At 40.9% G+C, this 144,179-nt stretch overlaps 3 protein-coding genes across 4 annotated transcripts; all 3 read left to right on the plus strand.

Annotated features, from left to right (window-relative positions):
* Positions 1-13,065: 13,065 nt before the first annotated feature.
* On the plus strand, positions 13,066-50,013 carry ube2e2 (ubiquitin-conjugating enzyme E2E 2). 2 transcript variants are annotated; one of them, XM_050046118.1, is made up of 6 exons: positions 13,066-13,224; positions 14,712-14,895; positions 15,941-15,991; positions 37,485-37,617; positions 45,205-45,352; positions 49,196-50,013. In XM_050046118.1, the coding sequence occupies exons 2-6, from the start codon at positions 14,720-14,722 to the stop codon at positions 49,291-49,293; spliced, it is 606 nt and encodes a 201-aa protein (XP_049902075.1). In that variant the 5' UTR covers positions 13,066-13,224; positions 14,712-14,719; the 3' UTR covers positions 49,294-50,013. The 2 variants fall into 2 exon arrangements, with proteins under 2 accessions (XP_049902075.1, XP_049902076.1); XM_050046119.1 differs by having other exon boundaries at positions 13,072-13,271.
* Positions 50,014-55,071: 5,058 nt separating this feature from the next.
* On the plus strand, positions 55,072-71,865 carry LOC126391393 (ubiquitin-conjugating enzyme E2 E1-like). The gene is made up of 6 exons (XM_050046120.1): positions 55,072-55,229; positions 58,208-58,391; positions 59,485-59,535; positions 65,007-65,139; positions 70,559-70,706; positions 71,583-71,865. Exons 2-6 carry the CDS (start codon positions 58,237-58,239, stop codon positions 71,678-71,680), a joined length of 585 nt encoding a protein of 194 aa, XP_049902077.1. The 5' UTR covers positions 55,072-55,229; positions 58,208-58,236; the 3' UTR covers positions 71,681-71,865.
* Positions 71,866-80,639: 8,774 nt separating this feature from the next.
* nr1d2a (nuclear receptor subfamily 1, group D, member 2a) lies at positions 80,640-86,628 on the plus strand. The gene is made up of 8 exons (XM_050046452.1): positions 80,640-80,946; positions 82,812-83,048; positions 83,155-83,243; positions 83,353-83,497; positions 83,612-84,351; positions 84,445-84,630; positions 84,946-85,156; positions 85,403-86,628. Exons 1-8 carry the CDS (start codon positions 80,916-80,918, stop codon positions 85,600-85,602), a joined length of 1,839 nt encoding a protein of 612 aa, XP_049902409.1. The 5' UTR covers positions 80,640-80,915; the 3' UTR covers positions 85,603-86,628.
* The last annotated feature ends 57,551 nt before the right edge of the window (positions 86,629-144,179 follow it).

Below are 144,179 nucleotides of genomic sequence, written 5' to 3' on the forward strand. Positions count from 1 at the left end.
TGTAGATTCCTACATTAATTTGTGTTTAAACAAATGATCACAAACAGGGGGCCCCACAGCAGATGTTCGCCCTGGGGCCCCAACATCAGCCATGTTTATGGGTCAAGCAAAATGAATCGAGCTCCTGATCAAGAGATGGTGAAAAAGCCACAGTGAAGCAAAACAAAATGCAAAATTTTAATTCTCCTAATTTTATAAAAGCATTTAAGATATGATGATGATGCTGTTCTCATGATCATCCTCCACCTCCTGCAGTCACCACTCCTGTGAACAAATGTACTTCTTGTGCTGGATCAAGAGATCTGTTGTGATGAGCAGCAAGATAACGACTTAGTGAGCATCCACTCCAAACTTCTTCAAAGCTGTAAAAGAGACTCAGTAATGGAAAACTCCTAAAATAAGATAAGATCATCCTTTAATCATCCTACAGTGGTGAGACTGGCAACTTCACAGCAGCAGAGGAAAGTAACAGGAAGCATTAGCAGACAAAAACACAGATAATTACATAAGTACTTATCGGTAAAAAGACACACAGAATTAAAAACAAATTTAACTTGACTAACTTTAAGTTAAAAAAATATTTCTGGAATCAGTTTTCTGGCTCATTTGTGCTGTTTGACGTCACTGATGTGCTCGTTGTGATAGTGTCATTTATTGTGTGAAAAGAAGTGAAAGGAGCTAAAAAAAATATTTGCTATGTAAAGATACAGTGGAGTAATGGTGTCCCGAGCAGAGAATGAAGTCATGCCACTCTTCTGTTTGTTGAGCACGGTCTCACTCCAAAGTTGCCGAAATCCGGCGCTTGGGCAGTGACTTGGGGCGTCAGAAACCAACGAAAAAAGGCATCCTTTAATGCCAGCATGGTACGCGGCGCCTGGCAGGATCATGGGGAAACGTGGCGGGACAAGGGCGAAAGTTAAGATGGCAAAATTAGGAGTGTGGCGGGTGGGAGAGGTGAATGGGTCCAACACCCACGACTTTCACCCAAGAGAGCGGTGTTCGCTTGCCGTGAAGGCGCTTTCACATGATTGCCGATTTGACCCAATGCTGATTATACGCACGCACTGGTGGCCGGCAGAAAGCGCTGCTGGCGGCAGAATCATTAGCTATGTTTCCATGCAAAAGTGATTTGAATCATTGGGAAATGCGCATTAAAAGAAATACGAATCCTGTGTGTTTCCATTAAATGTACGGAGTTTGGTGAAAACAACGAACTCACGAGTTTTCCGCAGAACTGGAAACAAAACAAGTCTCACATTCTTCTTCTTCTACGTTTTCTGGCGGTTGGCAACCAGTTAGCATTACCGCCTTCCCAACCCGGAGTGTGGATATCACCATGGAGAGAGGTGCGCTACGTCAGACTTAATTCGAACATAACTGTTTCCATCCCCTGTTTTGCGAATCAACATTTTTTTCAAATCAATCAAAACCTGGCTAAAGTGAGCGTATTTTAGTTTGTGCGAATCAGGGTATTTTAATTAGAATTTTGGCGTTTCCATCATAATTTTCCGATGCGATGCTTCGAGATGCGCATCTAAACAGGCTGATGGAAACATGGCTATTGGCTCTACACGGAAAGGTCAGCGTCAAACGGGGTCGAAGTTCAACAAAATTGAACTTTCAGCGTTGCGTCAAAACGCCGGTGAAGCCCACAACGTGACGCCGAAGTCAAAAAGTACTCTGACATCAGTGTTAACGCCAGCTTCCATAGGAAAACAATGCCATAGCAGGCATCAAGAGATTTTTAACGCTGATCTTGTGCAAGCGCCTTGAGATTGTAAAGACAAACCCTGTTCTTTTTTCCTAAACCCAACCACGTGCATTTATTATTGAAGGGAAAAAAAAATCAATTTGCAGTGTTGTACCGACGTAGTGCGTTTATTTTGAAAGAGACTGTATGTAAACGTTGTGCTAGCTGGTCCAGTCCTGCACGCATGTTAATCTATGTGTATATCCCACTGGTTAGCTAATCATCATCGCTTTACACTGCCCTCATATGGCGGTTACCACTGATAAGGCCATCCCAAATCACACTGGCAGGACAGCACTGTCATGGAAGCGTAGCGCTCAACATCTGGTTCCACCCTGGTTATCACCTTTAGCTCTGTTAGCCCTGTTTGCATTGTTAGCACTGGTAGTTGCTAGCTGCTGGCTCAGCCACCTATGTTGAGAGCCGTGTGTAAGCAATCCTGACTCAGACTCTGAATCATTAACCCCCTCTCATTCCCAGGTCGTCAAATACAGCAACACTTTGTCACACCCCTCTGTGTCTGATAAAGACACACAGGGCACCCTTTAGGGTATCATGTGACACACAGCTGACACACATTGTGACACGTGGTTTATGTTGTGAAAGGATCGTGGCTAGATTAAGGAAACATAACTGGTCAGAAAAAGATAATGTTTTGGATAAAAATAAGTACACCTGGGGCACCCACTAGCTCCTCTGGTAGAGCAGCAGCCGTGGGTTTGATTCCAACCCACAGCCCTTTGCTGCATGTCATTCCCCTTCTCTTACTCCCCCTTAATGCTAGAGCTGTCCTATCAAATGAATGCAAAAGAAATCTTAAAAAAATAAGGGCATCTGACATCTGTTATGTAAATTACATAACATTACATTAAAGCAACAGTTACTGATGGTTTCACACAGGATATAAACTGTGGTCTTGTAGGTAAAAATACGGTTTTGTGTGACCCTCCACCTCCCTCCCTTCATCTCTTTGCGGAATTTCCTGCTCTTTATAATACGTCTGTTGCTCTCAGCATCAAATATTGTCACGGTTGGGTTTACATTGCAGTTAGCTGAAAGCTCAGTGTGTCTTATAAAAATGCTAAAGGGTGCGTGTGTTGTCGATATCACACGCTGAGGAGTGGCAAAGCATCAATATTTGACGACCTGGGAATGAAAACAGACTGGAATCATAGACGCGCTCTGAATGTAGCACACCTCCTTTAAATGTGACGACTAACACACCAATCTCAGCACAGTCTGGACTTTTATTTAAAATGATGATAATTAAGTTGAATCTGACCAAACATGGAACACAGAACATTTTGTAAAAGTCATAAATCATACTTCATTTAGACATCACAAACACAAAGACACCTTTTACAGCCTCAGCTCCTGTAACAACCTGTCACTGACACACTGTCAGATTCCCAGACTATAAATTTCACAGTGAACATAAACATCCTCGGGCGATAAATCTCTATGTAAACAAAACAAGAATAACATGCTTCAGTCACACACTGAGCCTTTATGTGTTTTATTGATCCTCAGACAATCATCCCACAGGGAGGGGAGACTGTGAAGCATATTGGATGATCGTTATTTATTAATTTTTCTGTGTTTTAGGAAATTCCACCCAAAACATGCAGAGCTGTAATTAACTGACATGTCGCACAGGAGGAGTAAGTTTAACATCGAGCGCTGGTTTGGAGCCAGTTATCGAACAATTTATTCCTCATAGTTTACGACTCAGCTTCCCCTCAGGCGCTCCTACAGATCTCAGAGGATTGAGTCTTGAGAAGGCAGAAGAAAAGAACAGTGCTTCCAGTAAGCCATTACCTCTGACTATGGGGTTATTAATCCAGACAATAAAGGCTTTAGCTCTCAGCAACCCATGTTTTACATTTACAGTGTGGGCTTTTAGGGAGAGTTACAGTGACTGTGCGGGAAAATGCTTTGGTGTTTTACCCAAGGACACTCTGAGTGCTAATGGGGGGGGGGGGGGGGGGGGGGGGGGTAACAGTGCAGAATACAGAATATATCTCATTAACCAGTGGCAGAGGAAGTATCCAGATTCTTAAATACTGCAATATAAAAATACATTACAGATACAAGTACTGCACTGAAAATGTCACTTCAGTCAGAGTGCTAGTAGCAAAATCTATTGAAAGTATAAAAAGTAAAGTAGCTATAGTTCCGAATAATGGCTTTTGTGAGTGTAGTTTAACACAGTCTCAAAAAAATATGTGAAATGGACACAACCTCTTTATAATTCATGACATGGTGGCTGGCACGAAATGTGCTAAAATTACGAGCTGGCAACACAGAAACAATGCCAGTGCAAGGCCTAATGCGAACAGTTGCCCCTTTGTCTTTTTGATTAGGTTTAAAGAACGAAAAAATACTTGGATACGTTTAGGAAAAGATTGTGGTTCTAAAATAGCTTCATGCAGGATGTATGTTTTGTCATGATGGTCACATGAATTAAGTGTATAAGGCAGGAAAGTTAACATAGGATGGGTGGAACAGTAGCCCGTTTTACACTGCCTGTTCAGGCCGGGAATGTTGCGCCATTGTTCCACCACACTGTCCTTTATAAAAGGTATGATCGTGGAATCAGAGGAAAGAGCTGTCTCGCCTTTAAGCTGAGGGCGAAGGTAATAACAGCACCAAATCAACGTCTGTGCAAAAGGAAAAGCCGGCAAAACTGGGTGGAGGGGAGCGCACTGAGGATGTGTTATCTGTGCAACACACTGCTGGATGATTTTAAAAGCAGCTAGCAGCAGTTAGCAGCTAACTCAAAGAAGACAAACAGTAGCTAAAATTGTCCCCCATAGTAGAGGGCAATTAGGTCTGGCAGCTCCTTACTCTTTAACCAGAGGATGAGATCAGCCGTCATATAATCGGGATGGTAAATTATTGTTATCGCCATGTTGAGCAATTGGTATTGTTTATTAAGCGCTGCCTCTATGTCACACTAGATGCTGTTGTGTTACATGTTGCACCTGTCTGACCTCTTTTGCTTCTGGAATGCTGGCACACTGGGGTGGCGTTATGCCGTAGTTGTTTGATTCTGACTTTTAGACTTTTAACCAGTAGACCAATGTTTGTGTGCTGTGTAAAAACCAAAAGTCGATGTAGTTAAGTGCCTTTATGGACTTCACGTAGCTATGCATAATACTTTACCCTGCAGAGTATACATAACTATGCAAAGTATGTTTGTTCACACCAGTGGTGTAAGGAAGTTACGTCAGGCCCCAGTGCACATTTTACCCAGTAATCATCATTGCATATCTGACAAAAATATCAAACAAAGGAGGACATTAATAATTTAATTGAATAGTTTATTTTATAGTTTATTTATATATATAACAGCTTTTATAGAACAATAATATAATTTTGTAATTAATTAATAGCTACTGACTATTTAAAAAATTAAGAAGAAAAAGGAAAACCATGATGGGTTTGTCTTTGTGAGGACATATATATAGCAAATGGCACCATTTTAAAATTGACAATATTCTTTTTTTAATAATTTATCTTTAAACACAGGTATACTTCCACGGTGGCAAATTTGAATCATTTTCAAGGGCCTGCTCTCTCTATGGGCCCTCCACCCCTGGGGCCCCAGTGCAATCGCACTGCCTACACTGTCTATATCTGAGGCCCTGGGTCACGCCACTCATGCCTTGTACGTATTTTAACCAAACCTATGATCTTTAACTAAACTTAGCCAAGTATTTTTCTCAAAACAAAACTGCAACCATTCCTAATAGATTTTGTGTTAGCATTGTTTTTGTTGCCCAACACCATGTAAAGTGTTGTTAAGACTTTCTGTCCTTGTCACTTATTTCTTTGAAGCTGGGCTGTATCGTTGCATATAATTCTATTGGATTATCATTACTGGTGCATGAATGTTTAAGTAGCATTTTACGGTTGTAATTTGCTGAAGTGGAGATCTGTCAAGTAATTAAAGCTGTGATATAAATATAGTGGAGTAAGCAGTACAATATGCCTGATATCTACAATATGAATGTAGTGAAGTAGAAGTTTAAAGTGACATGAAATGGAAATACTTGCAAGTATTTCAACTTTCATCGTGTATCAAATATTCACAAAAATGCATAGAAATGGTATTTCATAAGTGATTGTCTTACTTATTGTTTTAGATTGTTTATATTTTACTTTCACTTAAAGTTTTGTCATAAAAGGTGTCAAAAAGGGCACAAAATATAAACTACATAATTTCTGGACAGTTTAAATGCTTTCAAATCCCCCTGCCTCATCACAGAGCTGGCCCCTATTTGGACAGTGTAATTGCAAGTGGCTGTCATGTGGTTGCAGTTATCTTGTTTTTGCTGTTTTGTGTTAAACATAATGAGGGCATCAAACGCCGGTAAAGGCACGGCTTGTAGACGCTCCGATGAGGACTTCTCACATGTGAAACAATAACAATTACATGTAGGGTAAACCAGGCCAGCAGGAATATAAAAAAAAGTTGAAACAAATGTACTGGATTAGATCAGATGAAACTTTAACGATCCCTGTGGGAAATTTGGGTCATTTCAGCAGCAGAACTGAGCATCAAAGATAAATACGAGACAACAAGTAAACACCATTAGAGTACAACTTCAGTATGCTGCATTAGATAAATAAGTGAAGACGGCAGATGCACAGAGCTGAAACTGAAGTGTGTGTTGTTATCATTTCACACTTTCAAGACTGAAGTCTATTTCAGTTTTCAGTTACTCATTAACACATTGGTTTATTAATATACCCTGTCCCTTTAAATAAACCAGGGATTGTGGTTTCCTTTAAATATCGTGCTTCAAGTATTTTTTCCAGCCAAAGTCTTCCAGTCTTCACTCAACCCCTAACCAAACCTGATCTAAAGAAGTGTGTAAACATAATTTCATTTCCAGGAAAAAATAGGAGGCAGGGTTGTAAAAATGTGAGCATGCATGTAAATCTGCACTTTAACATGTTACCATAGAGTGAGACAACAGAGCCATATGCATGAACTGCCGTCTATATTTTTAAATATTCATCAACTGTATTTCATATTACTTATGTTTGAAATGTTTGGTAGAAATCTACAAAACTGCAGTCTTCATCAAAAATACAGCAGCTCCTGTGTTGCATGAGACAAACTGGAAAAAGCAAGTTTATTTATTATTTAATTTATTATTCAGATTGAATCAAAACTGGCTGAGGTTCCCTTTTTTGTGCGTAAAATAAACACAGATATTAAACAGGAGAATATCAGGCTCTCACAGCCACAGGAGTTACACTATGAAGGTACTTTAGTGCCCCAAAGCTGTAATTTAGTTCAATAATAAGAGATACGTGTGGTAATTCACCAGTAAATGGATGTGTGGAGGTGTGTTTGAGCTGAGATTAGATGACAGACACAGTTTTCTGAAGAATGTAATTATATACACATCACTATACAGTTGGTTCGAGGCTATTAAAAGTCAGCTAATGGCAGGAGTAATGGCTGCAAACACGATCCACTCTCTGTTTCTTTTTTGTTTTTCCTTGGCAGACATTTGACCTGAAACCAGCGTGGAATGAAACACAGCCTGCCTTGTGACTGTGTGACAAAGTGTGGATGAGAAGTGGTGTCAGAGATAGAATAAGTGTTTCAGTGTTTTGTGGGTGCTTGGCTGAGAGTTTGCACAGCTCCACAGCAAGTGAGAGTACATTTACTTTAAATATTCCATGAAAGTGCTGCGGCAGCACGGCGTTGTTTGAACTAAGAGAATCGTTGAACAAAGTATTTAATTCATGCGTTGACTTTTCTGCAACAGTTAGAGCTGTTTCTTGGTTTGTGCACGTTCTAGCTCACCAGCCTGTAGTTGGTCGATAATATCGTTCTGCCTGGTGCAGAGCCTCGGGCCATGTTCGCATTTGTTCCACCAACACAGACAAAGTTATTTTTTATTTCAGTGCTGCAGGTATTTGTGGATAATGTGGATTATTGGAGTGCAGTGAAAATATCCCAAACCACTCTGTAAAAAACAAGGCAGATAAATGTCAGCCGCTGCCAGACTTCATTAGTGTATCATTAACATTTGTACAAAGTTCTCAAATTGGAAATTACTGCACCTTCACATTGCTTTTTTTAGTAGTTTTGTACTTCTCACAGTGATGAGGCTGGTTATTTCAGCATTTCACTGGTACTGTAGGGAAACTTTGCTCCCCACTTCCCTTCAGAGGAATAAAAAAAATCACCTTAGTAAATATGGAGTTTCACTTCCTATTTTTGAGGAATTACTAGCAGTGCCGTTTACAAGTTTGAGGAGGTGTACAGCCCTGCGTGTGACTGAGCTGAACAGTCATTTTTACCATGTTCACTGTGTTGTGCTGCGCAGGCCTCACGCAGATTGAACACAGAGCAAATTTTCATACCAACCATGACAGAAAAACAGCAGTAATTATAATAAACTATCATAAAATCAAGTAAGATGTTAAAGAGTGGCAGCAGCCTGGAGCGGAAAAAGAAAGAGTTTCAGACCTGCATCAGGACGTCAGAGCTAGTTAAAGGCTAAAGCCTAGTTCACATTACACGATTTTCACCCCGATTTTGACGTCACAGAGGATCTTGAGAGCCACCTTGGGTCAGAGGTGAGTCGGCATATAGTCTGCCACGACGAGTCCTCATGTGTGAACAAGCCTACGAGCAAGTTGCCCCCTCGTCTGTGACTGGGACTGGATATTTGGCATGCTAGAAAACTGGAGAAGTTTGACACAACTGACAAAGAGCATCAGCCAATGAGAGGCGGGATACGTTCCATGTCGGCACACAGGAGGACGGAGGAAATGTGAGGAGGACAAGCCACAAGGTTGCCAGGTCTGCTTATTAGCCGCGACTTTGAGCTTGTTTCTAAAGTGGAGTTGCTTATTTGGGCTTGCTCTCTAAACGTCACCTTTCTCTATATACATCCGTCCATTCTCGGAACCCATCGGCTGTATTCGGCATCTGACTTCCGATACAGCCTCTGGGGGCAGACCCCCGATTTTTTGGCATTCCAGTTTGATTTGGGCGGAGGAGGCGAATTTCCATTTCCCACTTCCGTTTATATATAAGTAAATATGCTGAACCATTGCGATGGATTCAGAGTTTGCAGTGACGCCAATTATGTTCCGCCTCATTAGTTCACTGCACGGATGGTTTAACCTGGCAACAACTGTAGCCGGCTCAAACGTCATTGGTCAATATCACGCGGACTACAAACAGCCTACAACCGGAAACCAGGGCTCTTCCGCTCTTCTTCCAGAGGCAAGATCTCCGGGGTTTGCCTACAGACTCTACATTCACTGAATGTAGAGTCTGTATATAGAGACTAATATCCATCTAATAAGTTATATAAACTCACTCACCCAAGTTAAAAAACGTAGTTTGGTGACGTCACCGCGTTATCTGGGGCTCTGTCGGCGAGGGCTCGGTGGAGAAATCTTGTGGTGTGCACACACAGGTCGTAACCTGGGGAGACTCCCTTCTGACAGAAAGAAATGTCGCCAGGTATGAACACTCAAAAGATTGCGATAGTCTCCGTGACGCAAAATCAGGGTGAAAATGAGTTGGCTTCCCTGATATCTATAGGTCATGTGTTCCATAGCTTTGGGGCGTAAAGCAGTAAAGCAGTAAAACATCACAACTCAAGGCTCACTTAGGCTGCAATCCATTGCATCTCAAAGTCAATAATTCTAAGCTGGTATTCCTGACTTCTGATCTGAATGCATCCCGGTGCATCTGCTCAGGAAAACATGGACACCCACCCCACAGAGGACCTACATCCATTACCACAGCGATGAGAAACTGCATGAAACTCTGTCAGCTGTCTTGCTTGTCCTTCCTCATGAAAAAAAATATGTTCAACAGCTCAAAATTGTGGAAACAGGCCCTGAGCGAAAATTTTGAACCACAGCCAAGTTGTAGAAGTTGTGTGTATTTGTCTTGCTGTTTGCAGAGACGGAGAAACACATGTTCACAAACAGGAATGGCAGCTACATCGTGGTTGCACAGCAAGTTTCACAACAAACACTACATGAAGTAAAATTGATGAAAAGGTAATTCTATGTTGCTGTAACGAAAGTTGTGGCTTCGTTGCCAAACTCTGGGCCAGATGGATCTTGCCCGAGTTTCCGCCTTGGAATTCTGACTTGAATGACCATTCTGTTACACTTTCCCATGTCTGAGGTTGTGTTTTTCCGAGATCCAAGTACAATGGATTGCAGCATTACTCACTTCTTTCCTGTCTGTAACCACTCTGTGTGTGACAGGTCCGACACCGACCCAAAACCCAAACTCCGGTTTTAACCCTAGAAGTTCTGTCTTGACCTCTGACAGCAGTACGTGTGCTCAAACATACTATTGCTTTTTATATCTTGCTGCATCATGGTCTTCTTCACCGAGTTATGTGATTGAAAGCTGGTAAGTGGTGTGTGGGTCTAGATAATTTTGTTAGCCTTAAACTGCTGTTGTCTTCCTCCAGAGCTCTTTGTGCTTTTGTTCCTTCTGTAAAATCACAAAGCGGAGCCGCTCTGACATTTTCAACTCCAGCGGATACGTCTTCACTTGAATTGGCACCAAGAAGGGCAAATGTGTTAGTGTTTGTTTGCATGCATCCTCAAAGCCCCTGATTTCCACTTCATGCTCAGCCTGAAAGCACATTTGAGGCTCTCTGCACATACATGGCCCTATTTCAAGGTTCCCCCTGTTAGCCGTGAGAAAAGGAACCCCACAGACTTTAACTGATTTCATGTGTATCATCTTTACTAATGTAATTGTGCGTATACTGTACAGCTAACCCTCACACGCCCGACTGCAATTTTACAGCCATCTTGAGTTATCCAGTGAAGGCTCACAAGTAATAAAGATGGGAATCTTTCCTGTCTCCTATTATCCATCCCATATGATGTGGAGGCAGCAGTGCCTGGGTGCAGGAGAGTGTGAGGGCTCTGCACTCTGTGAAATCATACCTGAACAGAGGTGTTTCTTTGGACAGTGTGAGGCTGATATTTCCTTTGCTTGCTCCAAATTCACAACAATATATATATTCTGAAGTCACCATCATGCTATCATAAGGTTGGTGACATGTTTATACATACCAGGAAATTTTGGTCTTGCCAACTCCTTCTTGACAATGCAGAATTACACTGGCACTGAGGCTCTAATGTCACAACAGTTTGCATTGTGAGTTATTCCCTTGAGCAGTGGGACAGCCTGCCTGGCTCCTCACAGACTTAGCATGCATCAAACTCTGTGAGTGCGTAACAGGGGATATTTGAACCTGGCCCCTGGGTGCACCCTGTCATGGTAATACCTCATCCTGATTGGCTGTCTCACATTTTAAGTACAAGTTGATTGGGGCTAATTAAAACATGTTTACACAAAGTTAATGATGTGATAGGTTAAAAGTGTTCTGTAAAACAAAAAGGGTGGTTTAAATGTTTTATCATCATGGACTAACTAAGGCCTTGGACGGGCAGAGGGTACTTGTTGTAGCTCTGGTTGAGGGTGAGAAGCTGTCAGAAAATAGTTTGTTGGGCACAGATGTGTGGGTACATGAGACCCTAAAAAAGAGGGTGGATCATGGGGAGTACCACCGGTTGGTCCAGGAGCTTCTCCTCCATGATGGCCATTTCGAGGCATATTTTAGGAGGACTCAGGGGCAGTTTGATAACCTGCTGTCTATCGTACGGCCGTATAGCTCTGGGTATCCAGCAACTGCTTCCACCAGTTTCTCCTCCACTGTTTACCAAATGTAAACTTGTTGTCGTGACCACCACAGAAGGCCCGCCTCTCAACTCATCTGATTAGACAACGGAAAAAAAGATGACGAAAGAAGAAATGACATGGGGCACTATTCCGCACTGAGTTGAAGTTTGAGTTGAACTCGCAATGCACGTCGCAATGTAAAACTGCAAGCAAAAAGCTTCATTCTCATTAAAAACTATTACAAAAGGTCCCTAAAAGGCTTTCTTTGTGATTGAGGCCTAAGACAGCATGTTGGCACTGCAGAATCAAGAGGCGTGACAAGCTTGACATGTAACACAACCATGTTTGCCTCTAATGTGGCATAAAACATATGCGTCAGCAGCATTTTCTAACAGCATAACATGGCAATAATAATAATGTACCATCCCTGTTATATGGCCACTGATCCCCTCCTTTGCTTTGAGCTGCCAGACCTTTTACGGCCACTTTTTTTGTTCTTTGAGTTAGCCGCTAACTGCCAGCAGCTGCTTTGCAAATTTCAGTGGGTGTAAAAGGGGTGACAGTACAGTAAGCTCATTACGTCACTTTAGGGGTCATACACTTGCATTGCACCCGCATTTTTGGGGCCCTCAAACTCATTGTTTTCAATGACACCATTGTGATGCGCACACGTTCCTGAGCGCCTAATTTTCAGGGCACTCTGAGATAAACTGAGTTCAACTTTTGGAACGCAGCAGCACGTGCTGCATGTCATGTGACGAGGACCAACCAATCACAGCCAACAGACACCTTTTCCTTCTTCTATAAATATCAGTCTGTGGGAAATATGGGATAGTTGATCATGTTAGTGCAGGGCTGCCAGACGATAGGCCTACACACTTATAAACAGCTACTGGAAGAAGATCAGCTCTGCACTCAGGATTTTAGGTAAATAAGCTGTGATACGGTGCTTGATAAGGTTGCTTAGCAACTTCAGATGCAACCTGCTGCCACGCTCTTGAAAGCTGACTCATAAAGGACACAAAAGTAGCACCTAGCACCCGACCTCGTGTTTTCCAGATGGTTAAAGACGCGGCATGTGTACGACCCCATAGATGGCTAATATGATACCTATGAAATGCACAGATGTAATGTGTCCGTGGTTTGTAGAAACATCCAATGCCAAGATTTACTTTTGGCAATTGGGCTGGACAAGGCTTTCCTCCTCTAAAGTTTGTCTGTTCCAGGGTCAGGGATTGTAAATCGTGCAGCGATTGCACCGTGCCTCAAATTATTTGTGTCCATATGGGTGAATACTTGGTATCCCTGTGCTGTGTGCATCAACAAGGTAGCAGAGAAGATATGTTGGGGTGATGAAGAGGGGGTGGAATCATTTCCTGTACATGGGGCCCATCATTTCTGGCAACGCCCCTGCATGAACACAGGAGAGCGTGATAAAGACATTTTATTGACAGTTTATGTGTAACAGGACCAACACTGTTGTCTTTTATTGTTAGTACTTTGATTAATTCATTACTCTGTTCACCATGGTCTCGCGCAGCCTACTTCTCTTTCCTATGCAGCGCACGTGCACGAGCAGTGCGCGCAGGCCGGGAGCGCGCGTGGAGGCGGTCCGGGGCTGCCTCAGTTTTCTGTAATCGCTTTTCTGCTGCTGCTACCTCCAGTTAAATAGCTAGGACACGGGAGCGAGCAGACGGCCGTGTGAGGATATACTTTTTTCGGTACCTTGGGATTACGACGCGAAATTGCAGCATCGACGGCAAGCCGCCAGGTAATATCGACACGCGCATTTAGCCGCCCCTCGTAGATACGCCAAAAGTAAGTAAATGTCCCGTGAAAAGTGTCGTTTTCCAGTGAAGAAGAAGGAGGAGGAGGAGGAGGAAAAGAGGGGGGTGGGGGGTGGATGTGTGGGACGAGCCTCCCTTTGTGCCGAGGCAGGGTCACTGCTCTTCACCGCACAATGTGGACACTCCAGAAAACGGCGAGGCTCCGCATATCTCCCCCCCGCTGCCCCGCCGGCCCTGCCGCTGACCGTCCTCCATCAGCCCCGCCGTCGGCTGCTTCGGACGAGTCCGGCAGAAACGCCTTGTTCTATGCGTATTTTCATTGACTTTAAAACATGGAGGCCTGTTCTGCTTTTCCTTTTTTAAAATACCCCTCAGCGGTAATGTAACGCACCCTACTTTCCGCCTCCTCCTCCCCCCCGGTGTGGTAACGTTAGCTAGCTCCCATTAATGTTTACGGTCGCTTTTGTAGGACGGTTCGGATTCACTCCCACCGGTCGACCCCTATTGTGTGTTCACCCCCACAAATGTTGACCTAGCCGGTTTGACCAAACAGTTAAGTGATGTCTGACGGCACACGAACATCTTAACTTGTCTCCGGTGTTATTTTGGGGGGGGCTACAATGTCTCCGCATCGACCCTGTCATCTCTAACGGCTATTGAACCGGGTACATTTTAGCCATTGATGTCCCTATCATTACCGTGAAACGCCCCCCGGGAAAGGCGAGCTGCCCGCCACTTCACTTCATCGTTTTGATTAACTTCTTCCACACCACCTATCTTAAATCTGTCTGCTTTTATTTTACATTTTAACTAACATTATTATATATATTTAACCGTGTCTTTGTCGTCTGTAAAGGGGGCATGAATTAACCGGGGCAGTGCTCGTCTTCACGGATGGTCTCTTCATTTTCAAGTGTCTTTTCCGATCTGTCACTGATGATATGTGTGTTATTTCTGACTAAATTAGCCTGTAAAGCTATAAAGAGCTATATTACTCATTACTAGGTCATACAATTGACCCTAAACCACAATATTATTTAGTATTTGCTCAAAGAAAAAGGCAAAAACACGACACAGGGCAGCAACAAGGTCTCGTTGTGAATCTAGGCCAGTAAAGCTACTCACATAAAGTCCTCCAAACTATTAGGCTGTAATATATAATCCCTAATAGATCATTAGGTGAAAGGCTTATTATATTCCTTTTAACAAGGGAGCCATACATGTGTAATTCACAGCACTGTAGACTTTGACAAATGTCTTTTCATCAGCTCTGCACATCCCTGCTCTGCTTTAACTCTCATCCACATCCAGCTGGACGTTGATTAAATTAAACCCATCTTACTGTGGCTTCCTCTCAAATCTACCCATTTTGCTGAGATAGCGCAGGCAACCAATCTGCCATTATATGATCCGGAGTGGAAACTTGCCTCGCCGTGCTCACAGGTTGTGGTGTGACATTGTGCTTTCTCAGGGCCCACGATGTCCAGCGAAGTGCAGAGACCGGACGACAGCCCCAGCACCAGCGGGGGAAGCTCAGATATTGAACAAAGGGAAACGGTACCGCCTGAGCAGGAGCGAGAGCAAGCACAGCCCAAAAAGAAGGAGACCAAGATCTCGAGTAAAACCGCTGCTAAACTTTCAACTAGTGCCAAGAGGTAAGAAGGAGAAAAAAGAAAGAGGCTCTGGAGAGCGGCATTTACACAGGGGTTGTTTGTTAAAGTAAAGGCCTCTCCCCTTGTGCCCTGAGGGTGTGAAGTTATATAAAAAGACTACAGTCCCACAGGCATTGTCATTTCAAACATCCACGCTATTCAGTGTGACACTAAACCCACAGACAGGATGTAACTCACACAGCTCTGCACTCGAGTGTCACTGCTGTCATTCGAAAGAGATATTCCCATTCCAGCCTGTTTGTTTGAATAGATTCGCCTCATGCTCCGCAGCACTCTTGTCTCACCCACACCACCACTAACACTTACCTCCACCAGTCTTCGCACTTATTCCCAAAAAAAGACAGGCGATGACAGAATTATTATGCAACCGGTTGAGCAAAGGGTTGACTGAGGTCGCCGAGTCTTTTTTTAACAAGAGGCCGATGTTGTGAGCATCTCCCTTTTGTGCGACTGCGCCTCACTTTAAAGCAAGTCTCTACGAGGGCCTTAACAAGGGGCTGTAACATGGAGAGGCTTCGCTGTTGTCTGAAGTGCTGTGTTTATATTAACGCGAGCTTAGCAGCAGCATTTGCACTTGGTTGCCCTTCACAGTCTGAATCATCATTTTGCACGGTTATCTCAAATTCACAAAGCAGTCATGTTCATCCTCATGCACAGTATTCCTTCTAATGTTGTTTATGCACCACAGACTAGCGACTACAATGAGAGAGATAAAACGTAAATCACTTATGTTAAAGCTGTAATGACAAACTGGCTTTACTTAATTCATACCTTTAACATGGACAGCAAGTTAAGTCATTTACAACATGCTTGATGATGAGATGTTCTCAGCAGCTTTGTCAGTGTTGGATGCTGTGTGCCAAACGGCTGTAGTCTGAAGGTGAACTTTAAAGCAACATATACCTCATCACAGACTTGAAACCCTGACCTTATGCTCTGTAGACTTGTCCATTCCTTCAGCTTTTATTATCTTCTGGAGATTTTCCCTCCCAAATCAGATTTTAACAATAAAATCCTTCTCTTCCAGGATTCAGAAAGAGCTCGCAGAAATAACACTAGATCCACCTCCAAACTGCAGGTAAGGAGATGTTATCTCTTCAAAGCATTTCTGTAATGACTCATAAGCCTGTACGTACAGATGCTCCAGCTGTAATGGAGGTAGACGGCAGAAACGTGCTTCTTTCAAGGCTTCTTGTCTCTTAAAAAGGAAAGGCCACGCCGCGCTGCACTCGCTTTTGTCTCTGTTCCCATAATGCTGTTGTTTGTGATTTGTTTGAGATGGTAATCTCAGGTGAATTAGAGAGACTGTAGCCTATTCTGGCCCTGTTGTTGTTGCTGCATAATGCACGCTGCAACCTCTGTTGAAAGCACAGCCTTTTAGATCACAGTATTATGGTTGCACTGAAATGGTGGAAAATGAGCAGCAGTGTGACTTTAAAGCCTGTTTCGATTCTCGTGTGGTTCCCCCCCTCGCGCTCTGCTGGGGATTTACCACAGACAATGGTTATTGTGTGCCACTGCCGCGGCTCTCAGCCCTTTGAGGAAGAGATATGGTCGCGAGCGAGTGGCACACCACATGTGCATCGGTCTCTGTGGACATGACAAAAGGAATGCCTTTGGGATGTAGCGCAGGAGCCTGTTTTTTATTAACTTAAATAACACAAAGTGACGCTGTCATTGATTATGGTGCTGTTCATTACAGCACAATAATAACTCCCTGAATTAGCACTCCACTGCAAATTAAGACAGAAAATGGAAGCCGGTCCTCCTAAGATTGAGGACACTTGTGGGAGATGCTGATGTTTTCTCAACATTTTGGATTGGCCGTATTTGTTCATGGACACCTGCTTAAAATGATTAAGGAAAATGGCTTTGTATGACTCATCTGGCGATTTGGAATTACTTCACCCTAGACGGCCTTGTTTATTGCATGAATTAATCACCCCTGCTGGGTCTCATCAGAACCCCACCATCATTAACGATAAACATTGAGCTAACCTTTTCATTCCAGCTCACAGCCCAGTTTTGTTATTGTACTGGAGGCTAAAAGAGATGTTGTTTTCCTCGAGGACTCTCTAATCTATTTCAACCCCCCACCCTCCTCCCACCCACCTCCCCCTCCCAAAAAAACTAGGTTGGCTCACATGAAGGATTTAGCTGGAGGACACGAGTAAGTCATTTGAAAGTAAAATAATCGCTAGCGGAAATTTCACAGTCATCGTCTTAGTGGGGAACTAGTTGCCTGGGAAACAATTAAGCTTCTTCAAGATAATCCTTTTCTGTGTGTGTGTTCCCTTTCCGTACACTCCAAAAACGATACCAAAATCTAATAATGTGTTTTCTGTGATGCACCCAAATAGATTAGCCCTCTGTTAACAATGACAAGGGGGAAAGGGAGGAGACGGGGGGTCAGATGCATCCAACATAAAATTTCTCATGCAAACGATCACAGCACCATTTACATTCTCGCATGAATGAGTGTGCGCGGTGGAGCTAGTGTCGTCATTTGTATGCCACACGCTCCTCGCTCCCAGCCAGGTTGGCCTGAAAGGTTATTCATTTCTTTCCCTGCGACAAATGAAGTCACAGACTGTTGGCCCGCTTCAGGAGGCAGACGGAGAGTTGTGTTAAAGACATTCACTTCTGCACATTCAACAAACGCTGCACAGGGGGGCCGGTTGATGCATGTCATCTCATCTTTATTTCATCTGAGGAGCCCCTCAGACTCCTTCTCCACTTTGTCCTGGTCAGACGGAATTCGCCGTCCTCATCGCGTTAGTTAAAATCTGCAGTCTCCTTCGGATCATGTTCAATCTCTTCAGCATTGCCTTCAGGGCTGTGTGTGCGTTTCTCTCACCAAAATGGAGAGCTCTGCTTTGTGTCTTCTCTTGTAGAAAGAATTTACCATTTAACGCCTCTGAAGTGTTGAGGATCTAATTTAGTGAAACATCTGTGGCAGGAGGCGCGCATTTGATAAGTCTAATAAAACGCCCACACCTTTTCTTCTAGCATCCATCGAAGGTTACTGTGTTCACCCTCAGCTGCGTTTAATATCACAAACCGCTGTTACAATAACCCGTCTGTGTTGATAAATCACACACTTACTGATATGTCCTTGTTTTCCGTGACTAAGAAGAGCCTGTAACATTAATGCTTTAGTTATTTAAAAAAATCAATTTCCATACAGTGTGACTGAAAACTGTCATAGTTTTAATGCTATGTCACTACTTGGAAAACGCAAGCAAGTATTTAAATTCATCTCCGAGCTTTATCTCACTCTCGGCATTGTGACAGCTCGCTTGTCACCTTGGCAGTTGTCATGCATCAAACGAACAGGAAACACGCTGAAGCCCAAGAGGATTTGACATGGCAATTATTCTCACTGTCATACACTTCAAGTACATTGTACAGGCAGCTTGTGCTTTTACACCTATTGATACAAATGAAGCATTTTCTGTGAGGAGTAGTGTTTCCCTTTCCCCGCAAGTTGCACAAAATTCTTAAAAACAATATTACTGGGAATAAAATTTGAATTAGATGTGCTGAAAGAGAAACCTGACAGGCTCATTGGTGTTACTGAATTTACACTGTCATAAAAATTCATGTTGTTATCATTTAAAAGCAAGCAAGAGGTATTTTTTTGAGTAGACAGTTCTGAACCAAAACTGTAAATACCCAGAAAATTCACCTGATAGCTTCATTTGTTCACCTTTCACTGTTTTCTTTTCCTAGTGTATCTTCGGTGACACTGTATACCCAACATTAGAGCTGCAACCAACATTTAATTTAATTGTCTAGATCATTTTCTGGATTAGTCAATTAACTGTTTGGTCTGTAAAGTGTCAGAAAATGGTAAAAAAAAAAAGTCACAATTTCCTAAAGCCCAAAGTGATCTCCTCAAAATGCTTTTTTTGTCCCATTAACAGTCTAAGGACTCATTTAAACTCCCATAACATACAAATAAAGACCCATTAATACCAGTTGAAATGATAGCTTTCATTTATTCCAGTGGCGTTGCTCGCCTGGCGCATATGCTAAAAAAGTTTCTTCCCTCTGGGTTTACTTCCGTGCGGCCCACTGAAAATGCGCAGTAGTGTTTCTCCTGCTTGCCACGCCTGAAAGTTCCTGTTCATCTAATAGACTTTACTTTGCGGTGAAATCACTGGTTTTTGAATCCCTTTCCTCGGCTTGAAGAAAGTTTTACAAATTTAAAACCTCCATGGAACAAAAATTCTAATAGAAAGACTCATAATTGACCTTGTTTGCAGTTTGAGGTGTTTCTTTTACAATGGTGGTCTATGTGGAAAATGCTCTTTGGGCTGCGAGGAATTTTATTCGATGCAGTACCGCAAGTGGCCACTGGGAAAAATTGGCTGCAAGGTTGAGCTGCTTTACTGGGGGCCTGGTCACTGCTCACATACTTCCATGCACCCTTTGCGTTAGCACAGATACATCCACTAGATGGCAGAGTCAAAAGTTTCTGACAATAACTAACCTGACGGTTGACGAGGTCGTAATAATGTACCTGTTAACGGAGGCAGTCTTGTAGACAGTGGTGGTTTGTGAGGCCATTTAATACATCACGACACGTGGGCGGAGAATTGTTTTCACTTTATTACCAATTTGTTCCATTCCACCATTTTTAAAATGTCTTCGTTGTGTCGAATCTAGCTTGAACTACGCTACACTGCCCCCTAAATCTCCTGTGGTACTGCTCCACGTTGTCCATATCCATAAGCCTTCAGAAAGTGTGTAAAAATGCTGAGTACAGACAAAAGGCTCTCTCTGTGCCCATATACGTATCTACAGTTGAGCATAAATGAGCCATAAAACCAAAAAATATTAAATTTACAATCAGAATTCTCACAATTTGAGGAGCTATAACCAATAAATGTCGATTAAGTGACTTAAAGGATCATGGAAATAGTTGAGTTTGAGCTGTAGTGAGCTGCAGTCTGTCCAAGTAACTAAGCAAGCAATGCATTTTTATTTGTATAGCACCTGTCACAGATACCAAATCACAAAGAGCTTAACATTAAAAACAAATGGCACAATAAAAGCAATAAAAAAGACAGACAGCAACAATACACAGCACAGAGCTGACGAGATAAAAACCCTGCAACAGCAAATAAATCAGGACAGAAACAAATAAGAAGGTTATTAGCTATTCGGATAAGCTAACCAAAAGCCTGTCTGAATAAAAATGCTCTATCCGGTTTCATAAAGACATCGCACAAGTCCAGGGATCGCAGTGATAAAGGGAGAATGTCCCAAAGACCACAGGAACAATGTGGTGACTCTTAAACTGAAAGAATCATTCTGCTTTATCTCATACACCCGCCCGAATCACATTCCATCTCTCCCACATCCGATATGCTCCTGTCATAAAAATACTCCTTTCTGCTTCTCAGTTCATACTTCCATACTTATCACCTCCATCTTGTGCATTTGCATTGCCACCGTATCACAGGAATTGTTTTAGCTGCATTTTTTATTGCGGTGCTGCGGCTGTTGTGACTCCTAACTATTCTCTCCTTGTAGTGTTGATGCACTGACACCAACATTTCAAGCAGAAATCCAAACAAAGACCCTTTTGACATTGTTAAAATAACAGCTACTGGTGTTGTACCTCGCAGTTCTGGACCACTGTGCTGTTTGATGTGTTTATCGTCTTCTCACAGATGGCCGAACAGATACTTTCATTACTGCTACAGTGGAGTGATGGCAGAACAATGTTCAGCAGCCTAAAACATAATAGTGCATGTCAGGGTTTTGGTGTCAACTCATCCACATTCAAAGATTCAGTATTTTAAAGCTGCTATTGTTCGCTGACGTTTAGCAATCACAGCTGAATAATCCATTGCAGAAGAGGCAGAGATACCAATTTCTCATCCCCAGGCAGCTCAAATAGATTAAATGCAACGCAGCCGCAACCCACGGTGCATTTTGAGTAACAAGTTCACCCCCCACCCCCCCACCCCCCTCTGTCAGGTTGTCACAAGTCATTCTGGGAAATGTAAGAAACCGCTAACTGAAGTGGAAGAAGATAAGGTTGAGGGAGAGTTGATACAGCAAGAAAGTAATTTACAAAACTTAATTACAGAATAGCTCCTGTGGTGTTTGAACATTACAAACTGAGAACACTTTACCAGTGTATAAATAAATACACAGAATCTGATCTTTATTTAAGCCAACTGGCTTTGGCCTCTCAGTTACTGTTGCTACGCCTGTTAAACATGACCTCATTGCACGGCACAAAGCAGTTTAGTCTGATGATGCTGGCAGATTTTACACTCAAAATTCTTAGTGTTTTTTTAAGTAATGGTGCTTTGATACAGGCAAAAATAGACAAAAGCAGCTTTTCATTTCTGGCTGGCAATCGCCAATTTTTAACAGCTGAAATCAGCGTGACTGGTGACTGGCATATATTGCCAGCTGTAGCTAGCTCGCTAATTAAGCCAACATTTGTTCCATGAGTTGGTGCTGTCTCCCGCTGACTCTTTAATGTTTCTAGCTGATGCTTTTAACTGTTAACACAGTTAACACTGCTTTTTTTTCAAAGTTCCTTTATGCCACTTCTAAGATAAGTTTTCCAAGTTGAAGTTAGTGTAATTTAACAAAATCCTCACTTACACTGAACAAAATTCTTATATGCTACTGCTAAATTATTGGGCAATATTGCTAACGAGGTTTGCTATGCCAACAAGTAAATTTGCCAATAGGCTAGAATTGTAATGAGTTAGCTTGCGAAGTAGGTTGGGCATGCTAACAAGTAAGCTTGCCAGTAGGCGAGATTATTGTTAACTAACAAAGATTAAGGGTATTATTATTTTCAGTTGTAAATACCTGCTGTTAACACATTTTCACAGCCTACCTATTTAGCGTACTAACTCGCTAACCCTGCAGCAGCTCATAAGGATTTTGTTCAAGGTTACTGAGGGTTTTGTTTAATTGTACTAACTTTAATTTGGAAAACAAGCTTAGCTCTAAAGAAGCACAGGGGAATTTTTAAAGATTTGTTTTTAATGTCAGAGAACTGTGATTGGTTGATTGCAGTGTTGGTCCAGGAACGCAGTGTTGGATGTTGATCCAGGAGCGTGTTCTACTTGGCAAAATCACATCGTGCGTAAACAGCGGCACAGTGCAGCTCACTGCAATAGTTGTGTTTCTGCTGCTGGGAGGCATGTTCATGTGTTTCAGGTGGGAAGAAATGATTTGTAACACAGGTCAACACGTCACAGGACTTTGTTCACTAATTGGCTGTGGGTATTCTGTGACCATTTATTCGCTGCCACAAGTTAAACTATCCCCAACTGTTAATTTGGCTGCACTTGCAGCAGAAATAAACCACTGCAGCTCAGAGTGCCCACCACAGCTTTCCTACATTGCATGGCAGCTCACCGCTACCTGGTGTGTTTTTGGTGCTAGGGTTTTGTGTTGTTGCATCAACATTGTTCTTGTCTTGCAATATAGAGCTATTAAGTTCTTGTATAATAACTACGATAGGGAAAAATGTAAGATATCTGACATTTTAAGTAGGGCCCGACCGAAATGGATTTTTTGGGGCAGATTCCAATATTATGGAATAAAAAATCCGATAACCGATAAATCGGGCGATTAAATTTTTACGTTTTTCAATTTAAAAAACCCCGAAATACCTGCTTTTGATGGCTTAAATATAGTTCAAACACTCGTTACAAAGATATAAATTGAAGGAAGAACATTTTACTATTTTCTACTACTTTTATTATCAGAAATTGTGTGGAACAAGCAGCATATGAACAATTTGAACACAAAATAAATCAAAAATATGATGTGCAAAAAGGCAGTAAACCTCTGGGAAATAAAATATTCATGCAAAGTCTATATGAATTAAGACATTCACATGTATGTTCACAGTACCAGAGTTCTTATTATTGCCAATTTAACAGAGGTAGGTTATAGTGCAAAAAGTAACACAAGGACATCATTTCTAAGTAAAACACCTTATTCCCTGCATTTTACTAGGGATGAAAATATAAGTGTTAACATCGGCGTCAATCGGCCAACTTTTGGCTGATTGCTGATTATTCTCTAATGGCTATAATCGGCCGATTAAATCGGCTGGCCAATAAATCGGTCGGGCCCTAATTTTAAGGCAAGCGAGTCATTCATTCAACCTTTATGTTATACTCAAGATAATTGAGGGGAAACCCTCCTCTACAAATACATTGAGTCAATTACAACAGCAAACAACAGATTCCAGAGAAATGCCATTATAAAAAATCTATTAAAACTTTATGGTTAGGGAAATTATTTAATAGATAAAGTAGGATAATTAAGATGCAAAATAAAATACATTTAAGTAAAAAGCCCCTTTGCAATTAGATAATTTGGTTTAATATAATCTAAAATAATGAAAATGTTAAATAAAACACAAGTAGAGGTTGGGATTTTAAGATCAGATTTCTAAAGATGTCCAAAAGGCACAACCGAATTGATTTTAAGGAGGTGCTCTATTTGATTCAAGGAGATGCACTAAAATAAAAGCAGTTTTTCTAAGTTCAGACATAACTAGTGGAACATGAAGAAAGAGCCAGTCAGGAGAGCGTGTCTGATAAAGCCCATCTGACTGACAAAGCCCATCTGACTGACAAAGCAATTTAGAAAGTTAATAGTAATTTTCCAGTAAGGATTTTATAGATAAAAAGGTACCAGTGAGAAGACCACCCAACCCTGTCATATAAAATACAATGATGTGTACCATAGACAACACTGGTAATAAACCTCAAGGCAGAGTGATAGACTGAGTCCGGAAGTTTAAGAGTGGAAGAGGATGCCATAAAAAATGTCCCAGAAACCCTTTCAGCAGACATGCTCATGTTGCTGTTGTTGGTTTTGAAAGACTAAAGAATAAACACCGCCCTCCAAACTCTTGAAATCCGGAGTATTGCTTTTACTACATCCCCTTGCCAGTGTTTCAGCATGTGGTGAGATCCAAAGCCTGACAGGCCTATTTACGGTTCCTAAGCTATAATTGGTCAATCACTGATCAGTGGAGGGGTTTAGCAAGCTGTCAATTCTAATTTCGTATTTTTAACGTATTGTTTGCCTCCTAATTGGAACATCAGCCGATCTCAAATGTCATTCCTCCTTCAGTGCAGCTGTAATGTGGCCGGTCTTTGGAACAAATAGCCGTCTTTGGTCCCTGAATTCTCCTGGTGTGATGTAATGCCCCCACGGTGCCCAAAACAGAGATGTCACTCCCTGATGACATCATGCAAGCTGCAGGGAACACACACACAGCTGGTCACTGCATCGCACGCTCGCAGGCTTAAAGCCTTGACATGAATATGTATCTCCATCATCATCAAGTCGCACCAAGAAATGAGGCTGTCTTTATTGTGGGTTCTGACCTCTAACTCTCTTCTCGCTGATGGGATCATCTTCATGTCTGTGATAGCTGCATATTAGTTCTGTGCCATGCCCCAGGGGGATTATGTGCCAGCGACACACCCAGCATCATTTTTCACAGCGTTACCATTAAGCACAGCAGGGAGGGTTATCAATATTCATGAGGGGGCGGAGGGATGCAGACCGGAGGCAAGGCGGGGGATGAGCTGCAGGAATACCTCCTGGGTGTTCGAGCTGATCACTCTATTGTGCGTGAATTATTGTGGGTAGGGTCTTTTGCAGCGTGATATCAATTTTGCAGCACATAAAACAAGTGAATGCTTTTAGATGACAGCCACATTTGACCTTGGATGAATCAGTTCTAATCGATGCCTTGTTCCATAATCACTGGGTTTATAAATATTGATGAATTATAGGCACCCATCTGTGTCTGACGCTGGCATGTTCCTGACCTTTCAGTGAAGGTCTTGTCCATCGACTGCAAAAGCGAAGAACCTTCATGAAGGCACCGCCTCAGAATCACTTTGTTCACCAAGCAGAATAAATTAAAAGGGGTCCTTTTAGAGACATTTGTGTTACGGCATATCAAACGTGTGTAGTCACAAGGTGCGGTCAGAGACTAATGAGGAGGTTTGGTTAAACTGACCTTCAGAGTTGATGAAATGGTTGTTAAATACAAACTGAGAGCGCAAATACTAAATGGAAACCACCTTTTATAGAGGTTACACAGTCACATCTTTTCTTTTGAGTTGTAAGACACATATATGGAAGCTAAGAAATGTTAAAAGCAGCTAATTACTGAAATAAACCACCACTGAGTACTTACAATTGAAATTTAAATGCCATTTAATTTAGCGCTTTAAAATGATTACCCTAAATTAGGGCTGCAACTAAGGCCACTCCACACAAATTAGTTTTTATTTTAACACACCATTTTAAAATGAAATTATCTCTATGATCTCATTGTGTCTACCTGTTGTGTGTAGGACTACAGATGGAAATTAGTGTTTCGCTAAGTCTGGTGCAACCATGTTTTCATTTCTTGTAAATGATTAATCTTAAATCAGATAAACTAAACCAAGCTAAACTCTGTACATGCGCATTTTAGCACATTTCAAAAATGATCTCCGTCTGTACTAACACCTCTGAAAAGACATATCACATGTACATTTATGTACATTGGCCATGTGCGAGCTGATGTAAAGAGGAAACAGATTGTCTGCTCTTTGGTTGGTTGCTTGGTTACAGAACATACTACGGAGATGGCAAATAGTAAGACCCTGGATTTCTTTGCTTGGATTGATGATGAGGTGAAACTCTTAATGAAAGTGACATATGAATATAAGGCGGATTGGTCACTGCAAACCAAATATGACGACATTTGTTCTGGGAGCATTATTCGTCATTGGTAATGGGACAGGAGTATCCACACCAGAAGGATAAAATCACAGAGGGTATATAGACCTAGCTATAATGTTGTAGCTTGACAAGCTGTGACTGATAATCACTCAACTAATCAGGAAGTGAACGTGGGCGTCTCCTTCACAGTTTTCAAAAGTTTCACTTTCCACACATCCAGACTGAAGTGCAGCTGCAGAGTTTTCAGACTGAAATTAGCTCAGCAAGATTTTCAAAGGTCTTTGTTTTATGGCCTCCAAAACGCTGGAGTAGTGTGGACGCTAGGTGTAAATGTAGCAATAATTATGAGTTTTAACGTTTTAGTGTGGATGTAGCCTAATGCTATGCATTCTAGATTAATGTGTCAGTTATTCTCTCGGGCGATCGAATACGTTTAGTCTATAAAATGTCGGGAAGCAATGAAAAACGGCCATTCTGAGGCCTGAGTGACATTTTCAGATGTCTTGTTTTGTTCGACCAACAGCCAAAAACTCAGATATTTAGTATGCAATTATATAAAACCGAGAAAAGCAGCAAAACCATCACAATGGAGAGTCTGGAGCGATTTTTTTGCTTAAAAAATTACTCTAACAACACATTCATAACCACAATTGTTGCCGATTTATTATTGTAGCTCTACTTGGAAAACCATCACTCTCAAAGTAGCAAGTTTTCAGTAGTGATTAAACTTGTCACAGTCAAGTAGGTTGCTCCTAAGATTCAATTTCTTCCATTAAACTGAACACTGAAGGAGTGAAAGATGGTTAGGTTGAAAATAGAGAGGGGGGAAAGTAACGGCCCTCAGTTGGGAGCAATGGCAAAGACGTTAAATCTTAGTATATCAAACTGTTTATCTGTCAACATTTACAGTAAATGTTTTGTGTCTTCGATAAAAAAGTATCCTCAACGTAACGGAGAAATATGCTATCTGGTAAAAACAGTCTTACCTCAATATAATAAAAATGTCACCCGGCTGGTACAACAGCAGCAGGATGTTGCATACAGATGGATGGTGCCAGCCTGGGCTCGAGCTGATTTGTTATGGCCACCATTCTCCTCGTGCACCTCTGAAACATCTGCTGTAAGTAATTTCCTTCTTGAGCAAACCAAATCTGCCCTTGTCGTTTTTCTCCTCACACAAAGTTTTGAGTGGAAAAGAAATAAATTTTCTCCTATGGAACAGCGGCAGCATGCGCTCCCCCTCTGTCACCGGTCTGAGTTTAATTTATCCTTAATGTTTTCCACTGCGGCACTTGTTTGACAGCGACCACGGCCTGCCTTGATTCATGTGTGTCATTGAATTCTCAATGTCCTCATTTGTGAGGTAGTTTTCTGGCAAACATTTGTCCAGAATGTTATTAATGGGCTTGTGGGGAAGCCGAGCGTGAAGCACGGCGTGTGGACATTTTGTGGAGGAGTGTTGCCATTACACTGCCTGTTTCACAGAAGCAGTTTGTGACTGAATGGTAATCTAACATGAAAGCAAGCAGAAGAATCTTTTGGCAAGCGCAGAAATACAGTAACTCACAAGTAAACAGTTTGCATTAGATCACATTACTCCTGCGACTGTGATCTCCAAAACCTTCCCCCTTAAGTCACAAATCACAGCTCCTGCCAAGACAGTTTAAAGTGTCTTAATGACATATTTGCAGTCCAGGGGACGAAATGTTAACACTCTTAACATCTTGTTGCAAATGTTGAAGTGAATAATACCCAGCTAATAACATCTCAAAGGAATGCCCTTTTCTCTGTGCTGATTTGTTTGACCTGCAGCTAAAAAATCGTGTTACATTTCTCTACCTGCAAACCTGAGAGCTAATATGTTGCCAAGGGAATAGACCATCGGAGGATCAGGCTCTGCAGCAGATCTGGCAGCTCAGCTTGTTCTGATCACTGACCTTTTGGTAATAAGTCCATTCCCGCGGCCACAGGGCCAAATGGCTGCCCAGAGTGCTTTTGTGGAGGGAGGCTGAAGAGACTGTCTCTAATTATGGCTGAATAGACTTTGGTGCAGGACTGTGAAATTAAAAATATTAACATCGTGCTCTTGACTAATTTAGTTTATAAATTGCAAGAGGCTGCAGTTTTGTCTCGGAGGCAAATCTGTTTTTTAGGCAGTTTCCTTTCCTGAAGCAGTGTTCTTGTGAATCCCTGGACTGCACACCAATTTGCATGTCAGCACAAATTCCAAGTTGTTTTATTCAAGCAAAGCAAATGTTTATAATTACTCCTCAACAAGACACACACACTTAATACTTGAGTGTTCTCACAGAAATAATTTAGAGAAAGTTACTGTCCACATCAGTTGTAATTAATATCAAAGACATGGTGCTCTTTATATGCTTTTATTTTCTGCCAAATTGCGCAACCTTGGTTTGAGGTTCATGAGGTCCTCATTTATGGAACCGAAGCTTTTTTTTTTTTTTACTATTAGCAGTTGTGTCATCCTTCACCCTGGGTACACAGCAGCAATGCTTTGTTGGTTAAGTGATATTTTTATGACTCATGATGTTGTGCTGTTTCCTTTATGCACAGCCTGTGTGTTATGGTAATGATATATGCTCTGCATTATTCATTTTTAGCCAGAGGCAAACATTTGCACTGCATCAGACGCTGGCTGCATGTAGCAGCTCAGATGCGGAGAAGAAAAACGCTTACCGCAACAAAAAATCTCTGTTGTACCTCAGAAGCCTCCCGCTGAATTAAAAAGGAAGTCTGGGGAAAATAAACAGATCCCCTGCTTTATTTACAGCTTTGTTAACGTGACTTTAAACTCCAGTGAGGACAAACTTCCTGAGTGAAAGGCCAGTTCTTCAAACCTCTCTTTAGAAGTATACTTCCTCAATTCAATACTGACTGCTGTTTAGATTGATTCAGCCCAGCATGCGAGGTTGCCCTCCTGTGAGAATAAAATTGTGCTATTCCCTTCGACTTGGAAAGCACGCAACCACCTACTCAACCATTTCCCCTGTTGCTGGATAGACCGTCCGGTCAGTAATTGCAGTATTCATTGTACACATGAACAATAAAAGGCTTGATTAAAAAACAAACCATGTCATTTGAGACAATAAAGACAAGAGAACAGAGGAAGGAGGTGTCACCCTGGCCGTTGAGCTGCACAGTAATTGGTCTTGGGGCTCTTTCACGGTCGGGGGGGTGGAAGAAGATTGCTTCATTAAAGTTCCTCTTCTGATAACCGCAGCAGCCACACTGATAGAAAAGAAGATTTTAACTGAATGACGGTGCCATTAGGAAAAAAAGAGCCCGTGGGGGAACGAGCTGGAATAGCGAATAATGCAGATAATGGCTTTATTTGTGCATGGCGGTATTCACAAGCTCCAAAACATACTGATTCACATTCAATTATTGGTTTACTTTCCTGTTTTATTTATCAGCCCCTTGGTGCAGTTCTTGGCTCACACACAGCTATTTACCTGCTCCCGTAAACAGCTCGCTGTGTGACAGGCTGCTCTGGGAACACACTGGGTTTGTGCGTGTTTGTGTTCTCACCAGTAACCTGTTTTTACTTGATTTGTTTTCTGACCTTTTATGTCGTTATTTTAAAGTGATTTTCCATCTGCCTGGTCTTTTACATGTAACCTAATACTGGAGTATCAAACACCTTCTTTAGACTTGAAAGGTGGCTGTAAAATGAGTGTAGTTTCACAGAGCAGCTGTGGCTACAATGGATTCCTACATGTGCGTCTTCACCACTCCTGCAGCACTTCATCCTTCCATTTGCTCAGTATTTTCCAAATAATCATATTTTCACCAAAGTATGACTAAATACACTGCGTTGAACTTGGTGCATCTGTTACAGCAATCATTGGGTTGAATTTAGTTCCTTTGACAAATATCTCCAAACATTTTCTTGTTTGTGAAATCAGCATCAGCTGCAAAAGGTGGCAGAAACATTTCTTTGAAAGGGTGTGAATGTTTCTTGACGGTTTTCTGAGAAAAGAGGTTTTGCTTTGTGGTGGCCTTATAAGGCCAGAAATTTCACAGATTACCCAACACCCCCAGAACTCCTCACATGCCTGTGAGTTACACGGTTAGTTTAATATAACTGGACAATGAGTAAAAAATGAACTTCCTCTGTATTTTCTTGTGGACGATGAAGCCTACGTTGAATTAACTGTTCCCAGTGCATACTGTGTGGCTCTAATGAGACTAGTCTTTGAAGTCTTCTGTGCTGTGTCTTTGACAGCGGACCAGCGACTGTATATTGTTTGTCTAAATGAAAGTTTCTGTTTAACTCTACCACACACTCTTATTTAAGGTACACAAGACTGTTTGTTCCTGCTGTTTCCCTACAGCTGTGGTTTTGACTCTCGCAGTCTCTCATAGTGTTGGCCTTCAGTCTTGTCTTAACTTTATTCTGGTCTGTCATTGCAGTCTGCTCTGGACTGCAATTCCCAAAATGAAATCAGTTTGGATATCAAAGATATACTTTACCAGTTTTCTCATAAAGAAATGAATATGATCCAAGGAGATGAATTTACCTTACGAATTCACCTGTGAGTGGCACAGGCCTATCTCATGACCATCTCTTTCATCAACTTAACCCGAGCCCTGACGTCTGTGGGAATTGGCTCTGGGTGACAAGATAGGTTAGCGATTTTGCGGAGATTAGCCCGGCTCTCATGCTGCAAGATAAAGGTTATCTTTTGCACTGGCACCAATCTGCAGATTGCCCTGTCTATGAAATAAGGCAATGTGGATGATTAAATGGGCACCCTGGTCTCACATACTGCACTGTATCACAGGGAGGAAAGGTCATTCAATATATATGGAAATTATTACTGCTGTCTGTGATTATGGGGCAGGGCCTAGATAGATTTCAGGAACTGAGAATGAAAGGTAAAAAAGACAAAGTAGGTCTGTGGTAAAGAGTTCCTTTATATATAAAGAAGAGGAAACTGTTTACTTAATCCTCCTCTGAAAACTGTCTGAGTGCAGACTGAGTTTCAAAGGGTCCAGCTTTTCTCAGCCTTGTGTGCACTGATGAGTCTTTAAGGAGGTGAAGCACTGAGCAAGGTCAGAGTCGCTCCCTCACAGGCTCCACAAACACTACTTTATGACTGAATCATGCTGATTGTAATAGCTGGTATTGGTGCTACATAAGTGGTGAACTGTGCTTCTATTAAAGGAGACTGATATTATGCTCACTTTCAGGTTCATACTTTTATTTTGGGTTTCTACTAGAACATGGCTCTGTTTTGGTGTCTGTCTCTTAAAGCCTCCCCTCCTGAAAAACGCCACAAGGTCTCTGCAGGCACTCAGGAAGTGCTCTGGTTAATTTTCGTAGTGGCCAAACAGTGGAATTATGTTCGTCATGTGGTGCCATGTGACCCAAGAAAACTTTCTCCCCATAGACTTGCATGGTGAAAGAGACATCTGGAAATAAGTAGATACATTTTTTAAGCATCACAACCCCCACAGAATGATGCATCAGAATTTGATCCATTTGGTCCAATAACAATTGGAAAGTCTAGAGGAGTCACATGATTGAATCATTTTTCCCACTGACTGTTATAGAGCAGTGGCATTTTTTCTCTGAAAATTCACCAATAAACGCCTCTTTAGACAATCAGATATGTTCCAGCAGGATTATGATACGAAATTGGGGAGACATTAAGAACATCAGCAACCAAGATTACATGTTTCCCTGATGTTAGCATGTAGCTACATGTAGCCCTATTCTTGCAGCCGAGGAATGACTGTGTGTAGCGGCACTTTCTCTTGTGAAAATTCACCAATAAACGCCTCTTTAGACAATCAGATATGTTCCAGCAGGAATATGATACGAAATCGGGGAGACATGAAGAACATCAGCAACCAAGATTACATGTTTCCCTGATGTTAGCATGTGGCTACATGTGGCCGTGTTCTTGCAGCCAAGGAATGACCGTGTGTAGCGGCACTTTCTCTTGTGAAAATTCACCAATAAACGCTTCTTTAGACAATCAGATATGTTCCAGCAGGAATATGATAGACAATTAGGGAGACATTAACAATAGCAGCAACTAAGATCTCATGTTTCCCTGATGTTAGCATGTAGCTACATGTAGCCGTGTTCTTGCAGCCGAGGAATGACCGTGTGTAGCAGCACTTTCTCTTGTGAAAATTCACCAATAAATGCTTCTTTAGACAATCAGATATGTTCCAGCAGGAATATGATAGACAATTAGGGAGACATTAACAATAGCAGCAACTAAGATCTCATGTTTCCCTGATATTAGCATGTAGCTACATGTAGCTGTGTACTTGCAGTCAAGGAATGACATAAATTAAAATACGTAAATTCACAAATAGACGCTTCTAAACACAACTTCCAGCAGGAATATGATCAGAAATCCCTGACATTAGCCCATAGCTTCAAGTAGCATTGGAGGCCACATAATGTACACTTAACCGTAGTGTGCCTGGAGCAGATGACCATACAAAATAATTGGTCACGATCTGACATCATCTTGTAGCTAAAGTAGGGAAAAAACATTGGAAGCAGAGTATTCAGAGCAGTCTGAAGCCTGAGGTTTTTGCTCGCAGGGATTACTTTTACATATGTTTACCTCATTATTTGAAACTTTGGCCACGCTTAATATAAACATCCGTTATTGTAATATTATATATATGACAGGGAAAAAGGAGAAGCATAATAGGTTCCGTTTAAAAACAGGAATAATCACAACAAGATGAACTGTGAGACAAAACCTCAAAGAAAGACAGCAGTGTGAATCCGTGGTTAAACACTATTTTGGTGCTCTGTTGCGCAGGAAGCAGCCCAGCTGTCAAAGTGGGTTCCTACATGAGTATAATCTCGGCGGACAGGGCAGTGGCAAGACTCTCACGGACACCCGCACCCTAATGTATCCCAGACCCTTGAAACAAATGACCCAAATATTCAGTGAATCAAGGCATTTGGCTGACAGTGCACTGCAGATGTAGTGTTACTTACACAGAGGTTATTATCATCGCAGCCTCCAACAAAGCCCATAAGCAGCACAGTTACACCGGTTAACGTCATGTATTTGTGCTGAGCAGATCTGTCTGCTTGAAGAGAAGATTGTTTTCCTGTTGAGAGGGAAAGAAAGACAGGAGTGACACAGAATATTTATCTGACTGTCGCTCTCAGTTTCAGGGCTTTGTGTAAGATTAGCGTTTGTTTGTTCTTCTTAACGCCTTCATTGACTTCACATTGATTCAGTGATGCTGATTTTTTAAAGCACCAATGAGGACTTTGCAGCTGTGCATGACAAGAAAGAACCCTGAAGGAATGTTGGTTTGAAGTTGCTCTTGCAGAATTAACATTCATATAATACATTGATTACCCAAGAATTACTGTGAATTGAATATGTCAGTTGCAGAGCGTACTATTCTGCATCGCTATTAACCAGGGTCAAGGAATCATCAGCTATTTAACTCCTGTCATTAGGCGTGCATTAATTAAAGCCTGGAAAGGAATCTCATGCAAACACTCACTGATGCTACGAATCTGCAGACTGACTCAACTCGAGCTTCTTGCGATGTCCACGGCGCTCACCTCTCCCAAACTAATGGCCAAGTGAGAGACTGTCAGATCCTGAATGAGCTGGCCCTGAACCAGCTGCAACAAAGCACCGCAGGGTCGCCCGAGCCGGTGGGGGGAGGAGGTCTCCAAGCAACAGCCAGCGGTGGCATGCAGATTCAGCTATTGACTTAGCCTTTATCCACAGCTCTTGTGTGGTTGTCAGATCCCCTACAGCAGTCTCACTGCTGAGCGAGGACCTCTGCCATGCCTGCTCATCTCTATCTTTCCATCATGTCTAAGTTATTATCACTGCTACAAATTCATCAGCCTCCAAAGGAAGTGAGCATCTACTTCTATTGGAGATGTTTGGAAATGGAATAGTCGGCCGTTTCTTTCACTGCCATGTCAGGGAAGCTTTTGAATAGTAGCGGTAATGGAAGTGTTACCTTGAGGTGTGTGTAGCACAGAAGTGTAAGCGCAGAGGGGAGATTGCCTAGAGCAAGAAAAATAAGCTGTCTGTGTGGTTCTGTCAACAGCAGGAAATGTAGAAAGTAATATTTGGAGAGTGGGAGAGGGATTGCAACAAGTTCAGTTGATATTTCTATCAGTCAGGATCACACTCCTTAATTACAAGCCAAACAAGACTGTCTTGAAATGAACTAGTCCGTACAAGATGTCGTCCGACCACATCTGAAATGTTTATGGCTGCTCGGCCACACTCGAAGACGGGGTGAAAAGTCGGCCATCAAAGACTAGAGAGAGTTAGAGACACGATACTCACTCAGATATGGGGACGAAGGTGCAAACTTTTAGATATTACTTCTTTGAATGCATTCATAGTTTTTCACTTGCTTGGATTCAAAAAGTGCCTGAAGTAATTTTGAGAGGCTTTAGAGAGAAGTTTAACCCCTGTCTACTTTCTCATGTCCACACACCTGGTCGATCAGTGCCTGCAGTGGACGTGCTTCTTGGATTGAAGCATGCTTACCCAGCCTTAAAGTCTCTGACATACTTTCTACATTGAACATCTGCGGTCACCTGCATTTACCTTGCACACAGTTCCAGTACAACTGAGGGTTTGTGTCGGGCCCCAGCAGTAAATGGGAGGGCTGGAGGTGAGCTTACCGTCCTCCTACTGCAAACATCAGGTGAATGTGAAAGTACAGCCCCTTTGCCACTGGACAAAAAAACACTAACACCCACTCACATCTGACTTTTGTGTTTAATGGAAAAGGTTACAATCGGCATTCACTCCCAAGACGAATGACCCTGCAGTAGTCAGGGGTATTTATCATCTCTGATTGGCAGTAATGGAAATACAGCACGCAGATGGGCGCACTAATTTTAGCCCCTTTGCCCGCACAATGTATTGACGGCCCGCTACAAAATACTATCTATCTCTGTCCAAGCAGCACTCAAGCATGGCCCAAATTTAGTCGGCGCCAAGAGAGAGAGAGAGACTTAATACGCAACAGATATATAAAAAAGACGCAACCACCATAACAATTTTACTGGCCTCCATGCTGCTTTCTACTGTTTACTAACCTGTTTTTACCTGGTTTACTGGAAATGGGGAAGCAGTGTATCCCCTATTTTTTCCTGCATTTAAAAACCTGCATAAAGGCACTAATTTCGATGGAAAGTGTATAAGAAGACTCTTCTGGGTTTGCAGTGAATTTGTGGAACAAGAGATTGTATTTTGTGATTGGAGCATGCACAGTTGGCAGGTGTCCTATGCGTACAGTCCGAGCTGTCATTAAAAAATGGGCTGTATTTGGATGTCTTAATGGTTTATGCAAGTCTTAGCCTACTTAGGGCAACAAAAAAGTTTATCTTGGGTGCGTCAGTACAATGGACAACTAAGAAAGGACAGCAGAGGAGATACCTGCACACTAATGTGACAGGGCTGGACAGCCACAAAAAAGGTTCACAGGCTGAGATCAATGCAAAAAAATTTGACCATCAGTGCTTGACTGTCGTTAGCTCTGAAGATAGTCAAGGACTGAAATGTTTGCTGCTGTTTCTATTCACTTTTTGTTATTTTTTGTACTTTGAGCACCTTCTTTTTGTGCACGGATGTTCTAAATAAATTGATCTCAGCCTGTGAACCTTTTTTGTGGCTATCCAGCCCAGTTGCTCTAGTGTGCAGGTATCTCCTCTGCCATCCCCTCTTGGTTATCCATAGTTTTCACAACCACGGGGTCACAAGGGTTCATAAATTGACCTTAAGGCTGCCTTCTCTGAGCAGACAATCAGACTGCAACTGTTTGGAGCTGTGTTAGAGTTAAATGTTCTTTTTATTCAGATATGGGTGTTAGTAATTCCACGAAAAGCAGTCCCATCTATGGCTCTTTGAAGGGCAGCAGATCTAAAGAGAGTCATTTGCATTCATCTGCAGAAGGACAGTAAACACTAATAATAATACAATTGGGCAGATTAATCCGTTAGTCAAAGAACTCCTGTGGCTATTTGAAATAGAATTTCTTCAGTCAAGGACAGCCCTTCAAGTAGGTCATTTATTGAACAGACTTTTATTTTGGCAACCTGACATCTTGTGTCAAAACCCATCCGATTCCAGCTGAGGCATGATGGAAATATTGAATCCCTCTGCTCTAATTTAACTCCTGTTAAATAACACAACAGAAGAATGTAGCAGCAGCTGTATATGACCACCAGATCGCACTGCGGTTCGCCCGCACTTTATGTTGTTATGACAGGCTTTCCAAGCACAAGTTACTGCTGGCTATCAGATGTCAACATCTGTCTCTGTGTGCCTATAAATCCTTGTATTTTTAGGTCATTTCCTGTAGTTGGTTCAGATAGCGCTCTCTGTCCAACAGAAATGCAACACAGTTTGTTTGGAGGAGAAACAAAACCTGGTCATATGATCAAATGGAGGTAGCATCATTTGTGTCTGCCAAAACAAAGGAAACTAATATTGTTAGTACTCCCTGACATGCTTAATGTGACATATTTTAACACCATATTTTACAGCTTTGCACAGCGAGCACCCTCCATGTGTTTGGAAGTTATCAATTACTGCAATAGGAATTGAAGTATTAGGTTTACAAAGACAAATATCCAGTGTGTGTCCCAGTCTTGTGCACTGACAATGCCCAGCATGGTCCTTTTACATTCTTTGCTTTTGTTATTTTATTTTCACTCTTACAATAAAAGATTGTCTTTGTGCCTTAAACAACACAAGTCCAGATTGGCGACGTCCTTATCGACAGTGTATTTTGAAGTAATTCCCCAGAGAAGAAGTAATCATAATTAGCTAATTAAAGAAGGCTTAAGAGAGGGGCAGTGTGAAAGAGTGGCAAAGTAGATTAGTGGAAATTTGCATGTGTTGATACTGAAGGAGGAAGGAAATGTCTAATGTCTTATTTCTATTTATGGGGAGTGATCTGTTTTTCAAGGGCACGCTTGGAGCCAGATGCTGTTTTTAACTGTTTGCTGTTGTTTGAGGTTATTACACAGGAAATCTCCGTCTGAGATTATTGGTTTATGTCTGAATAAAATGGAACAGTAATATTACAGCCTTGAGTGAAAGCAAACCCTGTGTGTGTCGGGCGTACACACATTTATAAGCACATCTGCCAGCAAGCTAAGGGTTTGCGTTAAACACCATCCCTGGTAATTACATGAAATCGGAGGGATTGTTCATTGTCCCGGGCTTTGTGATCTGGACATTGTCCCGGTCTCTTCCTGGCTCTGTGCCAGCTCAGGGTCTTACCACAAACAACAGTGGGGGAGGGAGCCCTTAATATGGAAATGGCATTAATTACTGAGCCTATACAACAGATGTGACCTTCAGCCTCCACTTCAGCATAAATACTCATCTCATGAATGAAAACCGGCTCAAATATGAAATCATTTTGCAATGTTTATCCTGTAAACATCTCTTTCTTACTGTTTCTTACACTCTTTGCTTTAACTGAACACTCTGTAAGATGTTTAAACTGGTTCACTGGTGTGTTTGCTTCAGTAACTTCACTCCCAGCAGCAGGTAATCTTGTCTTCTAATCAAAATTTTCAGAGATAATCTAAATCCTACTAAAATAGCCTTGAACTGAAAACCCTCAAACCTCCACGGCCTCGGCATTCCCCAAATCTCCATCATTAACTTGTCAGAAACCAGCATTTACCGTCTGAGCTGCTCTTTCCCCCAAATCTCTGTCAGCCCGCTGGTAGTTTGAACACCAGGCTGTCGAGTCCAGTGCACCGTGCTGATTAACATATTAACACGTCTTTTGTTTCAATTTTCTAGCGCTGGCCCCAAAGGAGACAACATCTACGAGTGGAGGTCGACCATCCTGGGCCCCCCGGGCTCCGTGTATGAGGGAGGCGTCTTCTTCCTGGACATCGCCTTCACGCCAGACTACCCATTCAAACCCCCCAAGGTCAGCAGCCTGCAGACATAACTGTTAAAGTGTTTGGGTGTTTGAGTAGCTGACCAAGTGTCAACTTCCTGCACAGGATCTGGGGAGATGTGGAGAATATATGTGGGTCATGTAAAGATCTGGGAAAGTCAAGAGATTGTGATAAACACACTGTATGACTACACATTTTCCTCTATCACAGACAGACACTAATATTTTATATTTTTTGCGCCAAAAAATCCCAGTGCCTTTAAAGTGGTAACGATACCAATAGAGTGGTTCATTTGATATCTTTTTTTTTCCTACTTCATTTGAAAGTAGGGATGGGTGTGAGTACTGGATTTGGACGTCAGAATTTATTCAACGTACAGAGTAATCGCTGCCCAACCTCCCACATGTGAACATGACTTTCACTGTAGAGCTGTATGCAGTGTATTGATTCGCTCAGACACTCCTCCTCTCTCTCTCTGTTTATCATGAAACTACTGCTGTGGAGGTGTGAGCTTCATGTTGAGATGGTCTGTGAGAGTTGGCCCTCCATCACATGAAAGCCCTTTTTAAATAGGCATTGTGCAAATTTGCAGGAAAGCCCAATCAGTCTTCTTTCAGCATTGGCAGTATAAAAACAAAATCGGGGAGTGCAGCAAAATGCCACCTACCTACTTTTGTTTATACAGAATGCGCCTTTTTTTCGGGGCAATGGGGGGCGTGAGCAAGTAACAAAACGTGTAGCTCAGCGTGTGACGTAAACAGTGACGTACTCCAAGGGAAGCCGCAGCTGGTCAGTCCTTCGGCGATTCTCTCATAAGTCGGCCCGTCCTTCACCGTTCCCGGTTCGTTTGCAAGGACAAGGAGGGCGTGCAATTCCTTGTCTCCCCAGTTGCTCATCTTTACAGTGTCAGGTTTGCGTTTCCCTCTTGCTACTAGCTGCTTATTCCTGCTATCAGCTGTTTCCTGTTAGTCCACCAACAGTGGGTCGCACGTGCAGCGTCATCAACAGCTCCTCCCACAAGTCATCAACAGCCCCTCCCATTGTGGAAGGTCCCACAAGTCATCAACAGCCCCTCCCATTGTGGAAGGCCGCCTTGCTCTTTTTAAACCAAAAATGTTCCGCCAATATGTCTACCCTACGAGGCGGAAAATTGGGCACCTCAGATCAACTCGCCAATCCAGTTCTGTGTGTCTAAATGCTCGCAGCTTGCCGGCAAAACGGCCCAACATTCGCTGAAAATCTGGCAGTGTAAAAGGAGCTAAAGTCGAGCTGTGCAGCTGTTGGTGTGACTTTGTTAAACAGCTCCGTGTCAGATGTTAGCCGCTGCCACTGGGTTCGCTCATGCTAACCAGACAGACATTAAACTGAACAGGAGGAGAGCAGCTCTGAAGACAATCCTTCAGTGCTACGTCTGACCTGTAAAAGGGCAGCAACAAAAAGTTTGAACTTTGAATTCATGGTTTAATAGGCTAATTGTAGCCTGGTTGTTCAATGAATTCATTTCAGATTGCACTTGTTTTCTGTTGTTGGTCAATTTACACTCCTTAAGTATTTGAGTACTCTGTTATAATTTAATGCGAATACTTGAATATAGAAGTTAATTAAAATGCCCATCCTCATTTGATACCCATCATATTAATGACAAATTGTGAAACCTAGCATACAAACCTGCCTCTTCGAACCTGCCTTATACAATTTCCATTTAAATAAAATCCAAGCTAAGTTTTAACACACAAAAGATGAGTAGCGTAGTAACCATTTATCATACCCGAGGTAATCAGCAGTTTACTTTGGAATCCATCTCGGCGTGCTGACCTGCCAACTCCGTCAAAAGCAACCCGACTTCACCACACCACAGACTGTGTGGGCTGTAGCTGTAGCAATAGTGGGTCAATCACATGTCACATTAAATCTAAGAGTGCTTTCGGTGACTGGCTGCAAGTAGAACTAAACAAATAGAAATTTTTTTCTAGATCTGGGTATGAAACGGATTAAATACAGGTATGGTATCACTGGAGAAATGTAGATATTACTTACTACTAGGCTATTTGAGACGATAACGTAAAGGTATAAAGTACATATAAGATACATGCAGCCATGCAGACACAGAGAAACATTAGTATTTACTTGGAGTCGCGTCTCTGGCCACCTGATTAAATATTCCAATGCTTTAACTTTGATTTTGGTTCTTTTATATTAAAAAAATATTAATAATTGTTTTGAGGAGGTGATGCTGAAAGTACAAAATGGCACATATTCCCCTGATGTGCACAGACTGTTTGCTTTCCCAAGAACATTAGTGTCATCAGAAAGGACTCATTATCTCACATTATACGAGGCATGGTTTGTCACGGTTTGTTGAGCGGCCCTGTGACAGACTGGCAACCTTTGTTGCTTGTAAAATCATACTTGGCCAGAAATACTGAGGGTACCCAGAGGCTCTCTGCACTCTCAGATTGTGTACTTTAGCAGAGAGACGCACTCAACTGTGTCTTGACTTCACTAGAAAGCTGCTTAAGTCAACCTTCAGTGACTGGCTACCCCCCTCAGGGAGGAGCTCACAGGTCATCAGACAAGAACTCAAACAAACTGACCATCCTGAGATGTGGAACAAAGAGTTACAGATCAACAATCGCCTTCATGTGCAGGCTCCTACATGACAGCAGATTTAAGATCACTAATGTGTGATAAGAGCTATTAGGTTTAGCTTAGATAATTGTAAAAAAAAAAAAAAAAAAAAAAAATGATTTACACACTTGTCCACAAACCATGAACATGATTAAGTTTTGTTCCAGGCATCTCTGGGTCTCAATGTACCATGTGCATATGCGATAGTGCAAGTCAATTCTCAGCTCTAAATGCACCAGTTCACGCATTTGCTCAGGGTTGCCAAATTTCATGTATTGACTGTAAGGCTCACACACTCAACACTTTTCACACACACACCACACGTTAATTTTCTCATGTGGTGAAAAACAAATTCATTACTGATCACGTTTTGGCGGGAAAAGGGGACACCGACAGTGCACAGATAGACGAGACAGAGCCATAAAACACTGCATTCAAGTGAGCCGTCATTTGTAAAAAACCTTGTCAAGCCAGCTGCTGCTTGGATTTTGATGCACGTTTATTTGTGCTGTTGTGGAAAGGGTGCCCGGAGTAGCCAAAAAAGGCAACAGTGACGTGGGAGGGAAGCCGCGGCTGGTCAGTCCTTCGATGATGGCCTCTTCATTTGCGAGGGCAAGGAAGGCGCGCAGTTCCTTGTCTCCCCAGTTGCTCATCTTTACAGTGTCTGTCAGGTTTGCGTTTCCCTCTTGCTACTAGCTGCTTGCTAATTCCTGCTATCAGCTGTTTCCTGTTTATCCACCGCCAGTGGCTCGCACGTGCGGCGTCATCAACAGCTCCTCCCACAAGTCTTCAACAGCCCCTCCCGTGGCGGAAGGCCGCCTCGGTCTGTTTAAACTAAAAGGGTTCCACCAATATGACTACCCTACGAGGCGGAAAATTGGGCACCTAGGATCAACTCGCCAATCCGGCTCTGTGTGTCTAAACGCTTGCAGCTTCCCGGCAAAACGGCCCAACATTGGTGGAAAATCTGGCAGTGTAAAAGGGGCTGTCTTCACAATGACCCAACATGACAAGTGAAATCTGAATTAAATGTATTAACTAAATTGAAAAGTTGGCAGTTCAGCCATGGTGGAGATGCCGAGAAAGGACAGATACACCAGATGTTGCGGTTAGTTTGAAGAAAGGTATTTGCACACCAGCTGTCTCAGATGCAGGTGCGTTATCACTCCATCCTTGTGGAGGAGTGTTACTAATAAATTGTGAAACCGAGCAGAAGCAGTGTGCGGGAATTTCTGTTCAAAGACCACATGGTGCAGTTAAAACATTTCTTGGTGCAGATAGAAGAAATTGGTGCATGTAATTTTGCACCAGTGTGTGTACACAGAAAAGTATTCCTAGCCCTGCATCTCTCTAATTATCCTCTCAACACAAACTGTGATGCGAGTTAGAAAATGGCTGAGAGAGCAAACAAGCATAAAAACAAAGCTTTATTTCTTTGTGTTTTTTAAATAAAAGCTGCAGATAAATAACGCAGCTACACTCAGGTAGTGTCCTCATCTACTGCTGGATCCTGAAGGGTGGTGATGACCTACTTCAGTTCAAAGTCAGTATATCTTTGTTGGGGTTGACAGGGAATGATGGGCAAAATGCAGCGTAGACAGATTGTGCCAAGCTCAAAGTAATCCTCACAAAATAGCCTGTAATAGCCAATAAAGTTATGTAATTATTATTCAGCTTTTTGTTGCCAGATCATATTGTTTCATCGCCGCCTCAGTAGTAAATGTTTCATGGCTCAGTAGTAGTCCACACCTGGGGACTGGGATCATCCGCTGTACGGGATAAGCAGGTGTAGAAAATGAATGGATAGACGGACTGATGCAGTGTGACTTTTACGCATGTTGACGACAGCTTAATGTGGGGAAGCAAGATAGTAGAGCACATTGAATCACACTGGTGTTATGTCATCAGCACTGCAGCTTTTTGGCACTTTACAGCTCAGATAACACTTCGGCTTTATGGAGAATCGGCGTGATTTGAGCTCAGAATCTGGGTGGTGCCAGATCCTGACCTGTTCAGTGCTCAGCGTCTTTGTGTTTTTGTGACGTCGTCTGATCACGCAGACTATCAGGGCCAGTGTCCCTTCAGTTTGCAGTGCACCCCATTACCCTTTCACTTGGCCTTCATTTTCTGTCCCCGCTCTCTGTTATGGACACCCCTCCCTCTGCTCGCTCACACTCTTCTCTCACTCTTTCTCGCTCTTTGTGCTGTGTAACCACCAGCTCCGTGTTTGACAGCAGACTCAAACAAATCCACAGGCTCCGGCCCAGCTCTCTGTTGCCAGAGGGACTTGAGTGTTTCCGCCCCTTTCCAATACCTCCTACCCCTCCGACACACTGTGATCTGCAGCCAAACCCCCCCTGCACACACACACACACACACACACACACCAAACCCTTCAGCCTGTAGCTGCCATACACTCCCTCGCTATAGAAACGCTCCAGTGGAGCTCAGTTGCTGAATGCACTCTCAGACCTCAGGCCTGGGAGTTTTGGACCCAGAATCCGACTCGCTTTTTTAAAATCTCAAGACTCTAAAAGAGAAACAAGAGCTGACAGGTTCACCAGGTGGATGCATTTCTGTTCCTGAACAGTGGCCAAAAGAGGAGCTCTGTGTCTGCAGAGGAGGCGGAGGTGGAGGTGGAGGGGTTGGTTATTTATAACGTCCTGCCCCTGTGTGATTTTTGGGAATGCCAAGGCTCATTAGAGGTTTCCTCTGGAGGGTCAGGGTCAGGAGGGCCAGATGTTGGTGATTGGAGCAGCAGGGGCAAACAGCGGTGTCGAGTGTCAGAACCAAACAGATGTCAAGCTCAAATGTGAGCCGAGACAGACCACAGTAACAGTGGTAGGTGGGTTGTTGTGGGTGTACGAGGTGATATCGGTTTCAGAGTTAATCAGGGCGACATGTTATGGGTCATTGTTTGAAGCTGTGAGGTCTGGGAGGCTGTTTACTGCCACAAGTAAAGGAATTAATTTACACGAGGGTGCTGGGATCCAATATTCAGAGTGACAACAAAACTGTTGTGTTGATCTGATTTTACACCATGCTGCCCTCTGTTGGTCAGTCTGATACAGTAACAGAAGAGGAGAACTGGAGGTGTTACTCGACATTAGAAAGAGTAAATGCTGTTTTCAGATCATAAAAAAACAACCTCCAGATAATGTATGTTTCACTGACTGCCATAGAATACAGTCACTTTATATGTACTGTATATTTGTGGCAACAAGCACGCACATCCAGCAACAGTGACAAATGGTGCTAAATGGCCCTCAGTGGAGCAATCGAGCGGGCCCATTACACCGGTACTGATGCCGATACATTAGCGTTAATGTGAATAAAAGAGAAAAAGGAGGTGAAAGGCCCACAGCAGCCTTTAACTGTCCTCCATAGCTCACCTTTCATTACTCCCAGTTATAACAAGCTTCTCAACTCACAGAGTACACAGCAGGTCCACTGTCTTTAAGGGTTTAAAACTCGTTTCCTGGAGTCACAAATTATGCCATCAATATTTTTACTTTATCTACGTATACTACTAAAAGTAATTCAATCCTATTTCATTATTCAGTTTTTATAAGTGGCTCTGAGAAAGAACATTAGCAAATTAATTAAAATGGCAGCATCATTTCATTTCACTTGTTTCATAATTATTTATTATGAAGTGTTTATCAGCATTCAGCACCACTGACTACGTTCACATGCACAAAATGTGTCGTTTCTTGCCCTTATTTCCAAAAAGGAAATATTCACTCATTGATAGAGTGTCCCCATACAAGTCCTTGGGTATATGGATAGATGACAAGCTTTCATTTAATGCACACATTGCTACTGTAGTTGGGAAGCTTAAAGTGAAGATTGGCTTTTATTTTAGAAAGAAGTCTTGTTTTACTTTCAGAGCTAAGAAAAACTTGTGGAAGCTACTTTTCTGTCTGTGAATGATTACGGTGACATACTGTATATGCATGCAACATCCTCCATTTTGATTCAGTGTACCATGCATCTCTTATTCATCACTATATTCTTTATGATTTGGTGGGCTGGATGTCACTGACCACTCTCAGACAACAGCACTGATATATTTTTATCTATAAAGCAATATTGGACAAACGTCTGCCTACCTCTGCTCCCTTCTGTGTGTCAGCTCTGGTAGTTACCAGCTACGCTCCTCCAGGTGGTTGCTTTTCAATGAACCCCGGATTTTAACGGATCTGGAGAAAACTGCATTTTCCTCCAACAACAATCTCCAACAAGATCTAAAATTAGTAGCAATTATATCCATTGATGAATTTAAGGACATCATAAAAAATGAGGCCACTATGTTTGAATAGTTGTTTTGTATTATATGTTTTATTTGTTTCATTTTAAACGCGTTCTGATTGGCTGCTACCTCAGCCAGGTAAAAGAGATTTTCAATCTCAATGGGACTTCCTGGTTAAATAAAGGTTATAATAAAATAAAAAAGATAAAATTTCCATTTACATCCAGCTGTGTGTACTCTGGTTAACTTGCCTCAACGTATCGTTTATCACGTCAAAATATGGGAAAATGGAGCGACTGTAGCCAGGATTTATTTCAAAGATCCACCAGTGACGGACCTGTTCAACTGTGCTAACACATCCTCCCTCTTTCATTCCTTCGCCCTAATTATTGAAAAGGTTGCCGTGACAATATTTGGCTTATTTGTTTGTGTACAACATCTCTATGATGATGCAAGAGCTGACCGTAAACAGGCGAGAGGCTGTGTGTCCTAGTTGCGGTAAAAACCCAAATTGAGATACATATTCTGAATGCACTGAATGCATGTCCAAAGAATGCTCCTAAAACCCGAATACCGGCATATCCGTCATGTCTTAATCAGAAAATGCTACGTTCAGAAAAAGGCCTACTTTGGAATATCCATATGGAATATGCTGTTTACATGTCCTGCATTAAATTTGGAATATTGTCACAGTAAGTTCTTGCATTTCTAAACTGCAGTATTGTTGTGTCTGCAGGTAACATTTCGTACGAGGATCTATCACTGCAACATCAACAGTCAGGGGGTGATCTGTCTGGACATCCTGAAGGACAACTGGAGCCCTGCCCTCACCATCTCCAAGGTGCTGCTGTCCATCTGCTCCCTGCTCACAGACTGTAACCCAGGTAAGATCAACATCTCACTGCGTTTGACATTCTTATAATGCTTTTTATTATGAGACTTTTGTGTAATGTAACTGAGAGTTCTTGCTCTGTGTAATGTTTATTTTTACTCGAGGCCAAATTTCAAGTTGACACACTGTCAGAAATAATGTTTCCAGGTTATTAACGATGTATTAAGTTGGCCATGACGAATTCAAACCCTCATTGTTTCCCAAGGCCGTCTGACACTGACAGGTCTTTGGCACAGTCCAGCCTCCAGTTGTAAATAATAAAATTCAATTCAATTCAATTCAATTTTATTTATAAAGCCCAATATCACAAATCACAATTTGCCTCNGCTGTCACAGAAACACCGGAAATGACACAACTCGCTTACCGCAATACGTCAGCACGTCAGTCCAAAAAACCACATTTTCATGGCAGAGGGGAGCCAGAGAGCTGCGTAAGAGGAGAGCCACAATGAAAAATGAATGAAAAACTAATATTATAATATAAAATAACATACTTATTATTTGTGGTTAACTTTTTTGGCTTGAGAACAAAATGTTGTGCATGAGTGCAGACTGAAAAAGGAGTATAAAAGGCAAAAATTGGGTCAGTGGTCCACCTGTTAAAGCTGTAACATGGCCATTTTGTGCTTTCTGACATGCAGACATTTTTTAGACCACTGTGACATATGTGAGCACAATGAAAGTTCAGTGAATTACCCTGCAAGATGATGGTTTTATAGTCATGTTACCAACTTCACACAACTCTCTCTACAGGCTTTGCTGCTCCTAAAGGGGCTGTCTTTGCCTTTAATATGATTAACTGGTTATTGATACAGCTGAATTTGATACAGTGTAATCAAGTCTACTTGAAGGTCACCACACCATAATGAAATTAATGCTGCATCGGCCCCTCAGGCAAAACTCTTTATAGTTTGGAACCAGCATGAATCTGGTAGATGGTTTAATGATCTGGAATGAAATCGAATTGCTTTTATATCAATCACAGTTACTGTGGGGAGGAAAATGTAATAAATCACTTGTCAGTTTTGACAAAAGTTGTTTTTATATTCTAGTAGCACATTTACTCTTTTAAAATGATTGAATTTGCAAATCATAACCTGTGAAAGAAATCGTTTTGTCAGAGAAAACGTTTCTTAGGTTCAGTGGAAGAAAATAATCTTTACTTAGCTTCAGAAGAAAACAAATTGTAAAAGGTGATAATTCCAAGTCTGCATGGAGAACAAAAACACTGCAGTCAGTCTAAAATGGAGGTGGTTTTATACACAAATGGTCCCAATGCCCAAACGGCCAAATGCAAACTGAGTGTGGGGGCTCCCAGGATGATACATCTACTTCTCAGTGGTATTGAGCCGCTATTGAAACTACAGCAGATCAAACAGGGAGAAATTCTGGATCAGGTTAAGTTCCTCTGTAAAGCTGTTTCCTCCTAAAAAAAAAAAAAACTTTCCCACATGTAGCACACCACAGGAGATTGTCTGTGTTAGATGTGTTCATGCCCACTGGAAATACTCTGTTTGGTTCAAAGCAAAGAGTTGGCGCCTGGGTAGAGCGGGCAAAGGAGTCAGGACATGATGCAAAAAAGTATGCCGCAGAAATTGCAGTGTTTTGTTCAACCAGTTCATAATTTGGTCAGAAAACAGAGTCTCTGGTCTGACAATTTTGGCTTCGGCTCTTACTGGTAGAAGGTCCCAATTCAAGCTGTCTCTCCAGTTAGACATTTTCGTCTGCGTCGTTGTGGGAATGACCCTTCTTCCTTACCCTCAGATGTTTGTTTGCTTCCGCTTTTGTGTGAACTGCATGACAGAAGAATCATTAACATGCCCAGTCACTCGCTGTGAATTCTCCAGACAGCTACCTGCCTTTGCACATTGGCTCAATCGGACATTTTACGAACTTTGTACTAGGGAGCTGGCAGGCTAAAGTCTGTTCAGTGTCCGAATCCACTTATTCAGACATTTGCGTTCTCACATACAACTCCTCTTGGAAGATGTCAAGACAATTTAACAGTTATAGTGCATGTGTGAAAGAGGCTATAGTTAAGGTGTGGCTTCCTCCTTCTCTGAACTCTCCTCACTTTAGCCCTTTTAACACAGAGATCGCATGAAAGGACCAGTACGAAGTCCCTTCTCTGCACCTCCTTCGCATTTTTACACAGAAGGAAACAAAGCTGCATCGTATCGCAAAAGAGATGTGACGTTTACCACACCAGCGTTGGCCTCTAGTGTGACATTTAACATGCACGTCGGCAGCACTTTTTAAACCATAACAATGGCATAACATGGTAATTACAATCATTTATCGTCTCTGTTTTATGGCAGCTGATGTTATCGTCTGCTCGGAGGGTATGAGCTCCCAGACCTCATTGTTTTCCCAATTTTCAGACATTTTCGGCAACTTTTCATCTTTGAGTTAGCTGCTAACTGCTTTTTAGATCTCCTGGGGATTGGGAGGCACGCATGACACGTCATCAAAATGTCACACCTGTCCCGTCCATGGTCCATTCCTGCTGGCTGTCCCTTTGACGCAGACACTGAGGTCCCGTTTATACGACAACGATTTCAACTGAAAGCGGTGAACTTTAGTTGCGTTTTGGCTGATCGTTTACACGACAGTGGCATTTTGGGTGCCTGAAAATGCAACGTTTTGAAAACGGGTTGCAGAGTGCAATTTTTTTGGAAACGGCACCGTCTCTGTTGTCATGTAAACTTGCAATATGCAGTTCCCCGTCTCTGTTGTCATGTAAACTTGCAATATGCAGTTCCTCTGAAAACGGAGACTTTTCGCACATGGGCATTACGCTTCCATTCACTAGGCATGCGCGAGAAAGTCGACCATCACAACAACAACGGCGGACTCCTGAGCTCTGCTTGTGCTGCTCACCCTGTTGAATTTATCAACGCTTACCCATCATAGTGTAGATTTACTGTAGCAACTCCACCTCGTCGTCCATCCAGACAAAAGTTCAAGCAGTTGTCATTTTGTTTGTTTATATATCACCGCTCTATAGAAGGAAGCATAAGCGTCACACCGCCAACTACTGGCCTGGCATGTATACTGCAGCGATTTTGGTAATTTTTGCAGCTCCGTATGCACGACGATTGTTATCAAAACGTTGTCGTCTAAACGCGGAACTTTTTTCAAAACGAAAATAAGAAACGATTCCGTTTTTAGTGGATTGTTTTCGTGCAAACATGGCCTGATTCAGCACTGTTACAAACTCTGTTGCCGGCTTAAGGCCAGACAACTCTGTCCCCCCACTCCACGATTGTACCTTTATACAGAACGACGAGATGGAATAACGACGTGATATTTCTGCCTTAAACGGGCAGTGTAAACGGGGCTAATGACACACTAGACAAGGGTCTGATAGTCACTGTAAATAATTCGTATCAACACAAAGGTTGCTGTTACACAGAAATAGGAATACACAAGAACAATATCATAATATTAAACTACACTGTACATCTAAAGAAACTCTTCAAGGACAACAGTTAGGGTGTCACAAAAAAATTGCAGATTGGGCCTTTAATTTTATTTTCCAAGGATCTGATATGCACAAGGATAATTTGAGGGTGATGAGGAGTGTTTGTCATTTACAAATTATGCTGACAAAATAATTACATTTGTATATGTAACTAAAACACTGCGTTTTGGCCTGTTCTGATAGATCCAATAGAAATTCAGCCTTGCACAAACGTTTACATAATCTGGGTCTGAAAGGATAAAAACATTTGGGAAACTTTCCTCTGTTTACAGTCGATAGATAGTTTGTGACTCAGCTCATCGCTCACACTTATTGATTTACATATTCTCTCTCTGCCTCTGTATGTTTCAGCCGACCCTCTGGTGGGAAGCATCGCCACACAGTACCTGACCAACAGAACAGAGCATGACAGAATAGCCAAGCAATGGACGAAGAGATACGCCACATAGACTCCCAGCCGCTCCCTCCTTTACCTCCCTCACCCCTCACTGTACCTCTCTACCTCTCTTTCTCTCACCCTTAGTCTGTCAAAGCACACTCACTAAGTGCAACGGTATACCTGCCCTCCTATCACCCTCCTCTTCTTCCTCCATCCCAACATTTTATCTACCTTTTCTGTGTTAAAAAAAAAAAAAAAAATCAAACAAGACAAAAAAATGTCCTTTGTTCCTTGTTGACTTGAAAGCTTCTTTTTTATACAAAGAGTAGATTGGGATTTTTATTTTCCAATATCTGAATGTTGGAAGTATTGTATTGGAGAAAAAAAAAACACAGAATATTATAAATATCATACGCATCATCCTCCAGCTATACAGTATGTATTCTCATTTTCTTAGTGGCACCTGGAACAAACATGCAGAATATGCTTTGACTTTGTTTTCCTTGTTTTTTTTTTTGTATTTGTCATCAATATGTTATCTGCATGGAACAGGAAGGTTTGCGTCAATGGATCCTTCATGCTTTTTAACTTCCTCTGATTTTGTTTGTACTGTATGTATTTTTTCAAAGGCTTTTGAGGCAGACCACAAAAGTATAGGTCTGCCTGTGAAAGAGGCAGGACTTGTATATTTACTGGCTACCCGCCACCTCTGCAATTGCAGAGTGGTTTGTTGTGCACTTGTATTACTGAAGCACCCAATAAAACACACTGTGGTTGGCTTGTGAGAAAACGCTCTGCTCTGTCTGGGATTTGTGTTTGACGGCTGCCTCAAATATTTACACTTCTTCACTGATCTCATTCACTCAGCCGCAGCTCGGGACGGCTTTTATGTCCCACACACATCTGACTGTAACATTTTACGGTCTGAAACATCAGCTTAAACACAATAAAGTTCTTATCAGATATCGGATTTTGTTAGGTGTGGCTCATTGTGGCTCCCGCTGCACCTTTCGGCTTTTATTACATCTATCAGGGAGGTGTAATGTTCATGTGTTAGTCCCCCGGTCTGCAGGATACCGCAGGAACTCATGAATGGAAATTCTTCCTTTGAGGTCGAGGAAGAAGTGACTGTTTGGCAATAATCCAGATCTGCAGTGTCTTTTGTAAACTGAGCTTGATCACAGCTCTGAGGGCATGTTTACAGGGAGCAGGAATGAATGGAGAGCTGTCTTGTAACTGTAATTTAATAGCTATTTGATGTAGTATTTTAGTACATTAACTAAATTGTTTTTTGTGTTTTTTTGTTTCAGCTCCTTCGGGATGGCAATGTTGATCTGTTGGGCCACTATTTAGTTCCAAAATATGAATTATTTCTATTGGATGGATTGATTCAAAGTTCAGCACAGTGTTCGTCTCACAATTGATTGTATTAATTTTGGTGACTGCTTTCATTGCTATTTTTTGTCCAACTCTTTGGTCTATGATTAAATCAGGGCGTCTGCAGGTCTTTCAAAAGTCCTAAATTCAATTTAATAAATATTACGTCTTAAAAGTCGTTAAATAGACTTAAATTTGAATTTTTGAGGTCTTAATTGCTATAAACATTTGATATAATTTCATAAACACAGTAGTCCCACACATCCAAAAATTATTTAACCACTTACGGCAGGTGCTGGGCCAATAAAAAATAGCAATAAACAATGCGAAAAAGAAAAGGTGGCATGTCGCCTCACAGCAAGAGGGTTGGGGGAGCCCTTCTGTTTGGAGTTTGCATGTTCTCCCTGTGTCAGCGTGGGTTTCCTCCGGGTGCTCCAGCTTCCTCCCACAGTCCAAAGACATGCTTGGTGACTCTAAATTGTCCGTAGGTGTGAATGTGAGTGTGAATGGTTGTCTGTCTCTATGTGTCAGCCCTGTGATAGTCTGGTGACCTGTCCAGGGTGAACCCTGCCTCTCGCCCTGTGTCAGCTGGGATAGGATCAGCTATATATATTTTTTGTGCAAAAAAAAACCCAAACAAATTTGTTAAGTAACTAAAACTGTTAAATAACTGTAGTCAGTGGTGTGGTGGTGGTTGATGGGTCGGTTACCAAGGAGGAAGTGGGTATACACACATATTCTAATGGCTTTTTGCCTGACAGTTGGTGTACTGTACACAGCCAGAAAAAGAGGAGGGTATACCCCATATACCTGTGCATGCCCTGCACTACACCACTGATTGAAGTGAAGAATAAAGTTAATAAAGTTAATGAAAGTTTAATATTTCCCTTTGAAATGTAAAACATGGCATAAAATGGAAATACTCCAGTACAAGTACCTCAAATTGAGCACTTGAGTGAATGTATCTGATCTTTGGTAAAATAAAAAGTAATCAAAACAGAGGGAATAGACCTGCTTTTTAAAAAAACAAAAAAAAAAAAAAACGTTTGTTGTACAACTTGTTCACACTCAGATCACTGCACACGACACATTTTGGCAGAATGGCATTCTGGCATTATTAATTAATCCTATGACAAAAGCTTTTAAGCAACACGCCAAGTTAGCTCTGTTATTACAGATTTGGTATTCACTGGTGGAAATAGCATGACAAAAAGAAAAACTACTTTAGCTATTAATGAATGTTCTGATTGGCCAGTTATGCATAAATAATAACGCGGCCATTAGTCTGCAGGGCGGTAACCAGCAGGCTGTTTGCCAAACTGGCTCAAGTCTGCATGCCTGGATTAAAGGGTGCTGAAATAACAACACCACATATATATTTGCCAAAGGATTATAGTTCATGTGTTGCGGTTATAAAAATTTGTCTGATTTGTGTGCAATTTAGGATTTAAAAGGGTTAAAGATTGCTGTCAAAATATTGACACAGCGGCGTTCACAAGTTGAGATTACCTTACTAACCTTTTAAACTCACACATCCAGCAGCAGGTAACAGGACATAATGTTCCTCACGGCTCATTTAACCGCAGTGAGGCAACGTTTCCACCTCATGCATCTCTGAATATGTCCTTTGTTAGTAATGAATAATACCAGATGCAGTCCAGTTTAGGGCTGCAGCTAAGGATGATCTTCACTGTCAGTTAATATGTCGATTATTTCCTCGATTTTAAAAGATTAGCTGTCAGAAAATGGTGAAAAATGTTTATCAGTGGACAAATGTTTTGTCCGCAACCAATAGATATTCTGTTTAAAGTCACAGGGAAGTAAAGACACCAGAAAGTATTCATATTCAAGAAGCTGTATTCAGACAATTTTGACTATTTTTTTGTTTTGTTAAAAATGTACTCAAACTGATTAATTGAATATCAAAGTTAGTGATTTATATAGTAGTTGACAGCAGCTCTTGCAGCTTTGGGTTGTGAAATGTTGGTTGCACATGATGGATGCATAAATTGCAGAGAATCAACGACCTTTAAAGGTTAAGTGTGTAAGATTTAGGGGGATTTAGTGGCTAGCCGTGAGGATTGCAGACTGCAACCAGCTTAAATGTCTACTGGTTATAGAACTCCTTCAGTGTTCATTGTTCAGGAGGTTTTTAGTTTCATGTTACAAATCAGTGTTTGTAAGTTGCCTGCTTCCACAACACCTGTAAATGTGTGCACACCTGTAAATGTGTGCTCACCTTTTTTCTGACCCGCACGTTCAGGTGGTTTTTACCAGGAGCTTAATTATCAGCAGAGGTCTCTTCCACTCCAAAACACAGGACAAAGCAGTTTCACATTACAAAACTGTGTCTCTCTGACGCTGTTTGGCCTATCAGAGACAGGTGGCTCGCCCACCACATGCTAATGTGTGCTCATCTTTTTTCCCCCTGATAACTTCAGATCTAGACATTTGAGAAGTTTTAAGAAGGAGCTGATTTTTTGCAGAGGTCTCTTCTTCTCCAAAATAAATGGACCAGGTGATTGAATGCAGTAAAAACCAAGCGGCAACCTCCAGGGCTGAAATATGACATCAACACACAAGTGCCACAAACTGCAGTTCCTTGAATGGCCACTTGAGGCTGGCTCCAAAAGCCAGTCAATCCCCACAGACCTCCATGTTTAAATGTCCAGCTTTACAGCAGAAATAAACATATTTACAGCCTGATACAGAAACAGTTTTGGTCTCTAAAGCTAATTTAAAGATTCATGACAACTGTACGGGGGGTGAATTTTGTTTGTTAAGGCTTAAAGGCCTGCATAATTAAGGGTGGTCTGCTTTAAGTGACAGGCTGTCTGCCAATAGAGTCCTCGGCTTCTCAGTCACATCCACCCCTCGCTCCTCACAGCGCCAGACTCTCCTGCCCAAATACTGTCATGTCCTTCTCAAAATAACCACAGTGGCGACGGCTTAATCCTGAACTTGAGGCTTCCAAACGGGAGTCCACAAACCAGTGGGTGACATCATGGTAGCCACGTCCATTATTTTTACAGTCTATGGCAAAAACACTGAATAAAGCAGTTTCCCGTTACAAATCAGTGTCTTCCAGACGCTGCTCGTTAGAGATGAGCGTCTGACTACGGTGGCCAACACGAAAACGCATATGGCCCTATTTAGAGCCAGTGTTTGGTGTGTCCGTTCTGAGCTACAGTAGAAACACGGCAGTGCACCATGACGTAGACGAGGACCCGCTCCCTATATCCCTAAACCCAATACTTAGATTTAAAGGTGTAATCCTCTGCAGCTGATGGTGTTAGTAGGGACGCCATATTGCATGCAAAAACCCAACTGTCACCGGTGATTTCTCAGCCACATTTGGAGGAGCCTGGGACAGCCTTGGTCACGGCACTGGTCTCGCAGCTTTCGAAGGCTGATTATGTCACCTGTGGACTCTAGTGTTGTCTGCGTTGTGTTGAGGAAGAGGCCCAGACTGTAGATATCTTTGGAGGCGACCTCCTTTTATTCCTGACATCAAGCAGCAAAAACAAAATCCTACATCAAACACAACCATACAAACTTGAGCCCCGACACAAATTAAGTGACACTGGATTATGTTAGTATAAAATTAACTCATACTTACTACAAGATTAATGTCTCCTACCTCTCCCATGGAGTACAACGGCAAAAGGGGAGAGGCAAGGCAGGTAGGTGGGGAACCCCCAAAAGTAGTATCAAACGCTGAGTATCAAACGCTGAGTATCAAACGCTCCACATATTGACTATGGGGGCCTAAGAGTGTCAGGTAATAACTGAAACAAATTTTGTGTGGTTATAATACTTAATATTATAAATGTGCATTTGACTTTGTGACACACATTACTGCTGCACACAATTATACACTGAAGAAAACATTATATTCTATCTGCCAATATATCCCCCTGATTCCTTCACACTGGACATGTAACACAGAAATACAAACAGTCCATATCATCCTCTATAAACTGTGAAACTGTTCTCGGGCTGCTGCATGCACTGAATATTGTCAACTCACTGACCATGTAATAACACCTTGTTAGACATGACTAATTCTCAGATGCAGACGTGGTCAGTGTAAGTGTGTTTTTCAGTTTCTGTGGCCAGTGATGCAGCAGTGCAGTCATTGCTGAACTTCTATTAAATGAACCCCCCTGAATTAGTACAAGACACTCTGCAGAAGTATGAAAGCATGGCTGTCACTGCAGGACCAGAATTTAATTAACACCTCATAAAAAAGGGAGAGTTGTATTGCTATGTGTCAAATTTAGAGTCACTATATGTACAATATATTCATTCATATGTTGTGGTTCATATTTAGAATTTAATAAATATTGATGTAACTCAAAGTTCACAACTTTGACCTCCTGTTGCAAGCACGTGCCAGATCATGATGCTGGATTCCACATATAAAATTAATCATATTAAATAAAGCTGGGTGAGTTAACCTGTGTGAAGCTCACATGATGTAGCCTACATCATGTAGGCTGTCTTGTTCCCAGAGTAGGACCGAGCCGTACAGCCCACTGCAGCCGCGGTAGGCTACTTCCGTTCCGCAGAGGGCGACAGGCACCAGCCAGCCTAGACTGTGGCGGAGGTCCAGACACAATAGACTGGGTAAGTTTTATTAGCGAGCTAAATACGTGATTTAAGGCGGATGTTTTACCGAGTGGGCAAAGTATACGTGTGTGTCCACCGCCTCCGTGTGTTTCCAGGTGAAGTCGAAGGTCAGTTTGTCGGTACACACGCCGAAAAGAAACAAACAACACGGTCGTGGTTAGTTGGTTGCACGGAAAAGGGGCTCCGGCTATGTGCTGGAACGGAGTTGTTCCTGGCTGCTGTCTGAAGCGTTTAACGGTTCGTGGTCACATTTAGCTGTGAAACACACGTTTGTACGCTCTGGTTTGATATCCATAGCTGTAACGTTATGTTTAATAACCAAGACAACCGATGTGTGGTTTTATATCGCCGTTACCCGGTTCACTTGTAAAGGATGCTTAGCAAGCAGCTTTCCCACACGCCGCTCCAAGAAGTAGTCTGATACCAGAAGTCGTAGGGCCTGAGTGTTGGTTGCCAGTTGGAGTTGAGGGGGAGGGGGGCGACCGTGTGCAGGTAGCTGTGTGTACGGGGGGGGGGTGCGGCCACCATGAGAAAGTAACTGTACATTTACATTAATTAGATTTTAATTAATATATAATTAGCAGTGTTAGGTTGAGTTCACGGGTGTGAAGTGGTTAACTTGAATGCGTGCGGTGTGAACTGTGCACTTAGCTAGCTCGTCGTCGGCTAACACTTCGCTCACCGTCACGGAAAACGTTAGCTAACGTTAAACATGCGGAAAATTAAAGCGCAGCTAACAGCTTTGTTCACCGCCCCCTCCCTCTACTCGCACACACTAACACACACTGTTTAACAGATAATTATGAGCACAGTTTCCTGGTAATATTTAAATAATCACTTTAAACACACATCAAATATTAACACTGTTTTTCTCCAGTTCCCAATATTCATCTTTTTTGAAACACACCAATGTCTGAGCCTGTTTATCACATGGATGTAGTAGTTTAAATGCCAGAGCACAAGGAAGTTTGTCAGTGTTTATCTTCTACCACCTGCTGTGGCAGGTAACCAGAAGTTGCTTAGGAAAAACATGCAAATAAATGTGTATGAATAGTGACTTTCAAAGGTCCACTGTGGTAGATAGTGGTGAGGATTGTTGATTACAACCAGCTGAAACTTCTCCCAGTTAGAATTCCTTCACTGTGCATTGCGCAAAATATTATAACCATGAACTGAATTTTTCGCAGAGGTCTCCTTCTGTCTGAAACAAACGAACCAGGTGATTAAAACAGGTAAAAAAAACTGAATAAAGCCGCTCCATGTTACAAAGCAGTGTTTCTTCTGTGCTGTCTGGCACCCCAGCCTGCATGCACAGCACCTGCAGATGTGTGCTGACCTTATTTCTGACTCTGATAACAGGAGGTTTTTACCAGGAGCTGAATTAACCGCAGAGGGTTTTTTTTCTTTTAAACAAACAGTCCAGTTGATTAAAACAAGAGAAAACACTGAATAAAGCAGTTTCACGTGGGAAACAGTGTTTCTCCCACACTTTTTGGCACATCAGAGATAGCCTTTTTTTCATCTTTTTTCTCCAGTAACTTAATATATAAAATTTCTTAAATTTCTGATCCAGACATTCAGGAGGTTTTTACTGGGTGCTGAATTGTTGGCAGAGGTCTCTTCCTCTCTGAAACAAACGGACCAGGTGATTAAAACAGGTAAAAAACTGATTAAAGCCGTGTTACAAATGAGTGTTTCTTCTATGCTGTTTGGCACGTCGCAGACAGCTCACTCGCACAGCACCTGCAAATGTGTGCTCATCTTTTTCAGGTGATGACCTAACATGTGCTCACCTTATTTCTGACGCTGATGTTCAGGAGCTGGATTAATCACAGAGGTCTCTTTCTGTCCTAAACAAACAGACCAGGTGATTAAAACGGGTTAAAACACTGAATAAAGCAGCATCACGTTATAAAACAGTGTTACTCCTGTTTGGCACATCAGAGATGGCCTGCTTGCCCAGCGCCTGTTATGTGTAACATTCAGGAGGTTTTCACCAAGTGCCGAATTATCCGCAGAGGTCTCCTCCTCTCAAAAATAAATGGAGCCGTTTATTTAAACCAGTTAAGACATTACATGAAGAAGTTTCACATTACAAATCAGTGTTTCTCCGAAGCTGTTTGGTTGGAGACGGGCGGTTTGCCGAGCACCTGCTAATGTGTGCTCGCATATTTATTTTCTCTGATAACTTAAGATGCAGACTTTCAGGAAGCTTTTACAGGGAGCTGAATTATCCGCAGAGGTCTCCTCCTGTCCTTGAAAAACAGACCCAGTGATTAAAACTGGTAAAAAACACAGAATAAAGCAGTTTCATGGTAAAGAAAAATGTATTTTTCCGACACGTGTTGCAGATGGACTTCTAACCACAGTGGCTAATTTGAAATTGCAAAACACAAATGGCCCTACGCCCCTTGGGCTACCGTAGGAACACGGAGATCTCCATAGATGAGGAATTGCTCCTCATGTAGATATAAACCTGTCATTCTAGGGTAACAATAACACAGTAATACTTATTTTCAGGTAATTATACACCAAAGAAAACATGTTTATTACATTATCCTCCATTTTTCCAATATAGCCCCCTAAATCCCACACACTAGACCTTTAAATACACTTAATGTTGACAGTGTTTTTCTCCACTTCCTAATTAATCATCTTCAATAAACACATTTATTTCTGAGACTGTTATCACAAGAATATGGCAGTTTAAATACCAGAGAACAAAGATGTCAGTATTTCCACTCGCCAGCTGCTGTGCCACATAACCAGCAGTTGCTTATGAAAACATGCAAATGAATGTTTATAAATAGTGAAAGTGGCTTGTGAGTTATGAAACCTATCAGCTATTGTGGCCACGCGGAGAGCAAATTAACATCTGCTCTGGTTAGAATTTAGAAATCATTGTGAAACTGCTCCACCTTCTTGCAGCTGTGGCGTCACTTGTTATTTTGTTTTGTCGTTTTCTCTCCCAACAGGTTCCGGCTCTTCTCCAATCCTAACCGGTATGTCGGATGAGGATTCCCGTGCCAGCACCAGCTCTTCTTCATCGCCGCCTTCCTCCAGCCAAACCAGACAGAGGGACACGCTTTGCAAAAAGAAACGGGAGAGCAAAGCCAGCATGAGCAAGACCTCTAAGCTGCTATCCACCAGCGCCAAAAGGTAAAAATAAAACCCCAGATTGTGTAGTGACGAGGAGTTATATTCTCAAGACTTATCTCACAAGATTTATCTCACGATCAGTCACTTGTTTCTCAGAAAATTTTACTGCAGTCAGATCTCTCTCTGGTTGTAATTTGGGGTTTTACTTGGGAAGAAAGGCACACGATGACACAAGTTTTCTAGAACTTCCATGTTGCGTCATTATGCTGTCATAAGGAGAATAAAAATCCACCACAGAAGAGGAACATGTGCTAATTCCTCCTCTGACAGTAGCTTCAACAGGCTGTATTGTACAGTCACAAGGTTTGCTGTGACAAAATAAGTAAGCTTCCTTTTTCTCCTCTGGATAAAAAACCTCACTCTAATGGTTTTATTATAGCTTACTTTCACAATCACTGTTGCCTCTCTGCTTACACAGGAAACCAGTAGCATAAATTACTTCACCCACAAACAGATTAATAGACTAATTAAGGTTTGATTAAGGAATTCAAAAATGTAAATCGCATTTCATGATGATGCCCGACGATTAATTCTTTCATGGTTGAAGGACATCTTATGGCGTCTTTGTAATGATTATGTTTTTGCTCCTCTGCGCTGACGACAGCTGTGGCTGCAGGCAGTATGTCTTCAGGGGGGTCCGTCTCATTCCTGTGAAAGCAATATCTCAAAAACGCTTTGAGGGAATTCCTCTTAAATTTGGCACAAACGTCCACTTGGATTTAAGAATGAACTGATAAGATTTTGGTGGTCGTAGGTCAAGGTCACAGTGACCTAACAGAACACGTTTTTGGCCATTGAAGTCATGCACTGATTGTGAGAGAATTTCACACAAATGTTTAGTAGGATCAAACGATGAAGTGTCAAAGGTCAACCCTCTTCACCTCCTCTTCCCGGATAACAACCAGCACAGAGGGCCTCCTGTTCTTCTGGTGGTCCATCAAAAGCTCATTGGTTTGCTGATGTTGAGCTTCGGGTGATTGTCGTTGCAGCATGTGACGAAGCTCTTTATCAGTTCTCTGTATTTCTCTGTAAATAAAGTCGTAAATAAAGTCTGTGTTGCCAGTGACTGATCTTTGATTCCTTTTGTGTGCAGGATTCAGAAAGAGCTGGCTGATATTACACTGGACCCTCCGCCAAACTGCAGGTGGGTTTCATCCTTTGCTTTTTATTTCTCTTAAGTGATGTACTCATTAGGAATACACCAATCGCGGTGCTCGTCTCCCAATACAATCGTAGTGATACCTTAACTCAGACACTCATCTGAATCCCACTCTTCTATTCTTACCAATTGGGATCACTTTTTAGTGTGAAAAGCCCAGTTCAGAGGGGGCAGAAGCTCATACAGCTAGCAACAAGCGAACACACAGTCTGCGGTCATTTTGACGTGACTAAAGGACTTCACTACAAGCCGATTGGCTGTTGAAACGTGTGACGTGCTTTTCGTTCTAAAACCAGCCGCGGGTGTACTGACCAGCTGAAATGCAGGAGTTCAGACGGCCCGGTCACACCGCTGCAACTTTTCTCTGCAACGTTCTAAAACAGTTTTGTCTGTTCGCGAATCTTTGGTCTGAACTGGGCTTAAGGCAGCATGAGGTTGTAACTGCACATTATATTTCAACCGTGTGTTAAGACGTGTTAACACCAAAATTATTTGTTCGTCTTGACAATTTAATGTTGACGTTGATAAAGAAAAAGCAGTGAATGTGGATCCAATGCTGATCTGGTCAGTGAGGGCAGAATCAAGGTGGATACTGAGCCATTATACCAGGCTATGCATCACTTGTGTTTTCTTTCAGTTCATTCAGAAATAAATGGGCAGTAGAAGCCAAACTTATAAAATTATGAGGCTGATTAAACTAACTACACATTATTCTGTTTCATAAGTGGAGATGCTTTTACCAAATCTATTTTAAGGCCTGTGCACATTTTAATTATGCTGTCCAGAAACCATAATAAGTACAAATTGGTTACATAACTCAGTTTGCATCACTACGACTAATGTACTGTCAGGTGTGTTAATGAAACTGCAATATTTTGTTTTGGTCCGTTCAGAACTGGTAAATAATTGAGCACCATTAAATGCACAGTTAAAGCTACAAAATCTTTTCAAATATAGTTGAATAATCTAAATAAGAAATTGCGCAGGAAACCTGAAGTAGAGATTTAAAAGAAAACATTAATTTATAGCCTATTCAATAAATCAATTAGTTGACTGACAGAAAATTAACCAGCAACTGTTCTGATAATCATATTATCATTGTCTTCATATCTCAAGAAAACATTTGCAAGTTTTAACCTCTCATATGAGCAATTTTCCGCCTGTCTTTGTCTAATATGATAATAATCAAAATAATGTCAGTCAGGGTATGTGAAAATATTGTGGTGGGTATTTTCCACTATTTTCTGACTCTTTAAAAACAACATAATTTAATTGAAAATGAAAATAGCGGTTGTGGCCCTGAGTTGATAATGTTATTCAGCATGAGGACTTGGGTATGACTGACCCGTCTGCAGCTGAGTTTGCTTCTGTGTTGTGATTTGAAAGTTTATCCTCAAAACCAGACGGTCTGGGTTGAAGCTCCCATCGCAGCAGGCGTCCTCCCTCCTGCGGTGTCCCGAGGCGATTCACTGAAGCCCTCCCTGCTGCAGGCTGCTGTTCTGCAGCAGAGCGTGACCTCTGACCTCCTTGTGAAAGGAGAAAAGAAAAACAGAGGAATCTCTCCCATCATGGCTCAGTAGATCAAACAAGCCACCTCAGGCCACAGACCGTCCCAAACATGAACACAGTCTGGGTATTTGTTGCTAACTGGAAGAAAACAGTTTGGTATTCACAGTCACAGTCCTAAAAAAAGTCTGTTTCTATTTTGAATTTTTGTTGTTACCGCTGCCACTTTTCCTCAGACTTTTTCTCATGTATAAAACAACAGCTTCTCAGGCTGGATGGGAAAAATAGCTGCTCTCTTCTCTCTGCCTGCCACCTTACAGGCAACCAGCCTTCATTTGAAAGTCAGCCTGTCTATAAAACCAAGCTGTTTGCTGCAGGGAGGCACATGGCATGTGCAAATGTTTTACTTTACCACACAGCACAAAAATTTGAACATGTGTGTTTGAAGTAATGGAAAATTGCAGCAATTTAAGAGAAGACTTATTTTTATTTTACAGCGGTTATTTATATCATGTTTTGATTTAACATTTTTATTACTTTGAAACATCTTCTAGCTTTTTATCATTTCTAAACGTCATATGATAACTGGACCTGCACTCACAAAATTTGTGTCCAGTTCTTAGGAGACAGGAAACGGAGAGTGCTCAGAGTTGTCTTGCTTTGGTCTGAATCAGGGACTAATTTTGTTAACACAGTAGTATAATTGCCTAGAGTTGGTTTGTGTTCTCACGGTAGCATTTACAAGAGGACCAGATCAAATTCCTTGTGCGAGAAAGCTGCTCTTGATTGGTCAGAATTTCCATGCTGGAAAAATCCAGGAAGTAAAGCAAACGTTGAAGAAGAGTACACTTGCAAGATAAATGTGACACTTTCTAATGTCACAATGGAGGGACAACTACGCAGGTTGATTTTAGCGCTGCTCATCGTGGACTATATTGCTGTCATTGTTCATTTTAGTCAAACCATACAGTTTGAAAACGAGGCGCGGCTCCAACTAGAAAACAATGTTTTGATGCATTGGATGTGCTGAATGTGCATATTAAGGCAGTACAGGAGGAGGTGCACATTAATAATCCTCCAGGACTGAGTGTGATTGCTGTGTTCACACCTGCCCAAACGAACCGCATTTAGGGGGCAAACGAACTTGAGTTTAGTTGAACTGAACCAAACAGGGCAGGAGTGAAAGCACCCAGAAACATTAGAAAGTAAAATGTATCACAGTGCTCGGTAAGCCTCATTAAAAGATAAATGTCCTTCTTGAATCCTGAGAATATTCAGTGAATCTGGATTTTGATATTCTGGAGGTGATTTGTGTCTGTGACTATCATATCTTCAGCCTTGGTTAAATTAATGTCTTAATACTAGCTTAAGGACGGATGGCTGCAGCTGACACTACTGACACTGAAGGACAACCGCTTTTTCAGGTTTCAGCAACAGGCTTGTGACATTCAGGCAAATTCATAATGGACTACCTAATTATAACAATGAAGTGTGACAGCTTAAAACACAACCTGTCCCAGCACATGATGGATTAAAAGCCGTAGTTAATTGAGTACTTTGTTTTACACAAGGTATTTTGTAATAAGTTAAATGTTCACAATGTGAAAATACAATTACTTGTTACTGAGGGAGAAGGTAGCACATAAAAATGAACTCATAAGTTCTACATTTCTTTCTGGTTTTGCCACGTGTTATAACTTTATTGTACAAATTATTAGTTAACAGGGATAACAGCTGAGAGCCTCAGCAACAGTGTTGGTACTGCTAAATATGGTGGTGAAGTAGATTTTTGGTTCATCTGTTAGGGCTGCAAATAACACCCTGCTCACCTCTACCTGTGCGTGACAGCTACCTCGCTGAACTGACGCAGCACCTACGTGTGTGGTGTTCACACAGACAGGGGTGTTGCTGCTGTTCAGTTTGAAAATGCATCATAACTTTCCAGAACCCAAAGTGACATCATCACATTTCTTGTTTTGTCCGACCAACAGCCCAAAAGTTATTCAGTTTCCAATAATATAAAACAGAGAAAGGCGGCAAATTCTCCCATATAAGAAGCTGCAGTCTGAAAATATTTGGTACTTTTGCAGATTAATTTTCTTTCTTAACGATTAAACGACATCATTTCAGCTCAGTATTAAATTAATCCATCTCATGAAATGAAAACACTTCCTCTGAGTTGCTCTCTCTTTGAGGGAGTTTTTATCTGAAGTTGTATTGTAATGAGCTCTGCTGCTGCCACTCCGGAAAACTCTTGAAGTTCAAGCTGTGTGACTGTTTCAAGTCTCCATCTTGAATACATTTCATACTGCAGACATGACTGCTGCCCAGCTGTGTTGAAACTGTGCACTGCACCGCTTTGATTCATGGGAAAGGACTTCTTTGCACCAGTTTCCATAACTGTATCTGATGAGGCTCAACCAGCATATCAACTTATATGATATCAAAATTAATGGATCCTCTGTCAGTGTCTGACATCCCTTAATGGCTTATCATGAATTCAGATAAGAGCAAAATGGTGTTTTGAGGCAAAGCGAGAGTGTGTGTGTTTGAAGGAATGTGTTCATATCATTAAGATCAACTGCTCAGAAGTCTTTCATGTGGTGGAAGTTTTCATCCGTAATATCTTTTAACACCCAGTTAATTAGCCCAAACTGCGCTCTCTGGATCGATTTTCTGTGTCATAGCTGGCACTGAAACTCTGCCAAACGTCCGTGTTAACGTTGATCAAAAAGCACAGTGGAGCGCAACATCTGCCCCGACCCCCCCCCCACGCCCACCCCCCCCCCCCCACGCCCACCCCAACAGATTTGGATCAATACTATTATGTCTTGTACTCATGACCCCAGGGGGTTCACGACCACATGTTCTGCATGTAAGAGGGATAAAGGCTGGGCTGCTTTGAGGAAAAATCAATACAGATTACAGATCATGACGCGTAGACACATCACAGGGGATTTGCTTTGAACTGAGGCGTCTTCTGAATGATGCACAGGGGAAATGAAACTTTCATCACAGCACATTTAAAAGGAAAATTAAACTTTTATGGCCGTTAATCTGTGAAAGTCACTTTGCAGGAATGTATTAGTACAATTTCTGTCCAAATTGTGATTATTAATTAAGGGCACAGGAAATGTGACATGTTACATTTGCACACGTACTTGCTTTCATCCATCAAAGGCGGTGCAAGTGCAAGATTTCCCATGATACTTTTCCCTTGATCCTTCGAGCTTCAGAATAAATGGAAATCTCTCACACAGCATCTCCTCCTGCAGAATGAATTTAGTCACATTTGGTGGAATTTCCCTTTAATGCCACACGTTAAGCAGATACTGAATGAAAAGTGGCATTAGTAGTCAGTTCAGTTTAACTCCTTTACTGATGAAAGAAAATACGACGCCCACATATTTCAGAATGCTGCCAGTGAGCTGTAGCTGTGCAGTGATTCATCAGGTTAAACACACACTACATGAATGAGTATGTGACTTTCACACTGCGTCGATGACTCCACTGATGCAGGTTCAGTCGCATGTGTCTGAAGCAACAGAGGCATGTAATCTTCATTGATAAATCAGTGTGCGGCTGTCGTTCTTTCCCCTGACTTTATTTATTAAGCTGTATTTGCTGTGAGATTTACTTTGTAATGGTGTGTTTGTTTCTCCCTGGTGGTGTTTTTCTTCCTCCGCATTACTGATGAGACACTGTGAGGTAGACTGATAATACTGTTGTACAACAAAGATAAGAATACACATTAATTATTTAGTGTTTCAAACATTAATCGCAGCGCACAGTGGCAGATTAATCCAAGCAAACAAGTGCCGAAATGCATTAAATTTATATTTACATCTAAGGTGATGTGAAGGTTTTGGATTCTCCTGTGTGGATGTTTTACACGTTGTGCTCGGAGCGATTGTGCAGCTGTAAGTGAATGTTAATTTTTGTTTTTGCAGTGCTGGCCCAAAAGGAGACAATATCTATGAGTGGAGGTCGACCATCCTGGGACCACCGGGCTCCGTGTACGAGGGAGGCGTCTTCTTCCTGGACATTGCCTTCACACCCGACTACCCCTTCAAACCCCCCAAGGTACTGATGTTAGTACGACATGTAGTATATAAATAAACTATTGTATAAATCAGGAGCTGCTGACTGAGGTCACTCTGAGCAGCAAGTAGCAGTGGGGGGAAAAAATCACTCAGAGCTGTAGTCTCTGACACCCAGGCCTAACGACGCCGCTGTTTCCTCACCACTGAAGTCGCCCCCTGTTTTGGAACTTAACTCCCCCACTGCAGAGCTGGTAGCAACTTTCAACCATGCTTGTTATTGCTTTGCGTACAATATGACGTCAAGAAGAAGTGCCATTATCACGACTTAAATTTTTATTTTCGTCATATCAAAAATTCTACCAGTGTGAACGATAAGATCTGGCACACTTCTAACACATCTGGCAGCACTCATTCAGACTGTGATGGAAACTGAAAGTGTACTGATACTAGCCACGGCGTCTCAACTTGGTTTTGAAACGGTAACAAGACAAAATGATAAAAAATCTGATCACTTAAATACACAAATCTTTACAGCTGCAAATTAAACTATGTAACACAGAAACCCTTTAACCTAACAAAAGTAATTGCACAGAGCTGACTGATCATCTGACTCATTGCACTGTAGCCGTAGCTTACGATAGTTGGGATCTGACATGAGGGAGTTTCTGCTGCTGTCACAGATCTTTCTTCCTAGTTTAGCTCCTTGCTTAAAGTGAAACTTGAGTATTTTGCAATCCGGACCCTGTTTTCCCACGTTTTGTGTCAAAGTGAGTGATGGAGACAAACGTTTCTGACGTTGGTCCAGTATTGAAAGAGTTGTGCAGCCACAAAAACAAGCTGCTGTATAATGTGCACCGGCAATTTACATCCATTGAAAGTGTTTGATTTGCCACTGACAGGCTCAGATTGTTATTATACATGTAGCTCCTCTCACAACAGCGCAGTCACAGGGCAGTTCTCTCAAATGGGCCTTTATTCAGGCATTTCTGTCTCTCTGAAGCATCTCCTTCTTGTCACGCTGAGAAAACTGTTTTAAAGAATAAACATAACAGAGAATGGATCAATACGGTGTACAAAATGTAACACGACAGAAGAGAAAACAAAATGGCAGTCAGCGCGGACATGAGAAACAAAGTGAAATGAAATACCTCGTTGGCTGTTTGTCATGAAAAGTTTCCCAAAGCTCTTCAAGTTCTTTAAATGTGTCTCCGGCCGTCTTCAGCTTCGGCTACTGACATTAACGAAACAAAAATGGAGCCCAGCAAGACACTCTCAACACTGTGAACCAAAGCCTTAGTAGCCCTTGTAATCATGTACATGTAGGCCTGTGGCGATATGCAGTAAGTCGGTTAATTGCACGGTAAATTAAAAGGGAGACGGTAACTTTTCCGGCCGCGATTAACTGCCATATCCACGTGTGTTTGTTTTCCTCGTCTCTCTCCACCAAAGAGACTAGACGACAAGAGCGTTCACTGCCGTGCATCGTCTGGCAGCCAGGTGAGTTGGTTCATTAGGGTATTGAACGGAGGGAAAGCTCTTGTCATCGAGTGTCTTTGTCTCTGTGGGGGAGGCGGGGCTATGGGCTACACACACACACAGTGTGATCCTCGTGAGGGGGAGACGAGGCGGAGAGGAAAACAGAGAGTTGAGCGTAAGAGAAAGACAGGGAACTTGTTCCTAACCAAATGCCACGGCCCCTGTGTGGGAGTGTTTTGGATTTAAACCAAATGACAGAGGGGAGCCCAGTAATTTGGACGAGCCGGTGCGCCGGGTTTGTTCTAAAAACCATCTCAACAAAAAGAGCGAATACGACCAACTTAACTGCACACCTGAGAGTGAGAGACTGACAGACTATTTTTTTGTATTTATTTATTTATTTCAATATTTTTATTTAAATTTTCTTTTATGCATTCCTAAATATTCTTGTTAAATAAATGTTTATTTCTCTTTAAAAGGGTGAACTCGCATCATTATGCCTTTATTATCATTCTATAAGTTTAAAAAATTGTCTAAAAACAGCAAAATTACAACAATAATAAAAATGGTCTTAAAAGCACAATATTAGGCAATATTATCGCTTATCGCAATAATTTCTTACGCAATTAATCGCCCAGCAAAATTTGTTATCATGACAGGCCTATGTACATGTTACCCTTTATATTTATCAACTCAATCACATGAAATGTACATACATGTCTGACCCTGCAGAGGATTGAAACGTTTCTCTGAACATTTAGCTGAACTGCTTTGTTTGTTAGCGTGTGCGACCAAGTCTCGCTCGAGGTGACTTGTTGCAGGAAGAAACAATGGAAACCTTAGTTGGAGAAATGAGTGCCAGGAAGAGTTTGTTGTGTTGGAGTACAGAAAGTATGCTTAGTGTTGTGTAAAAGATTTTCAATGTCATGGCAGAATACTTAGGGACTTTTCCACATTGTTCTCAATCAGCCAAGATTTCAGAACCACACATCTGCTTGAGTGAGACTGATACACACACTAACTAGGAAAAATGTTTCATTTCTCTGTAGGGTCTTTTCTATTGCCTTATCAAGCACGTAGAAGAACAGTCTGAGCCTGTCAGTGGTAAAAACAAGCACTTTCAGTGGAAATAAAGTGACAGTGTACAATTACCCACAGGGATTACTCTGCAGCTTGTTTCAGTACTGGAGCATTTCCTCAATACTGGAGCAATTTAAATAGTTGTTTCCATTACTCAGACACACAAACATGGGAAAACAGGGTTCAGAAAAATTTCCCTTTAAAGGCTAAGTCTGGTGTTTTTCTATGTTTTTGTCAACTCCAATGAAAAGATGAAAATCAGCTGTTATTTGTCTCTGTCTCCTTAAAACTTTCTGACTTCCCTCCCCGGTCTTTGGCACTTAGTGTTGGGCCCACTGGTTCCTAATGAAGACATACATGTTTGTTAAAAGGTGTAACGACTATATACTTTAATTTTTAACTAAAAAGGAGCTGTGCACTGCAGTTTTTAGTGACCGTTACTCAAAGAGGATTTAAAAGTAGAGCATTTGTTGGGGACTATTTTAAACTAAAGATTTGGCCTAAAAGATAAACTGCAGTGTCTGTGTTCCTGGTAATGAAGAAACATGTCACCCAGTGTGGCTCAGTGGTGTGTTTTCAAATGTTTATGGACACACATTGAGCTCTGTGGCACAGAGGATAAATTAAATACATAATAAATAAAGTGTTGGTTTTGGTCTCTTAATGTGTTTTGCTGGAAACAGGAGAATGTAGAACACCACCAGACTTAATGCAATTGAAATAATGCACAGAGTTGTGTGTAGTGAAATGTGGTCTCTGTCATTACTTGCACTTATCTGTTAGCTATAGATTGTGCTTTTGTCTGACGTGTTGGTGCAGAAACAAAGTGCTTACTGTGTTTTCACTGAGGCACAGCTTCTCCTGTAGCAGCACAACAGCATCACACAAGCAGAGCCCATGACGGTCGCATTAACAATGTCGTCTGGAAAATCTTCTCTCTGCAGTTTATACACACATTTACAGTCTTGAGTCGGATCCTAACAATGTCATGTGTCCTAATCTTTGGAAAAACTTAAGTTTTATTCCACAGAAGTGCATTGTAGCATCTGTTCTCTCTTGACCACTTTAGTTTGTATTTGCTAATTGATGTTGTGATTTTATAATCATTTTTAAGAAGAGCTTTCTTATTTATTTATATATTTTCAAAGCTCATTGTTGCTCTGTGTGTATACTGTGACATCGATGTTCTGTGTTTTCCATGGATAGATGGATAGTGGTTCATTTGTTTGTCCCCACGGGATTATTTGGACCAATTAAGCCACATTGTGTAACAAATATGGTCATTATGGCGGCGATGATAATACCAGCCTCGATGATAAAAACAGTTTTGTTTATTTTTACTAAGGCTCATTTCCAGTGAGATGAAACAAATGACATTATAAAACTGTGATTCTAGCCTAAAAACAAATTTAAAAAACAACCTGTTATGGAGAGATTAACAGTAAAACAAAGCGAGCAACCATTACACAATATTTGTTTGTATTGTCGTATGTGTTTCTGCTGTTTGTTTTGAGATAAAGCAAATTTTTATATATGTTTCTCAGCTCTCAAACATTACACGTTCCTGACAGAATACAGATATGGTGTAAACATAGGCAGGAAACAGCCTTGTGAAGTTACAAAGTCAAAGGTGAGCCTAAGATTTAAAAATACCCGCACAAGCCGCACTCGTCTGATAATCAAAGCTGCTGTGAAACGTCTTAAATAAATGCATCTACAGCTTTTGATGCGACACGCACTGCAGACGAGCACCGACATTCCCACGGCTCACATGTTCCAAAGTAATGTCGTGTAAATAAATCATGTGTTTTCACTACTTTTAATGAGAAGTTGCTTGTTCTGTTATATTTTTGTGAAAGCAGAAGTCAGAGCAGATTGTTTCCCACCATTTAGAAGTACCTCTTTTCAACCACCAGAGGGCCTCATGTACTGCAATGTTAAGTGAGCAGTGACTGCAGTTTTAACCCTGTTTCTGTATGATTAAACTACTAATTGCATAGTAAAATTAATATTTAAAGCCTGCAAACATGTATATCCTCCCTCAACAAGTGTTTCACTGCTGGAGAGATGTTGTTTTCATAAACCAGGGCGGTCCATGCAGTGGAAAAATGCAAATACTTTTGAAACTGGTGCTACAAGACCAGAGCAAACACAGGAAAAGGGCTGTGGGATATGCTTTTGCTCGAGGTTATAAAACATACGACAGGGATGTTCTAATTTACTTTGCACTGGGACCACTTTTGCAAAATGACAGGAAGCCATGGGCCAGCCAGTAAACAAACATTTGAGGACATAGGGGGCTTCGCCTGGACCTCTGTCAGGGAGTCTGGGGGATCCTCCGTTGGTTCTTTTCACAGGCTCTTATTTGATGCTTGTTATGCACTCTCCTTATTTTAAATGGTATTCATTTTTCTTTGTTGAGGTCTTAAAAAGGTCTTAAAATGTCTTAAATTTGACTTTAAAAAGTCTGCAGGAAGCCTGTTCATATTTCATCAGCGCTGCTTAGTTTTACTGTTTCATCGGAGTTTATTCAGCCACTGTTTTCATAATATGGGAAACAGTTTGGCGCCCGCATTGAGCAACAGCCTTAGATCCAATGAAAATCCACTGGGTGACATGTGTTGAGCTGGAGAGGAGCAGGGTGATTTGGGCTCTTGCAAACCGGAAGGAAGCTCACCACAGTTCATTTACACACACTACCCACGGTGTTAGGATACAAAGCTGGTTGAAAATCAGCAAGGTATTCCTTTAACTGCTTAAGTGCTGCAACAGTGTTTTATCTTGCACATCATGTCTGACTTTAATTGACTGTTTTAGTGTGTTTGCTTGTGTCATTTGTGGATAGATAATGATAGGAAATGTTTTCACCCTGATTATAAACTGTACTGTTTGTGTGTCTGCAGGTAACATTTCGTACGAGGATCTATCACTGCAACATCAACAGTCAGGGGGTGATCTGTCTGGACATCCTGAAGGACAACTGGAGCCCTGCCCTCACCATCTCCAAGGTGCTGCTGTCCATCTGCTCCCTGCTCACAGACTGTAACCCAGGTAAGCCTCAGAGCGCGGTGATGACGGCTTGGTAGTTAGAGCGTCATCACACGGACCGCCAGCTGAATAAAAGATGTTTAGAAACAACGGGAAGAAGTTAGATTTGATGTGTTGAGCAGCTGAAATAAAAGTTTCACTCAGTTACGTTGAGTTTGTGTGCAGCAGGAGAGAGTGACAGCCATGTCCCAAAGGACAGCTTTTTTCAGTTTGTGTCTGGCTGGCTTTCTTCACATCTCGCAGATTTCCGCTCGACTTCTCGTATTGTGTCACATCAAGTCTGTGTCCAGAACAAGAGACAGGAAGGAGGAAAAACAAATCCTGCTGTTCAGGCTGAGGTGCATTTTCAGAACCTCTCTAGCTCATTAAATGCTACCCTAAACCGCCTTCTTGATTTTACAAAACAACAGGAATCTGAAACTAACATGTGCAAACTGTCAGAACTGACACCTTGACAGGAAACACGGCGTCATCTGGACATCCTACTCTATTTTATTATGCTCTTTGCTCACTTTGCTGGTGAAAGCAGAGAGGGAGTTTTTGCATTTTACCCGTCACTTGGGGCCACAGACAGGAGTTAACTTTGTGCCACAGGCGACACAGTTTATTTGCTCTGATGTCAGAGTGCTGCTTTATGTGGTGGAAATCAGTACTAACATTTCTAAAAACATTCTGCCCTATCAGGATGAAATCTTAACTTATTTTTACTATGCATCTAAAATTATTTCTTGTTTATAAATAAAGAGAAATGGCAAATCATTAGAAACAGATGTAATTCACCTAAATGTCAGGAGACATATTTACAAGTCCCTGTAAAGTCTATTTTTATCGTTTCAATTTGCAGACAAAATTTAACTTGAAACCTGTTTTTCCGTTCAGCCGACCCCCTGGTGGGAAGCATCGCCACCCAGTACACGACTAACAGAGCGGAACATGACCGAACAGCCAAACAGTGGACGAAGCGATACGCCACATAAACCCACAGAGGACGACAGTGGGAGAAGGAGAAGGAGGAGGAGGAGGGGTGGGGGGCTCTGGGTGGTTTGTGTTGGGGGGTTATTTCTATCTCAGATTTTTAGTACTTTATTGTCTGGTATATTTTTTGCTTCCTGATTAAGTTATCTCCACAAATATGGTAATAAAGGAACACAATGGAAAGGAAGTCTTGTCTGCCTCCTTTTTTTTCTGTACATTGTTAGAGTTGATTCCACATTCAAAGCTGCTGAGCTAATGACTAATAATCACACAGTGAGGCCGAGAACACTTGGAGCACATGTTAGAAGTTGTTCTATGAAGATTTTAATGTTTTAATGTCATGTTGATGAGATTGAGGGAAACTTTGAGTACATTTGAGAATATATTCAATAATTTGGTGACAATTTATTTTAACCCTCCCCATTTAGCATTCATAAGCAGCATAAAAAACATTTAATAAATGGCTTATAACACACTATAATATAGTTGTGAGCAGATATAAGTGTTTATAAATGTACTTGTCAACAACTACTACTGTATGATGATGATGGCAGTGTTGGCAGCTGGAATCTGGGGCGTCATTCATACAGAGTCTCGGCCAAGTCAGGCAACAGGATGCGGCCTGGCTGATTTCATCCAGCATGCTGAGTTTGGGCCTTATAACGTCCCAGTGATGGCAGTGTCAGCAGTCGTAATCGGGCCAGCTAATTTGGCCCAACTCTGAGGCGTCATTCATGCAGAGTCGGGCAACCAGACCTCGCCCGGCCAATGTCATCTGGCATGCCGAGTTCAGGCCGATTCTGTACTTTTACACCTTAAATTTTGGACGTCACCACCATGATGTCACCCATTGGTTTGTGGACTTACATTTTGAAGCCTTGAGTTTGACATTTTGGCATTCTCCATCTTGGATTTTTAGAGCCAGAAGTAACCATGCTAGCTGCTAGCTTGGTTAGCATGCTGCATTTACAGCTTTGGTTAACTGTGATAATGCTAATGCTAAGCCACGTTTTCCCTTGTGAAAATGGGCTTAAAACCATTACAACAAAATGTACTGACTAGAAAAACCAAACATCTGACTCCTTAGAGGATCTTTTAGTACAACCAAACAATAAACAAGACTTTTAGGTGATCAAAATGTCACAGTTAACTTTCATGAGGTTAAAATATACTGACATATCAACAGCTACGTCGACTCTGTAAATCTGTGGTTATGTTACTTAACCAAAGTTGCCACTGTAGTAGCAACTTGTCAAAGGACAACACCAGCTTATCACTCAAAGTGGCAACGTTCCTATGCATAACTTTAAGTCTTAATAATGTTAACGGGTAAATTATTTAAAAATTCACACCTGTACAGTTGTCATGAATGTTGAAACTATCTACGGAGACCAGAACTGTTTTTGCACCAGGCTGTAAACATGTTTATTTCTGCTGTAAAGTTGGTCATTTTAACATGAGGGTCAATGGGGATTGACTCATTTTTGGAGCCAGCCTCAAGTGGCCATTTGAGGAACTGCAGTTATTGGAATTTCCACAGTGGCTTCGCTGTTCAGACACGGAAGTTGCTGCTGGGTGAAAACACAGTTATAATATTATGAAATATGTCTCCGCAGCTAAAGTCTTAACTGTGACAAATACTGTACATCTTACATGTCATAAGAAGATAAGAACAATTTTAAACTTTAAAGAAACGTCCTTATCTCCTTACAATTACATAATGTTATAAACCATTTATTACACGTTAATACAGCGCCTATAAATGCTTAACATGAGTGTGAAACTACCAATAACATAAGACAAGTGATGAAAACTTTTCAGTTTGTTTTCTGGCTGCAGCTGCCGCATCTCTCTGATGCTTGACTGGTTCAAGTACTTCCTCTTCATCATATAAACATTAAAGTCAGAGCTAATGGCTTGCTGTCAAAATATCTGCCAAATAAATACAAATAGTGCCAGTTAAAACAAAAAGACACAGCCTTTGCTTTTCTTTATTCTTTCCACAGAACACAAATGGAGGAGGTGAACATTCATCAAAGCATCGTCGTTAATGCCAAAAAGTTGTGACAGTGTGGCAGATATTATTAACTTTTTATCCAGTATCAATATATATATTTTAATATGGCACATGTAATATAATCACAGTCATTTCACTGTTCTTGCACATGTAAGAGCTTTAATTTAGGTTTTTAATAGCAGTTTATTAATTCAGACAACAGAATTTTGCCCACCATCATGAGCATCAACGCAGCTGCAGTGAAAATCAATAACTAATGGTGTTACATTATCTCCAAGCCTTCACAGTTTCCTCATTGATCCCAATTTCTGGTCATACACGCTGTCGCCTTGGGAGACCGTCTGTCTTGCAGAGCAGGATTACTAATACAGCTACACAACTGCACTGGTAACCAGTTAACAACCAGCACCAGCTCTTTACTTCAGTCTTTGCTCCTGTTTTAAGCACACGACATGATAATCCTTTTGTGACCCCTTCCACTCAGTGTTAGTGAACATGTTGGATTTGCTGCAGAGATACAAAGCCTGGAGGCATTTAATGTCAGTGTGACATTTTCCTCTAAAATGTGATGTCACCTTTTCCGACAGCAGGCAGGGCAGCCGAGGCCATGAGAAGAGCTGTGGTTATCTCCATCTGTTGCCACATAACTGCCCTTTCTTTCTCACTCAATATTTTAGCTTTGAAGCAGGTGGCAACATCATTTATAATAAGGTACTTTCATGTAAACTCAGCGCAGCTAAATCAAGATAAACTGCATTTAAGTCTTCAGAAGAGAGATACTTTCCTCAGTGTCACAGAGCACACAGACTGTTACAGGATTCAGTGCTCCTTTTTCTGTGTTTTTAAGGACATGGTTTCAGTGTATTGATAAAAGTAAGGAAAGCAATCATGTGTAACATAAGCAGATACAATTTAAGACAAACAAACTGAGGCCTGACATGTGGCTGAAGTCTCAGACCAGCTGAGGACAAACTGCACAGTGTAGGTAGGCATCATATAGGAAGCTCTCTGGTGTGAAAATGTAGCCAAGTCAGTGTAGAGTAGTGCAGTATTTATGCAGTGTAAGTTTGTTCCTAGCCTCAGAAATCCAAAGTTAAAGCAACGTATCTCAAAGAAGAGGTCTGGTGTTATTCTATGTTTTTGTTTTTGTCAACAGTCCCAGACAGTTTACGCCTCTGTGCCTTAAAGCTCTGTTATTGTCCAAAGCCCCTCAGCAACACATCTGTGATCCGCACCACTGCACCGGGTGATAGGTTCTTTCGTTACGAGAAACACAGGCACTGAAACTGATTTTAAGTCAATCCCACACAAACTTACTTTGACCTGCAGATACAGATACTCCTGCTTGAATAATGCCGGCTGATAATGTCAGTTCCCAGCTGTTTTAGGACTTGAAAGTGAAATGACTGGGCATCAGTCAGAGGTGACTGCTTGGCTAAACTGCTTGCAGACAATCAGCGTTTCCAGTCAGAGCAGCAGATAAATGGCTCTCAATTCCCACCCATATCAGTGACCGCCTGAGTTTCAGTAATTTAAAATTGATAATTAAAACATAGCTCAGGACAAACCAATCATGTGATCACTGATCGAAACCTTTGCATGGAATCAGCTGTCTTCTGAGACGTATGTGTTGTTTATTTTGTTCAACATTTTATGCGTGATGAACTGTTTTAATTTTGTGAACTGTTTTGCTTTAATTGTTGGTATTGCTCTTTATTGTCTTTTCATATTTTCCTGCCAAGGGACAGCAGATGCAAATTAGCTTCATAGCTGATTCTGGCTCAACAGTTGTGTTGTGCATGGCCCCTGTTAAACATTTTAATTAAAAGAACAAAACAAAAAACCTGCAAGAATTTATCAAAAAAAAAAATCTCAATTTTACCAGGGGGAGGGTGGTATGACATTTTTTGGTCATAGGAATAAATTAGGGATTTTTGTATTAAAATCTGACATTGCACCCAAAAAAAATATTGCACCAAAATCAATGTTGTGGGGTGTGATTGACACTTGTCAGACTGAGATAATAATAGCAGAATAATCTCATTATTTCTTGGTATGTTGAAAATGCTTAAATATTTGTCTTTTTTAACAAATGGAAATTAGTGGAATGTGATACAAACTGGCATGTAAAGGGTTAAAATTTAATCAGATAATGATTTAAATTAATTAAAAACAATTACATTTTTTGGGCAAGTGTCGCATTTGATCATTTATGGTGGCAAGCTAACGGAAGTGTTCTCTTAGGAGGGCTTAGAAGGGTTAAAGCACAATTACCTCAAAATTGCACTTACTGGTAAGTACAGTATTTGAGTTACTTTCCACCAGTGTTTTAACACAAGTATTGTCTCGAAGAAATATGTATGAGATTCAAAAAAAAGTACAGGGTTCCCATTGTCATGAAAATCCTGGAAAAGTCATGGAACATAATCATATTTCCAGACTTGGAGAAGTCATGGAATTTTGTTGTGTATAATGAAATTGTTGCTGTTATCTTCTGTAGATAACCTTCCATGTAATGTAACATTACGAAAAAATGTATTTTCTGTAGCTGAGGATGTAACGTGGCAGTAATATGCACTGATATCACAACCTTATGTTTACCATCACATACGTTTTCTCATTTTCTTCCTATGTTCTGTCTCTCCTTTCACGTATGTCTGCTAGTTGAATCTGTCATGTTTAAAAAACACCAAAAAAGTTTGGCAAGAACTGGGACATTTTTTCATTATGGGTTCTTGAAAAGTCATGGAAAAGTTTTGAAATTTTGTCCATGAAAATGTGTGGGAACCCTGAAAGTAAAAACTAGAGACCATCTTGTAATGGATTCCTCCAGCCGCATTGTAGCGATGGAAAAGAAATGTCAGCAAGGGGCATGAGGTTGGGGAGGAGATGGTCCCTCGTCTACCTCCTACCTCTGTACTTTCGGCGTCCTTGCTTGGACCACACCCATCTGTGAACTCTGCCTTTATTTAGGCTACTCAACTACATACCTGTGAAAGTTTGTGACTGGATCTTGCTCTGTTGTGACACCATCATGTTGACAAAATGTGTCCACAGACAGACATACATACAACAGCTTCTATGGTGGTTCCTGCTACAGAAGGTGCCAACAGGACCAGATTTTGCCACGATGACGCACACACAAACACACACAGACTCACAAAGACTCACAAAGTGAAAACAATGCCAGCCGTCATGACATTGTTGCAGCTGATAATAACAGTTTGAAACTCCATCATGCTTTAAGATAAGACAAGGGAACTTTTTGCGCAACAGTTGCAGCACAAAGTTGACAGAGTGCAAATATTAAGACAGAGATAACAGTAAGGTGTTGTGTTTGTTTTTCTGTTGATATAATGTATTACTACACCACACCAGTATGTACTCCAGTAGTGGTGAGGAGTATCTAATACCCATTTTCCACCAAAATTAGTGCACGTACGCAGGTTTTATAAACACGGAAACCCCCACTAAAAATAGGCGACAGACTCATTTCCCATTGCCAATAGACTGGAGCCATGAACATGGCTTTGCAGCAGATGACCAAGCCTTTCTGTTTTTGTTTTTTTTACTGGTGTGTCTAAAAAGATTCTGAGTCTGGCCCTCACACAGTACATTTACATGCACAGCTTAATCGAGCTATGCTCAAAATTCGATTTTGGCGTCTAATCGGACTTCTGTCCTTGTCCCAGTTTACAAGCAATTGAGAAAATCGAATTACTGACGGGAACGTGTCCTCCTCCTCAACACTAGGTGGCGATATCCGTCGTTTCAGCTGGTTAATACGGCCCCCTTTCCGGCTGACCTATTACGTCACTTAATAATAAACAACTGGAGTCAGGCGGCAGACCAGCATTTTCGAACAACAGCTGGACAGATGGATAATCATACAGCTTTGTTCATCTCGTACGTAATGTACGTGTTACTGATTGTGCAGATAAGGTGCACGCTATCCCTCGTGGTCATGGTGATTTCGAGAGGCAGACAAGAACGCCGTATGCTGTTGGAGGGCTACAACAATAGCATGTCTTGTCTGTTCCGGGGTCATGTGCCAGCGTGGGGGGTGTGGAGCATGCCCACATGCATTGTCTAGTTTAACTCTGATTACAGCGCATACATGCCGGAGAAAATCGAATTCCAATCGCATTATCTGGGTGTCTTAATCGGAGTTGGAGAATTCCGATATTAGTCGGAGTAACGCGTTTACATGCACTTCAGTTGTCCATTAGCCCCACTGGTTTGCCGAACAGTGGGGCTAACTGATATATTATGCTTTTGCCGCATCCCATCTGCAAAACGGCAAAAACGTCCTTCCTGCAAGTGAAGGCTTCTCGGGCAGTCTTCTGTTCCTCTCTCAAGGAAAAAGATAAGTGTAGTTGGCTTAGTGTTTCTTCCAAAGCTAAATTGAATGGACATGGTCCTTCAGCAGCTGCCATCTTGGCTGTTTACTTTTTGACTCCTATGGCGCAGCGCTGTCTTCATTATGTTACGCCCGCCCAGAGCCCGCCTCTGTCAGATAGACTGATCTGATTGGTCCGATAGGCGATTCAACGGGCTCTGCTCTGCTCGTCGGGGCCACATCCCCGTGCAGTGCAAATTTGAATTTGCTGGGGGCAGGGCATCTGGATTTCCAGGTTAATTCAACATCACAGACAGGCTGGAAAAGAGGTTAGTTAACAGTAGAGAGCAGCACTGAGGCCAGTGAAAATGTTTCGGTGGTTACTTCTTTTTATGTATCTTACCTATGCAGTCTCCCTTTCAAACTTGGTGCAGACCAACTTGGAACAATGTTTGAGTGCTGCTTGGGTGGAGACGGACGTTTTTTTTTATCTCCCCACTAAAGGGGCTAAAATTAGTGAAATCACCCAGGTGTTGTACACTGCTCAAAAAAAATAAGGGAACACTTAAATCACACATCAAATCTTGATGAATGAATTACTGAAGTTGAAAATCTTTACTGATGCCTGTACGCACTCCCGACAATGTCTGGGCATCCTCCTGATGAGTCGGCGAATGGTGTCCTGGGGGATCTCCTCTCAGACCTGGACGTCAGTGAGCTAACTGGGATGGTAAAAGATTGTGATTGACATGTTATGCCATTGTTATTTAGAAAGCACGACTGACGCATATGTTAAACGCTCTGCACATGCTCCAGTGTCCGCCCCGGGCTTTGATCTGGAAGTTGAATGGCATTAAATTCGTAACAGAAGAAGCCGGTAAAAACATGGCAAAATCTACATCCAGAGCTGTGCATTTTGAGACAGACGCAACGTACAGAGCTGTGAAGTTGTCCACCATGGTACCAGTTTGCCGCTAGCTAACAGTAGCTAACTTGTTTGTCGATTGTTTGGTCTGTAATGTAATAGGTCAACCGGAAAAAGGTCAAATGCTAACAAGGTATAAGAGGGCGTATCGCCACCTATCATGCAGAGTCGGACATCCTTCGTTCAATAAATCGATTCCCCTCCTGTGCTTGTAGACTGGGACAAGGACGGTAGACCTATTAAATGGCCTAGTTGAGCTATAATTGTAACCCGACTTAACTGTGCATGTATACATACTGACTGTGGGGGGGCCTGCTCTCTTTAGGGCCCCCCCCCACACACATTGGGCCCCAGTGCAACCACAGTGCCTGCACTGTCTATATTTATGCCTCCTGCCATGGGCCTATTGCCTCATATTCCAACCATGCTGTTAAAGCATTAGTAATGTGATTCGCAGAAACCGCAGCTGGTCAGTCCTTCGCTGATTCTCTCATAAGTCGGCCCGTTCTTCACCGTCCCCGTCATCTGACGGTTAATGGCCTCTTCGTTTGCGAGAGCAAGGAGGGCGTGCAATTCTTTGTCTCATCAGTTGCTCATCTTTACAGTGTCTTTCAGGTTTGTGTTTCCCTCTTGCTACTAGCTCCTCATTCCTGCTATCAGCTGTTTCCTGTTAGTCCACCAACAGTGGGTCGCATGTGCGGCGTCATCAACAGCCCCTCCCACAAGTCATCAACAGCCCCTCCCACAAGTCATCAACAGCCCCTCCCATGACGGAAGCGTACTGAACTGAACTGAGTGTAGGCCTTTAATAATATAATTTATGGAAGTACCAAAGTACAATACTTTCAGTAAATGTTGCTGTTAATACTATTTGTCGGTGAAGATTCTCAGTCATCCAGGTCATGGTAATCCTAAGTGCTATATCGTAGGCAACTGGACTTGCTTGCGTTTTTTGACGACGTTTCGCCTCTCATCCAAGAAGCTTCTTGAATTCTAAATGACTGGTACGAAGTTGCAGGCTTTGAACCCTGTGCAAGCGCATGCAACTTGCATGAGAGGCGAAACGTCGTCAAGAAACGCAAGCAAGTCCAGTTGCCAACGATATAGCACTTACGACGTTAATACTTTTGTATTTTTTGTTAAATGAAATCTTGACTGAATCTTGCTTTCACTTAAGTAAAAGCAAAGGTGATCAATGTGCAGAGGCTACACTTCCCTCCACCCATGAACCCCACTTTATCAGAAGGAAATGTGCTTTTTACTCTGCTACATACATGATGTTTAAAGTTACTAAACACATTACAGATTTACTTTCCATCTAAGAGCTTCTTCCACCCTTGCAGTCTGTTAAAATAAGGGCCAGCTGCAGCTTGTCAGTAACTGCAAACAGTCAATAATTGCCTGAAAACAAGGCTGACTCGCTGGTGAACTGTCGAGGCACACTGCACGCAGCATGACTGCACTGTACTTTACTGTTCCGGCTTCTCCCTTCACGTTGTGCTCTGCAACGTGACCGCTCTGTTACCATTCCTCTGTTACATCCACGAGGCGCTTGGCTCCGCCCTCCGGTGTCCTGAAAGTGTGTCACTGGGTTAAAGTGGCTCGAGCGCCCGGGCGGAGGGGCGTGGCCGACAAATGGGTCACATGGGCGAGCCCACTATTGAGAACATTTCGTTCTCTTGACTAACCCGCAGTCACACACAACAAGGGGGGAGTTCCTCCGAGCCAGACGCATCACTTCGACCTGTTCTCTCCGGGAGAGTCGGACCTGCAGATTATTTCCCCGCAGCACACTCATGAGATGAGCTCCATCTTTAAACTGCTCTCACTCAAACAGCAAGTTTAGTCTGCGTCCTTTTCCTTTTTATGTTTTAATTCGTGACAGTGGCAGAAGTCTTGACAGACAGTTGAGTTTAGTTGAATTATCTGTTGGAGATTTTCCATCCTCGAACAGAGATGCCTGAGGACATCGGCACAGCCAAGCCTGGTAAGAACACAATATTTCATATATTAATAACTGCTGCACTGAAACACAGAGGATGTAGTGTTGTAACTGCATGCACTGTGCACACACTCTGCTGCAGTGATGTTAACATGTAAGGAAATGACGCACCTCGAGAGGAGTCCAAGTCATTCTTAAAAATCATTTTACGCACGTATAATTCGAGTTTATTTTGCGTTTTGTGTTTATTATGGAGAGGAAGCTCAGAGGGTATTGGTGGCATGAAGGTATGAAACACATAAGTTCATTGAATGCATCATGTTTTAAATAGATCAAGTGTTTCATAAATGAATGAGTCCTGCCACTGAAACTGTTTGTTCCTGGCTGTGGTGCAGCATCATACCGTCCTCTCTGGGTCACAGGGTGTTGACACATTTTTATAAATTATTATATTTCATTGTCATGTGCATTAAGATGAATTAGAGTGTTAATCCTGCCCAGAAATAGTGTTTAATAATCGGGGTTAGGAGTGCCAGTGCGCCGCCGCGTCCATTTCCATTTGACACAACAACAGTGTTTAACTCTCACATGGACAGCGTAGCCTAGCCATGTGCCCGTGTGTACACGCTTCCCTGGTACACTCCTCTGATTGGTCGAGGGGCGGTCCTCTGCGAGCAGCACGCGTCAGTTGGAGCGCTCCTCTGATTGGCCGGAGCTGGGCCCGTGACGCAGAACGTTGCATAATCCACGCTGTACACAGCACTCCCGGCGCGAGGCTGGACCGCGAGGTACACGTGAGACGGTGGAGACACAGCAGCCACTGACCTAGATTTTTTTCTCTGCCTGCTCCCTCGCGCGTCGCTTTCACAGAAATTCATGACAGGTCCACGTGTGGGTGGGCCGTGAAGGAGAACAGTCATGGTTGAGGGTTAGGTAATCATCTGCTGTGGCCTCCAGAGTTAGGGTTTTATTTTGAGTTTTTACACAAATATTCCAGTAATCTTTTTTTTTTTCTTAAATGGAAACTGACTGCACATGTTTGGTATTTTACAAACTGCACCGCCCTACTTTGAGTCACTTTAATTGCAGTTGCAGTGCCTTGCCCAGGGGCACTTAGATGACACAACTTAAAGTCATTTTTCCTATTTCTAATAATGACTCACATGTCTCTGAGATATCCCGTCTCCTCGCTCCAGACTACCTGTGCACCAAACATTAAAGCCCAAACTCTTTAATCCTAAGCAGGCATTCTTTGGCACCACATATCATTACATAACCCACCCGTTGATGTTTTCCCTTTGCGTTCTGCTTTCCCACAACTGTTATGTTGCTCCACTGATTCAGTGACCCTGTCTGGAGCACCCTCCCATAGCATAGAGACCCATGTATGTTATGTAATGGTGTTATCCAACCAGTAAGCAGCACTGGAGGTGATAAAGCAGGTCATTCTTAGCACAGTGGATAAAACCAGACAGGAAACACACAATGTAGGCTGCTCCGCTGTCGAGGCGTGTCACAGGCCCGTGTACTCGCTGTACTGGCCAAGAATCCATTTGGCAAACAGGCTATTTTGTTATAATTATTATTATCACTGCAGTTAAAGTCCTCTTATCATCACTGGGTCACAGCACCCTTGGCAGGCTTGATGCGTAGTAGGGGTGAAAACATTCCTTTGGCGGCTGCTAATGTCTCAGAAATAGATTAACATGAAAACAAGGTGTCACATGTCCACAGAGAGCAGATGTAGTTTATTCGCTTTTTAAAACAGTTGAAATTATTCGTGCATAATAAGCAACAACGCCCAGGTACGTGGATATAGGGTGTATCTAATACTATGTAATTATTGACAGCCATGAAAGAAAGGAAAGTAATTAACCTGCTGTGATGTCACCGTCTCTCCCTCTCCACAGGAGGAGTCATCGCCTATATTTCCTCTGGCTCCGCCTCCAGCCCAGAGTCCTGTATGAGCACCAGCCCCAGCAGCAGCTACCTGTCGACATCACAGTCGGTGTCCCGCCCCGCGCTGCCCAGCAGGGCCGTGGGCATGGTGGTGGATATCTCTCCGCCGGCCAAGAACGGCCAACAGCGTGGCCACGGCATGGAGAAGGCCGGGCGCTCCTCTACGTCTGCCAAGAGCAGCATCACCAGTGAGTACAGCGTTAAAGTCGCATTGTCAAAATACTGTGCTACTGAGAAACATGTCGCACATCTGGTTTCAGGCACACTAGTCACAGCTCATCTTTGTCTTTGCAGAAATTAACGGCATGGTGCTGTTGTGTAAAGTGTGTGGAGACGTGGCCTCGGGCTTCCACTATGGCGTCCACGCCTGCGAGGGCTGCAAGGTGAGACAAGTTCCCAGAATGAAGCGTTGCGTCTCTGCACATTTGATTCATGGCCTCTTGCTGACTTTACACACTGACGTGACCAATGCTGCTCATGGCGATCTTATAGGGGTTCTTCAGGAGAAGCATCCAGCAGAACATCCAGTACAAGAAGTGTCTTAAGATGGAGAACTGCACCATCATGAGGATCAACAGGAACCGCTGCCAGCAGTGTCGCTTCAAGAAGTGTCTGGCTGTCGGCATGTCCAGAGACGGTGAGCAGTACTTTTAGTTTAATTACTCAGCTGCCGTCATTCACTTCTTCTCTTTGGTGGCCCTTAAGTGTCGTTAACCTTGAGACAATCTAATGGCCGTTATTTTACTCCCAGCTGTCAGATTTGGCCGCATCCCCAAGAGGGAAAAGCAGAGGATGCTGCTGGAGATGCAGAACGCCATGAACAACATGATGAGCAACAACAGCCAGCTGCACAGCATGCTGCACGGCCAGCAGAGCCCCTCACTGCCCATGGAGGCCATGACCAGCGACCCCAGCTCCTCGCCCTCCTCTTCCTCCTCCTCTGCTTCCGATTCCCCGTCGTGTTCCAACCCCTCCTCCCCGCAGTGCCCCCAGGACTCAGAGTCCGTGGTTTCCATGGACACCAACTCCAGCTCCGCCTCGTCCTGTGGATCAGACAGCGGCGAGGACGAGGCCGTCGTCACCGTGAGCCGGCAGCACCAAGATGCCTTCGCCTACAGCCAGCAGAGGTCGCCGAGACAGGGCCAGGCTTCGCCCTCGTCGAGCGCGGTCGCCCTGGAGACGGGGTGTGACAACCGCATGGAGGAGCAACAGGAGAGCTGGAGCTGCTGGAACAACAATGTGGATGTGGGAGGTTACCAGCACAGTTCGTACAGTAACAGTCAACACGTCGCCAACACTGCTTACAGGGAGGAGAGGGGAGTCTACCAGCAGCAGCAGCAGCAGCAGCAGCAGCAGCAGCAGCAGCAGCTCAACAGCGCCCCCAGCTGTGAACCATCAGAAGTCAGCCAAAGACAGCATGAATTTAACACACAAACTGCCTCAAGTGGTTACAGTGGACCAACCAGCTGCATGAGTAACAGAACACACTTGGTGAGTCATTAATCTTTTCCATTCTTAAAATTCATATTATGACTCTTAAAAACTGAAACTGAAGTTTGACCCTCTGTCGTCATGGTTTCCCAGGTCTGTCCCATGAACACATCACCCTACGTGGACCCCCGCAAGCCGAGCCAGGAGGTCTGGGAGGAGTTCTCCATGAGCTTCACCCCCGCCGTGCAGGAGGTGGTCGACTTCGCCAAGAGGATCCCGGGCTTCCGCGACCTCCCCGAGCACGATCAAGTGGGCCTGCTGAAAGCTGGAACTTTTGAGGTATGAGGGCAAAGAAGCCAAACATAAACACGTTGTGTTATTTTGTGCTCGCTTTGAAGCTGAGCGCGGCATATAGGAGTCGCTGAGGCGTTCCCAAACAGAGCACGCTGTCAGCTGTGTGTGCTGAATAATATTTGCTCAGATAACAGATGAAATGGTTGTGAAAGAAAGTTTCACATCATAAAAGCAGAGTCAGATTGAGTTGTAAGAAACAACGCTTACAGTCAGTTTGATCTAAGAACTTATCACAAGATGTCTTTGTTTACCTGCAGATCAAACCATAGACTAATAATCTTCACATCTCTCCACTCTCAGGTGCTGATGGTCCGATTCGCTTCTCTGTTCAACGTGGTTGAGCGGACGGTGACCTTCCTGAGTGGCAAGCGTTATAGCCTTGACACGCTACGGTCACTGGGTGCTGGTGAGCTGCTCAACTCCATGTGCGAGTTCAGCGAGAAGCTGGCGGCTCTGCGGCTCGACTCAGACGAAATGAGCCTCTTCACGGCCGTGGTGCTCGTCTCAGCCGGTAAGAACTCCTCAGAGTGAAGATGTTGTTTGTGAGCAGGGTGGAGAAGAAGAGGTCGTACAGTTGTACTTTTTATACCAGTACTAAGGCTAAAATGAACCTCGAATAGGTGATCTATTCTATTTAAATTCATTTATATGTGCACAAATGGCATTTAAAATAAGTACTGTGATGTATTTAAAAGCAAAATGTTTGTTAGTCCTGTCCTCCATCATTAACCCTTTCTCTCCTCTTCTCCTGGCTCAGACCGCTCAGGGATCCAGGACCTGAACTCAGTCGAGGCGCTGCAGGACAAACTGATCCGGGCGCTGCGAAACCTGGTGATGCAGAACCACGGCGAGGAGTCGGCCACCACCTTCACCAAGCTGCTGCTCAAGCTTCCCGAGCTGCGTTCACTCAACAACATGCACTCAGAGGAACTGCTCTCTTTCAAAGTGCACCCTTGAAAGCTTCCTGAGGGGGCACACCTGTGCCCCTCCACCTTATCCACACACCTCCACCTCCACCTCCACCAGGACCTGCCTCTTACTGCACCCTCACCCTCCGTGTTCGACCAACTCAGTTGCGTGTTTGTTTCTAGAATGTATTAAAAGTTATTTTTTATTCTATTTTTGTTAAGTAGACCGCGCGGGGTCTGGAGAGAGAAGAATATAAAACGTACTGTATTTATAGAAGAGATAGCTTGTTGCACACAAACACACGCAAGTGCATGTGTGTCAGAGGTTAGTTTTGCAAAGTTGGAGGCACTTTTCTATTTTTAAACAACGAAGAATACTTAACTGGCTTTATGAAAAGATAGAAAAACAATTGGTCGATCCAAAAGCCATTTAATTCCAAAGTGTATTCTCTGATGAGCGGGTGAATGTGAGAGACAGTATACACCTTACATACCTACCGCATGTTTGTTTGGTCCAATATTTTGACTGATACATGTCGGCGAGAAAGGCAAGCTATCAGAACATGTATGGAAGACTGTGTGACGACCGCTGTTAATGCATGGCTGTACTTATTACGAACAATTATTACTCGGATCTTCTCCCCTCGCCTCAGAAAGCATCAGTTCACAGTTTCAGTGTAAATACTGTTGTATGTTTTCTTTTTATTTAAGTTGTTTTTTATGTGTTTATATCGACTGCCTGTACACTGCCTGGTGATTTCTGGGGGAGTCGACGACGCCATGTTCAGCAACACTACATTTGCACATGTAACACAACATGTATAGGCTACATGTAGTCACACTAGTGTTTTTGACCTTTTCCCACTTTGTTTTGTTTTTTTTAATCAGACTTTGTGTGCTCTCAGCATAGCACTGAATTTGATGTGTTTGTCATCCATTTTGTTGAAATATCTGTTTCTTCAACTGGCGACACTGCCATATGTAAATAAATATATATATATATAAATATATATAAATATCTGATGAACATAGTATATAAATATGATATAGTATGAATAAATACAAGTGAAGAATACTCTGTGTACTTTGTGTTTTTTAGATACCAGTGTTTTAACTGAATGAAAAGCTCAGATGAATCCACACCAGCAGTGACTGTTGTTCTCCACTAGATGGAGCAGTTTTCTCACAGCGTCGTGATTCAAAGATCCAACAGCCAGCCAGCAAGAATGAATCAGACATTAAAACAGTGAGAATAAAATAATTATATAATAATTCAGACTAACAGCTGTCCAATTAAAAATACAAAATACATGAGTTAAACCAATATAAGAAGTGAGAATAAATTAAATTGAAATAATAATTGAGACCAGCAAGCCAAACTTCTTAAAGGCACAGCCAAAAATGAATGTTTTAATGAATAGAAACGCCACTCCCCACTGCTGTAAATGATTAATATAAAGCTTTTAATGTTTTATCTTAATCAAGTTTATTTTAAAAAGCTCATTATTTGGCGGTGGACACATTGGAAAGTGTAAATGATGAGGTTTCTGTCAATGCTTTCTGCTCATATGATAAAAACTCCTGGAGATATTAATCCAAATAAATGACATATTTACCAAAGTCCTGCTGAAATTGGCGCAAAGAACTCTGGGTACTTTACACCTGCTGAGGATTCACACATGCATCCTTGAAAATTCTCTGAATGAAGGACTCTGTCCTCGGTAGAATTTAAAGAATCCTTGACACCGGAACAGCCCTTGGGTGGGGCTTGATGATGTAGCATCCTTGAAATTGAACAATTTAAGGATCCCTCCTTGACTTTGAGAAACACCTCATGTGGAAGCTCTTTGTCTGTGCAAGTTGTTGCATAATGCGAAGAAGTTTAGAGTCGTATGAACCCTGAGAGGCCTGCAGAGCGACTTTATGATTTACATATTGTTTATTTTAAATCAGCTGAGCTCCAAGAAAATTCTTTTTACAGGAGAGACTAATGTGAAAGCTTCATACTGACACTGTTTGAATAAAGAGGTTGGGTTCAGTTCTCAGAATATGTGATGATAGTATTTAAATGTTTAGCAGAGTTAACACGGGCGGATTACGAGACAGTGGCTCCCTGGGCACAGACATGTAAAAGGCCCCACCACCTCTCCAGCCATAGACGTCGGAACTAGGGGTGCGGGGGGTGCGGCCGCACCCCCTCCCATCCACCCCCCGCACCCCAGCCTCCCTACCCACTGCATTACGCTTTAAAAATAAATAAATAAAGAATCTGAATTTAAACTCAATTTGTCTGACTTACATTTATCTCTTTCATATCATTAATGCATAGATCTATGCTTTTGATGTGATATGCAACCTGCCTGACTACATACAGTAGCCTTGGCATCCAGGATGTTGTGTCCATCCTGCAAACCTTGCAGCCCCAAACCCGCTCCATGCTGTCGGAGGTGGAGAAGTTCATTAAGCTCTGTCTGGCCCTGCCCATATCTGTTGTGGCATCCGAGTGCTCTTTCTCAGCCTTGCGCAGGCTGAAAACCTGGCTGCGCAACACCATGACCCAGGAGAGACTAACACATTTGGCCATTATGAACGCTCACAGTGACCTTATGGATGAAAGCGATGTCTCGACCCTGCTTAAAATCTTCATCAGTAGGTCAACTGAGAGAAGGTCCACTTTTGGAAATGCATGAAAGCCCTGAGTCACGAGCGCAGACTTTTCTTTTTTTCATTCAAAGTTACAAATAATGTTATTATGTTTCTTAAATGGCTTGATTTAATTATCAGTTTCATTTTCTTAACAATAAAGATGCCGTGTTCATCCATTCTAGTTCTCTTATAACTGCATGTTATTATAAAATAACTTCAAATCAAATCCTTAATCATTGATAAGTGTGCGTGCTTCCCTCGCCCCTCCCAACAAAAATCTTGCCCCCCCCTCAGAAAATAGTTCCGACATCCATGTCTCCAGCACAGAAACAAGACACGCAGACTACATGGTTGTTTAGCCTCTTTCTGTTGTTTTGTGTCTCTTTGCAATTGTTTTATTTTTTGTCTGTGGTTATTTTGCTCCTTTTTGTAATTGTTTTGTGTCCTTGTAGTCATGCATTTGTCTCTGTGATTATTGTCCCTTTGTGATTGTTTCATGTCTCAGTCATTTTTGTCACTTTGTATTCATTTTGCTTTCTTAGTAGTAATTTTTGTCTCTTTCTAGTTGCTTTTTGTTTCCTAGTTGTCATTTTAGTCTCTTTGTTGTAATTTTGCATCTCTTTGTAGTCATTGTGGGTGACTTTTTTTATCTCTTCTTAGTCATTTTGTATCTCTTTGTGGTTGTTTTGCCCCTTTTCATAATTGTTGTGAGTCTCTTTGTGTCTCCTTGCAGCTGTTTTGCATCCCTTTGTGATTGTTTTGGTTTATTTGTGGTCATTTTGAGTTTTTTTATAGTTGCTTTGTGTTTCTCAGTAGTCATTTTGTATCTCTTCGTGGTTGTTTTGAGTCTCTTTGTAGTGATTTTTGTCTCTTAGTAGTCATTCTGAGTCTTTGTAGTGATTTTTGTCTCTTAGTAGTCATTCTGAGTCTCTTTCTAGTCATTTTGAGTTTCTTAGTAGTCATTTTTGTCTCTTTCTAGTCACTAGTCATTTTGAGTTTCTTAGTAGTCATTTTTGTCTCTTTCTAGTCACGTTTGTCTCTTTGTAGTCATTTTGAGTTTCTTAGTAGTCATTTTTGTCTCTTTCTAGTCACTTTTGTCTCTTTGTAGTCATTTTGTCTCTTTCTAGTCACTTTTGTCTCTTTCTAGTCATTTTGAGTTTCTTAATAGTCATTTTGTCTCTTTCTAGTCATTTTGAGTTTCTTAGTAGTAATTTTTGTCTCTTTCTAGTTGCTTTTTGTTTCCTAGTTGTCATTTTAGTCTCTTTGTTGTAATTTTGCATCTCTTTGTAATCATTGTGGGTGACTTTTTTTATCTCTTCTTAGTCATTTTGTATCTCTTTGTGGTTGTTTTGCCCCTTTTCATAATTGTTGTGAGTCTCTTTGTGTCTCCTTGCAGCTGTTTTGCATCTCTTTGTAGTTGTTTTGGTTTATTTGTAGTCATTTTGAGTTGCTTTGTAGTTGCTTTGTGTTTCTTCGCAGTCATTTTGTATCTCTTTGTGGTTGTTTTGCCCTTTTTCATAATTGTTGTGATCCTCTTTGTGTCTCTTTGTAGTCTTTTTTTATCGCTTTGTATTCATTTTGCATCTCTTAGTAGTAATTTTTGTCTCTTTCTAGTTGATTTTTGTTTCCTAGTTGTCATTTTAGTCTCTGTTGTAATTTTGCATCTCTTTGTAGTCATTGTGTGTGACTTTGTAGCTGCTTTTTTTTTTCTTTTTTGTCCCTTTTCATAATTGTTGTGAGTCTCATGTTTCTTTGTGGTCATTTTACATCTATTCTTGGTCGGTATGTGTCTGAGTGAAATCGTGCAGGTGAAGGCCGGGGCGACTGATAATTTGGGCCTCTGGACTTGTAGCTCATAGACCCATTCAGTAATCCATGATAATTAGATGTCTGTTTATTTATAGTATAGGAGTGAGACAGTTAAGGCTTGATTACAGTCAGCTTGATGCAGAACAGGTGCTCAGACTTGCAGCCAAAATTTACGACCCTAAAATTTACAATCACCTAAAAAACAGCTGCAAAATACAGAATACCTCATGCTGTGTTTTTTTTTAAGTTAAACCCAAGAACTAAATATCACATTCAGTGGACAAAGAGATCATAAAACAGCTGAGGAAACACAGGACGCTTTTCAGTGCTCAGATATTAAGCACAGTTTTATTTCTATTTCATGATTTATTTTCCACAGAAGGTCAGTGTTTTAACAAGAAGATCATCTTCGTATTCAAATCTCTCCAAATGTAAATTGTTAACAAATATTAATGAGTTTAAGGTGCAATGATCCATGAGCAGCCTGCAAAACAACTTTCTGACTCACCTGCACTCAATCAAGGTGCAAAGTGAAAACACCTGTGGCGGTGCTCCATGCGTTGGTGAAGGGCTTTCTCCAAATCATCACCATATACACTGTAAACAGGTAAATACTGTAAAATACTGACTGTTCTCGCTACTAGATACTTAAGATATGTCATGATCTTTTTTCAAGAAAAAGTCCTGAATGTTAGATCTGTGTTTCCTTTAGGTCACTGCACAGACATTTAAATGTGCCAGATCGTCTTTGTATCCAAATCTTTTTAAATGTATCATTCAAATCTGAGAGACCGCACAGTGTCAACATCCACTCTGACTTGATGATGATGGAAATGTGGCAATCACAGAGAAAAGCACTGGGGGAAAATACTTATAAAGTCTGATGTTTTGTGCCAAATGTGGTGGGAATTAAAATGTGACTGAGTCTTAAAATGTGCAGGTAAACTTTAACTCGACAACATGCAATGTATTTTTATTAAGTCAGCTCTCAACTCGTCTGAAGAGGCCTGATGTAGAACCTCAAACGGGGCTCAAAGTGACTCAAAAAAAAGCAAATATGAAGATTTAGCAGACTATCATCATGTGTTTAAATAACAGGAGACAATAGGATATATCTGTCTGACTTTACAGATCTCTCTGTCAGCTGTTTGTTCCATATAAGTGTCATATAGGATATGTTGTATTTTAGGAGTTAGAAGTGAGATCTTCCGTGGAGTTTCCTGCAAGATTCAGAACACAGTGACTATGAGGCCGTTTACATGTACACGGTGATTTTGATAAACGGAGACATCTTCCTTCGTTTGTGCCCTTCGTTTACACGCAAACGGAGATTTCTCCTCTGAAAACGAGTCTTTATAAAAACTCCGGCCAGAGTGGAGATTTTGGAAAACTCCGGTTGCGCGTTTGCATGTAAACTGAGATAAACGGAGATAAACAGAGTTATAGGCAGTCGACGTCACAGTATGCGCCAGAACTTGCGCCTGTGTAAAAAGTGCAACCTATGTTGCTATGGTGACAATGGATACATGGAAGGCTTGAGCTTCTCATTACACTGCCACCTACAGGTTTGGCATGCTCTTGTGTATATATACACGGATAAGTGTAAACGAAGATCTTTTTGAAAACGGAGACGGTGAAATGTTCGTTTATGAAAATAGCCGGCAACGTGTAAACGGCGTCTATGTTTACATGCACACTAATATTCCACCATTATTATCAATATGACAATACTCTGAATTTGATAGGGTTGTGTAAACATTCTTTTCTTTTTGGATATTCCAAATTAGGCCTTTTCTATGTAGCATTTTCAGATGAAGATATATTGTACATGCTGGTGTAATTCGAGTTTTAGGAGCATTCTTTGGACATGTTTGGTTTAGTTTACTTGCACATACATGTAAGGAAAACGCGGGAAAAAGAAATTGAAAGTTAAATCATTGTGCAGGAGAGGTTAGAAGCCAAATACGGCTTTTGAAGATACCTCCCCTTTTAAATAAGGACAATCATACATGAAAAGAAAAAGATAAAAACAAAGACTGCACTGCAGACTGAGTATTACAAAATTGTTAAAGACTGTATACAGCGCATTCAGAATATGCGTCTAATGTGGGGTACAAGCAACTCTGTGTGCTGTCATGAAATCGTTGAGCACAAACCAACGAGCCAAGAGTTTTACAGGCTGTGGGGTAGAGATGTAGCCCAAAAGAAAAGTCCACATTCCAGCACGGAAGAAGAAACAAATCAAATTTTAAACGTTATGAAAGACTTGGATATCAAATTGATTTTTTGCAATCTCTATCTTTTAAAGACGGTGCTGAAAGAATGAAAGAGTGAGGCTTTATTTGCACGGTCCAACAAGTCCAGCACCTGCAGAAAGCTTTGAAGAAATCTTATTTTGATGCAAGTAGTTCCAGCGATTTTACTTTTCCATATTTTGACATGATAAATGACATGTCAGGGCAGATGAATCAGCACGGCTGCATGTAAACAGGAATATTAGTGGGATATTCATTCTCATTTTATTGTCTTTTGTAGAACGGGGTAAAAACCATTAAATTTCCTGCGTGTAATTGTCGTCACTATTTTCAGCACTGTCCTATACATTACTACTGGTCGACTGGTCAACTTGATCTATATAGCACTTTTCGTACAACAAGCATAAACTCAGTGTGCTTAAGATACATCATACATGACAAACATAAAATATCATATAAGATAATAAATTATTATAAACATAAAAACAAGCAGGACATGATAAAAACAAACAAAATAAGAAGGTATTATTATCATCATTCTTAAAAAGCGGAGATAATAACAATAATAATACTAATTCCTATCATTATTGTTATTGATAGAAATCTGTGGTGTGTACTCTATGAGCATGTCGGCAGCACAGGAAAAACAATAAGAAGTATTTTAAAATCAATTATTTGTTTTATTGTGAGCCTGTGAAGAGAAGATAAAGTAGGAGTTATGTGGTACCTTGATTGTTTCTGATTTGTTTGATTGCTTCAGGTAAATTTTTCTTGAACCTGATCAGAGAAGAGACGCAGATGTTGCAACTTTCAGATAATTTGCATACAAAGCTTTTCCAGATGATTCATTCAAATCTAACTGAACACAACTTCAGTGTCCACTCATGATGTAAATGACTTTTGACATTTACAGGTTTTTCACTTCTTTATTTCATGCCCAGAGTGTATTGCTCATGATATCACACCAAAGAAACTTTTGTGTCCATTTCGAGATTAATTTAGGGCCTTAAATCTTAAAATAAGATTTTCAAGATCAAAAAATGAGATTTTTTACCAGGTTATGTATGTGAAGAAAAACATTTACCTTCCTGGAGCCACAACTAATGATGATAACTCTCCTTCTGGTTATGTATTTATTTAAGAATTCATACACCAAGTATTTTTTCCTGGTCTTTAGGATTCAGATGATATTTGGAATTAAGTTTAACTGAACTGTTTTTGTTCATACATTAAGGATTGACGGGTTTGGAGACTCACGGATAGACTTTCATATCATGTCTCATACGCACATATGAAGATCAAACAAAGCTAAATTATCTCTACTAGTATAATCCGCGCGTGACCGTGCTCATCGTCAAATGTTGCTAGTTGCTAGTTTATGTTTTCAGTAATATCTTTTGTTGTAGGTGTTGAAGAAGGAAAAGGCTGCAAGTTTTTTGTCAGCGAGGGCGTGTCACACTTCTCTCATCCAATCACGTCATTCAAAGTGACTCTTTGTAGATCAAACTGCACTGATTTGCATTATTGTATAAAAACAGCCTCAAACACGACAGTAACAGTCAAACCCTGCAGAGGACAGACAGCTGCTCATATTCGGCACCTGAGGACATTTAAAGTTTGGTAAGTGGAGATCTCAGAAAATACGTAGCTTCATATATTGTTACTGTTTTTGTAACTATCATCCATTGCATTTTTATTAGTAAGAGCAGTATTATATAAAACACACATTAATGCATAAATAATTCTAATTCAGTGGTATAAGATACATTATCCTGAAGTGAACCATTCTGCATGATTTGTAGCTGAATTTATTTATTTATTTTTCTGTACTTAGGTATATTTTTAGAATTCAGGACTTTACCTTGTATACACTGGTTTTGCTGTTTTTACTTCAAGGAGCAGTATGTAAGATTTACAGCTTATTTATATTCCCTTTACACATGAAAATAGATACGTCCATTTCAGGTGTTGTAAATGTCACCGCCCTCATGTATCCATGCGTCCTTTATGTTGGCGTACTGATTCATTCTGTTCTGCCATAATTTAAATTTCTTTGTCGTCTCCTGCGGTCATGTCTCGTTTGAACTCTGCTACACTGCCCCCACGGTCTCCAGTGATACTGCTTTGTTTCATCTGTAAGCTTTCAGACAACGTGCACGAATACAGAGTTCAGAAAGAAGGCTCTGTCCATCTCCGTATGTGATGTTGAACATAAATTAGCCTTTAGGGAGATTTAGTGGCATCTAGTGGTGAGGACTGCAAATTGCAACCAGCTGAAACTTCTCCCAGTTAGAATTCCTCCACTGTTTCTTTTTAATTCAGGATCTTTTTAATGAGAGCTGAATTCTCCACAGAGGTCTCCTCCTCTCCAAAATAACATACCTAGTCATTTAAATAGATAAAACACTGAGTAAATCAGTTTCATGTTACAAAGTTTTTCTCTGACACTGTTTGGCATTTCGGAAACAGGCAGTTAGCCCAGCACCTGCAAATGTGTGCTTGCCATTTTTTCTGATAACTTAAGATCCAGGCATTCAGGAGGTTTTTACTGGGAGCTTAATTAACCACAGAAGTCTCTTCCTCTCCAAAACAAACAGACCCGGTGATTTAAACCAGTAAAAATACTGAATAAAGCAGTTTCATGTAAAAGAAATCGGTGTTTATCCAATGCTCTTGTTGCGGAGGGGCTGCTAACTACGGTGGCTGATGCAAAAACGCAAATGTCCCTTTCCTGAGCCAGTGTTTGGTTTGTCCGTTCTGGACTTCTGTAGACACATAGCAGTGCAACATGCCGATCTCCATACTTGAGGACCCACTCCCTATGTAGATATAAACTGCTCATTCTTATTTTCAGGTGATTATAATCTAAATGAAACAAATGTATTATATCATATTTCATTTCTGCCAATATATCCTCCTAAATCTGACACATGGGACCTTTTAAATAAAAAAATCTTGTTGCCTTTGTTTGATATCAGTCCCAAAGACTCAGCGAAGTAAAGCATCTCAGAGTCTTTTAAATGTGTTATTCAGCCATCATGTTGGATCTTGTGTTCATCCACAGCAAATCAAAGTCAGCATGGAGGAGGCTGTGTTTGTGATGCTCCTGCTCACAGGTGAGATGTTATTTATGTGATGATAGATAGATAATAGATCGTGTAGTATAATTTTCTAGCTGTGAGGTGTATATGTTATTTGCACAAATTCTTGCAACAAGTACAAGTGTCAAAACAAACTATATACATTTACTTATTTATTAGTAACAATACATTTTAATTAAGGTTCAATTTCCAACATTTCAACAAACCCACTTCCCTCCTCAGGTTTCTGTGTCCCCTCCACTTCCTTTCCAAACGTCTACTACTTTATCAGAGAGAAGATGACTTGGGATGACGCCCTGGCACACTGCTTCTCTGAACACACCAATATGGCCCAAATACAAAGCAAGGGAAACCTCACTGAGATGATGAACACTCCGGCCGGGGGGTACACAGGCAAGGCCTGGATAGGACTTTTTGACAACGTTACAAATTGGACCTGGGTGAATGGACAACCAGCCACATATTTCAACTGGGGATCTGGTCAGCCAGACGGCATGTATAACGATGAGCTCTGTGTAGCCATGACGGCAGAGGGAGGCTGGATCGATGAAAGCTGCTCAGCAAAGAGACGTTTTGTTTGTGATAAGGGCGGTAAGTACTGAATTTTCTACATTTCAGAGGGAACTGAAGGGGAGACCGGGGCCTTTTGTAATAATTTTTGGTTTTGATGTCATTACTCGAAGAACCTCTTGAACTATTTGGATATCATTTTTATGTAGCTAACTTCTCTCTTATCTGTGTTCTACTTGCTCAGTCATCAAATGTTTTGCAAGCAATGTCAGTCACATTATTAATTGAAACAGTAGCAGTCAAATCTTACATCTGACCCTTGCAGAGTCGTAGGGGTCATGCAAGCTCTTAGTTTCAGAGTCATTAAGGTCACAATGTGACTCTGCAAGGGTTCCCACCCACACAAGGTTTAAAGCCTGCAACTTTGTACCAGTCATTTAGAACTGAAGAGGCTTCAGGGATGAGAGGCGAAACGTCCTCAAGAAATGCAAGCAAGTCCAGTTGCCTACAATATAGCGCTTAAGATTACCATGACCTGGATGACTGAGAATCTTCACCAACAAACTCCGGTTATCATACTCTCTCCAAATCCAAGTCTGACCGCAACAAGTGACATCTTGTGATATTTCAGAAGGAGACTTCTGCTTAACGAGGCAATAACAAACAGATTAGATTAAGTGAAACGTAAAGAGACACTTCAGACACTTATAATAACAATCTGAGCCATTCAGTGGCAAAAATAACCTGTTGCGCAGGTTCCGGTCGTTCAGTACTGGAACAATTTCAAAAATTGTTGTTCACATCAGCCTCTTTGAAGAATTTACATGGAAATGCTTAAGTTCTCCTTTAAAACTGCGAGTTAACACAATTCCTGATTGATAGAAGCTTAAGATTTTCAATAAATAAATAAATTGGCTCTTGGCAGAAATTAAATCCCGGCCCCCAGATTGAGGGGGAACCACTGGAGTGTGCCACAAAATGTAAAAAAAAGAAAAGAAAAAAAAAGAAAGTAGTATAGAGATGTAAACTAACTACAAAACTCTTAAATTATTAGCCAAAAAAATAATTATTTTTGATGTTGTTTCTAGTCAGACACCATATTAATGGTGTGTGGTCTCTCCTACTTTTTACTCCACCAGATGATGAGTATGAAGGTACTCGACACATGCTGACTTGGAGTGAAGCCAAAGCCAAATGTGAAGAAAAAAGTTACACTTTGGCCAATATCCCTGGTGACAGAGTAAATACTGCAGTCCACACATATGTGTCAGATGTTGGAGAATCAGCATGGATTGGCCTCCACATGCCGAAAGACTGGTTTTGGTCAGAACCTGGAGAAGGCAGCATGTTCACAAACTGGAATAAAGGACAACCTGACAACCTGAAAGAAACTGACAACTGTGCAGCTGTAGCCTTGACAGATGGCACCTGGACTGATGAGCTGTGCAACGCGACACTCCCTTTCTTCTGCCTTGGAAGTATGAATCACTTTAACATTTCCCTTTCATTAAAGCTCAAGTTAGATGCCAGAAGCGACGTGTGCAGAACTGCTTTATTACACACAGCATGGAAGATGTATCGATCCAGCTGAATGTTGAATCAACTTCAGGCCACATCCACACCAATATGTTTTCATTTTAAAATTAAACTGATCTTGGCACGCATGAGTATTTTAGCATTGTTTATATCTATTTCAACACACCTGAAAATGGACATCAAATGTGTGGACACTCACACATTCATGTACACTGGATATGCGTGTGCTGATTTAAAAAGGAAGCAGATTGACCACTCTGTGGTTGAAAATACTATGGAGAAGGTAAAAAGTAAGATAAGATATTTCTTAAACCGACAATGAGGTAGAACTGTTACTAAAAAATTACACATGTTTAAGGTGGTCAAAGCAGCTGAAAATACAGCAATATATCCCACTGGCAGCATTATCCATCGCCGAAGGAAGCCATGGTGATGGGAAAAGATTACCCATTCAAGAAGGGTGACATCACAAAAATAGGTAGACCTAGCTATAATGATTTGACTTGAGTCACTGTAATTGATGAAACCCAACTGGGTAGCAAACGTGGATGTCTGCATCATTTTTAAAAGTCTCCACCCGTTTTGACTAAAAGGCAACCCTTGAGTTTTCAAACGAAAAACGGCATCAGCAGTCTTTGCAAAAGTCTCTGTTTGAGGTGTCCAAAAACACTGTGGTCGTGTGGACGCTAGGTGTAAATGCAACAATAGTTATGCATTTTAAAATGAAAACATAAGTGTGGATGTAGTACAAGCCCCAAGGAAGTGCACCGGGCTTTGAAGCCAATTTTCGTAGTGGCCAAACAGTGAAATTACAGCTTCTGAGTCTGAGACCTGACGCCATTGGGCCTAAAAAGACTTTTCCCAAAGACTGTGAAAGAGATATCTGTAATCAGTGGATACATTTTGCGGAATGACTCACTTTACTATTGGGATCTGATCCCTATTGGTTCAATAACATTTGGAAAGTCAAGAAGAGTGGCACAATTCAATCATTTTATCCCCATTCAAGTTAGCGGAGGGCTTAACAAGAAGTAGCAGCGTCTCTATGGGCCCACTGATGATGAAGTAGCACTGATCACTCAGGTAATTTGTTATGTGGCAGTTCAACCTGGTCTCACTCCAAACTCGTCGAACTCCAGCACTTGGGTAGTGACTTCCAGTGTCAGACACAGATGAAAAAACCTGTCCTTTGACGTCGACATGATTCGTGGCCGGTCACCTTTAGTTTAACAGCGGCCAGCAGCATCAGGGAGAAACACAGCGGGACAAGAATGAAAGTAAAGGCGCCGTAAGTCCTAGTAGGGTGGGAGGGAGTAATGGTGGATGGGTGCAACTTACACCGACTTTCACTTGGTGCTTGCGTTCTATAAGATTATAAAGCCAAACCCTGTTCTTCTTTTCCTAAACCCAACCCCAACTTTTGCTGCTCAAGGAAAAAGTCAATTTGTGGTGTTGTACCAGCATAGTGCCTTATTTTGAAAGAGACTATGTAAACAGTAAATTTCCTGTGAAAACAGAGGTGTATTTTGAAAGAAGAAGTGCATGTAACAAGTGGAACTTGACATGGCGTCCCAGAACGTTGTCAACCAACGCACCCAGGGTACCTTGTACGTCGTATCTGAACAAGGAAAGTCCATGACCAAACATCGGCATGCGACGAGGTCAAAGTGAGAATGTGTTGGGCAGTTCAACGTTTTTGGCTTCATGTGCCACAGAGCAGCTTTCAGTTTAAGTTAAGTTTAAGTTTATTTACTTTATTAATCCCCCTGAGGGGAAATTCAATGTTTTCACTCTTGCTTGTCAATTACACACAGGTCTGAAAGACACACACATGCACAAACAGGACCTATACATGCACAAAGTGGAGAGATGTCAGAGTGAGGGGGCTGCCCTTTGGTCAGGCGCCCCGAGCGGTTGGGGGGTTCGGTGCCTTGCTCAAGGGCACCTCGGCAGTGCCCAGGAGGTGAACTGGCACCTCTCCAGCCACCAGTCCACGCTCCATATTTTGGTCCGGACGGGGACTTGAACAGGCGACCCTCCGGTTCCCAACCCAAGTCCCTATGGAGTAAGCTACTGCCGCTTCAAAGGAAAGAACGGGGCCCCGTCTCCAGAGCTGTATCCACGTCTCTTTATACATCCATGATTGAGGGTGTAAGTTTGGTGCTAGGTGCCTGTAGCTGTTTCTGCACCTGTCAGTCAAACAGTACAGGCAGTCCCATGTAGGGCTGCAAAATCAATGGGAATATTAAAGGTGGAAACTATTGGTGGAAATTAATGGGGAAAAATATGTAAAGATTTAGGTTATTTGCTGGGGCTGTGTTTGCTCTGTCACTTTTTGCCATATCATTAATCAATAATAATTATTACAAACCCTTTAATAACAATGAAAATGAGCTTAACTTACTTTCATTGGACAACAGCAAAAATAAAATCTATATAATTTCTGGAAATTTACAGACCCTTTCCAACTCTAGTCCTGTGAGATCACACATTTAGGACTTTTTTTAGGATAGTGTTTTCTTTTTTTCTGTTAAAGTAAGGTGGCTCCTGCTGCTCATGCTAACTGGTCCTGAAACAAACTGATACTGCTGCTGGAGGAAACTGGTACTGCAGCTAAAAATTATTACCTGATTATTTTCGAATAAGCATTTGGTCTATAAAATGACAGAAAACATTTTCCTGGTATCTTATGAAGACCAAACATTTGTAATTTTTGTCAAGGTAGCTGTTTGAAAACACAGATCTCTTGTATGTGTGTATTTTTTTTCTGAAACATGTTTGTTGTTTGTGATGCTGTGCAGTTTACAAATCACAGAAAACAGTGGTGAAGGTGAAGATCCAGTCCAGCGCAAACATGGAGGATCCAGCCTGCAGTGCCAACCTGCTGCAGCAGGTATGGTGTGTGTGTGTCTGTGTGTATATGTGTGAGCAGCAAAGAAAGAAAACAGATACAACAACTTGAGTGTCATCTCTCTCCTTCAGTTGCGTACAACACTTGCTAATCAGGGAGTGACTGACTTCAAACTGACCTGGAAGAAACTGCCAGTGAAGCAGAAACAACAGAGCAGTGAGACTGAAGGTAAACACACCGATACATACACCATCACACACACTCACATTCTTGTTCTTCTATCTTTGTGAGGACCCTGTTCACATAATGCATTCCGAGGCCCCTTACCCTAACCTAGACCATCACAACTAAATGCCAACATCTTAACTCTAACCCTTACCCCAAACCCTACCCTCAACCTAATTCTAACCTGAACCCTAAAACCAAGTCTTTACCCTCAAACAGGCCTTTGATAAAGTGAGGGCCAGCCAAAATGTCCTCACTTTACAAAATGTCCTCCCTCTGTTGCTGAAGTACGTTTTTGGTTCTTTCTGTGTAGCAAGTATAAACACACACACACAAACGCACACACACGCAAATCTTATCTAAACACCAAAAATACTTTTTGTCTTTCAGTCTAGATACGTGTTGACGCTGTGGGAGCAGCTCCCAGAAAGATGCACCACAGCATCGTGCATACAGAGAAGGATGTGGTTCAGTAAGTTATTCTGGAAACACAAAATATATTAATGTTTGTTCCCTTTTAAGTTCCAGACTGGAATCAGGCAAGCTCAGCCTCATCATGCAGATGTTTTACTTTGTGTGTGCAGTTAGTTTTAACACTGTATCAGTCAGTGTATAGATGCAACTTTTCTGATATCAGCTCTTAATGAATTTAGATGACAGCATGTTTTATACATCATGTGTGATTTAGATGTAATGCTGAGTGATATCCTCCTGAGACCCTGTGGCCTCATATGAGGACATCACATTTTGGGTTTACTTGACCTTACACATTCTACTTAACTCAGACCTGTTGTCCTCGTTCGTGGACATTTGTTTTGTGCCATCTAGTGGTAGTAAGAGCACAGGACACTAATCCATGTAAAAACAAGATGGCAGCCATCTCTGCCAAGTCAGTCTGACGTAGTGACTTAGAAACAAAATATAAACTCAGAAATATTTATTATGTTCCATTTAATGTCTCCTCTAATACTGAATGTTGTTGTTTTCTGTACTTGCACTGCTCGTATTGTACATCCTCATAATCCCCATATGTAATAATATTCTATTATTAATATTATATTATTATTAATATATAATATTTTTTCCAAACAGAAGATAATGTACAATATCTGCAGAATCACAGATTATGATCTCTTTTTAACTATCCTTGATTATTTCTACAAATGTATAAATGGAAACTACACTGGCACTAAACAGTGGCATCAGACACAGTTTAACTGTGTCCTGCAAAATCATCCAGTTTTAATTTAACGTGCAGGATAACTGATGTATTGATAGTGCATTTCTATTTACAAGTTGGTTTAACAGACATTGGTTGTCATGCTGCATGACCCAAAAACAGAAGAAAAACAAATTTGTTCGTTTGGATGTTTCATATACAAAATGCAAAGTTAAGCCAATTTAAGTTAAGTCAATTTGATTGGATAAAGGTGTTTATTTTTGTTTTTATTGTGTACTGAAATATCAGTCAATGAAGTGCTTTATTTACAAGACCTATTAGGTTGTCTATATATCTCCTGTGAATTTATTCTATTCTGACTTGTAGTGTTTTTGGTTGTTTATTAAATAAATAAACTGGTTTACTGTGTTCCAGTGGTTATGGGTTGTTTTTGGTGCCCCTTAGGTTTTCCAACACATTAAAAAGGTAACAGATAACACTTTTTAATGTTGTGAGTGAGGCAAATTGACAGCAGGGTAATTAACAGTGATAACAGATCATTACTTTGTTCATTTTGAGAGGTTAGATTGTGGTCTTTACTGTGTGTCAGAGAACTTCAAAGAACTTTTTTTTCAGTACATCCCAGCTGTGTATTACTACAACCCCAATTTAAAAAAAAAAAAAAGGATTTGTAAATCATTGCATTCTGTTGTATATTTGGAATTAGGGTTGTGCTTAAAAGGAACATGACCTGGACCTGGATAAGCAGTATAAAATGGATGGGTGGATTAATCAATTGATAATTATTTATTGATTTAAGTGTAGGATTTTGCTAAAATTAACTTTTGCCCATTGTAATACAGTGAGCTTCCTAGCTGCTGCACAGAGCAGCAGTGTTGTTTATAAAGCGCTGCAGATATCTTATATGTTACACTAAAGGCCGATGCTATTGTGTTATATGTCGGGCTCGTCACGCCTCCTTTGATTCCTTGATGCCGGATAAATAAAATCACAAATTGGAGTGGCATGATGCTGCCATTGTTTGAGTCTGTCTAAAAAATGATGGCATGAAGACCGTACTTTGAAGCAGCCCTATAACACAATCTCTGTTTAAAAAGGGCTTAGTTTTTGGATTTGGGAGAGAGCTGCTCATGTTCACTGACATTTTTGGACTGACTTTGACCATAAGAGTAACACGTATTGAATTCTGAAAACGGGCATAGTTCCTCTTTAAGACTTTTGTAAATTAAATGTAAGATTTCTAAATAGTTTCTATGGCCCTTTTTTAAAAGATATGCCCTGCAGATGCCCGGCAATTACAGTTCAAGGGTTGACACATAAAATCTGTTAAATTAAATTAGATTTCAAAATGACAAAATGCTAATTGTGGTTTGCGCTGAGGTTGTAAATCAGATGTAAAATATGAATGGACAGAGCTTACGTATGGGTTACAGCCCAGTACACACACACACACACACACACACACACACACACACTCTTAATGACCTTAACTTGGTACAACAAAGGCAAATGCAGCACCAGCAGCAGAGACACTGCAGATCCATTTACATTTAATTTTATTATCTTAAACTATCACCAATTATATTTTGGTACACAAATCGATTCATTCAAATGCTCCTTTCCACATTTGTTTTTGTTGACACTAGTGTTCTTCGGAAGAACACTTCTTCCAGTTTTGTGGTTGGAAGTGTTAAGAGGAGACCCTTTCCTGTTTCAAGCCATCAGCAACCACTGGGGCTGAAAAACTGAAGCCAACACCAAAGTGCCAAAAACTGCAGTTCCTTTAATGGCCACTTGTGGCTGGCTTCAAGAGCGAGTCGATCCTCATAGACCCACATGTTAAGATGGCACACTTTACAGCAGAAATAAACATGGTTACAACCTGGTACTAAAAACGTTTTTGTCTCTGTAGCTAATTTACCCGTTCACGACAACTGTACAGGGGTGAAATTGAATATGAACCACGAACCACAATGGCTGTGTCCATTATTTTTATACAGTCTATGCTTTCAACGTGATGGTGCCTCCGTGCACAAATCCAAAGAAACAGTTTTTCCAGTTTGGCCTGCACAGAGCCCTGACCTCCACCCAATCCAACACCTGTAGGATGAACCTTATGTGTAAAGTGTGTCTTGTTATTATATCACCTCATGTTTCTTTTCTCAATGTGTGTTATACAAAGCACTTCAAATGGCCTTCATGTTTAAAGGTGCTGTACAAATAAAATTGCCATACTTGCCCCTAAGTTGTCAAAAAAAAAATTATAAATCTGTCGATACATCTTTAAAGGAGCAATAAGTGAAATTCATCATTTCTAGATTGAAGGAATTAAAAAATTGCTATGTGAAGAACTAGAGATGTAATTTCATCTGGAGTATAGCATGACCTCACACAACCTCTCTCTGTGTTGATCTCCAGCCCCTTGAAGAGACTTTTCCCAGTAAAAACCTCCTGAGCAATAAACACTGAAGGAATTCTAACCTGGAGAAGTTTCAGCTAGTTGTAATCCTCACCTGCCAATAAATCTTATTCAGTCTTACGAACTGTTCCTTTAACTTCGACAAATAAAACAAAGCTACATGAATGGTGTGCTAAGAGTTGGAAATGCATGATGCAATTAACCTTCAAATGAGGACACTGAACCAAGGGTATGTTTTGCATATTAAAATACTGTTAAGCTCTTTAGCAGGTTATAGCCAGCGATGTCGGTCTCTGCATTTTTGGATGGCAAAGAGTTCAGATCTCTCTTTTTAAATTGCACTTGTACAAAAATCAACTGCAGGGGAATAATTATCCAACTGTTTGTTTAAGACCAGGAAGCAGGTGAGTTTTAAAATCAGTATTTAAAAGTTGCTTATGCTCTTTCACATTTGTAAATATTGAAACTAAATAGTTATAATCTGAAACATTTTTATTCAGAAAATCTGAAGGACTGTTTTGATGATTTGCAGGTCAAAAGTGTTAAAACATACAATAACTTTTGCGCTATTCAAACAACTTGTTAACATATGAACGTTTAACTTCAAGAACTTTATTTTGATGGGAATCAGGTCCCAGTTACACATCAAAGTGGTGGTGAAAACTTAACTCGAGACTTCATTGGACCTGCAAATCACCAAATCATGAGTACTGAGTAAATACAGTAAAATGATCCCAGGAACACAAAGTACACCACTGATATTTCTTTGTATTTACTTTGTCATGTTTTAAGATGCCTCTTTACACAACCTATAAAAGGTGTTTTCACTTATTGTCTCATTTGACCTTTTCTCCCTCTTTCTCCTGTTAATCTTGCAACGTCGGGACTCGTCTTTATCATACCAATTAATTCCTGCAGTTTGGTGACCTCACATGATTTCCAGTAAAAACCAGTGCAGAGGTCCCAGTCAGCCAGTCGTTTCAGCAACAGCTAAGGTATGGCAATATGACATGACGTCACAGAGCTACTGATGATGGAGTTTCAAAAATATGAACTTATATAAAACTTCACACTGGTCTTTGACCTGTCAGAAGTACATACTATGCTATTGAAAACTGTTTCAAAGGACATGAAGCTGTTTCTCACATTCATAATACCTCATGTCTGCATGTAATGCACGACTTGGTGAGAGCAGTGAAAACATCGGACCTATTTCGGCTCATATTTCAGCACCACGGACAGCGAACGGACGTTTAATTATCATTAGTCATGTGTTTAACTTCACAGAAAATAAAGAAAATATATTAATTACAAGCTCATTTCTAGAAGATAACCAAGGGGTCCGGTGTATGAAACACAGTAAAACAATGGCCAATTTGGTACAATACTGTATAGGCGAATTTATTGGAGTGTCTCCAGGGACCGAAAATACAAGCTTAACATGCCGACATGAAGAAAAAAACCCCACATACAATCAGACAAGCTTCAAGGCATCATTTAGACAGGCTGTCTACAGCAGCAGAGCAAAATGCATTTACAACACACAGATAACTCACATAACTCATAACTCGTGGTGGAGCGAAGTGGCGAACAATTTGATTCAATAACACTNACATACAATCAGACAAGCTTCAAGGCATCATTTAGACAGGCTGTCTACAGCAGCAGAGCAAAATGCGTTTACAACACACAGATAACTCACATAACTCATAACTCGTGGTGGAGCGAAGTGGCTAACAATTTGATTCAATAACACTCATATTCACTAACACTCGTATTCACTGATGAGCATATTATTGACTTATTTAAGTGCAATACAATGAAAACAACCAGCCAGTGCGCCTCGGACTATCTAACATATCACATCTGATCACTTGCAACAAATATGAAGGACACTCACAAGTAAGATGACTACAGAACCTCTCTCTTTTTTTTTCTCCTGATTCCAAGGTATGGCAGCTGCCATACCTCGCCATACCTAAATGACGCCTATGAGCCAGAGTAAGTGGAGACACCTGTGTGATCATGTAGAGCTTTCAAAGTTCAGTGTTACATTTTATTATTGACTTATTTTCCTCTTGTTTGCAGTAAAAACAACAGAAATGGATTGTTACGTGACTCTGATTCTCCTCTTCTCTGGTAAGGTCAAGTCAGTTACATAATCTCACCCATGAATTGTGTGTTTTGGTCAAGGTCAAGCGCATCACGCCACAGTGTTGTAAGCTTGTTGAGCAGTGGCGTGCACAGACTTTCTGAAGGGCAGGGGCGAAAAGAAAAAAAAGGGCACATACAGCGCGTTGTCGCCACTGATGAGGGCACTAAGTTCCGCTTGTTTTCGAGGGCACTTTAGACATGTTTACATGTTATACAAATGGCACATTATATAGCCTTAAAACAGACAGACCAAGAGGGCACTTTAGCGTGCGTTTTAGCTCCCAGGAGGGCACTTTAGTGCGCGTTTTTCAACAATTGGGCCACGAGGGGGGGCGACCCATTATTACTTTATTATTATTACTCATTACTGGCCAAAAAAAACATTTATTGTTAGGAGTCATTTTCTTTCCTCATCACAAACAGGACTTGTTTCACTTAGTGAGGACTCGAGGGACTTTGTAGGAGGAATGGAGTTTTTAAAACAACTAAAAATGCAAATTCTGAAATTGCTGGATATACGTGTTGTTCAGAGGAGTCTGTTGCAGAGTTGTGAGCAGGAGAAGTGCTTTATAATGGTAACTGGTTGGTTCATTGGAAAGTGACCCAGTAAACCAAATTTAACTGAATGTCTTAATTAAACAGGACTGACGCCATAAGTTGTGACACAGAGTTTCCTCTGATGCAAATACTTTTGAAATTGGTGCTACTGACCAGACATTCACAAGACACAGAAAACCTACAACTAACAGAATGCACTGCACCACACCGATGGGTGACATAATGCGAGTTTGGCAGTTTTGACAGAGGACACAATATGGCAATTTGTGATAACAACCTGGTCCCACTCCAAAGTCATTGAAATCCGGTGTCAGACACTGATGAATAAAGCCGTCCTTTAACGTCGGCACGATACGCAGCAGGTCACCGTTATAGTTTAACGGTGACCTGCTGTGTCAGGGGGAAACATGGCAGGACATTCACCTGCAACCACTGACTTTCACCCAGGAGGCTCGTGTTTGCTTCCTGTATGATTGAAAAGCCAAACCCTGTTCTTCTTTTGTAAACCTAACCATGTGCGTTAGTTGTTGAAGGTGAAAAAACATCAATTTGTGGTGTTGTACCAACGTAGTGCATTTATTTTGAAAGAGACTGTATGTAAACGGTAAATTTCCTGTGAAAACAGAAGTGTATTTTGAAAGAAGACAATGCATGTAACAGGCAGAACATCAACATCAACATTAACATCCAGGGTACCTCCATGACCATACGTCAATATGTGACGAGGTCAGAGTGAGAATGTGTTGCTGTTAACACTGTAGGTGAGAAATGGGCAACCCAGTAACAACATCTTGGTTTATATTTGAGCAGCAATGCCTAGTTTTACGTTTGATCTGAGTTTGATCTGAGTTTGAGAGAGAAAAAGAAAGAGGGGGCAGGTCTCTCTCGATCTGTTTCCATACTCTTTATGTCATCATGGATGTATTAAAAGACCTGGATACAGCATTGGAGGCAGAGCCCCGTTCATTGCTATGAAAGTTGCTCAGTGGCGCATGAAGCCAAAAAAGCTTTATTTCCACAGTTACTTGCATCCTCCACATTGTGAAGCCCATAGAGTGAGTGCACTAGAGACCGCTAACTTCCAGGTTAGCCCTCCATCAAATTATTTAATCATACAACGATAGATAAATTTGTACCAAGCACTATCACAAACACATTTTTATGCTTCAGCGTTGGCGATAGCCGTGGCCTCATTCTTGTGAATGCTATATCTCAAGAATGACTAGAGGAGATTTCCTCAAATTTGCCACATACGTCCACTTGGACTTAACGATGAACTAATTAGATATTGGTGGTCAAAGGTCAAGGTAACGGTGACTTTGCATCCATCTCATTCTCGTGAACGTGATATCTCAAGAACACCTTGAGAGAATTTCCTCAGATTGGGCACAATCATCTATTTGGACTTAACGATGAGCTGATTAAAATTTGGTGGTTGAAGGTCGAAGGTTAAGGTCACTGTGACCCCACAAAACATATTTTTGGCCATAACTCATCATTAATACATCAATTATGACAAAATTTCACACAAACAGGATAAAATGATGAAGTGATGACATTTTATATCTAAATAGTTGAAGGTCCGCTTCAGTGTGACATCATAATGTTCTGCAAAAACACTTTTCTGGCCATTACTCAACATCATAACTCAGAAATAGAAGGGGAGACATTCGGTCAAGTCCGACAACTTATACCTAAAAAGTGTCAAAGGTGGTGTTGAATTTTTCCTCTTCCCCAAGGCCAAGACCCAAGGAGAGAGATGCCAGATATGGCTAAAACAGTGTGGAAGACCACACGAACAGCTGAATCCAGCAAAGATCAACAAAAACACCTACGTTTGTTCCAAGTTAAGATGCTAACTATTGTTAGCTAACGCTAGGGAACATAACTCAACATTAACTTAAATTTAAACCGTATATTGACTTACCCTGCTGTACAAGAACCTTCTTTGTTCCTGTATTTGTCCTTCACGTGAAGTGTCAACACGTGAGGTGCCTGATGCTTGCATTGCGACTGGTGAGCTTTCCCCTCTATTTTAATGTTCTTGTGATTTATACTCTGCCAGCAGATGATATTGTGAATGTAGCTCTCATATGCACATTGAAGACCTTTCTGTCGGCTTCTCTCTGATATCTCCGAACTGTTTTGCCAGAAATTTGATGTTATTTCCTTTGGAATATCTCTCACTGAAAACTCCTTATTTCTTATGCTAGGAGCGAAAGCTTGACGGACGTGGCAACAGTAACTAAGGGGGGCTGGGCTTAGCGAAGGGTCAATTGGTGACACTAATCTTGGGTATCCACGTTGAAAATGTGCTGATTAAAGATCCTTTGTTTTCACAGACATGGATATAAACTGTGAGTGAAATCTGACTGGCTCACGGAGGCAAACAACTGCAAAGCAGTAATTGTAGCTTAGAATAAGAATTTTTTTTTTTTAGGTCTTCCCAGTTCATTTTTTGAAAATTAAAAACCCAAATTATTTGGTGTCTTAACCCATTTATAACATTGTTTCAGTAATACAGGCCAGATTTGGCTGTCATCATTCAGGTAGACACTCAACACTGTGTAGCCTAAGGTTAAAGGTCTTCAGGTCATGCAAAATCGGCATTAGTTGATTTGATTTAATGTGACTATTTAAAGATCTTTGATGGGAATTTGTACATATATTTTCAGATTTTTTTTCCTCTTTGAAACCCTTAATAAAAAATAAAAAAAATCAAGGGATTCACTAAATATGAAACATACCTTTTCTCATCAACCCTCAGGATTCAGCCTCAGCTTCTGCTCCCACTTCCCCCTGCGGGAGTACCACTATGTCGACGTGCCAATGACCTGGGCTGACGCTCAACAATACTGCAGAACAAAATACACCGACCTGGCAACTATTGCAAGCACGGATGATATAAACAGACTACAACCCACTTTCTCTTATTCATGGGCGTGGATCGGACTGAGAGATGATCCTATATCCTGGAAGGTAACCATGGGCAATGACACCAACTCCTGGAGATGGTCAGCAACCGGTGAAACGAGCAAAACTGGTTACCAGAACTGGAATACAAACGAACCAGCCAATTATCATGCAAATGAATACTGTGTAGGGATGAATATTTATGGACGATGGTTTGACGCGAATTGTGATACACAGAGGACTTTTGTTTGTTACACTGGTAAGAAAAGATTTGAGTTAATGGATTTCACTTCCTACCTGCTTTTGTTCACCGATGAATTTCATGTGAAATGTCACAGTTGCGCGACTGATGATTTGCAGGTGCATCTCAGCTCTTCTCATGAACTTGTTTGTCATTCACTAAGTTTCATTAATGCTTGTTCTATCCAACCCACCGTCCAAAACTCAAAGACTTTCAATTACATATCAACTAGCAAAAGTTGCACTGAACAATAAGCAATTAGCAATCACGAGATAGCTTTTATGGTTAGCTGTCCAGGTATTGCCAGTTGTCGAGAGATAGTCAATATCTTAAATGTTAATCTTTTTGAGCTCAGCTTCCATCAAAGAATATTTGCTGTTTAGATAGCTTGCAAATGATTTTTTACCTGGCGGCCTTCTGTTGCCCGTGACTGGTATTTTCCCAACAATCTGTCTGAGGGACAGAGAGTCAACCGTGTATATAGGCAACATTTTATCTACTATGTAGCCAAAAGCCTCATAAGCTCTTGGTCGCTTGTAGCCTGCTGCTGTCCATAATTCAAATCCAGTTTTGGTTGTTTAGCCAGTGTAGGGCGGCAGCTATTATCTGCAACCACAGAGGGCTCACCTTTGGTGGGGTGTATTTCCTGGAGCTGCACATTGCTATGCTGTCATGGCAGGTGCTTCAGGAAGTTTGACGTCATGTTTTTCCCAGTGGAAAGACTCTTGCCTCTACCTGCACACATTACACCTTTCAATTATGTTCTTGTCATCCTTCTCCCTGATTAAGTCAAAATAATAGGAAAATTTCCACCCGCACAATGTAAACGTTTCTTAATAATTTGAATTATTAATTCATTTCACCTCACCCAGCTGTAACTATGAGTAGCTGTGATGCAGCAACAGAAATAATGTATTGTTATACTGATTTCCCCTCTGTCTATTGCAGAAATAAACCAAACTGAGAAAACGTACATATTCATCTCAACCCGAAGAACATGGGCTGATGCCCGCGACTACTGCAGAGAACACCACACAGATTTACCTATGATGGACAGCAATGAAGAAAACAACAAGGTCTACTCCACAATACCAGCCGGGGCTCAAGCCTGGATTGGTCTATACCGAGTGCCGTGGACTTGGTCCGACAAGACTCAAAGCTCCTTCAGATCCTGGCAAAGTGGCAGCCCAAATAACGTTGGCGGTAGCCAGTTCTGTGTCTCTGAAAATACTAACCATGAATGGGATGACGACCACTGTTTGACAAAGTACCCTTTCATCTGCCATCAAGGTGACTGTTCACTACAACACAAAGACATTATTTGGGGTTTTATCAATCAAAATTAACAGTGTCTCTTTGTTTCATGGCTGCATGTTTGTTGTGCCGTTCAGTTCTAAAACTGAAGACCACAGTGAAGCTGACATTCAAGACTGACGCTGACATAACTGACCCGGCTGCTAACGCCCAGATCCTGCAGCAGGTACTCATTCTCTGTTTTGCTTTGTGTTTTGTTTCTTTGATTGTTAGAGGATGAAGAAATTGATGGGAAACTACAGAGTCTACTGGTACAGAAAGATAAAGAAAAAGTCTGTATATATATTTTGTTTCTCCTCAGCTGGGTGCGATGCTGACAAGTCAGGGATGGACTGACTTCAAGCTGGGATGGAAGATGGAGCCCAGAAAACAGGATAAGAGAAACTAAACTAACCTCAACGCTTTTTAAAATTATAATATATTTTTATCTGGAAACATTATCAATGATTTGATCATTTTGTTGTGTTGTTAATCAAGTAATATGTGTATGTAATTACACGTCAGTGTATGGGATGTGAGAATATAATAATTAGAGATAAATAGCCTTTTGTTGTGTGCTACATATTAACTTGGTGATATGGTTACCATAAAACGTCAATGAAAAAATAGTCCCCTTTACTAGCCCAGTGTGGCTGGACATTTTGACATATAGACGCCTGTCTCAATGAGAGGCCTGGTCTGGTTGCTAGGAAGTTCTTTCTTTTTTTTTCATAGAAGTTCTTTGGATGTATAAAACCTCAAACTATGTATCTTCGATTGCCCTGTAAGTTATTCATATTCCTATAGTCCGTAAGATTCCTCAGATCAAAAGAATCAAACGTGATTTTCATAAAAATTAATCAAAGTTATGATTATTGTTTAATAGGATAAAGAAGTGTTGTGTGTGTATGCTGGGTGCCGTAATCCTCGCGTGCCATAACTCTCTGATGAGCTGTCTGTCGGAGCTAGATCAGATGAATGATTCGTAATTGATATATCATCTGAAGCCTAATTTTAATACAAGTATATTCATACTGGTTTAAATTAACACTTTGATTGTGTTTCCCATCTTTGCTGAGCAACAGTTTTGTGTGAAAGGAATTAAAGGCCTGTCCAAATAATGGCCTGTTGATTTCAGTCTTTAAGCAAATAATTGCCTGGGCTATTAATTGAAGTTTTACAGTTACTATGTGAGCAACAGATGGACAAAAGATACACAAAATGTAGAGCTTAAATGATGAGTGAATTTATCTACAACTATTTTATTAATCTATTATTTATTTTATCCCTTTTCTTTTCAAAAACAAACATTACGTAGTTTCAGCTTCTTTAATGTTAAGATTAGCTGATTTTCATTGTCAGGTGTGTCTGGAAACTAAAGAATCATTACAAATTTCTGCAAATCAAAAATATGTTACATTTACAGATTTCTTAGAGGTTTTTAATGGTGTTAGTCCTGTCATTGTATCTATTGTAAATAGCTCTTTACCCACTGGCTGAGTTTCTTCTTGCCTTAAGCGTGTAGTACACCTACTTCTCAAGAAACCAAGCCTGATTTAAAAAAAAAAAAATGCAGATCCATTTCTAAATGACCAATTTTAGAGAAGACTGTTTATTTCGACTTGACTTCTTTTATTGATATTCATGACATTTCGGACAAATTTCAAAATGGTTTCTGTGCAAATCAGAGGGCTGAATCTGCTCTTGTTAATAACCTTTTACTAACAGTTGATGCTGGTGATTATTCCATTGTAATTCTTCTGGATTTGAGCTCTGCCTTTGACACTGTTGATCACTGGATACGATTGGATTGCCTTGAAAAGTGGGTTGGCATCAAGGGCACTGTCCTTAAATGGTTTAAATCATATTTATCAAACAGGTCTTCATCAGTCGCCATAGGTAATGCCTCCTTCTCAGTGGCCCCTTTGACCTGTGATGTGCCCCAAGGCTCCATCCTTGGCCCCTTGTTATACATTCTATCACTTGGACATAAATATTTGGTTCATAAACAAACACAAAATCCAATATAGATCAATTAAGAAACCCTACATGCTGTGTTTTTTCTATGTACCAATAACAGCCGATGTACCAATAACAGCCTAATGAAAAATTAATTCACATGTTTTTTGATTGCTGTGTTGATTTTACTGTGTGTCTTAATTGATGAGAATTATGTTGTTGCTGGATTGCTCGCTGTGTATTTTGGACCTTGTGCTTAAACAAATTCCTTGTACATGATACTTGGTGAATAAAGTTTCTTAGGGGCTGACCTGACTTTATTACTGTCATCAACAGCTCTGTTAAAATTGTTTTAGTTAGACATGTTTTTAGAGGAGGAAACCACTTATAGTTATCACTTCTGTTTGGATCACAGCGGATGATTAATATAACCTTTTCTTTCTTTATTTCTCATGCAGATTAGCATCTAATTCACATCTGTTTTTATTCCATGAATATAAAGTTATGAAATAAACAACTTTATGATTTACTGATCTTTATTGACAGTTTCAAATCCTTTCAAATTGCTGTACAAATCAAATGACTATGCTGTGTATGATTAACATACACAATAATACAGTACTCTATATAAACTATAGCTCACCGAAGTTCAAATTTCCATCACCAAGGGACTGCTCAGGGGGCATTACATAATCTGGTATTATCAATCCACTTGACGAGGCCAGCCTCACACACAGGTGCGTCCCCCGTATACATTTGTCTTCTGTCTCCATCACCAGCAGCCATGACTCTTTCTTGTTGTGTGAGTCGACTACACAAGGTAGCCTGAAAAACATCAATGCCCCATTTCTACCAAGCAGTCAGGTTCAGTTTAGTTCAGATCAGTACACATTTTTTGTATCCACTGTGAAAGGTTGTGGATGGTACCAATAGTACCATTCCTTATAGTCCCCATTTTTTGTCACCCCTCTGTTGGGGTACCTATCACACAGCTCAAGTACTAAAAGGTGGAGCTGTGAACACTGCAGTCCATTTATTTGTCAATAGAGAACTGTCACTCATGCCCGCGGGTTAGTTGTAGCTGGTTTTAAAGGTTATATAACCACTGTTCATACAGTGACAAGTTTAACATACATTAGTGAACTGTGATTAAATTAAAGGATGTTTTGCTGCCTCCAGCAGCAGCTGTAGACTGAGGAAAAAAAAAAAAAAAATTCACTGGGCTGACTGCCGGCAACTTTAAGACAGAACAATTACTTGTAATGTTACCCAGTGCATGAGTTGATGATGTAAATCCATCAGTACACCTAAAATTTCAGTGTGACAACTTTGACCAATGTATTTGGTTTTATTGTCTCTCTTGGATGACATACACATTTAGTAATGAGTGGATCTTCAAGTGTTTAAAAATATATATTAATTTCAACCGGATGATGTGAACTGTGATATTCTGTCAAATTTATGCTCATGTGTTTTTGTCCACTTCCTGTTTTATTTTGAAATGTGTTTTCATTGTGTTTCTTTTACTTCCTGAGTTTTCCCTCCTTTGTTAATTACCTCATGTGTTTCACCTGTGTCTTGTTCCACTCACCTGTGTGTAATTAGTAATCAACCCTTGTGTATTTAAAGCCCAGTGTTCCCCCATTCAGTTGCCAGATTGTCTTTGTTGCCCTAGCGTGTTCATACTTGATTTGATTTCTTGGTTTTTGACTCTGCTTGGATTTATGGACTTTGCTTTTTGTGTGATTTTCCCGAATGGACTTTTCTGCCTTTGCGGACTGTCGTCACGTGTTTGACCCCTGACCTCTAAGTAAAGATGTTGATTTGATAAACTGTTCTTGGTGTTTCATGTTTTTTGTACGAGATCATTACAGAACTCCATATATTCTAATCCTCACTTGGAGAAAAAAGGGGCGGAGCGTCGTTCCTGTGCACTCCGGCAACACTAAACACCTGCTCTTGCCTGAGAAGGACTCAAATCACAGACCCGTTATTTTTAAATATCCCATCAACAAAGACTCTCACTCCAGCCTGTTGGTGTGCAACCTCATTCTGTGGACAATAAACAAGGTGCAGACTTTTTATCACCAGTGAAGAGGGAATACAGCGAGAGCTGGACGGAGCTGTGAGTAACAACAACCCCACCTACATTTAATAATCTGCAGTGGAAACACTAAACCGATACACCGTCTAGGTACATGTCTGTAGGGGTTACTTTTGGTTCATAGTCAAGGATCCTCCCAAGGAGGGATCCTACAGAGGCAAGGCAAGGGACCATCTTAGCTTTTGGTGAACACACATTGGAACAGGCTAACAAGTGTCCCCAGGTGTGCGAAATTAACCCTTAGCAGACTGAGGGGGTTTCAGGGTACTGTGATAATTTTGGCACTCTCTAATGTTGCTGTACAATTTTAAACAAACAAACAGGATTTTCAGAATCATGTGACTTTTAGGGAGAATATATTTCTGGATCTTACTTAAGAGTAAGTGGAGTAATTAAGTAAAGACAGCAGCTGAAAAAAGTTCTAAATTATCAGTATGAACACAGACTCACACACTTTCTGTGTGTGTGTTAGCACACACTCTGCTACAATAATAACTAGTCCATACCCATTGGTAGCTTTGTCACCTTCTATGCCAATTTTCAATGCCTATGTGCAGTTTCACATAGATTGACCACGTCAGTGAGTAGAAAAACATGGGACAGACAGAATGACTGACTGACAGAATGACACACTGACAGTTTCCGTGATTATGTACAGCATACCATACCATGACTTAGTCATACCAAAAATTAGAAAAAAAAACAACAACATTGGTCCACAGGGGGAGCCACAGCGATCGGTCGCATTTTAGCCATTTTTAAGCATTTTTCTGTTGTTATAGCGCCACCCAGTTGCCAATTAGAGTTAAATTTCTCCAGTCACCTTGAGGCGTCCTGTTCTACATATCTACCAAGTTTAGTAAAAATCCATATGGCGGTTAGGCCTAGATAAGAAATTAGCTCTCTAGCGCCCCCATTTTGTTTGATGGGGTCAATAATGGAGGGGTCCCCTCAGATTATGTGTGGTCATATGCCTACAAAGTTGCGTGGTGATGGGTGAAACCCTTGAGATGTTATACACCTTTATGTGATGAGCCACGCCCTCCGCAATATTCATTGCCTTATAGAAGCTCAGTTTTAGTAAGTTTTCCAACTTTTGCCAAGAGGGAACTTTAGATATTGGTCCCTAGATTATGTTCACCCAGTTTCATGCAGATCGCTCAAACTTCCTAGGAAGAGATCGATTTGAAGTGTTTTTCAAAAAGTTTAAAATGGAGGAAAATCTATATAAGCGGAAGTTATGGGTTCTTGAGGCAAATTTGTTCCTCATGAGGAGAGGCATCTCTGTGCAAAGTTTCATGCCCCGTTTCATGACATACGGGGCATGAGATATGCCCATTCAAAGTTTGCAATTTCAATTGGTTGCTATAGCGCCCCCCTTTGGCCAACTGATGTAATATTGCTTCATTTGCATCCTCCCATGACCCTCTACCACTGTGCCAAATTTCACATGGATTGACCACGTCAGTGAGGAGAAAAACATGGAACAGACACACAGACAGAGTTTTCGTTATTATATAGTAAGAAGATAGCTGATCTGCAGGATGTTCCAGTGACTTTTCTGTAGCCGTTCTCACCGTGATTCCCCTGAAAAATATACCAACTGAAGCTGACAGAATTAAAGCAGTTATCATGTAGTTATCATGTGAACAGTGGGGGGAGCAGGGGAGGAGGACACTTAGCACTCCATCTCTGCTGTAAATGATTTATTTAAAACTTTTATGTTCTCTCTAAATCACGTTATTAAAAAAAAAATCTCATTACGTGGCAGTGAACACATTAGAAAGTGTAAAATATGAGGTTTCTGTCAATATTTTTTTCATGCTTGTATGATAAAAGCTCTTGGAGACATTAATCCAAATAAATGACATATTTATCTAAATCCTGCCGAGCTCCGCTGGTGCAGATTTCATTGAAGGGGCCCCGCCTTCACTTCAGCAAATGTGCAAAGCATTGTGGGGATTTTATACCCACTGGGTATCCACACATGCATCCTTTGAATTTCTCTGAAAGAAGGACTCAGTCCTCGGTAAAACTCAGAAGGATCCTTGACATTGGAACAGTCATTCGGTGGGGGTCTATGACGTAGCATTCTTGAAATTCAGCCGTTTGAGGATCCTTCCTTGACTTGAGAAACACCCTCAGTGTGAGTGAGAGGTGTTCAGAGTCCTTATTGCAGTGTGGAGAAAGCTGTGTTTGAAACAGTGTGATTTAGTGGGCAGGGACTTATAGCGCTTCCGAGAGGACATCAGTTGGAAGAGGTAGTGGGCAGGGTGAGAGGGGTCAGACATTTTTGTTGCTCTTTTGATTGTGTGTTTGTGATATAATGATTCGATGATGGCAGGGCAAACACACTGTTATGTTCAGAGGTATGAAAACAAAGGTCATGGTCATTACACATGGAACAGACTGTTTTTAGATAAAGGTTCTAGAAATACCCAATGGCACAGAGCACCAGCCCCTCTCCAACTAGGACATGTTTAGTTAGATAATATCTGACTGTATGTTCATTATTGAGTAACTCTATCGGTCTCAGTCACGGTATATGATATTTATAATAGTACTACTATTTTTGAACTGTATCAAATGTTTACTGACTTCGGATATAGTGTGGATACTCGTCATTGTCTTGTTGTCAGTGTTCTAGTCTAGTCATTAGTAGTTCTATGGTTGATGATTTATTGATTTGGTGTATTATAATTTTTCATTTTGTTTTTTGGTCCCTTTGCCTTGGGTGTTTAATTATGTATTTGTTTTACACTATGATGTAATGTTTACTTAGAACATGGCACTCTTAAATACTTGATTCTGATTGGTCAATCAACAAAATTCTGCTGTGTTTATTTCTTGAGATTTCACCGCTGCTCTGCTGCTCTGTTGCTCTGTTGCTAGGGGCGCCATAGCAACAGCCTTAGACTGAGGAGCATCAAAATCAGTTAACGTTAGTCCACACAGCTCTCCCAAGCTGGCCTGTTGAATGCCGTTTTCTCAAAATGAGTTTTTGGTCATACTCCCAAGTCGAACATGTCAGCCTCTGTTGCACCTATGTACACCAAACTTTCCAGTTATACACCTATCTATATTCTGAAGATATTTCCAGAGGGATTTGTTAATAAATCATTCCTAGCCTGATTTATGTGACATTTTATTCCCAAAAATTTGGCGAAAAACGAATTATTTTTTTTTTAAAGCTATGGGCAGTATATTTTGATTGTCTAGGTAATAAAAGCAGATATCCTTAAATCCCTCTGTAATTTTTTTTTTCATCTTATATGTTAACAAAATGAAAAAAGAATTTTGCATCTGGCTTTATCAGATGTTCAGATTTATCTTCCTAAAAAATATGCAAATTAGCACATATTTAATGAAATAATGCATAATTTGCATAATTAAACATTAAAATTTTAAAACTTGTAATACATATTTTTTTCCATACCACTGTAAGTAATCAACTGAGGAAGTTTCATGATGATAGCTATCATTTTAAAATGTTACCCTATTCACCTGCAGTGTCTCACCTTAACTTGGTAAAACAAAGGCAACTGCAGTTTCAGCAGCAGAGACTCTGCAGAGCCATTTACATTTCATTTTACTAAACTAGAGGTCACCTCTGAAAGGTTTGGTTCTTAATCTCCTTCGTTCGTCGGCTGCAAATCGTTGCATATGATGTTTTGATAGACAAACGGATTCATTCAAATGCCCCTGACCACATATGTTTTGTTGATACGAGTGTTCTTCCACCTTTGTGGTTGGTAAAGACACTTTCCTCTTCCAAGCGAGCGGTGACCTCCAGGACTGAAAAATAAAGCCAGAAACCGCAGTTCTCTTAATGGCCACTTGAGGCTGTCTCCCAAGAGTGAGCCAATCTTCATAGACCCTCATGTTGAGGTGCCCAACTTTACAGCAAAAATAAACACGTTTACAGCCTGGTACATAAGAAGGTTTTGTCTCTAAAGCTAATGTCCCTATTCATGAAAACTGTACAGGGGTGAATTTTAATGTAATAAATGGTAAAGTGACTGCATTTGTGTAGCGCTTTTGTTGTCTTCCAATCACTCAAAGCACTTTTACATTACTTGACACATTCACACACTGGTGGCTGAGGCTATCATACAAGGTGCCACCTGCTACTCAGTAACCATTCACATGTACTCACACACTGATGGAACAGCTATCAGGAGCAGTTTGGGGTACAGTATGTTGCCCAATGATACCTCGACATGTGGACTCGAGGAGTCACGGATCGAACCACCGATGTTACGATTAGTGAACAACCCGCTCTACGTCTAAGCCACAGTCACCCCACCTGATTAACTTTTATAAAAGCTTACAAATATGCATTATTAAGAGTGTGGCTTCTTTGAGTGACAGGTTGCGGTCTGAGTCGGGGGGGGCTGATGAGCTTAACCTCAACAAACCCAGCAAAATATAGAAATTCCATCAACAGTGGTAATGAAATGGCCTGCCAGGAGTATGATATGTATGATGCAACCAACCTCCAAAGGAGAAATGTGCTTTGCATATTTAAAATACTGCCAAGCACTATAAAATACTCAAGCCAGTGTTTTCCATCTCTACATTTTCGTGGGCAAAGAGTTCATATCTCAACTTTACAACAACATTCAAAAGCTGGATTTTAAACTTGTGAGTATATTTTTTTATTTTTCCATTGCACTTTTACAACAATCAACTGCAGGAGAGTACTTATCCAACTGTTTATTTAAGACCAGGAAGCAGGTGAGTTTCAAAATCAGCATTTAAAGGTTGCTCATGTTCATTCGCATTTGTAAAAATTGAAACAAAGTAGTTGTATTACGGAGTTGTTTATTTGTGACCTCGAGACTTATTTGGACCTGCAAATCACCAAATCATGAGTACTGAGTAAATACAGTAAAATGATCCCAGGAACACAAAGTACACCACTGATATATCTTTGTATTTACTTTGTCGTGTTTTAAGATGCCTCTTTACACAACCTATGAAAGGTGTTTTCACATATTGACTCATTTGACCTTTTCTCCCTCTTTCTCCTGTTAATGTTGCAGCTGTGAGGACTTTTCTTTATCATACCAGTTGATTGCTGAAGTTTGGTGACCTCACATGATTTCCAGCCTCTCCCAGTAAAAACCAGTGCAGAGGTCCCAATCAGCCAGAGTAAATGGTTCAGTGTTACATTTTATTATTGACTTATTTTCCTCTTGTTTGCAGTAAAAACAACAGAAATGGATTGTTATGTGACTCTGATTCTCCTCTTCTCTGGTAAGGTCAAGTCATTTACATAATCGCACGCATGAATTGTGTGTTTTGGTCAAGGTCAAGCGCATCACGCCACAGTGTTGTAAGATTGTTGAGTCATGGAGCACGAAAGAGGCCTAAAGGTGAAAACAGAGAGAATAAATTGTCAGGCAGCAGAGATTTATGCACAATACATTTTTCATATTTTTCTTTCTCTTTGAAACCCTGAGAATTGTTTTCAATTCATTCCAATAATTCACCTAATACTAAATGTGCTTTCTCTCACCAACCCTCAGGATTCAGCATCAGCTCCTGCTCTCACTTCCCCCTTCGGCAGTACCACTATATTGATTTGACAATGACCTGGAACGACGCTCAGCACTACTGCGGAATGAAATACACCGACCTGGCGACTTTTGAGAGTATGGATGATATAAACAGGCTACAACCCCCTTACACTTATTCATGGGCGTGGATCGGACTGCATGATGACCCAAAATCCTGGAAGGGAACCATGGGCAATGATGCAAACTCCTGGAGATGGTCAGCAACCGGTGAAACGAGCAAAACTGGTTATCAGAACTGGGACAGTAACCAGCCACAAAGTTATAATGGAAATGAAAACTGTGTGGCAATGTTCTCTTCTGGAGAATGGTATGATGCACCCTGTGAAGAAAAATGGAGATTTGTTTGTTACACTGGTAAGATAAGATTTGATGTTACTTCCTGATCACTTTTTTTCAACTGATGAATTTCAAACGAAATGCTACAGCTGCAGGACTGGAGCTTTGCAGGTGCATCTTAGCTCTCCTTGTGAATGTGTCTGGTGCAATTCAAGGCCGTCGTCGTGTTTGTTCCATGAAGCCCAACCTAGAGTTTAGTTTTAAAATCATTTTAAAAAACAATTTAAAAAATGTTTGTTGTTCTGAGAAGGCGTTCATATTATGGTATTTACATGTTGTATGCATGCACTACAAGATAGCCTGATCTAACAAGCACCGAAGACGAGCAGAGATACCCGAAGTCACCACGGTCACTAGACTGCAGTATGCATTTAGTACAACTAATCATCACTTTACAGGACTGCCATGACTCTAGGTAGCTAATGTAGCCAACTATCATCTACATTAATTTCAGGCTGAAAAAAAAACTTTTGTGCAAATTTAAAAACATTTCACGATGTAGACATTTTATACATAGTGCAAAAACAATAATTCAAATTAGTCAAATTAATTCAACCTCACCCAGGCCTAATTATGAGTAGCTGTGATGCAGAAACCTCAATACATTATTCTTATACTGATTTCCCTTCTGTCTACTGCAGAGATAAACAAACACAAGAAAACCTACACATTTGTTTCAATTGGGAAATCGTGGGCTGATGCCCGCAACTACTGCAGAGAATACCACACAGACTTAGCCATGATCGAGAACAGTGAGGAAAACCATGAGGTACGCTCTGTTGCACAATTGGATTATAACCTTTGGATTGGTCTGTACCGAGTGGCGTGGACTTGGTCTGACAAGAGCCAAAGCTCCTTCAGATCCTGGCAAAGTGGCAGCCCAAATAACATCAGACAAGATTACTCTGATGGTGACGAGTTCTGTGCCGTTGAGAATCCTAGCCATGAATGGGATGACCACAGCTGTTGGAAAAAGTACCCTTTCATCTGCCAGCAAGGTGATTGTTCACTACAGCACAAAGAAAAACAATTTGAGTTTTATCAATCAAAATTGACAGAGTGTCTCTTTGTTTCGTGGCTGCATGTTTGTTGTGCTGTTCAGTTCTAAAATGGAAGACCACGGTGAGGATGACGTTCAAGACTGGCGCTGACATAAACGATCCGGCTGCTAACGCCCAGATCCTGCAGCAGGTACTACTCTTTATCCCTGTTTTTTTTTTTTAAAGCTGTAAAATGACAGATAAAAAAGAAGATGGTAAACTACAGAGTCTACTGGTTCAGAAAAATAAAGAAAACGTCTGGATATTTCTTTTTTTTCTCCTCAGCTCAGTGCAGTGCTTACGGGTCAAGGATGGACTGACTTCAAGCTGCAATGGAAGATTGAGCCCAGAAAACAAGAGAAACCTCACTGAATTTTTCATTTTTAATATATTTTTATTTTTAAACCTACTAAATGATATGATTGCTGTGTTGTTAATCAGGTAATTTGTTTATGTAATTACACATCAGCTTATAGGATGTAGGAATAAAATAATAAGAGATAAATAGCCTTTTGCTACACATTGAAACGGTGATATAACTCGATATAACTATGTGAGCAATAAATGGTAAAAAAAATTTGTCCTGATGCACAAAATGTAGAGCTGAAAGGATGGGTTAATTTTTCTGCAACCATTTTGATAAGCTATTAATTTTCTATACAAAAACAAACATTCAGTAGTTTCAACTTCTCAAATGTGAAGATTAGCTAATTTTCTTTGTCCAGTGTGTCGTGAATCTAAACATTTTTTGGGGCTCTGGTCAGACAAAGCAGGACATTTAAATGCATAAGCTTGGATTTAGGGAAATTATTAAGGTTTTTTGTTTATTTACTATTTTCTGACCAAATAATTTATCAAAACAGATAATGTGGAGATAAATCGATGGTGGAAGCAATCACTGGTTGCAGTTGTACAAAGAAGTGCAGCCCAGTCACCAGATAAAAATGATTTGGTAAAATAGTATTGTACATTCCTGCAAACCAAAACGACATTATATTTGCACATTTTGTATCAGCGTTTCTAAAGTGATGTAATACATGAGCTGACTTTGTCATCGAGAGGTGGAGGGGATGGTGGATGGTGTGTCACATAGTCAAGACGCCTGCCAAGCTGCAGATCACTGTTAGAGATATATAAACAACAAAACCAGTTGTGATTAAGGGAGTCATTGCTGTGTTTCCAGCAGCTTTTTAGGCACCAAATGTGGGTGTTTCATTGACTTTTTTGGGAGGAAGGTTGGGGTGGTAGACAGGTCACAAAGACACAGACTTATGCTGAGCTCGTAAGTAGTAGCTTAAACTTCTTCGGTGATTCCTTTGACACAAGGTGCATGTTACTTTTGACTTGTCAGTTGAGTCATCTGGGAGTTTTTTTGTAACACTGACAGCCCTAGTAAAGTTTTAATGTATTGAATATATGTAATAATGGAATGTATCTGACTGGGTTGATGAAAAATGCTATATTCTACGTTTTTGCTTTGCATCTACCAAAAACAGCCTAATGAAAAATGAACTGAACTATTTGTTGATTGCTGTGTTTATTTATGGCTGTGTCTTGCTTGTTTGCTGTTTGTTTACTCTGTCGTCTTACTTCTTCATTGTGCTGTCACCTGCACTTAAACAAATTCTTTGTACATGATACTTGGTGAATAAAGTGTCTGACAGACCGGCTTGAATTAACTACTGTAAGCATCAGCTTTGTTGAATTTGCTTTTGTTGTTAGACACGTTTAAGTTTTTTTTTCAATATAAATAGAGGCTGACAGTCCTGTATTACTGTATTCCTTATAATCTGTAACCAGTGTAGCACGATGGCAATTAGCAATTAGCAATATAGATAACTAGCCAGCAGCTACATGAGTAAAATTTAACAACTCAGTGCTTCGTCAACACTTTTTTGTCACAACTTGGTTTGGCTAATTTTCTGTAACCACTGTAACGTTATCATAAAAGCATGGTGGAATTAGCAAGACAGCTAGCTAACTAGTAGTTTTCGACAGAAGAGAAGATTACCTTATTAATTTGTTTGAGGAACAGCTGTGTCCGTATGATGCATGAGCCTTAAAAGATTATTTAAATGTTACTGACTGTTACGTGTTACAGTGTCAGAACCATAAATGGTCAGAATCAGTGCCACCACCGTTATGAAGAGAAAGTGGAAAAAAAGCTCTGATTGAAACTAAAGGGAATATTATGTGTTGCAAGCTCAGAACAGGTGCCGCCACAATGTCGCGTTTTACAAACTACTGTTATCAGCGAAAGTTGGCTCTGATAGTGGCTGATGGCTGCACAGCTACGTACATCACCAAGTGGAGCCAAAGAGGAAGGGGTTGTGTTAACTGATAGGTGGTTCCAGTTCCAGAGAAAGGAGGCCCCTCCTACTGCGTGGCTGTGTTTAAGTGTACCATTTTTCATTCTAACATAATGATTTTTTGGGCTGGACCATAACAACGGGGCCAGAGCTGTTAAGTGAAGCTTGTGGCAAAAATCTGTGACTGAGACTTTGCCACTGCTTCCTGTTTCAAATTAAAAGCCGTTTAGCATTTCATACATGGTGCAGTCATATAGGCCTGCACAAACAGTATTCTGCAAGGTGAAGCCCAAATGTCCAAGTGAAGTAACAATAAGAAAAACCTTTGGGTGGAGGGTAATATTTAAACTGAACCAAAAGTAGAATGTCATATCATGAGTAAAACAGTAATAAATAAAATAATATAAAATATATATATTCTTAATACTTTTGAGCCTGCAAGTACACTTTTATTGTAAATAAATTTTAATCAATAATATATTAACAGAATATTAAGATCTCAGGCCATCTGGATAAATTCAGATATATTACTGTGTGTCATCTGCATATTGGTGGTGATTATTATTGAGCAGATTCCACATATAATCAACATCTACATTTAGGGCTCATTTTTCTGAATTTAACAATTGTACATAATACCCTCAGATCAAAAAGGGATCAAATGTTATATTAGGTACAGAGGTAGGTTCAAATAAGGTAGTAAAGTGCAAATACATCAACACAAAATAAAATGATAAGAAAAAGAAAAATAACAATAACAAGAACAAGCTGACCATTTTCCCCAAAGTCGCAGGGCTGCCCTCCCATACCCACATCACTTCTCCACTCCTCCCACCTCCCTCCACCCACAGAGACCCATCACTCTTCAGTCATTCCAGTTATAGTACAGTCTGTACTGGGGTTGGTCTGTTGTGTTAGATTTGTAGTTGCAAGGTAAGATATGAGGGGTTTCCAGGTTTTATTAAATTGTTGAAGCCTTTTTTTCAGGGCACATCTTATTCTTTCCAAATGGAGTGTGTTAGTTAAATCCTCTAGCCACATCTTAGAGGTAGGGACAGTTGTGTTCTTTCATATTATAAGAATTAGTTTCTTTGCTATTATGAGGCTATTGGTAGTGTTTGACATTATAATGACTGACAATGTTGCCCAGATGATGACCTATAAAGAAAATAAAATGGGCCCAGAAGGCTTCCTTGAGGGACTCCATATTCAATATTCAAGTTACAACAACAACAATTAACAAAAATAAAACAAGTCAAGTACTACAACAAAGAGACCCACACACTTCATTGGTCTGTTGGTCACAATCTAATAATTTAACAATTTCTTATGTTAAAATGCCAAAAAATTGCAGGTTCCAGCAACTCAAACGTGCTGCTTTTCTCTGTTTTATATAATTGTAAACTGAATATCTTTGGGTTGGGGTTTTGGCTGTTGGTTGAACAAAACAAAACATTTGAAGGACTCAACTTGGACTCTGGGGAGTTATAACAGGCATTTAGACTATTTTTGGTGTTTATTGACAAAACAATAAATCTAAAAAAATAATCAGCAGATTTTTTGATAATGAAAGTAATTCATTGCAGCCTTATGGAAGACACTTTTTTCACTTGCCCTGTTAGTAAACTTTGGTATGGTATAACGTCATGGTCACATTGTGGTCAGCGCCACACCAGAGAACCTTTACCAAGGTCATGCTTTGCATATGAGAAAATAGTGACAAGAGCACTCCGCACCTTACATTTCATAGGGGGTTAGCAGACATATATGCTTGGAGGATATTGAAAAGACTTCAGCTCTCAACAATCATTGTGAGTATGCCTTTTATATTTTCAGGAATGTGATGATGTGATTAAATACCACTGCAAACTGTCAGCAAGGCAAGAAATTAATTTCTGATCCAAGATTTCAGTATTTTCTGTCTTCTCCTCATAAGAGGTGGGAAACAGTGAAAGCTGCTAAAACTTTTACAGTCAGTCATTTTTTGTATTTGCTGCTGAACAAAATTTTTAAAGCAACACTTTTGGGGTTTTGCGCCAATTTTTCATAGGTCAAAGTTGAAGACTTTCTTTTTCATATACTCAATAGATATATTTCCCCAAATTTTGGTCACAAATTTGTAAAAATCTGTGTTAGTGAGCACTTCTTCTTTTCCAAGATAATTCATCCACCTGACAGGTGTGGCATTAATGTGCTTCTAAAGTAACTAATATGTAAATCAAATTTTCATTGTATGATCATGTACACAGATACACAGATGAGATGTGTTTTGTGTCCAGCCCAGTCACCAGAGGTAAATTTTGGCATCGTATATTTCGACAAATCACGAGTATGTTACATTTGTATGTTGGAGGGGGTGGTGGATGGCAAGCTGCAGACCACTGTTTGAGACCAAGACACAATAAGACTGGCTGAGATTTAGCGAGCCATTGCTGTTTTTCCAGCAGCTTTTTAGGTGCCAAACATAGGTGTTTTGCAGCAACTTGTTGGTGGGGATAGTGCTAAAAAGTATTTGCTTTTCCAGCAGGGACTGTGCTCCCAAAACTGGATTTACAAAGTAGTAGGCTATAAATATTTTTATGGCGACTGGGTTGCTCTGTCTGAAGAGTGCTAGTCTATTTCAGATGGAATTCTCCACCCCTTCTGCTATCTCCAACACTATTTTGCAAGAGCAACATCGCCCAAGACAATTGAGATTGGTGTAAAAAATAAATACAAACAACCAATAAGTGCAGAATTTTGATGGTTTCAGACAGTGCTTGCACAGTGTTAAAACAAAGTGTGGAGATAGGTCTGGTTATGCAAGACTGATAGAGGATAAGAACATCTAAGCACATTTGTGATCATATCTGTGGCCTTTACTCTAAAGGTTGCAGGTTGTCCGGTTACACTATATCAGTGGTTCCCAACTGGTGGGTCGCGGTCCAAAAGAGGGTCATAGGTCCATTTTGAAAGGACTGCAAGTGACTTGCTAACGTATCAGTTTTGTAAAAAACACACCTTATTTTTAAGTACAGTGAATTTTTAGTACAGAGCTTTTATTTTGAAGTGCATTTCCTTCTGTGGAGTGAGTAAATAACGAACAGCTAAAGACATGTAGATAAAACACTGGCTTGGTTAAAGAAATTAGACTGAGTTTGGTTAAAAAAAAATGACAGTCTTTAGACAATTGTTTCAACTGCATTTAAATTGCTATATTTCACTATATAGCACTAAATCATACATTGAAATATGTTCACAGAAAGGTCATATTAACCCTAAACAAATTTAGTATCGGCTGAGCCCAGACTTCCCGATGTCGTTTGATTTGCAAATCACCAAAGCCATGATTGTTTCCTGTAATGCAAAATGTACCAACAAATCCTTGTTCTGATTTTGTTAATATTTTCAGATTGCAGTTTTATTTATGCATCTGTTACAGACGTACACAGGGTTTTCGCTTATTTTGCCTAATCAGACCTCCTCTCTGGAGCGCAGCTGTTGCTTATTGCCACTTAGATGAGGTTTCCACTCCATTTCAATTCAGCACACACAACGGCACACACCACTTCAGCTAACCTGAATCTGTGTCTCTAAAAATACCCACAGCGCTGTTGAAAATACAGACTACAGAACACATATTTGTCATGGCTTATAGTGGCTGGATTTAACTGTACTGTCGAAAAGTATGTGAAAACACTTAAATTAAAAATTAGTACAGCATTTCCACAGCCTGCTGCTGTTTGAGTATCAACTGTTAAAGATTAATATCACACTGCCACCTTAGACACCACCTGCACCCTATTTCAAAGGGTTTCCCTGCCCTTACGGCTAGAATCAAACATGTTTCAGACATCATCTCTTTCTCATACTTGTTTTGTTTCATACGTCAGGATTTGCAAGTTAATATTCTCTGCAACCTCACATAATTCCCAGCATAGCTTTGCCAAGTGTCAACCAAAGAGACAAAGAGACTGTATGTTAACGGTAAATTTCCTGTGAAAAATGGGAGTGCATTTTGAAAGAAGACAATGCATGTAACAGGCAGGACTTGACACAGCGTCCCAGAAAGTCCATGACCAAACGTCGATTTGTGACGAGGTCGGAGTGAGAATGTGTTGGAATAACAGAAAGCTCCTGTGTGGTTGTGCAGTGTGTGATATATACTGTATGTATGTACAGAATGTTATTATACCTATTGTCTCCTTGTTTGTAGCTGAGTCATAAATGGATCCTATCGTGACTCTGATTCTCCTCCTCTTCGGTAAGATCAGCAGTGTTACATAATTCTACAGATAAGTGCTTGCTTTTAGCCAGTGTGTCATAAACGATAAATATGCCAGTCTAAACACATGCATATCGTCTATCTTTAATCCCCAGGATTTTGCATCCCCTCCTCTTGCGTCCTTCGTAAGTTCCACTATGTCAACCTGCCCACGAACTGGGACAACGCTCAGGTCTACTGCAGATTGTATTATACAGACCTGGCAACCATCAAAAGCATGGAGGACATAAGCAGGTTGAACAGACCTACTTTGGACACCGAAGTGGTGTGGATTGGACTGAGGGATGACCCACAATCGTGGGCAGGAACCATGGGCAATGACAGCAACTCCTGGAGATGGTCAGCAACTGGTGAAACGAGCAAAACTGGTTATAAAGCCTGGGGTTCTGATGAACCAAATAATTTCTATGCGGAGAACTGTGGGATGATGAACAGTTTTGGAGAATGGATTGATATGTCCTGTGAACGTGTGCACAGCTTTGTTTGTTGTACTGGTAAGAATATATCTGATCAGTGGAATCTGATAATTATTTTTTCTATTTTCATTACTCATTTATTATTTAGACCATGAAATAAACCTAAACCAAAGCCAAAGAGGATATATTCAAAATGCTTGTTTTGTCTCAACAACATTTTACTTGGTAGCCCAACTACAAAGACATCAAACAGAGAGAACTGGTTAATCCTCTCTCTTAAGAAGCTTAAACCAAAATATTTAATGTGCTTTATAAAGAATTAAACAATAATTCTTTATCAAAATCTATTAAAAAAAAACCAAACAAACATAAAGACCACCTGTACATATAAAATAAGAGCCCCCTTTTGTAAAGAAAGTGTGTCTTGAATTGTCTGGCAGCAACATTTTATTGTTCATTTCTTGTCAAACTGAACGTAAAGTGAGTTTTAGAAAAGACACAATTGCATACAAGAGTGCGCTCTGGTACCCGAAATGAGTATTTCTGAAAGCGCCCTCTGTATCTACATGTATGTGGAGAAAGCTAAATAAAATAAAATAAAATTAAATTAAATTAAATTAAAAAATAAAATTAAATTAAATTAAAAAAGTAAAATAACAGGTGAGACATATACATTACAAAAGAAAATTTTACCACCTCCAAATGGATGCCACTTTGATGTCTTTGAAGTCAATGTCGCGCCAGACAAAAAAGGAAAGCCCTCTTGTATTTCACGTCATTTTGTTTTTGACAATTCAGTTTCTAGCCCTTATGCTAAGCTAGGCTAACAGGCTGGCTCCAGCTTTATATTAAACAAAAATTATAATGGTTTTTATTTTCTCATCCAACTCTTGGCAAGAAAGCAAAAGACTAGAATCGTACTCTGCTGAAGCTATCCAACATGGTTTCCCATCCCTGTTATGCCCAAAAATACTCTGAAATAATTTTAGTTATTTCATTCACTGTCACTTCACTTCTGTCTATTGCAGAAATAAACCAAACCGAGAAAACCTATGTGTTCATTCCAACTTGGAAAACGTGGACTGATGCCCGCGACTACTGCAGATTGTATCACACAGACCTACCTGTGATTGAGAGCAATGAAGAAAACACAAATGTGCAAAACATGATACCGTTCCTCGGTGCTGCATGGATTGGTCTGTACAGAGTGCCGTGGACTTGGTCTGATAACAGCAACAGCTCATTCAGGAACTGGCAAATAAACGAGCCAAATAACGGGGGTGGTACCCAGCACTGTGCGACTGAGAATGCCCAACATTTTTGGGATGACAATCACTGCTGGAGAGAGTTTGCTTTCATCTGCCATGAAGGTGATTGTTCACTTACAGCACGAAGAAATATTGTTTTTTAAGGTGTTCTACCTCACAGTCTCTTTCTTTGGTGATTAGATGTTTATTATCATCCTGGTCAAAACCGGAACTCCGCGGTGGTGAGGATGAAGATTCAGACTGACGCTGACATGAGAGATCTAGCTATTAACACCCAGGTCCTCCAACAGGTACAACGCTTTCTCTTTCTCTGTGTGTGTTCAGTCTTTGTAGTGGAAAAATTACGGCATGAGGCTGTACAGAACCTACAATGTAACAGAAACTGAAAAAGTCTGTATATTTCTTTTATTTCTCTGCAGCTGGGTGCAATGCTAGAGAGTCAGGGACTGACTAACATCAGGGTGCGATGGACAATTCAGCCCAGGAAAGAAGAGAAAGAGAAACCCTCAGAACCTCACTGCATTAAACATTTTTAATATATTTCTGTCTGCAAACCGCAAACTCAGACACTTGGAGGGCATATCTGATCAGTAACGCTGTACCTGAAACAAACCTTTTCTTCTAAATGATGATAAAGTGACTTTGCTCTGTTGTTAACAAATGTATCTGTTTAACTAAGTTTCAGTTTATAGCAGACGATAATAGTAATGTAAGATTGTAAGGATTTCTGTTGTGTTTCTACGTATTCACTTGGGAATATATTTTGCTGTAACCTGCAATGTTTATAGAATTAGACACATTTTTGCTTTAACTTATTATTATGAGTTAAACGTTGATCACCATCTGCATTTATATTGGTTCCCCATAAGCCTCGCTTTCACTATGCAACTCTACCACTGGATACAATCTCCCGTGAAAATGAAGGCTCGTTTACGGCACAAAGGAAGTACGTCAACCATAGAGAGGCAAAGTTCCTTCCCTTCTGGTTTGTACGGTAGTCAGTGTTGAGAGAAAAATATTTTTCTTTGTTCTGCCATGAATTACACGATATTATTCATTTTGAGATAATTTTGCAAGTCAAGGAAGTCTCAGTTTGTCATAGTGCAATTTCGATTTCAGGTTCAGGTTCAGGTTCAGGCTACTTTACTGATACCCAAGGGTAAACTAGTTTTACAGTCGAGCTTCAAAACATCCATCACAGTTTGAACAATCAAAACAAAACATAAAACACAGAATACAAGAAAGAAATTTAAAATCGACAGAAAGTGCTGCAATCCATGAAATAAAAGCAAATAATTAAAAACACCAAAAGCAAAATTCCCTACAATACATAGGTTAAAAGAATAAAAACAGTTCAATAGAATAAGAATAAAACAATGAGATAAAAATCAATCAATAAATAAAAAATAAGATACATGCTCCAAAGACTTGTGCAGTTTTGTGCAAAGATTATACAGCTTGTTTATTTGTGTGAAACTGCGTAGTGGACTACATTTCTCATTTCTCACTAGCTACATTCCATCCACAAACACAGTGTTACCCTACCTGGTGTTTTATCCAGCAACTCCTGGTCTTGTAATCAGCTGGGAAGCAAAATAACGTGTGGTGCGGTGGTGAAGAGGGGGTCTGCCCATTGGTCCGACATCCCATTGTTCCGACCATATTAAACCCATTGTTCCGAAGTCCCGTTGTTCCGAAATCATCATGATGCCCTGTGGTTAAGGTCTGGTTAGGTTTAGGCACAAAAAACACTTGGTTAGGGTTAGGAAAAGATCATGGTGTGGGTTAAAATGAAAAAGAAAGTGGCAAGCACATAAGCCGTGAGCCTGCTTCGCCTCAAGCCTCTCCCAGCTGACCCAGAGCTGGTCGCGGCGCACCATCAAGGTAGAAATACGCCCACCGGGAGCCGTTCAGCACCGCGGAGAGCTCCCCACACAACACGGACCCCAGAGTTAATAACAGGAGGTTATGGTGTTTCATTCTCTCCTCTCTATGACACTTGTATCTCGACCAGTAGCCTATTTTGTTGCGTTTACTGATCCTCTATGGTACACATATACAGTATAGCCTAGTATAATCACATATCGGAACAACGGGACGTTGGACTAATGACATGTACCCAGTGGAAATCATTGGAGTTGAGCCAGAAGGTGAAGCTTTCGATTTACTGGTCCATCTACATCCCAACCCTCACCTATGGTCATGAGCTCTGGGTAGTGACCGAAAGAATGAGATCACGTATACAAGCGGTGGGAATAAGTTTCCTCTGTGAGATGGCTGGGCTCAGCCTTAGAGCTAGCTCGGACATCCGGAGGGAGCTCGGAGTAGAGCCGCTGCTCCTTAGTGTCAAAAGGGGTCAGTTGAGGTGGTTCGGGCATCAGATCAGGATGCGTCCTGGTCACCTTAGAGGTGTTCAGACAAGTCCAACTGGTAGGAGGCCCTGGGGCAGACCCAGAACACGCTTGAGGGATTATTTATCTCATCTGGCCTGGGAACACCTCGGGGTCCCCCAGGAGGAGCTGGAAAGCATCACTGAGGAGAGGGACATCTGGGGTGCTTTGCTTGGCCTGCTGCCCCCGTGACCTGGCCCTGGATAAGTGGATGAAAATGGATGGATGCAATATTAATTACTGTATATAGTTTTTCTAAAATAAGGTCCTGTGGTGAGTATATGTCATACGTTCTGACCCTCTGAAATAAAGCGTTTCCTAAATTCACGTGACCAATGCGCTGATTGGAGTAAAGAAGAAGGTAGTGTGGGGAGCGAAAGGTCAAGCGAAAGATTGTGTCACAGTCTGCATCACGTGTTTGTGTGTGTCTGTGCAAGCATTCTGTGTCCAAATCTCTTCCATCTATGGTGCCATAATTGGCTAGTCGGCTATCTTATCTCTCGCCGTCAGATGATCACTGTTGTGGGTATGAGCTCAGCTGAGTATAAGAATTATTTGTGGGTAAATGAATCAGTCAAAGTATCGAGATGCAATGACGTAGAAGTACATTTTATTGCAATTGTATTCCAGTGAGAATAAAAGGCATACTGCAAAACTACTCTCAAAAGTACATTTTTTTTTTTTTTTTTTTTTTTTTCAAATTAAGTACATGTAACCATGTGACAGAGTAAATGCAAGAGGAAATGGCAGGCAGTGCAAAACTGAAGTAACTGTGGAAACTGTGGTAGTCACTAGACTTCATTCAGTTGTCTTTATGACAGCAGCACCAACAATGTTATCACTCAGAAACACTAGGGAGGCAAAAGTTGAAAAGTTGTCTGCTTCCACTTTAACATAAAGAGGAAACGTTCTTTTACGTATGTGACAAGTCACAAAATGTCTATACTTGAAGGTTCCCTGTCAGGTCAAACCAAACAAAACATGAATTAATTTAAACAAGCATTTTACTTTCTAATTTGTGATGTAAGCGACACCACAGGGTGACCTGTGCCAGATTCTTTATTTTCATATGAAAATAGGGGCTTTTCAGGAGTTTACCTGCAGATGTGTATTTCCAGGTTTGGACGATACATGATGTGACCAACCCTGAATATATCACGTGTTCTTGTAATGTGTGTGCACCATGTTGTCTGCCTTGTTGCTTCCAATTCAGCAATTAATGGGAAAGTTAAGGAAAACTTAATGAGTAAAAGATATTCTGTTTTTTGATCGACTTACTATTGTGAACGCGTGGCCTAGTTAAGGTTTTAAAACACACTGTTAGATTAGTGAAAGCATATATTAAATGTTATTTATTTATAAAACAAAGAAAAGGTAATTTCACTCTGATTTCACCATGTGAAGTGTATATCTGATGTGTGCGTGACACATGTAAACACTGCCATATATTAGGTTGCTGTCTTTTTGTTTTCCTCTGAAGGTAATGTAAGTACTGTCTTGAATAAAAAAAAAAAATTCATTCATTTGACACTTTTTCTTTATGTAATGCAGTAATGTTGCTTTAATGTGACTACATTTTTACTGGTAACTGTACTTTACTTGAGCACAGTTTTTTCAAAATAACAGTACTTTTAATTGGGTAAAGTACTCTATTACTCTGTCCATGCCTGCGGGGGGACACATTGTTATTTCTGTCTCTGTTATTTCTGCTACGTACAACAACCTGCGTCAATTACATCCACGCTTGTCCCCATTTTTTGTAGCTATTTAACTTTTTTTTCATCATTGACGCCAACTATGTGGCACCATTTTTTAAACCTGTCTACGAATCTCTGGGGGGAGAGACCTACAACCCATTTGAACTACTGCTTTGATTCAAAGGTCAAACACTTGATTACAAATGAACATTAAATACAGTTGAGGCTTATGGGAATAGATTAACCCTATGGGCCCTAGGCCTTTTTGGGGTATTTTTACTACCTTTACTTTTAAGCTCATATCACAGTCATTATAAAGGCTACATATACATGCCATATCTTATTTTTTTCAGGACAATCTGGGCTAATCAGATTTGCCATCATTACATGTCCTCCTATGTGCCTGTATTTTATATTAATTTTTATATCAATGAAAAAAACAAATCTGTACATTTTTACATGTATCTCACCATAGCAAGTTGGAAAATGACATATTCTGCCATATATGAAGAGGGGAGACTCTCTGGATTCTGGCAACATAAGAACCATGATGCTGGGACATTCTGTCACTTCACAGTTGTCCAAAACATGTGGTTTGTGCCAGGCGGACATAATTGCCAGTATTTTTTCATTATTGCAAGAAATTCCATTGACTCATTCACAAGTCAAAAATGTGTTTTATCTGAAAGAAACATGCAATATTTACATCTAAGATCATAGAAAAATAGTCAACCAAGTGCAATGATGTCCTCCAAGATAATATTTGTTTTTCAGTTTCAGTTATATATTGGGGGGGGGGGCATTTTGGGCACTGGGGGGGGGACACATGTCCCCCTCAATGTTTATGGTGACTACGGCCCTGTCATGCATGCGTAATTAGGCTACAGTTGTCTGGGTGCGCAAAGGTGAAGTGCGCTGGTTTTGTCATACAAAGTTTGATATTTGATGTCAACTGGACAATATGGAGATATTTGCATCTTGAAAGCCGGACTACAAATGTGGATAGACAGGGAGAAACACACGCAAGCCTAAGACGTGGTAAGATACGATATTCCTCACTATATGAAGTGACTGATAACAAGATCTGTATAATGGGTTGTAAAGAAATTCGTCAGGTTTTTATTTTGAAGACACCTGATCTGTATTTATAGCGTGATGGGATGACAGCACAATGATGTGTGTGGTATCATTGGAAAGCTCTGCTCCTGCACTTTCATGTGATATGCGTGGCATTTCTGTGCAACTCTGCATTCGCGAGTAATCCTTCCAAGAGTAATGTGTGTGCAAAGCTGTATGAAAGCTCTGTTATACATAATTTTAGTGTAACTTTATCTTTTTTTTTCGCTGTGAAAACATTGGACTACCGACAAGTGCTTGGTCTTCTCGGAAAGCTACGATTCCACTGTTTCACGTGATATGCGTGACTTAATCCATAGAGAAGAACAGGTGTGAATTTGGACGCACTATGCGTCGTTCGGGCCCATAGGGTTAACAAACTAGCTCATTAAAATTTTGACCAAATGAAAATCAGAATCAGGTTGATTGCCAAGTAGGATTTAACATAGGAGAAAATAAAATATATAGGCAAGCTCTGCAATAGTCACTAAACATAAATAAAAATAGAAAAATTATCAATAACAATATGAAAAAATATCAAAAACATGCTAGGCGAGCGGCAACTTCCAGGGCTGAAAAGTGGAGCTAACACGGAAGTGCCAAAACAGCAACTGTAGGAGCGACGGGGGCTTTAACTCATCTGTTTACATTTTATTAAGGCTTAAAGTAATGAATAATTAAGGGTGGGCGGCTGTAAGTGGCAGGCTGTCTGCCAATAGTGTGCACGTTATCTCAGTCACATCCAGCCCTCGCTCCTCTACAGCGCCAGCTTCTCACCCAAATATGGTCATTTCTGGCTCCAAAAAAACAAGATGACGACGGCTGAAATGCAAAAATTGAGGCTTTAAATAGGGAGTTCACAAACCAATGGGTGACAACATGTTAGCTACATCCATTGTTTTTACAGTCCATGCAACTTCCAGGGTCCGTCATGTCAAGTCAAGTCAAAATTTATTATAGCCCAAAATCACAAAAAATGCCTCAATGGGCTATACATAAAAACACATAAGCAAATTACAAATAACACAACAAATAAAATATATAAAAACAAGTGAAATGACTATGTAGAATAAAATAAACAAACATAACAAAATGAAAACAAAGCAAAAAAACAAAACAAAACAAAAATAACATTGGCACTTGTATATATAAAAAACTAAACATAAATTGATGTGCACAATGACTGAGTAGTAGTAGATAACCACGATATAGTATGTAGGGACAGAGATCATGTGACGTTAAAGGCAGATGCAAAAAGGTGTGTTTTGAGTTTACTTTTCAAGGAATCGACTGTGTTGGCTTCACAGATTTGAATGGGAAGGCGGTTCCAGAGGAGAGGGGCTCGGTATAAGAAGGCTCTACCACCTGCTGATGATTTATTAATTTTGGGGATGGATAGGAGACCGACATTATGGGATCGTGGAGGCCTAATTGATAAACGTGGAGTAAGTAGAGATGATAAGTAGGATGGTGCAAGTCCGTGTAATATTTTATAAGTTAAAAGCAGAATCTTGAAGTCCGATCTAGTGTGTACAGGGAGCCAGTGTAATGAAATGAGAACACGGGTGATATGGTCAAATTTTCTCGTTCTGGTTAATATCCTGGCAGCAGTATTCTGAACGAGTTGTAGTTTCCTAATGGTTGAATTTGGTAAGCCAGAGAAAAGTGTCTTGCAATAATCTAATCGGGATGAGACAAAAGCGTGAACCAGTGTTTCTGCATCAGTCATGGAGAGAATGGGATGAATCTTGACAATATTACATAGGTGAAAATATGCTGTTTTTGTTATATTATTAATATGGTCTTCAAAGGAGAGATTAGGATCAAATAAAATACCGAGATTTCTAACATGGGGGCTTTGTGAAATGATAGAACCAGCTAAGTTTAAGGTGAGATTGCAGAATTTGTTTCTGATGTGCTTTGGACCTAGGATTAACATTTCAGTTTTTTCAGTATTTAAGAGAAGGAAGTTTGATGACATCCATTGTTTGATTTCTTGTGTGCACTGTTCTAGATGGATCAGTTGATGAGAGGTGTCAGGCTTGATGGATATGTAGAGCTGAGTATCATCTGCGTAAAAGTGGGAACCTAATTTGTATTTATTGATTAATGAACCGAGGGGTAGCATGTAAATAGTAAAGAGAATGGGACCAAGCACAGACCCTTGTGGTACACCATAATTGACCTTTTTGCGTTCTGAAGAGCAGTTATTATGAAAAACAAAGTGAGATCTGTCGGTAAGGTAGGATTTGAACCAGGCGAGAGCAGAGTCGGTGAGTCCTATGTAGTTTTCTAGACGGTGAAGTAGAATATGGTGATCAAGTGTATCAAACGCTGCGCTGAGGTCTAGTAGCAGCAATACTGAAGCTGAGTCGGAATCGGAGGCGAGTAGTAAATCATTGACCACTTTTGTCAGTGCGGTTTCCGTACTATGGAATTTTCTGAAACCGGATTGATGAGGGTCGTATAGATTATTGAAGGAGAGGTGATCAGTGAGTTGTTGGGCTACTGCTTTTTCTAGGATTTTTGAAAGAAAGGGGAGATTTGTAATTGGTCTGTAATTATTGATGACATCAGGGTCCAGGTTATGTTTCTTGAGTAGTGGCTTGATTACGCCTGTTTTAATAGATGCAGGTACTGTTCCAGTGGTAAGAGAGCTATTAATTATACGTAGTAGTAGTGGGCTAAGAATTGGGAAGAGGTCCTTAATGTACTTAGAGGGAATAGGATCCAGTAGGGACGTAGTGATGCCATGGGGCCCAAAAACACTTTCTCCCATAGGCTTACCTTGTAAATCAGTGAATACATTTTTTGGAGCGTCACAGCCCCACTGACTCGTTCCACTATCAGGATTTGATCCATTCAGTCCGATAACATTTGGAAAGTCTAGAAGAGCGTCAAGATTAAATCTTTTTATCCTCATTCAAGTCAGTGGAGCGCTAAACCAGAAGTTGGTTGCTTGGCCGGCGCAAGGTAGGTGCGCTTGGCTGTGCTTGACGGCCATAAGCCTCTAGTGCACTTGCTCTATGTGCACAATGATGTCCGGTAAAGCCTTATGGGCTCCATGTGCCACTGAGCAACTTTCATATGAATGAACGGGGTCCTGCCTTCAATGCTGTATCCAGGTCTTTAATACATCCATGGTCCGTGAATGCAACGCTATCACGGTGGCAAAATCTGTCCACACACAGACATGACCTCAGACTTATGAGGTGAAAGATTTTATACATGTGAGTATAAAACAAACAGATCACTTCTCACAGATAGTAAAGGGTATTAGGTATTTTATTATCAGTTCTATTTACAATTTATTACCTCAGAACTGTAGCTATCAGCTATTTTTGTAGATATTTTCAAACTTAATCAAAATTAAAAATATCTTGTATATGTGATTATTTTAAGTTGCATGTTTATTGTTTGTTGTCTCCTGTCCTGGTAAATGATTGTTTGTTTTTTTAGTACTTGTCTGGTTAAGAAACAAGGTGACCTCAATCTGATTGCCCATTTGGATATTTAAATACTGAATGACAAAATGTTGCACAGGACACTTCTCAGAGAGATGAGCAGACACTTCCCTCCAGATAGAGAGATTCCCAGTTTGGTTGAGTTGCTGCCAACAGTTTAAATACTGGATTTCACACATGTGAGTACTTCTTTTATTAGTATTATTTTAATATTATCGTTGTAGTATTATAGATTATTTGGCATTTTATTATCAGTTATAAAATTTACCTTTTTTTTTTTACCTTTAATGCTGTTAAGAATTAACTGCAAAACTATCAACTATCAAATGTTTTATTAATATTAGAAGTCTGAATCCACTGTCAAGCTCACACAAAATATAACTTATATTGTACAATGTAAATGTTTTAATGCTTTAATGTGTTTTAATTATTTTATCATTTGCTTTGTATTTTCATTCTCTTACTTTTCAGTGAAAACAGAAATGGATTATACAGCGCTTTTGATTTTCATCTTCTGTGGTAAGAGTTGAATGACTTCTTGGTGATGGTTTTTGGTTTTCAGATCACTGGCTCCACACAACAAGTGATTAAAGGAGAAGTCCGGTATTTTGCACTTTGAGCTCCATTTCTGGGTTGTTTATGATGAAATAGAGTGGTTAAGACCAAAATCATTTTCGGAGAATTTGTCTTTCCCCTGCCTGGCTTAACAGTGCTGTCTATGGCCATGTGTGAACCTGTCCTAAAACCACCCTAAACCTTCGTTTTCAAAGCCATGAAACTCACCAAGTGGTCAGTGGTGTTCGTTGATGTTCTGACATAAAAATCGTAGCAAACTGTGGTTTCCGTGATGATTTATTTGACATTTTGTGTAATCCATTGGTTTTCTATAGGAAGCCTCATTGTCCGTTGGTAGTAATCCACCACCAGAAACGGAAAGGGGGTTGTTTATGACAAGGTTGTAGTCACTGTAGTCTTTTAGCTCAGCTAAAGTGCCGGCTCGACAGTGCTGTGTGCGCTCCCGGAAGAAGAACAAGAATGAACGAAAAAGTTTCGTAATAAGTTTAAACAACTGCACAATGGATTACTCGCTTGTAAACAACCTTCGCAGTACGATGCCTTTGAACACAACGCCAACCTTCTTCTTATGCTTCTTTTCTGTGTCCCATTACATTGCAATGGTTTCCTGCCGGTTGGCAACACCCATGTAAAGGAGCATTTTTATGTCAGAACATCAACGAACACCACTGACCACTCGGTGAGTTTCATGGTTTTGAAAAGGCAGCAGTGTTAAGCCAGGCAGGGGAAAGCGAAATTCTCCAAAAAGGAGCAATCGTCACAATTTTGGTCTTAACCACTCTATTTCATCATAAACAACCCATAAATGGGGCTCAATGTGCAAAATACCGGACTTCTCCTTTAAGTCCCTTTGAATAATACGGCTAAAAAATATAGGACTGTAAAAAAAAAAAAGGTAATTTACAGAGGGGTATTTGAGTTTGTAGGACCTTAGACCATCATTGTTCGTTACTTCATTCAAACGGAAAATTTGTATTAAAGTCCAGGTAAAGTAAAATCATATATTTCTCCTTAAACACATTATACATGTTAGAAAAAATACCTGTTGAAAACATGTAAAAAGATTGGGAGCTGTGTTTCACTCTTTCTGTGTCTCGGGTTTGTTTTTTTTGAAACCATGATGCAATTACTCACTGGAGCCATCCTTAACATAACCTTTCACCTACATAAAACCTATGTTACTACTAACATGTGGGTGCATAAGCATCAGCATTGTCTTGTTCACCCTCTGAATGCGAGCAGCAAGTTCGCGCTTTCAGTCTAATAAATACACAAATGAATAATTTTGTTAAATGCCTTATAAACACAAGCAAAAGAGACATCACTTATGTACCTTTCAGTCCTTGGCCTGAATCGGCTACATGGCCCACAGCTGTGGGTGTGTGCTTTGTGCTAACGTTAGCTGCTGTTAGCTGCTAAATAGGAGTCTGTTGCCGTGGAGAAGCTCTGATTGGCTCGAGGGGTGTGAACTGGGGTACCATAAGCCCCTTTTACACTGCCTGTTAAGAGCAGGGATATAGTGCCATTATGCCGCCTCACCGTTCTGTATATATGGTGCGATAACAGCGCTGAACCGGTGTCTGTATAAACAGGACAGCCTGCAAGACAGGATCGTGGGTGGCACGGGTGTGATGTTTTGACGACGTGTTGTCCAGCACCTGCTAATGTGTGCTCACATTATTTCCGATCCAGACGTTCAGAGGGTTTTTTCCGGGAGCTGAATTATCTGCAGAGGTCCTCTTTTCCAAAACAAACAGACCAGGTGATATAAATCGATAAAAACAGCAAAGAAGCAATTCTGTGTTTCTCTGATGCTGTCTGGCATGTCGGAGACAGGCTGCTAGCCTAGCATCTGCTAATGTGTGCTTCCCATTTTTGTCTGGAAAACGTATGATCCAGACATCTGTAAGGCTTTAACTGGGAGCCAAACTCTCCGCAGAGGTCTCCTCCTCTCCGAAACAAACAGACCGGGTGATTTAAACTGGTAAGAACATGCGACAAAGCAGTTTCATGTGAAAAATCTGTGTTTTTCTGATGCGGGGGTCTGCTAACTACTGGGGCCAATGCATAAACATGACTGGCCCTATCAAGAGCCAGTGTTTGGTTTATCCATTCAAAGTTACTGTAGAAACATGGCGGTGCAACATGGCACTCTCTGTAGATGTGACCCACCTAATTCAGACCACAGATTTGCAACAAGACAAAACCGGTTAAGAATACTATGTGAACTCAGCTTGACTAAAGCCAGCTGATGGTGTCACCTGCAACTCAGCTTACCAATTCACCAGCAGCTTAAGAACGAGGCATGTCACCTGTTTCAACAGCCATCCAAGCCTGAGTCCGTCTCATTTACATTCTCACAGTTGTTGATACATATGTCGGTCTCCGTCCTCAGTGTGTCGCTGCTGCTGCTTGCTGTATTTGCACGTTACAAACACATAGGTCGTTTTACGTTTTCCCCATTTCATCACTAACATTCAGCTGTAGTAAGTATCTCACTGTCACCATCCTTGTTCATATTGTAAGAGGCTACAAATAAGATGTAGCTACAAAATAAGCCTCAAAAATGTCTCTTTGGAACAGAAGTACAGAGAGTTGCTGCTATGGACATGATACACTGTGCCGTCTAGTTGCACTGGTGTAAACCATAGGTGTAAACGGACAGATTTTCAGAAAATTGCAAACTGACGCAAGTAGTTGGAAGCAGGGGCGCCGCCAGGGATTTTGGGCCCCATGAAAATAATTTTTACTGGGCCCCTCACACAGCGGGCCAGGAGGCCAGCAAAAAAATTTTGATGCTATTTTACATAAAACTATGCATTTTGATGGTATTTTTGACTATCATTCCCATATTTGTGAAAAAAGAAGGTCTAATTTATCTCCAAAACTGTAGACTCACAGGTGGTGGCCTTGGATTTGGGGTGAAAAAATACATATATGAGGCTATATGGTCGTTAATTTATTTAATCTTCTGATTTCCAGAATATGTAAACATTTCTCTGATTGGACTGAGAGCAGTCACCCAGTCTGCTGCACACACCGCAAATTTTCTCCTCTGTTCCTACTGCAATTCTTCTATTTCAGTGATAGCTGAATTTTAACAAAACAAAATAGTTACATATATATATGCTTTTTAAACCATTAAAATTGTTCAGAATGATTTTTATTTCATTTATTTTAATTAATCTTTTCCATAATAATAGATTCATCTTTTATATCTTTTGTGTGTATTGTTTTTTGTTCTTATCTGACATTTGAGTCTGTAATAAAGTTTATCATTATTATTAATTCAACACACAGCTGCTCACCTCCTTCCTCATGTGGGGGTACTGGTTCAGGGGCAGGTAGAGTTGGGGGCTGACAGACAGCTGCTGTTGCTGCTGCTGCTGCTGCTGCTGCTGCACTTGACGTATCTGTTCGGAACGAGGCATCATTTTGACAGAGGGGAGGTCAACTGATTGAATATGAGCAGCTTGCTAAACGTTTGACTGTACTGATTATTTAACTAAAACAACAGTGAAATGTAAAAATCCAGAGTTTTCTTCAGAAATATGAGCTAACATGGGGAGAAAAGTGAGCTAGCTTATAGACCACAGACAAAGTTAATATTCCATAACTTTCCACAACATGAACCACTAACAAACCCACCTTGCTTTTTGAAATACTGGCTGACATACTGTCGACCCTTTGCTTCTTTCTCCTCTCTTAGCTTCCTTTCTTTACGTTTTTGGCTACCTGATTTTTGAGGCATATTGCCGTCTCCGCCTCCTTACCCGCTATCTGTGACAAATTACCTGTGCACTGCAGCTGATCCAGTCGGACTGAACCATTTTACATGGGGGGGGGCATTAATGTTTACAAAACAAATAAAATTATTGTTACCAGTACATTGTAAATAAAATGTATTTGTGATTATAAGTTAGTTAATAACTTAGTGTCATATTATTTTTTGTCAGTATTATAATTTTATTAGGGGCCTCTCTGGGCCCCTCTTAATCATGGGCCCCTAGAATCCTTCTCCTTTTTCCCCCCTTTTCGGCGCCCCAGGTTGGAAGTTTCACCTCGTCTTGTTTCAAATCTTTTTGAACTGGAACACAACGCTTCTTATTATCAGGTGATTACACACTAAAGAGGACATGTTTATGATATTATTATATATTATTACATTTATGCCAATATATCCCCTTAAATTCTACACACTGGACCTTTAACAAAAAGAAATATATATAAAATAAATATAGAAAAAATATATATGATTTGAAGTAAATTTGCATGTATAAACACTGATCTGGTCTGATACTCATTTAATCTATTTGTGTTGCATCATTTTTATATTGTCCCTCTAATATCTTTGCTAAATATTAGACCTTTTCTGTTGTAAACCTAACTCTTGAAATTATTTTAATTCATTCCA

The sequence above is a fragment of the Epinephelus moara genome, chromosome 6 (genome assembly GCF_006386435.1).
Source record: "Epinephelus moara isolate mb chromosome 6, YSFRI_EMoa_1.0, whole genome shotgun sequence".
Taxonomy (NCBI): Eukaryota; Metazoa; Chordata; class Actinopteri; order Perciformes; family Serranidae; genus Epinephelus; species Epinephelus moara.

What these genes read in the sequence shown, in the direction of transcription:
- nr1d2a (XM_050046452.1), top strand. Translation starts at nt 80,916, where the DNA reads ATGCCTGAGGACATCGGCACAGCCAAGCCTG. An exon ending in ACGCCTGCGAGGGCTGCAAG is followed by an intron (nt 83,244 to 83,352) that starts GTGAGACAAGTT and finishes GCGATCTTATAG; the next exon opens with GGGTTCTTCAGGAGAAGCAT. An exon ending in CGTGGTGCTCGTCTCAGCCG is followed by an intron (nt 85,157 to 85,402) that starts GTAAGAACTCCT and finishes CTCCTGGCTCAG; the next exon opens with ACCGCTCAGGGATCCAGGAC.
- LOC126391393 (XM_050046120.1), top strand. Translation starts at nt 58,237, where the DNA reads ATGTCGGATGAGGATTCCCGTGCCAGCACCAGCTCTTCTTCATCGCCG. An exon ending in GACCCTCCGCCAAACTGCAG is followed by an intron (nt 59,536 to 65,006) that starts GTGGGTTTCATC and finishes TTGTTTTTGCAG; the next exon opens with TGCTGGCCCAAAAGGAGACA. An exon ending in ACCCCTTCAAACCCCCCAAG is followed by an intron (nt 65,140 to 70,558) that starts GTACTGATGTTA and finishes GTGTGTCTGCAG; the next exon opens with GTAACATTTCGTACGAGGAT.
- ube2e2 (XM_050046118.1), top strand. Translation starts at nt 14,720, where the DNA reads ATGTCCAGCGAAGTGCAGAGACCGGACGACAGCCCCAGCACCAGCGGG. An exon ending in GATCCACCTCCAAACTGCAG is followed by an intron (nt 15,992 to 37,484) that starts GTAAGGAGATGT and finishes TCAATTTTCTAG; the next exon opens with CGCTGGCCCCAAAGGAGACA. An exon ending in GCTCACAGACTGTAACCCAG is followed by an intron (nt 45,353 to 49,195) that starts GTAAGATCAACA and finishes TGTATGTTTCAG; the next exon opens with CCGACCCTCTGGTGGGAAGC.